Source organism: Hyla sarda, chromosome 4 (genome assembly GCF_029499605.1).
Source record: "Hyla sarda isolate aHylSar1 chromosome 4, aHylSar1.hap1, whole genome shotgun sequence".
NCBI lineage: Eukaryota > Metazoa > Chordata > Amphibia > Anura > Hylidae > Hyla > Hyla sarda.
The window spans coordinates 253,584,003-253,728,181 of record NC_079192.1 but is presented as its reverse complement, the minus strand read 5'-3'; the positions used below and the strand labels follow the sequence as shown (position 1 = coordinate 253,728,181).

The window sequence follows — 144,179 nt, the reverse complement described above, 5'->3', positions numbered from 1 at the left end:
GCTATCTTCTCCGGGGAGGCCTCTTCTAAGCGCTTCGGGCCCAGAATAGAGGCGTTGCCTTGACGATGACGCAGAAGGACGTTGGTAATGAACGTACCTCTGCGTCGTCGTCAAGGCAACGTGACTATTCTGGGGCCGGGCCCGAAGCGCTTAGAAGAGGCCTCCCCGGTGAAGATAGCAGCCCGGAACCTCTATCCCACCGGACGACCTCCTCACCGGACAGTCCTGCAGCACCGGACCAGCGCTGAGTACTGTACAGAACTAAAGGGGGTGAGAGGGGGCTGGATGATGTCGAAGGCCGCAGTGGTCTTCAACCTGCGGACCTCCAGAGGTATTAAAACTACAACTCCCAGCAAGCCCGGACAGCCGATGGCTGCTCGGGTTTGCTGGGAGTTGTAGTTTTGAAACCTCTGGAGGTCCACAGGTTGAAGACCACTGCGGGTGGAGAGTTCACTCGAGTATAAGCCGAGTGAACTCGTGCTGAAAAACTCGGCTTATATTCGAGTATATACAGTAATTTTTCTGGCCTCTGGTGCTGCACTTTTTATGCTACTGCAATTTTTCTGGCCGTGTTACAGTTGCGGCTGCAACAATACCAACTTTTTGAGCCATGTGTTCATGCCTAATTTTTCTGGTACTCTCTGCTGACATCTCTGTCCATTTTAGCAATCGTGCACATTAGATGTATGCTAAAGGTAGCATGGTGGCTCAGAGGTTAACACTGGGGCCTTGGGTTCAAATCCCACTATGTGCTGCCCAAAGGGGGGCTCTAACCGTGTGCTGCCCAATATGGGGAAATCTATGTGCTGCCTAAAGGGGGGATCTAACTATGTGATGCCTAAAGGGGGCTAAAACACGTTATTCCAAAGAATTTAGGAATGTTAGGTGATTTATGCCCTTTATGGATTAAAACCAGACTCTGCATCAACTATGTAATTTTCCATGGGAGTTTTGCCATGGATCCCCCCTCCAGCACGCCACAGTCCAGGTATTAGTCCCCTTGAAACAACTTTTAAATCACTATTGTGGCCAGAAAGAGTCCCTGTGGGTTTTAAAATTCGCCTGCCCATTGAAGTCAATGGGTTCGCGAACATTTGCGGAAGTTCGCGTTCGCCGTTCGTGAACCGAAAATGTTATGTTCGTGACATCACTATTGAGGGTTCCTATTATTCCATTGTGGTGAGTAGTAGGGACATACTGATTCAGTCACGGTATGTTTTAAGGTTATATTATACGCCTTCTAAGCTGACTCTTGGTGGAGTCATTGTGATGTGTGGTTGTGTGCATGTATGCTTGTTTGTTATTGTGGGGCCTCCCTGGATGGTGCTGAGGATGCTTCCTTCCGTGATAGAATGCTACTATGTCATACTCATTCTGTTGATGTGATGGCGTCGACTTATGGACCTACAGGGGTACTGGTTGTGGGTTGCACCTTTCTGTACTGTTTGTTTATCTTATGCTAAATTAATAAATAAATACTTTAAAAAAAAATCATCTTTCAAAATGTGATGTGCCACATTTAAATCCAGAAGAGATTGCAGCCATAAATAGCCTTATCACTATCCAGGAAGTTTATAAGGCCCTGGCTACTATGTCGAAGTAGGGGTATATGTAGAGTTCGGGTAGGTGCTCCTGCCATCTCTCTTAAAAGTGTTCAATGAATCCTGTATTAGTAGGTCTCTCCCATTGACTATGCGTGAAGCAAACATAATTCTGCTGTTTAAAAAAATGGAAAGGACCCTCTTTCAGCTGATTCATTTAGACCCATCTCTCTATTAAATTCAGATGCCAAAACTATTGCCAAGGTTTTGGCAATGAGATTGGCCAAGGTTTGTAACAAAATTATTGCTGCTGACCAAATCGGCTTTGTACCGAGCCAAAATATTCATGATAATTTGATTAAGCTGTTTGCTAATATTCATATGCCGGAGAAGAGGCTCCGATCCATCCTGTCGATAGATGCCATGAAGGCCTTCGACAGGGTATATTGTAGCTACCTCAGGCAGGAGATGGAGAGGTTTGGGTTGGGTGGCATATTTTTGGAATGGGTCAGGGTCCTGTATGATCCACCTTCAGCTCAGTTTATAGTCAATGGGAATCATACAGAAACATTTAATTTGGAGAGAGGGACTAGACAGGGCTGCCCCCTGTCACCCTTCTATTTCTTTTATACATTGAACCCCTTGCAATAGCTATTAGGCAAGCGGAGAAGATAGGGGGGTTTGGTATTTACGGTAAGGATAGTAAACTCGTGCTCTATGATTTGCTTCTTACGCTTCAAAATTCTCGAAAAATCCCGAAAGCTATGCAGACAATTTAATGTTTTGGGAATTTTCCTGGATTGAAGGTTAATTGGTCCAAGTCGAGCCTACTACTGTTTGACATAGTTAGTAGTTGAGTTGGGGTCGGGCTGAAAGTCTTGGAGCCTGACAATACTATTGAGTATCTTGAGATATCAGTTAGAATTAACCCAGGCCTTTTTCCTGAACAAAATGTATCCATCTTCTTAAATAAAATTAAAAATAAAATTGATGCATGGCTTAGACTTACTTTAGACTTGGGCAGAATATAGAATAGTTGACACAGTCCTGACCTCAGTATCTGAGGAAAGGGATTAAGGAGAAATTATTTCAGAAGACTTAAAGGTAGGAAGACAATGTAATAGAGCAGCAGGAAACGCTAGCAGAATGCTTGGATGTATAGGGAGAGGTATAAGCAGTAGAAAGAGAGAAGTGCTCATGCCGCTGTACAGAACACTGGTGAGACCTCATTTGGAGTATTGTGCGCTGTACTGGAGGCCGTATCTCCAAAAGGATATAGATACTCTAGGGGGAGTTCAGAGAAGAGCTACTAAACTACTACATGGATTGCAGGATAAAACTTACCAGGAAAGATTAAAGGACCTTAACATGTATAGCTTAGAAGAAAGAAGAGACAGAGGGGATATGATAGAGACTTTTAAATACATAAAGGGAATAAACACGGTAAAGGAGGAGAAGATATTTAAAAGAAGAAAAACTACCACAAGAGGACATAGTTTTAAATTAGAGGGGCAAAGGTTTAAAAGTAATATCAGGAAGTATTACTTTACTGAGAGAGTAGTGGATGCATGGAATAGTCTTCCTGCAGAATTGGTCACTGCAAATACAGTGAAGGAGTTTAAACATGCATGGGATTAGCATAAGGCTATCCTTCATATAAGATAGGGCCAGGGACTATTGATAGGATTCAAATTAATGGGCAGACTAGATGGGCCAAAGGGTTCTTATCTGCCGACACATTCTATGCTTCTATACTAAATGCATCTCCTGTATGGAAATCACAAAAATGGTTCCAAGCTCTTATTTCTTTATTAAATTCACTACTTTGGGGCAGGAAACACACAAGAATGAAATATGTTTTTTTAAGGTTAGCTGAGCACGTTGTTTTTTTTTTTTTTTTTTTGGTACTTTTTAGCACTAAAATTGCAGAACATTATGAGAAGAAGCGATAATGTAGTCCTATTTTTTCTCTCTAATGGGTCGTTATAAGGATATTTTTGAGATTTTGGAAGCTGGAATACTCACTACACCCATGCATATCTATATAATAAAGTATGGATGGAACTTAAAAAAAAATTTAAAATCACATGGGGGACATTTATCTCTTTTTTCTGTGACTTTTTGCATGTCCAGTGTTCAGTGATTTTTGACTTGCAATGGTCAGAGATTTATCAAGTGCGAAAGTCGCAAAAAAGTTGCATCGCATGAAAAAACCTACTAAATTTACTCCAGCTCAGACATGGAGCAGAAAAGGCCACTACCAAATAAAAAAAAAGAAAAATTGCTTACGTGAAAGAAATTTATAAACAGGCTGAAAGCAGTTGATAAATAAGTCGCACATAAGCAAAAAAAATAGTAAGAAAAAAATACCTAAAAAAAGGAATACATAAGCAAACATTGATAAATGTCCCCCATGGAGTTTTGACTTTACTCCATTATGGTGGAATAAAGCACTTAAAGAATTTTTTTAAATTAAAGATTCACACTGTTGGGTGAAAAGGGGGCTTATTTATGTAAATCAATTATATGCTCTAGGTCAAATAAAGTCGTTTGAAGAGATAGCCCATAAGTATGGGGTGGCAGACAATCAGAAACATTGTTTTTTACAAATAAGTTACGCAGATCATAAATCAATAAAAGGAGAGTTGAGGAGAGTACATTCACATCCCCTTGTTGAATTAATGAGTGGGCCCCCTGTCCCTAAACCCATGACAAAAATGTATAAAGTGTTGATGCTATCAAGGGTAGATGGGAAAGGGACTTGGAGGGGGGGGGGTTACATTCAGATTCATGGGGCAGAGCCATTGTAAACTTGAAATTTACATCATATAATAAGGCCCATGTAATGGTACAGTCTAAGATTTTGTATAGGATGTATTATACTCCATGGGGATTGAAGCGTATGGGCCTCAGACAGGATGCAAGCTGTCCAAAATGTCCGATGGAGGATGCTAACTTTTTGTATCTTATATGGAATTATTCCTATATTCATACATTTTGGAATCATCGACATTATTGAAAAAAGGTATTATATTAAGATCAAATGAGACCCTTAGAGGCTCATCCTTGGAGATGTCAACGATTCTATATATAAGAAAAGTTTAATTAGACTATTTGCTTATGCAAAGTTGCTGTCTGGGCATGCTGCGAGTTGTGGTTTTGCAGCGGTTGGGGGTTCACAGCTTGGAGACCACTGCTATAGAGGGTTCAAATGTATCTGAGCCCTGGAACTCAAATAATGTGAACTATGAGATGATCAAAATGGAGTCCCTGCACTAATTACTTGGGTTCTGGGGTCTGAAAGGTCCATAGTAGAAACATCAGGTTCTGTCCATAGCAGATACTAAATGATGGCAGCTCCAAGAAACAAGCAGTCATTGTGACATCTGACATGTGATGTCATAGACAGCTGGAGGCCTGACATCCCACTGACAGCCGCCCGAGCCTTCAGTCTGTAGATTGTTACAGTGAATTTAGCGTCTTCTTCTTCTTCTTGTCTGAGATGGAGCTAAAAGGTTTGGGGTTCGTCCCCCTCCTGTTGGCATTTTGGTGTGCAGCCTGGCTTGCCACCAGCTACATCATGACGGTCGTCCTCGGCCATGCCGCCTCGCCACTGATGAGCATCAGGTAAGATAAACAAGCACATGATTCTTATTTCATGGGTTGGGAGTGAGGAAATATCCATAATAACATTGGTTTCTTTTCCTTCACAGTGACGTGGGAAATTTCTTTCCCGAAAACATATTATTGAGAATTGGATTCATAGGGACATCCATTGGCACTTTGGGACTTACCCTTCTTATTTATAAGTATATGGTAATGCATACTGAAGAGTTCAGGGGTCATCAGGTCCTGATCCAGAGGATCCTGCTGGCCATTGTGTGGGCCTCCTGTTTCGGCACAGCTGTCATGCATGTATTTTCCCCCAAAGAATATCCCAGGATACACTTTGTCAGTATGATAATTTCAATTACATGTGAAGCCTTATACTACCTTGGGCAGTCCATCCAGATGTATAAATTACCAGGAGCAAAAAAAGTCATCCACCATAGTAGATGCACCTGCTGTGGCCTGACTTTTGTCTGCGTAATTTTCTATTTTGGATATAAAACATTAAAGGAATTATTCTATAATGATGAAGACTGGGACGAGATCCATGAAATCACCACCATAATCATCGAGTGGGTGATGCTTCTACTGATCCTGATAAACATCGTGACCTATTATTCCACCATGCAGAGGTTATTGTTGACCGTCTCGGGTTTGCTGGGAGTTGTAGTTTTGAAACCTCTGGAGGTCCACAGGTTGAAGACCACTGCGGGTGGAGAGTTCACTCGAGTATAAGCCGAGTGAACTCGTGCTGAAAAACTCGGCTTATATTCGAGTATATACAGTAATTTTTCTGGCCTCTGGTGCTGCACTTTTTATGCTACTGCAATTTTTCTGGCCGTGTTACAGTTGCGGCTGCAACAATACCAACTTTTTGAGCCATGTGTTCATGCCTAATTTTTCTGGTACTCTCTGCTGACATCTCTGTCCATTTTAGCAATCGTGCACATTAGATGTATGCTAAAGGTAGCATGGTGGCTCAGAGGTTAACACTGGGGCCTTGGGTTCAAATCCCACTATGTGCTGCCCAAAGGGGGGCTCTAACCGTGTGCTGCCCAATATGGGGAAATCTATGTGCTGCCTAAAGGGGGGATCTAACTATGTGATGCCTAAAGGGGGCTAAAACACGTTATTCCAAAGAATTTAGGAATGTTAGGTGATTTATGCCCTTTATGGATTAAAACCAGACTCTGCATCAACTATGTAATTTTCCATGGGAGTTTTGCCATGGATCCCCCCTCCAGCACGCCACAGTCCAGGTATTAGTCCCCTTGAAACAACTTTTAAATCACTATTGTGGCCAGAAAGAGTCCCTGTGGGTTTTAAAATTCGCCTGCCCATTGAAGTCAATGGGTTCGCGAACATTTGCGGAAGTTCGCGTTCGCCGTTCGTGAACCGAAAATGTTATGTTCGTGACATCACTATTGAGGGTTCCTATTATTCCATTGTGGTGAGTAGTAGGGACATACTGATTCAGTCACGGTATGTTTTAAGGTTATATTATACGCCTTCTAAGCTGACTCTTGGTGGAGTCATTGTGATGTGTGGTTGTGTGCATGTATGCTTGTTTGTTATTGTGGGGCCTCCCTGGATGGTGCTGAGGATGCTTCCTTCCGTGATAGAATGCTACTATGTCATACTCATTCTGTTGATGTGATGGCGTCGACTTATGGACCTACAGGGGTACTGGTTGTGGGTTGCACCTTTCTGTACTGTTTGTTTATCTTATGCTAAATTAATAAATAAATACTTTAAAAAAAAATCATCTTTCAAAATGTGATGTGCCACATTTAAATCCAGAAGAGATTGCAGCCATAAATAGCCTTATCACTATCCAGGAAGTTTATAAGGCCCTGGCTACTATGTCGAAGTAGGGGTATATGTAGAGTTCGGGTAGGTGCTCCTGCCATCTCTCTTAAAAGTGTTCAATGAATCCTGTATTAGTAGGTCTCTCCCATTGACTATGCGTGAAGCAAACATAATTCTGCTGTTTAAAAAAATGGAAAGGACCCTCTTTCAGCTGATTCATTTAGACCCATCTCTCTATTAAATTCAGATGCCAAAACTATTGCCAAGGTTTTGGCAATGAGATTGGCCAAGGTTTGTAACAAAATTATTGCTGCTGACCAAATCGGCTTTGTACCGAGCCAAAATATTCATGATAATTTGATTAAGCTGTTTGCTAATATTCATATGCCGGAGAAGAGGCTCCGATCCATCCTGTCGATAGATGCCATGAAGGCCTTCGACAGGGTATATTGTAGCTACCTCAGGCAGGAGATGGAGAGGTTTGGGTTGGGTGGCATATTTTTGGAATGGGTCAGGGTCCTGTATGATCCACCTTCAGCTCAGTTTATAGTCAATGGGAATCATACAGAAACATTTAATTTGGAGAGAGGGACTAGACAGGGCTGCCCCCTGTCACCCTTCTATTTCTTTTATACATTGAACCCCTTGCAATAGCTATTAGGCAAGCGGAGAAGATAGGGGGGTTTGGTATTTACGGTAAGGATAGTAAACTCGTGCTCTATGATTTGCTTCTTACGCTTCAAAATTCTCGAAAAATCCCGAAAGCTATGCAGACAATTTAATGTTTTGGGAATTTTCCTGGATTGAAGGTTAATTGGTCCAAGTCGAGCCTACTACTGTTTGACATAGTTAGTAGTTGAGTTGGGGTCGGGCTGAAAGTCTTGGAGCCTGACAATACTATTGAGTATCTTGAGATATCAGTTAGAATTAACCCAGGCCTTTTTCCTGAACAAAATGTATCCATCTTCTTAAATAAAATTAAAAATAAAATTGATGCATGGCTTAGACTTACTTTAGACTTGGGCAGAATATAGAATAGTTGACACAGTCCTGACCTCAGTATCTGAGGAAAGGGATTAAGGAGAAATTATTTCAGAAGACTTAAAGGTAGGAAGACAATGTAATAGAGCAGCAGGAAACGCTAGCAGAATGCTTGGATGTATAGGGAGAGGTATAAGCAGTAGAAAGAGAGAAGTGCTCATGCCGCTGTACAGAACACTGGTGAGACCTCATTTGGAGTATTGTGCGCTGTACTGGAGGCCGTATCTCCAAAAGGATATAGATACTCTAGGGGGAGTTCAGAGAAGAGCTACTAAACTACTACATGGATTGCAGGATAAAACTTACCAGGAAAGATTAAAGGACCTTAACATGTATAGCTTAGAAGAAAGAAGAGACAGAGGGGATATGATAGAGACTTTTAAATACATAAAGGGAATAAACACGGTAAAGGAGGAGAAGATATTTAAAAGAAGAAAAACTACCACAAGAGGACATAGTTTTAAATTAGAGGGGCAAAGGTTTAAAAGTAATATCAGGAAGTATTACTTTACTGAGAGAGTAGTGGATGCATGGAATAGTCTTCCTGCAGAATTGGTCACTGCAAATACAGTGAAGGAGTTTAAACATGCATGGGATTAGCATAAGGCTATCCTTCATATAAGATAGGGCCAGGGACTATTGATAGGATTCAAATTAATGGGCAGACTAGATGGGCCAAAGGGTTCTTATCTGCCGACACATTCTATGCTTCTATACTAAATGCATCTCCTGTATGGAAATCACAAAAATGGTTCCAAGCTCTTATTTCTTTATTAAATTCACTACTTTGGGGCAGGAAACACACAAGAATGAAATATGTTTTTTTAAGGTTAGCTGAGCACGTTGTTTTTTTTTTTTTTTTTTTGGTACTTTTTAGCACTAAAATTGCAGAACATTATGAGAAGAAGCGATAATGTAGTCCTATTTTTTCTCTCTAATGGGTCGTTATAAGGATATTTTTGAGATTTTGGAAGCTGGAATACTCACTACACCCATGCATATCTATATAATAAAGTATGGATGGAACTTAAAAAAAAATTTAAAATCACATGGGGGACATTTATCTCTTTTTTCTGTGACTTTTTGCATGTCCAGTGTTCAGTGATTTTTGACTTGCAATGGTCAGAGATTTATCAAGTGCGAAAGTCGCAAAAAAGTTGCATCGCATGAAAAAACCTACTAAATTTACTCCAGCTCAGACATGGAGCAGAAAAGGCCACTACCAAATAAAAAAAAAGAAAAATTGCTTACGTGAAAGAAATTTATAAACAGGCTGAAAGCAGTTGATAAATAAGTCGCACATAAGCAAAAAAAATAGTAAGAAAAAAATACCTAAAAAAAGGAATACATAAGCAAACATTGATAAATGTCCCCCATGGAGTTTTGACTTTACTCCATTATGGTGGAATAAAGCACTTAAAGAATTTTTTTAAATTAAAGATTCACACTGTTGGGTGAAAAGGGGGCTTATTTATGTAAATCAATTATATGCTCTAGGTCAAATAAAGTCGTTTGAAGAGATAGCCCATAAGTATGGGGTGGCAGACAATCAGAAACATTGTTTTTTACAAATAAGTTACGCAGATCATAAATCAATAAAAGGAGAGTTGAGGAGAGTACATTCACATCCCCTTGTTGAATTAATGAGTGGGCCCCCTGTCCCTAAACCCATGACAAAAATGTATAAAGTGTTGATGCTATCAAGGGTAGATGGGAAAGGGACTTGGAGGGGGGGGGTTACATTCAGATTCATGGGGCAGAGCCATTGTAAACTTGAAATTTACATCATATAATAAGGCCCATGTAATGGTACAGTCTAAGATTTTGTATAGGATGTATTATACTCCATGGGGATTGAAGCGTATGGGCCTCAGACAGGATGCAAGCTGTCCAAAATGTCCGATGGAGGATGCTAACTTTTTGTATCTTATATGGAATTATTCCTATATTCATACATTTTGGAATCATCGACATTATTGAAAAAAGGTATTATATTAAGATCAAATGAGACCCTTAGAGGCTCATCCTTGGAGATGTCAACGATTCTATATATAAGAAAAGTTTAATTAGACTATTTGCTTATGCAAAGTTGCTGTCTGGGCATGCTGCGAGTTGTGGTTTTGCAGCGGTTGGGGGTTCACAGCTTGGAGACCACTGCTATAGAGGGTTCAAATGTATCTGAGCCCTGGAACTCAAATAATGTGAACTATGAGATGATCAAAATGGAGTCCCTGCACTAATTACTTGGGTTCTGGGGTCTGAAAGGTCCATAGTAGAAACATCAGGTTCTGTCCATAGCAGATACTAAATGATGGCAGCTCCAAGAAACAAGCAGTCATTGTGACATCTGACATGTGATGTCATAGACAGCTGGAGGCCTGACATCCCACTGACAGCCGCCCGAGCCTTCAGTCTGTAGATTGTTACAGTGAATTTAGCGTCTTCTTCTTCTTCTTGTCTGAGATGGAGCTAAAAGGTTTGGGGTTCGTCCCCCTCCTGTTGGCATTTTGGTGTGCAGCCTGGCTTGCCACCAGCTACATCATGACGGTCGTCCTCGGCCATGCCGCCTCGCCACTGATGAGCATCAGGTAAGATAAACAAGCACATGATTCTTATTTCATGGGTTGGGAGTGAGGAAATATCCATAATAACATTGGTTTCTTTTCCTTCACAGTGACGTGGGAAATTTCTTTCCCGAAAACATATTATTGAGAATTGGATTCATAGGGACATCCATTGGCACTTTGGGACTTACCCTTCTTATTTATAAGTATATGGTAATGCATACTGAAGAGTTCAGGGGTCATCAGGTCCTGATCCAGAGGATCCTGCTGGCCATTGTGTGGGCCTCCTGTTTCGGCACAGCTGTCATGCATGTATTTTCCCCCAAAGAATATCCCAGGATACACTTTGTCAGTATGATAATTTCAATTACATGTGAAGCCTTATACTACCTTGGGCAGTCCATCCAGATGTATAAATTACCAGGAGCAAAAAAAGTCATCCACCATAGTAGATGCACCTGCTGTGGCCTGACTTTTGTCTGCGTAATTTTCTATTTTGGATATAAAACATTAAAGGAATTATTCTATAATGATGAAGACTGGGACGAGATCCATGAAATCACCACCATAATCATCGAGTGGGTGATGCTTCTACTGATCCTGATAAACATCGTGACCTATTATTCCACCATGCAGAGGTTATTGTTGACCGTCTCCAGAAACAGCTGCACACTCTCTCTTAGAGTAAAAATTGATGACTTCGGGGTGTAGACCACCACGTGGGCCATCAAGTGGACTTCTGGGAGAAATACTGCACAGGATACGGAAAAACATCTAAGGAAGAATAACTGGGGGACTATATATGGTGCCAGTAATCATGACACAATAATATGAGCTGGTGATATTACCTATACAAAATAATAATAATAAAAAAAAAAATATATATATATATATATATATATATTGGTGTGTGAAGTTTAATACCTAGTTAGAAAAACAGAATCAAATTCATCATTATAACCACCCTCTGCATTACCCTGTTTATGATTTTTCAAGCAAGCACTTTGTTTTAATTCATCCACTCTCTTGCGTGCTGCTTGTATAAGGGGTTTGGGATACCCTTTTTGTTTAAAACGATCCTCCAGGTTATCTAGTTGTTGTAGGCATTTTTGTGTGGAAGAACAATTCCTTCAGATTCTTTTCATTTGACCGAATGGAATGTTCTTCTTCCATTGTTTCAGATGGCAACTGTTAAAGTCGAGGTAGCTCTTTGTATCCACCTCCTTAAAAAAGGGCGCAGTATGCAAACAGCCATCCTGAATATAGATATTTAAATCCAGGAAGTCAAATTTTTTGGGGGACTGATGCAGCGCTGCCTTTGGCAATCTCTGGCTCTGTCATAGCGCTTTTTTTGATGGGGCGTTTCCAAAGGACCCCCGTGATCTCGGTTGCGGCACCCTGCTGTCATCACTGCACAGAGCAAACTTGCTCTGTGCGTAATGATGGGTGATACAGGGGCCAGAACATCGGCATAGCCATTGACTGTCCTGGCATGCTGGGAGTTTTGCAACAGCTGGAGACACCCTATTTGGGAAGCACTGCCGTAGGGTAGTTTGGTGGTGGATGCAAATCCCTAATTTAGGCCTCAATTGCGCATGGTGCTCTTTCACTTTGGAGCCCTCTCATATTTCAAGGCAACAGTTTTGGGTTACAAATTTTTTTTTCTTCTTTTACCCCTTAAGAAAAGGTAAATTTGGGGTCTACACCAGCATGTTAGTGTAAACAAATTAAATTTTTTACACTAACATGCTGGTGTTGCCCCATACTTTTAATTTTCACAAGAGGAACAAAGAAAAAAAATTATACATATACATTTGAGGCCTAAATTGGTGATTTGCACAGGGGTGGCTGGCAGTTACAGCAGTTCTGACATAAACATTAAAAAAAAAAACACCCACATGTGACCCCCATTTTGAAAACGACACCCCTCATGTAAAGTAACAAGTGGTATATATATATATATATATATATATATATATATATATATATATATTATTTTTCACTAAAATGCTGGTGTTACCCCAATTTTATCATTTTCAAAAGAGGTAATAGGAGAAAAAGCCCACTAAATTTGTAACACCATTTCTTCTGAGTCAGAAAATACCCCACATGTGGATGTAAAGTGGTCTGTGAGTGAACTACAGGGCTCAGAAGAGAAGGAGCGCCATTGGGCTTTTGGAGAGAGAATCTGGCTGAAATTGAAGGCCATGTGTGTTTAGGCCTCCATGGTGCCAGAACAGTGAACCCACCCCCCGCCCCACATGTGACCCCATTTTGGAAACTACACCCCTAATAAGAGGTGCAGTGAGCATTTACACCTCACAGGTGTCTGATTTTTTGAGCAGTGGTCTGTGAAAATGAAAAATGAATATTTTTTATTTGCACAGCCCACTGTTCCAAAGATCTGTCAAATGCTGGTTTAACCCCTTAAGGAACCAGCCCATTTTCACCTTAACCCCTTAAGGACTCAGGGTTTTTCCGTTTTTGCACTTTCGTTTTTTCCTCCTTACCTTTTAAAAATCATAACCCTTTCAATTTTCCACCTAAAAATCCATATTATGGCTTATTTTTTGCGTCGCCAATTCTACTTTGCAGTGACATTAGTCATTTTACCCAAAAATGCACGGCGAAACGGAAAAAAAAATCATTGTGCGACAAAATCGAAAAAAAAACGCCATTTTGTAACTTTTGGGGGCTTTCGTTTCTACGCAGTGCATATTTCGGTAACAATTACACCTTATCATTATTCTGTAGGTCCATAGGGTTAAAATGATACCCTACTTATATAGGTTTGATTTTGTCGCACTTCTGGAAAAAATCATAACTACATGCAGGAAAATTTATACGTTTAAAAATGTCATCTTCTGACCCCTATAACTTTTTTATTTTTCCACGTATGGGGTGGTATGAGGACTCATTTTTTGCGCCGTGATCTGAAGTTTTTATCGGTATGATTTTTGTTTTGATCGGACTTTTTGATCACTTTTTATTCATTTTTTAATGATATAAAAAGTGACCAAAATACGCTTTTTTGGACTTTGGAATTTTTTTGCGCGTACGCCATTGACCGTACGGCTTAATTAATGATATATTTTTATAGTTTGGACATTTACGCACGCGGCGATACCACATATGTTTATTTTTTATTTTTTTTACACTGTTTTATTTTTTTTATGGGAAAAGGGGGGTGATTCAAACTTTTATTAGGGAAGGGGTTAAATGACCTTTATTAACACTTTTTTTTTACATTTTTTTTGCAGTGTTATAGGTCCCATAGGGACCTATAACACTACACACACTGATCTCTAATGCTGATCACTGACGTGCATTAACACGCCTGTGATCAGCATTATCGGCGCTTGACTGCTCCTGCCTGGATCTCAGGCACGGAGCAGTCATTCGTCGATCGGACACCGAGGAGGCAGGTAAGAGCCCTCCCGGTGTCCGATCAGCTGTTCGGGACGCCGCGATTTCACCGCGGCGGTCCCGAACAGCCCGACTGAGCAGCCGGGTCACTTTCACTTTCACTTTAGAAGCGGCGGTCAGCTTTGACCGCCGCTTCTAAAGGGTTAATACCGCACATCGCCGCGATCGGCGATGTGTGATATTAGCCGCGGGTCCCGGCCGTTGATTAGCGCCGGGACTGACGCGATATGATGCGGGATCGCGGCGCGATCCCGCCTCATATCGCGGGAGCCGGCGCAGGACGTAAATATACGTCCTGCGTCGTTAAGGGGTTAAGGACTCAGCCATTTTTTGCACATCTGACCACTGTCACTTTAAGCATTAATTACTCTGGAATGCTTTTACCTTTCATTCTGATTCCGAGAAGGCTTTTTCGTGACATATTCTACTTCATGTTAGTGGTAAATTTTTGTCGATACTTGCATCATTTCTTGGTGAAAAATTCCAAAATTTGATGAAAAAATTTAAAATTTAGCATTTTTCTAACTTTGAAGATCTCTGCTTGTAACAAAAACAGACATTCCAAATAAATTAAATATATTGATTCACAAATACTATATGTCTACTTTATATTTTCATCATAAAGTTGACATGTTTTTACTTTTGGAAGACATCAGAGGGCTTCAAAGTTCAGTAGCAATTTTCCAATTTTTCCCAAAATTTTCAAAATCGGAATTTTTCAGGGACCAGTTCAGTTTTGAAGTGGATTTGAAGGGCCTTCATATTAGAAATACCCCACAAATGACTCCATTATAAAAACTGAACCCCTCAAAGTATCCAAAATGACATTCAGTAGGTGTGTTAACCCTTTAGGTGTTTCACAGGAATAACAGCAAAGTGAAGGAGGAAATTCAAAATCTCAATTTTTTACACTCGCATGTTCTTGTAGACCCAGTTTTAGAATTTTTACAAGGTAATAGGAGAAAAAGCCCCCCAAATTGTAACCCAATTTCTCTTAATTACCAATTGACCTACATTTGTCAATCACGAGTAAAGTTTAAAGGGGTACTACCGTGCTAACAACTTATCCCCTAACTAACGGATAAGTTGAATGATTGCACGGGGTCCCACCGTGATCTCGCACACAGCACCCCGCTCTCATCAGGCCCTGGAGCAAACATCGCTCTGGGTCTGATGACTGCCAATCATGGGGCTGGAGTATTGTGATGTCACAGCTTCACCCCCATGTGCCATCATGCTCTGCCTCTCATTGTAAGTCTGTCTCGCTCCCTGCCATAGACTTGCTTTGAGGGGCAGAGTGTGCCATCACATGGGGGTAGAGCAGTGACATCACAGTCACCAGACCCAATGTTCACACTAGGGCCTGATTAGAACGGGGTGCTGCGTATGTGATCGCAGGGGTCCCCAGCGGTCAGACCCCACACAATCAGACAACTTAATCCCTATCCTTTAGAAAGGGGAAAGTTGTCAGCACCCCTTTAACCACAACACTGTAACACTCCATCCCACACCAGGACTCGAACCACCACCAGGGTCTCCCATCCACTGCACTGCCGAGACCTTCCTGCTTATCTTACAATTTTACATACTGTGAGATCCCCATAGACCACAATGGGCCTATTGATTCCAAAGGGTAAAAAAATCACAGAGTTAATGTTGATTTTTTACGTTTACACGTTCACTGTATGGGATCATTAACATTATATTTTGATAGTTCGGACATTTAAGCATGCGTCGATACCAAATATGTTTATAAAAAAAAAATCTTAATGTTTTTTGTGGGTAAAATGTGAAAAATGGACAATTTACATTTTTATTGGGGGAGGGGATTTTTCCCTTTTTTATAACTTTTTATTTTTACATTTTTGAAACTTTTTGTGATCTGTACTGATCACGGCATCTGAGGGGTTAATGGCGGACATCTGCGTGATCGCGGATGTCGGCCATTACTGGCGGGTCCAGCCGTGTATGATGCGAGCACCGCTCCGATGCTCACGGTCATACACAGGAGTCCATGGACAGCATTCTAGCTCCTATGACAGTAGTCTTCAACCTGCGGACCTCCAGATGTTGCAAAACTACAACTCCCAGCAACCCCGGACAGCCTATCACATTATTCACCACAAGAAACTGCAGGGAGCTGCTGCTGGGAGGAATCTTATGTAGTGAAGGGGTGGGATACTTTCCTATAATGGTTGCTATGGATGTTGCTAACCTCTTACAGCTGTATCTGCAAGAGGTTAGCACAAGCTAACCTCTTAGCCCACAAGCTTTGCGAATATTTGCACGCCAGTCACACACAGTAGTATTAGAGCCTTCTTTGGACCAAACACAAGCTGGAAACAGAAAGGGATTATCAGTGATCACTGTGATGTTTCCTGTTTTAAAAAAAAAAAAAAAAAAAAAGAGTGAATATTCGTAATTGCGAATATATAATGCTATATTCGCAATATTCGCAAATTTGCGAATATGCGATATTCACGATTAAAATTTGCATTGCGAATATTCGCGAGCAACACTAGTTAGGATGTCTTGCAGATGGGGGAACATTTCAGGAATTGCTTGAAAACCATATTTAGGATGAGTAACACCTGCCTCCAACAGGTGGAAGGGAACAATGTATTGTCCATTGTAGCAGGTGAGGGTAAAAACTTCCTCTCTAAGGCCCTACTCTTGCCCTATTAATTCCCTTTTTGGTTAGTGTTACTTGCCCTAAAAAGGGCAGGCCCACACAGGAACCTCTCCCTATTTCCAACTAAAAACCCTGGGAAATGGCAGTGTTTTTAGGTGGAAATAGGGAGAGGTTCCTGTGTGGGGCTGCCCTCTTTAGGGCGAGTAACACTTTCCAAGAAGGGAATTAATAGTGCCAGAGTAGGGTCTTACAGGGGAAGTTTCCCCCCCCCCCCCACCATTACAATGATCCATTCGTTGTTCCCTTTCACCTTTTAGAGGTCTTTGCATTGCATCAATACTTGGTGGTGTAGGTGGCACATGGTATTTTTTGCACCCCTTTCCTTTTGTTAGATTTCAAAAAATGTTTGGGTCCATATATTTTATCCTAAGAAAAGTTAAGTTTTAGCTAATGCATATCCTCAATTCTTACTTGTGGTCTAATGCAGAGGAATTTCTGTAACTTGGGACCAGGACCTTAATTATGTTTTGCAGTATCCATGGCAGCACAATGAGAGAGCCTGGAGGTGGTAGCATCAGCATGAGGAGACTACATGGAGGCACAATGACAGAGCCTGGAGGTGGCACCTAGAGATGAGCGCATTGGATCTGACGAATCAGAATTCGTTAAGAATTTCTGGAAAAATTCAATTTGCAATGAATGCGAATATCACCACGATTCTATCATGTTAATCGCTTCATTAAACTCCATTTAGTGCGTTCCAAGCTCCAGGGCATCTAAAATGGTGTATCCACATGTCAGGACATGGGGCAAGGAATCCTGGGAAGGTGGGAACAAGGGTAGGCGGGATGACCCTGAATCATGCAGGATGCAGTCTATCAGCAGCCAGTCACCCCTGTGATGTCACAGACCTATATATTCGGCAGCCATATTGCGGCCAGTCACTTTAACCTTTCACTGCAGTGAGATAGATAAGGACAGACAGTGCTGTGTGTTGCACAGAAATGCTTTTTCCAGCAGCGATTCACCTTCTGGTCAAGTCAGCGTTCTGTTGCACAGAGGGAGGGACAGTGAGCAGTGTGTGTTTCACAGAAAAGCATTCTAACTACCGCGATTTACCTCCCAGTCACTGTCTACAGCATTCTATTACAGAGAGCAGAGTGCTGCACAGAAGAACAGTAGCGATTAAGCTCAAGCACAAATCCTGCCTAGAAGCTCTGAGAGGGAAGGGAGGGAGATTGAGAGGGAAAGTGGAGTTTTGGGTGTAGTACACAGCGACTGTGCTGCAGCACTGGTGTGTACTGCTGGTGTTGTGCACAAATACTTTTTTAACCCCTTAACGACCACGGACGGAAATGTACGTCCTGGTTTGGCGGTACTTCTCGCACCGGGACGTACATTTACGTCCTGTGTATAACCGCTAGCATCGGTGCTTGCATGATACACGGCAGGTTCCGGCTGCTAGCAGCAGCTGGGGACCCGCCGGTAATGGCCGAAATCCATGACTGCGTGCATTAACCCCTGAGATGCCGTGATCAGTACAGATCACGGCATCTGCGGAAATGCACATGTTAAAATAGATGATTGGATCGCCCGCAGCACTGCTGCAGGGATCTGATCATCTGTAATGGTGGACAGAGGTCCCCTCACCTGCCTCCGTCCGTCTCCCGGTGTCTCCTGCTCTGGTCTGAGATTGAGCAGACCAGTGCTGTGTCCTATGCATAGCACTGATTACTATAGATATTCCCCTATGGGGACATAAAAAGTGTAAAAAAAAAAGTTTAAAAATTTTAAAAAAAAGTACAAAAAAGTGAAAAACCTCTTCCCCAATAAAAATGAAAATTGTCAGTTTTTCCCATTTTACCCCCAAAAAGCGTAATTTAAAAAAAATAAACATATTTGGTATCGCCGCGTGCGTAAATGTCTGAACAATCAAAATATATTCTTAATGATCACGTATGGTGAATGGCGTAAAAATAAAAAATAAACAAAAGTCCAAAAATGCTGCTTTTTTGTCACATTTTATTCCAAATAAATTTATAAAAAAAAGATCTAAAAGTTTTATATATGCAAATGGGGAATCGATAAAAAGCACAGATGATGGTGCAAAAAATGAGCTATCATACCGCCCTATACACGGAAAAATGAAAAAGTTATGGTGGTCAAAATAGGGCGATTTTAGATTACTGATTTTGTACAAAAAGTTTAGATATATTTTTAAGCGGTACAAAAATATAAAAGTATCTAGCCATGGGTATTATTTTAATTGTATTGACCCACAGAATAAATAACACATGTCATTTTTACCATAAAGTAAAGTGTACAGTGTGAAAACGAAACCCTCCAAAATGTGCAAAATTGTGGTTTTCATTTAAATTCCCTCCCTAAAAAATAATTTTTGGGGTTCGCCGTACATTTTATGGTAAAATGAGAGATTTCATTACAAAGTATAATTGGTCACGCAAAAAACAAGCCCTTATATGGGTCTGTAAATGGAAATATAAAAGAATTATGGATTTTAGAAGGCGAGGAGGAAAAAACGAAAATGCAAAAATAAAATTGGCCTGGTCCTTAACCCCTTAAGGACTCAGTCCTTTTTCACCTTAAGGACTGAGCCCCTTTTTGCAATTCTGACCACTGCATTGTGCATTATGCATTAATAACTCTGGGATGCTTTGACAGATTATTCTGATTCCAAGATAGTTTTTTCGTGACATACTGCTTTAACATAGTGGTAAATTTTTGTTGTTACTTGCATCCTTTCTTGGTGAAAAATCCCCAAATTTCATGAAAAATTTGAAAATTTGGCATTTTTCTAACTGTAAGGAAAATGGATATTCCAAATAAATTATATTTTGATTCACAAATACAATACGTCTTCTTTATGTTTATATCATAAAGTTGACATGTTTTTACTTTTGGAAGACATCAGAGGACTTCAAAGTTCAGCAGCGATTTTCCAATTTTTCACATCATTTTCAAAATCAGAATTTTTCAGGCACCAGTTCAGTTTTGCAGTGAATTTGAGGGATCTTTATATTAGAAATACCCCATAAATGACCCCATTATAGAAACTGCACCCCCAATGTATTCAAAATGACATTCAGAAAGTGTGTTAACCCTTTTGGTGTTTCACAGGAATAGCAGCAAGGTGAAGGAGAAAATTCAAAATCTTCATTTTTTACACTCGCATGTTCTTGTAGACCCAGTTTTTGAAATTTTACAAGGGGTAAAAGGAGAAAAAGCCCCCCAAAATTTGTAACCTAATTTCTCTCGAATAAGGAAATACCTCATATGTGGATGTCAAGTGCTCTGTGGGTGCACTACAAGGCTCAGAAGGGAAGGAGCGACAATGGGATTTTGGAGAGTGAGTTTTTCTGAATTGTTTTTTTGGGGGCATGTAACATTTTGGAAGCCCCTATGGTGCCAGAACAGCAAAAAAAAAAAAAAAAAGGCATATTTTGGAAACTAAAACCCTCAGGGAATGTAACAAGTGGTCCGCTGAGCCTTAACACCCCACAGGTGTTTGACGACTTTTCCTTAAAGTCGAATGTGTAAATGATTTTTTTTTATTTCACTAAAATGTTGGTTTTCAAAAATTTTTACATTTTTACAAGGGGTTATAGGAGAAAATATTCCCCAAAATTTGTAACCCCATCTCTTCTGAATATGGAAATACCCCATGTGTGGACGTCAAGTGCACTGCGGGCGAACTACAATGCTCAGAAGAGGAGGAGTCACATTTGGCTTTTAGAAAGCAAATTTTGCTGAAATGGTTTTTAGGGGGCATGTCGCATTTAGGAAGCCCCTATGGTGCCAGAACAGCAAAAAAAAAAACACAAGGTATACTATTTTGGAGACTACACCCCTCAAGGAATGTAACAAGGGGTATAGTGAGCCTTAACACCCAACCAGGTGCTTGACAAATTTCCACTAAAGTTGGACATGAAAATGAAAAATTAGATTTTTTTCACTAAAATGCTAGTGTTACCCCATTTTTTCATCTTCTAATTGGAGAAAAAAGCCTCCCAAGATTTGTAACCCCACTTCTTCTGAGTATGGAAATACCCCATATGTGGATGTAAAGTACTCTGCGGGCAAACTACAATGCTCAGAAGAGAAGGAGCGCCATTGAGATTTTGGTGAGAGAATTTGGTTGAAATAGAAGTGGGAGGCCATGTGCGTTTATAAATCCCCCGTGGTGTCAGAGCAGTGGACCCCCCCACATGTGACCCCATTTTGGAAAATACACCCTTCACAGAATTTAATAAGGGGTGCAGTGAGTATTTACACCTCATTGGCGTTTGACAGATCTTTGGAACAATGGGCTGTTGAAATGAAAAAATGTTTTTTTTCATTTTCACAGACCACTGTTTCAAAAATCCTCACTGTAAATCCTCACTGTATCCATTATTACATTCCGTGAGGGGCGTAGTTTCCAAAATGGGGTCACATGTGGGGGGGGGGGGTCCACTGTTCTGGCACTATGGGGGCTTTGTAAACACACATGGCCTTCAATTTCGGACACATTCTCTTGCAAAAATCCCAATGGCGCTCCTTCTCTTCTGAGCATTGTAGTGCACCCGCAGAGCACTTTACACCAACATATGGGGTATGTTCTTACTCAGAAGAAATGGGGCTACACATTTTAAGGGGCTTTTTTCCTATGATCGCTTGTGAAGATGAAAAATGAAAAAATACCAGCATTTTAGTGAAAAAAAATTTTTTTTTTCATTTTCACATCCAACTTTAACGAAAATGTGTCCCTATACCCCTTGTTACATTCCTTGAGGGGTGAAGCTTCCAAAATGGGGTCACATCTGGGTATTTATTGTTTTGCGTTTATGTCAGAACCGCTGTAAAATCAGCCACCCCTGTGCAAATCACTAATTTAGACCTCAAATGTACGGCACGCTCTCATTCCTGAGCCATTTTGTGCACCCGCAGAGCACTTTACGCCCACATATGGGGTAGTTCTGTATTTAGGAAAAATTGCATTACAAATTTTGGGGGTCTTTTTTCCTTTTACCGCTTGTGAAAATGAAAAGTATGGGGCAACACCAGCATGTCAGTGTAAACATTTTTTTTTTCACACTAACATGCTGGTGCAGACCCCAACTTTACCTTTTTCATAATGGCTAAAAGGAGAAAAAGCCCCCCAAAATTTGAAACGCAATTTCTCCCAAGTACGGAGATACCCCATATGTGGCCCTAAACTGTTTCCTTGAAATACGACAGGGCTCTGAAGTGAGAGAGCACCATGCGCATTTGAGGCCTAAATTGGGGATTTGAATGCACCACAAAAATACCCTACGTCAGTTTTCCCAAACAGGGTGTCTCCAGCTGCTGCAAAATTTGCCGCATCTCAAACTTGCAGACGATAACTTGCTGTAAACCCACCCGTGTGAATATACATTCACATGGGGGGGGGGGCCAAACCTCCAGCTGTTGCAAAACTACAACTCCCAGCATGTACTGACAGACCATACATACTGGGAGTTGTAGTTATGCAACAGCTGGAGGCACATTGGTTGCGAAACACAGAGTTTGTTACTTAACTCAGTGTTTCGCAACCAGTGTGCCTCCAGCTGTTGCAAAACTAGAACTTCCAGCATGTACAGTCTCTCAGTGCATGCTGGGAGTTGTAGTTTTGCAACAGCGGGAGGCACACTGGTTGCAGATCACTGAGTTAGGTAACAAACTTGTTTTCACAACCATTGTGTCTCCAGCTGTTGCAAAACTGCAACAATCAGCATGCATTGACAGTCGAAGGGCATGCTGAGAGTTGTAGTTTTGCAACAGCTGGAGGCCCACTGCTACAACTTACAGCATGCCTTTTGGTAGTCTGTGCCTGTTGGGAGATGTAGTTATGAAACAGCTGGATGCACACTTTTTCATAGAAAAAATGTGCCTCCAGTTGTTGCATAACTACAACCGCTAACATGCACAGACTACCAAAGGGCATGCTGGGAGTTGTAGTTAGAACTCCTACTGTTGCAAAACTTCAACTGATAGCACGCCTTTCGGCTGTGAAGGCTGCGAGTTGTTGCTAAGCAACAGCAGGAGGTGAACAGGCCTCACCTCCTGCTGTTTCCTGATGTCTGCACCACCGGGACTATCGCCGCTGCTGCCACCGCTCCTGCCACCAGGACCGCCGCCACTGATCCTGAGGGGACCTCGCTGGACCAGGGGAAGATAGGAGACTCCCACCGGCGCCATCTTCACCATCACGATCGCCACCCAGCAGGTCCGTGAAAGGTCGGTCGTTCCGACCGATCAATCACGTGATCTTGAGGCGGCACCCGTGCCACATCACTCCTGCTTGGTATGGGTGAATGGGGCTGTCTCGGACAACCCCATTCACCCTTTTTTTCCGGGTCATCAGGTCACCAGAGACCCGACTGACCCGGAAGAGCCGCAAATTGCAGGTCTGAATTGACCTACAATTTGCGGCGAACAATAAGTAATAAGCAATGGTAGTTTGCTTATTACTTATTGTTTATTTTTTATTAATCGCTATATACGACCTTATAATAGCAGCTGTGTACCTATATCTGTATAATGTGATGCCGGTCCTCTCACTGATGTCCGAGGCTGATGACAGGTATAATACCCAATCACCGGTCCCGGTTTCGTTTATGACGTCCGAGATCATCGTAGTCCATGATAGGCTGAATACTCCATCATCGGCCTTAGTGAAACTAAAACTAAAACTACCGCCCACTCTAAACTCCGCTGCAGTATATATAGCGCTCCGTGTGAAGTGCTATCTCCTAAAGAGGAATAAAAAGTATCCGCCCCTTCTCAACCTCGCCGCGGTATGCATAGCGCTCCCTGCTAACAGTGGACACCTTTTAACCAGCAGAGATGCAACATAGTATTAATTGTTGCAAATGTTTTGCTTTTAGTAACTATTTATATTCTGCCTAGAATACATCTATATCTAGTAAAGAGTTGGCTAATTTTATGCACTTTTATTGTATTATGTCACTTCCTTTTCTTTTCCAATACGGCAACTCCAGTTACTGACGTTCCTGAATAGCCTAATTGATTTGACCTTTGATTGTTGCTTATCTTTGTCTATTTAAGTTGTTGTCATTTTAGTGTTTGTATATGCACATTTGCCTGAGAAAGTGCCCGATCTGGGCAAGAAACACGTTGCTATTGTGTGTCTAATAAACTCCCACATGAAATATTTATGACCATTGATGTCGTCTGCACTGCTGTTAACTGCGCCTATCAAGGTTCGTTTTTCTTTTCCTGTTCCTGATTCTACTTCATCACAAATTACATCTGATATCCCCAGTCAACAGTCAGTGGGTTCCTCAGACACAACCCTCAGTTTGCATGGCCCGGGAACAGTCTCTGTCCTCCCATTGCTTTTTTACTATGCTGTTCCCTCCCCTGCAGAAGTATCTTATGCTGTGGGTTCAGCTCCACTATTCAGTGAGGACGATCTAATAGAGGACAGTCAGCAGCTACTGCCCAGCCAAGAAGTTGAGGAGACATCCACCGCTTCCTTTGCTAGGCGGGCAAGTAGTGATGAGGGTAGTGATGAGGAGAGTAATGCGGGAGGTGGTGTTTCCAGCGTTCAGGGTCCTGAAGAAGACACTGTTGAGGAACCTGAGGAGGACATCAATGACGTTCACACTTGTTGATGATGATGAAGCCGATCGCAATTGGGAGCCTGGTGCAGAAGGGGTTCATCATCATCAGGAAAAGAGGGTTGCAGGCTGCCCGTGAAGCAGCAGCTGAGCCAACAAGGTGGTAGCATGGTTGGCAGTCAGCATGGTGGCAGAAGGGGAAATTCTGGAGCCAAACGTGCCTGGGTGAGACCACCTGCTTTGCGGCAGCCTTCCTTACTGGAAAGTAGTGGAACAGGGGTTCCTGGAGACGGTGGCAGTAGCAGTCAATTAGTGCGGACTGTTGGTGGTAAAATCAGCTACTCGGCGGTGTGGAAGTTTTTCATCAAGCATCCGGAGGAAGTTCACATAGCCACATGCAAAATATGTCGGCAGAAGGTGAAGCGTGGCCAGGGTCCCAATTTTGGCACCACGGTCCTGTTTCAACATATGCTGCGCCACCATAAAGCAGCCTGGGAGAACCATGACTCCGATGTGGTGGTCCAGCCTGCTGCATCACCCAGTGGCACGCAGCTCCATGTTTCAGCCAGCCAAGGCCCCACCACCTCAGCCAAAGGGAGCTCCTGCTCCTCCTATTTTGAGTCAGTTATTCTGCCAGCAATCCATCGGCGAAGCCATGTCCAAGAGACAACAGTATGCTCCCACTGATTCAACGGCACAGAAGCTAAATGTGCTCCTGTCCAAGCTGCTGGTGCGCCAGTCCCTCCCTTTTCAAGTGGTGGACTCTGCACCTTTCAGAGAACTGATGGCTGGTGCTGAGCCGAGGTGGAGAGTCCCAAGCCGTCATTTCTTTGCGAAGAAGGCAGTATCAGCACTGAACAATTTTTTGAAAGAGAAGGTGGTCCAGTCCTTGAGCCTGTCGATGTGTACCATAGTGCACGGCAGCACCGACATCTGCAGCTGTAACTATGGTCAGGGAAAATGCATGTCCTTTATGGCCCACTGGGTAAATGTGGTTCCTGCACAGCCACAACACCAACTTGGACAGGTCACGCTGCTTTCTCCCCCACACGCTCAGACTTTCTCCTCCAGAGCATACCATGTATGCAGGGCACGGCGGTGTTTCAATGTTCTTCACATGGTTTTCCTTGGTGAACGGAGTCACACAGAGGAGGAACTGCTAAAAGCCATTCATAAAGAAATTGGAGCATGGCTTACTCCACAAAAACTGGAAATGGGAGCCATGGTGACTGACAACGGGAAGAACATCTTGTCTGCGCTGCGACAAGGAAGGCTTAGCCATTCGCCCAGCATGGCACATGTGTTCAATCTGGTTTTCAAGTGGTTCCTGAAGTATTCTCCCCATTTGCAAGACATTCCAACAATGGGAAGGAAACTTCCCCACCGCAAAGCACACCCTCCTTGAGCTGCAGCGTCAGAATAGTATCCTTCAACATAGTCTGATTTGCAAAGTTGCCACACGTTGGAATTATACCCTCCATATGTTGGACCGACTATGCGAACAGAGAAAAGCCATCACCGATTCTTGATGATCCAAGGGGATAAAGGGACTCCCCTGTGTAACTTCAATGTCAACCAGTGGCAGCTTATACGTGACATCTGAGGTTTTCTAGGGCCCTTTGAGGGAGCCACATTATTTGTCAGTTGCCAGGATTACGGGATGAACAACGTCATTCTACTGCTTCATTTCCTACAACACGTGTTGGAAACGATGGCTGGTCAGGGCACTGGAGACGTGGCACCTACATCTCATGGCCACATGAGCCCTGTTGGGGCTGAACTAGAGGAGGATGGGTGGGGTACAGTGGAGAAAAGTTTAGGTTTTGCAAAATGGGTGGTTTTTATTAGTCATCTGACAGGAGAGGAGGAGCAGGAGCAGCCAGAGGAGCTAGAGTGTTATGAGGAAGGCGAGACAGAGGACCCAGACACACCGTGGCATTATGCAGTGGAGATGGAGGCAGTGAGTCCCTCCGAGTCACTTGCACAAATGGCTTGTGTAGTGACTGCCGAATTGTCGCCATTGGCAGCTGGATGACTTCTGGCTCTCCACCTTATTGGACCCTCGCTTCCGGCACAAAATGGGGGCCTGCTACAGAGACATCCTATGTAGTCAGTTGGCCGATACCTGCCATCATCCATCCTCTTGCAGGTCGGATTCGGGCGCACTCATTCAGCCACTATGTGTCTGTGTCATTCAGCCACTATGTGTTCTCCTCATGCTGCCGCCAACTACAGGCTGTGCCATTCAGCCACTTTATGGTCTACAAATGCTTTCGCCACCTCCAGGCTGTGTCATTCAGCCACTGTGTGGTCTCCTCATGCTGCTGCCAACTCCAGGCTGTGTCATTCAGCCACTATGTGGTCTCCTCATGCTGTAGCCAACTCCAGGCTGTATCATTCAGCCACTATATGGTCTCCTCATGCTGCTTCAAACTCCAGGCTGTGTCATTCAGCCACTATATGGTCTCTTAATGCTTCCGCCAGCTCCAGGCTGTGTCATTCAGCCACTATATGGTCTCCTCATCTGCCGCCAACTCCAGGCTGTACCATTCAGCCACTATATGGTCTACTCATGCGTCTGCCACCTCCAGGCTGTTTCATTCAGCCACTATATGGTCTCCTCATGTGGCCACCAACTCTAGGCTGTGTCACTCAGCCACTATATGGTCTCCTCATGCTGCCGCAAACTCCAGGCTGTGTCATTCATCAACTACATGGTCTCTTAATGATGCCGCCAGCTCCAGGTTGTGTCATTCAGCCACTTTGTGGTCTCTTCATGCTGCCACCAACTACAGGCTGTGTCATTCAGCCACTATACAGTATGGTCTCCTCATGCTTCTGGGACACTACCTAAACATTTTTATGGTAGCACTAGCTACTATAAATCTTCAATTTAAATTTGAAAATTCCTCTTTTTAGGTTAGGGATTGTGAGTCCCTATGGTCTCCTCATGCTGCTGGGACATGACCTATACATTTTTTTGGTAGCACTAGCTACCATACATCTTCAATTTAAATTTGAAAATTCATCTTTTAATCTTAGGGATTGTGAGACCCTATGGTCTCCTCATGCTGCTGGGACATTACCTAAACATTTTTATGGTAGCACTAGCTACCATGAATTTTCAATTTAAATTTGAAAATCCATCTTTTAATCTTAGGGATTGTGAAGCCCTATGGTCTTCTCATACTGCTGGGACATTACCTAAACATTTTTATGGTAACACTAGCTACCATAAATCTTCAATTTACATTTAAAAATTCATCTTTTTAGCTTAGGGATTGTTAAGCCCTATGGTCTCCTCATGTTGCTGGGGCATTACTTAAACATTTTTATGGTAGCATTAGCTACCATAAATCTTCAATTTAAATTTGAAAATGTATCTTTTAATCTTAGGGATTGCGAAGCCCTATGGTCTCCTCATGCTGCTGGGACATTACCTAAACATTTTTATGGTGTCACTAGCTACCATAAATCTTCAATTTAAATTTGAAATGTCATCTTTTTATCTTAGGGATTGTTAAGCCCTATGGTCTCCTTATGCTACCCCCAACTCCAGGCTGTGTCATTCAGACACTTTATGGTCTCCTCTTGCTGCTGCCAATTCCAGGCTGTGTCATTCTGCCAGATTATGGTCTCCTCATGCTGCTGCCACCTCTAGGCTCTGTCTTTGTGCCGCCATGTGACATGTGACACCTTGTTGGGTTTGGTCTTTTGTAACCACACTTAAATTTAAATTTCTATTTAAATTTTTAAAAAATCGATAGAGCGATAACAATGAACCATAACTGATTAAATGAAACATTCACACTTTCACAGTCAGGGGGGGTGCTGAGAGGCGACAAATCGGCCATATCAAATTTTTCAAAAACTCGCTCATCAGTGGCAGCATCACTTTTAGGAGACCATATAGCGGCACAATGAGAGAGCCTGGAGGTGTCAGCATCAGCATGAGGAGACCATATAGCGGCACAAGTACAGAGCCTGGAGGTGGCAGCATCATCATGAGAAGACCATGTAGCAGCACAATCATAGAGCCTAGAGGTTGCCCGGCTTAAAACTGTATAAGGCTGCAGAAACAAGGGTGTAGCTTTGGCTTGCCTTTCACAGTAACTAGGCCAAAATTAGTTTTTCAGGAAAAAAAAATCAGCAGATTCAATTCGCTCATCCTTGATTATAAAATTAGAAACATGTTTTAGTGACAGGGCCACACTGGTCCATGGGTTGTGTGTGATTTAGCAGCTCAGCCAGAAAAATAAAATGAGGTTGAGTTGCAATACTAAACAAAACCTTTGTACAAGTGTGGCTCTGCCTCCAGAAGAAAGCAACAATGTGTTTTTTAAACCTTGTATTGCCCCTTCCTAACTACCTTTTGCAAGACTTTGCGATATAATACATCTCCACTGGTAAAGTCAAACATTTAATAATGGCAAAAACATCTAGCATTTAAAACACAATACATATAGTACAATGCAACAACACATACAGTAATAGCAAACGCAATAAACAAACAACATTTAAAAAAATTTATGCATGTTTTTATTTATAAGAATTTATGTGATCAAAAATGACTTTTCACTTGGGTTAAAAAGGAAGTATCTGAACCATGGACAGATGAAAGCTTTTTTGCAGCGTGCCTATTGTAAGTTCTTTAGCATAGTTCGGTTAGATAATGCTCTGACATGGATTGATTATCATGCATAAAACATGGCAGAGATGCGCTCCCCTAGTGAGGAGCTTCACTTGGAGATGCCTAGCAGCAGGATGTTAGTTAGAGAACATCTGAGTAGGTCTTCAGCAAATACACAAATGCATATGAATTTCAAATTTGGATGAATAGGAATTGAGTCTTTTGGTGATATACAAAGTCTGAGCAAATGTTCACAGCTGGATTTTACTGAAGCTTATCCTGTGAGGTGGAAATTGGCACTTTAGCTTCTCGGCCAGAAGGAGGCAGATCAGTCATTAACAGGATACTCTAACCTAAGGTAAAAAAAAAATGCTGCAGGAACATAAAGCACATTGCTTACCTGTTTGCCCCAGTTTTAAAAGCACAAAAAATATATTTTGTGGACATGCAATTCTCCCCCCTACCATGCTCTTTTTCTACTTCCTGGTTGAGCAGTTGCTCAGTACAGCAATTCCCAGAATGCATTAGTTTCCTTCAGTTCATCACAGCCCTACCACCCTGCCTGCAACCCTCCCACAGTACTATTGCCAGTTTCCCACTGAGAACTACTGCATAACAATTCTCTACAGAGAAGAACAGTCTGTAGAACCTGATGCATTCATTACCTGTCTACTCCTCTGCCTGTGAAATTGTTTAGGTCAAGGCACCATGCTGTAAACACACCTCATTTTCCCTAAGGGTCCCAATAAAGATACATATGTGTATTTGTATATGACCGCGAGATGTCAATGTAGGCTGGATGAGCTGTCAGAGGTGGTGACATCCCATCACCATCATGTAAGGCGTTAAGCTTGAGCTGTTTCTGCCCAGTATGACCTAATACTATGTTTGGTATTGAAACTTGATAGACACTTTCGTGAGAATAATGGTAGTTAATAATCATACCTATAGTTTAAAAGGTAATTATTATTTTTATGATGGATTGCAAAATATACCGATTGAGCAAAAATTCAATTATTGTCAAGACTTTATATGCATCCACATGAACTAAGGCCATGTAAGATTCAGCTGTACTCTGCTCTACTAAAGACTTGCCTATAGCAGATGGTAGGAGTGCACGACCAAAGAGAGCTCTAGCAAAGTTCTAGGGCAGGTTCACACGTGCTGTATTTGGCTGCATATTTTGCTGCATATTTTGTATAGCTGATTTTACTTTTCATTGACTTCAATAGGTAGGAAAATACGCTGCAGCACATATACAGCAAAATATGCCATATGTGTCCCTAACCATAATGGGGATTTTTAAGTGCTTATTGTCCGATTGCCTATGCTGTGCTATGATAGAACAAGCTGCCACATCTTTTTAATCCAATGTAACCAATGAGTGTTTTATCATAAAAGTTAGGATAACATGTAAGAACATGCAGGCACCATTTCTGAAGGTGTGACCAACAAACACAAGATACAATTTTCTAAACAGAGAATATTTTTATGTTTGATCTGAGAGTTATCTCTTTCAACTTTCCCGTGCACATATGCCTGGCCTCCCCATACACATATACACGGCTGAATGTTCATGTATCTTCTATGGTGGAGGGGATGTGAGAGTTTTCATGTCCCCTCTGCTCCACAGCTGATACAAATGAGTAGCTTTCTGCTAATCAGCCAGCATTTTCCCTGCTGGGCCTGGGTATGTAACCTGTTAGAGTTTAGTCTGCTTCTGCCCTTGTGTGGTCTCTGATCTCCAAGAGTGTTCTAGAAAGCCTGTGAATCCTATAAAGGTTATGTGGAAACAGGGAGCTAATGGCTGATGGTATTTAAGCATGGTTGCAGTAAAAAAAAAAAAAGGAGAGTAAGTAGCCAGTTTTCACTGGGCAACCCCTGCTGTGCACAATGAATAACTCCCACCATCTAAGTGGGTTAGGGTCCGCTTCCCTTATTTGCCCCCTGCTGGATGTTCCCCTGAGTTGGAGCCATTTTGATATGTACACATTTGATGAGGGTCACAATGTAGGTTATATGTACAAAATAACTGTCCATATTTGCATTGCATTTATTAAATTACCGTATATACTCGAGTATAAGCCGAGTTTTTCAGCACGATTTTTCGTGCTGAAAACACCCCCCTCGGCTTATACTCGAGTGAACTCCCCCACCCGCAGTGGTCTTCAACCTGCGGACTTCCAGAGGTTTCAAAACTACAACTCCCAGCAAGCCAGGGCAGCCATCGGCTGTCCGGGCTTGCTGGGAGTTGTAGTTTTGAAACCTCCGGAGGTCCGCAGGTTGAAGACCACTGCGGCCTTCAACATCATCCAGCCCCCTCTCACCCCCCTTTAGTTCTGAGTACTCACCTCCGCTCGGCGCTGGTCCGGTCCTGCAGGGCTGTCCGGTGAGGAGGTGGTCCGGTGGGATAGTGGTTCCGGGCTGCTATCTTCACCGGGGAGGCCTCTTCTAAGCGCTTCGGGCCCGGCCTCAGAATAGTCACGTTGCCTTGACAACGACGCAGATGCGTCGTTGTCAAGGCAACGGCTCTATTCCGGGCCGGAAGCGCGGAGAAGAGGCACCCCCGGTGAAGATAGCAGCCCGGAACCACTATCCCACCGGACCACCTCCTCACCGGACAGCCCTGCAGGACCGGACCATCGCCGAGCGGAGGTGAGTACTCAGAACTAAAGGGGGTGAGAGGGGGCTGGATGATGTTGAAGGCCGCAGTGGTCTTCAACCTGCGGACCTCCGGAGGTTTCAAAACTACAACTCCCAGCAAGTCCGGACAGCCGATGGCTGCCCGGGCTTGCTGGGAGTTGTAGTTTTGAAACCTCTGGAGGTCCGCAGGTTGAAGACCACTGAGGGCGAATGATGAGAAGAGGATGATGAAGGGGGGGTGTGGGGATGATGAAGGGGGGTGGGGATGATGACAAGGGGATGATGAAGGGGGGGTGTGGGATGATTACAAGGGGATGATGAAGGGGGGATGTGGGATGATAAGGGGATGATGAAGGGGGGATGTGTGGGATGATGACAAGGGGATGATGAAGGGGGGATGTGTGGGATGATAAGGGGATGATGAAGGGGGGATGTGTGGGATGATGACAAGGGGATGATGAAGGGGGGGATGTGTGGGATGATAAGGGGATGATGAAGGGGGGATGTGTGGGATGATGACAAGGGGATGATGAAGGGGGGGATGTGTGGGATGATAAGGGGATGATGAAGGGGGGATGTGTGGGATGATGACAAGGGGATGATGATGAGGATGTTAATGACGGGTCTGGATGATGACAGGGGGGGATGAGGTATTTCCCACCCTAGGCTTATACTCGAGTCAATAACTTTTCCTGGGATTTTGGGTTGAAATTAGGGGTCTCGGCTTATACTCGGGTCGGCTTATACTCGAGTTTATACGGTACAAATAATTTATGCTTATTATTATTCATAATAATAATAATGCATACCTGAAAAGAGATTATCATTATTAAGTGTATTTATAATATTACTAGCTGAGTACCCGGCATTGCCCGGTTTTTCCTTCCTAATCCTTGTTGGGGAGGAAAATCAACAAAGGAGGAAGCTTTTGACTTCATATCTCGTCCTTATATATTGTTGTCATATCCCAACCCCATATTCCAACCTCCTATCCCGACCTCCTATCCCATCCTTCTATCTCGACCTCCTATCCTGACCTCCTATCCCGACCTCCTATCACGTCCTCATATCCCGTCCTCATATCCCATCCTCCTATCTCCACCTCCTATATCGACCTCCAATCCCGACCTCCTTTCCCGTCCTCCTACCCCGACCTCCTATCTCGACCTCCTATCCTGTCCTCCTATCCCGACCTACTATTCTGTATTCCTTTCCCGTTCTCCTATTTCGACCTCCTATCCTGTCCTCCTATCTTGACCTCCTATCTGGACCTCCTATCTCGACCTCCTATCCCGACCTCCTATCTTGATCTCCTATCTCGACCTCCTATCTCGACCTCCTATCCCAACCTCCTATCCCGTCCTCATATCCCATCCTCATATCTTGACCTCGTATCTCAACATCCTATCCTGACCTCCTTTCCAGTCCTCCTTTCCCGTTCTCCTATTTCGACCTCCTATCTCGACCTCCTATCCCAACCTCTTATCCCGACCACCTATCCCGACCTCCTATCCCGTCCTGATATCCCGTCCTCCTATCCCGTCCTCCTATCCCATCCTCCCATCTCAACCTCCTATCTCAATCTCCTATCTCGACCTCCTATCCCGACCTCTTATCCCAAGCTCCTATCCCGATCTCCTATCCCGACCTCCCATCTCGACCTCCTATCCCGACCTCCTATCCTGTCCTCCTTTGCCTGACTCCTATCTCGACCTCCTATCCCAACCTCATATCCTGCCCCATAATATGTTTACCAGGTATTGAAATATCTCCAGCCATACGGAAGTTATGTGGGAACATACATTTCCCATTGATTTGCATGGGACTTTAAACAAAAACCCCAATCCTGGCAAATGGGGGTGAGTAAGGGTTAAATTACCTATCCTATGTTTGTTGTTGACATGTAAGTAACATGTGTGCCAAGATTCATGTTAATATCTTTAGCCATTTGGACGTGATGCTGGAACATACACACATACACACATACAGCTACTTGCTTCAAAAATGATGACTTCCATACAAACTTTCAACCCCTTTTTCACCCCCTTAAGGGTTGAATTTAGGAAAATCCTTTCTCATTCCTCGTCTACATCTTAAAAACAACACCTGTGAAAAAATTCAGCTTTCTAGGTACAAGGGTTTAGGCTGGTCGTTGATGAGTCTTGAGATTATTATTATTTTTAGCAGGTAACTTTTTTTTTCTCAGAGCCCAAAGACAAAGTAGCAATAGCAGAGCTTCTGTAACAGTTGAAAATATCATTGACACCTTGGTCTAGGATACGTCTCCTTTATGACTATGATAAATCCTTAGAATCCTGCTGTCAGCTTGTTAATTGCCCTTGAGATTATCTTTTGCAAAATTCTATTGTTAAATGAATCAATACCAATTCTAATGTGCCACATATCCAAATGTATGCACAAATACATAATGTGAATCAATGTTATTAGCTATTAAGCCTGTGTGCAACAGTAGTATAGTGACTTCTCTTCAGTAACTGAAGAAATACATTTTGTTGCTAAACATGCAAGATCCACAGTGTGAAGCATACAGAAATCATATTAACCTCTTAAGGACGCAGGGCGTACCTGTTTGCCCCCTGGTCCCTTTGCCGGGGTTTGAAGCATGCTCACAAGCTGAGCGCGCTTCATATCTGGTGGGTCCCGACTGCTATCAGCAGCCAGGACCCAGAATTAATGCTGGGCACCACCGATCGGGCCAATGCCCGGCATTAACCCTTTAGACCCTGCGATCAAAGTTGATCATGTGGTCTAAATCAAAAGTAAAATGATCCCGGCAGCTCAGCAGAAATGATCGGGACCATCACGGTGAAACTGCGATGTCTTGATCAGCTGAGAGGATGGCAGGAGGGCCCTTACCTGCCTCCTCGCCATCCGATCGGTGCTCTGATGCTCCCAGCAAGCCATGCAGGTTGGAGCAGCAGAGCATAGATAACACTGATCAATGCTATGCTATGAAAAAATCGTATGCGGCACCGCCGCATACATAAATGTCCGAACTATTAAAATATAAGGTTAGCTAAACTGCATGGTCAATGGCGTACATATTTGGTCACTTCACCTACCATAAAATTTTTTATAAAAAGCGATCAAAAAGTCCCATCGAAACAAAAATGGTAACGATAAAAACTACAGATCACAGCGCAAAAAAATTAGCCTCATATGCTGAAAAATAAAAAAAGTTATAGGGGTCAGAAGATGACACTTTTAAACAAATTTAAAAATATAAATAAAACCTTCATAAATTGGGTATCCTTGTAAGCGTATGGACCTACAAATTAAAGATAAGTTGTTATTTTGACCAAAACATGCACTGCATAGAAATGAAAGCCCCCAAAAGTTACAAAATGGTGTTTTTTTTATTTCTTACCACAAACAAGTTTTTTTGTTTTGCTGCAGATTATGTTATAAAATAGGTGTTGTCCTTACAAAGTACAATTGGTGATGCGAAAAACAAGCCCTTATATGGGTCTGTAGGTGCAAAATTTAAAGCTTTATGATTTTTAGAAGGGGAGGAGGAAAAAACTAAAGTGTAAATATGAAAATTGGCTGGTTCCTTAAAGCCAAAATGGTCTGAGTCCTTAAAGGGGTACTCCGGTGAAAATCTTTTTTCTTTTAAATCAACTGTTGGCAGAAAGTTAAACACATTTGTAAATTACTTCTATTAAAAAATCTTAATCCTTCATGTACTTATTAGTTGCTGAATACTTCAGAGGAAATTCTTTTCTTTTTGGAATGCTCTCTGATGACATCACGACCACAGTTCTCTCTGCTGACGTTATTATAATAATAATAACGCTTTAATTATTGTTGTCCTTAGTGGGATTTGAACCCAAGTCCCCAGCACTGCCCTAAGCATACATCTGCTATGCATCTGCAATGCATGGTTGCTAAAATGGACAGAGATGTCAGCAGAGAGCACTGTGTTCGTGATGTCATCAGTGTTCCAAAAAGAAAGGAATTTCCTCTGTAGCCTTCAGCAGCTAATAAGTATTGGAAGGATTAAGATTTTTTTTATAGAAGTCATTTACAAATATGTTTAACTTTCTGCCACCAGTTGATTTAAAAGAAAAAAAGGTTTTCACCGGAGTACCCCTTTAAGGGGTTAAAGCGGTTGTCTGTTGAATTTTTATTTCACTATTGAGCCTATGCTGCTCAATAAAACAATAAAAGCTTTAGCTCCCTCGTAGTCTCCTGTATTGAGTCTCCACTGATATTCAGCTTATCGAAGCTGTAGACATAACGTCACAATTCGCTCAGCCAATCACTGGCCGTAGCGGTGTCCTGCCTTAATTGAGCTGTAGACGCTATACAATGAAGCTCAGGAAAACCAGTGTCACCAACGCAGACAGAGTGCCCTCATACCGGAGGCTACGAGGGAGCAAGGAAGATGAGTTAAAGCTTTTATTGTTTTATTGGGCAGCCTTGGCACAATAGTGAAATTCAAATGAAGCTAAAGGTTCATAAATTAAAATTTCACATTGCATTAAAATCTTTATTTATATTAAGTGCCTTTAAAGGTCTTAGGCAAGAACTTTGGATCTTAGGATGACAACCTTTAAGGGGTTGTAGATGTTTAGACGAACCTGACTGCTTTCTTCCAAAAAAATGCCATACACGTGGGATGTATTTGGTAATGATGCTCAGAGGGACTGAGTTGGGGTTGGACACACAGCCATTGGACATTTGGGGTGCGGTTTGTAAAAGAAAGCAGTCTTATTTTTATAGCCATGAGTAACCTCTTAAGGATTTTTTCTCTAAAGTTTCCCACATACATTTTAACATATGCACACTATATACCTGGAATGTTTTGCAAATTTGAAATACTATATTATGGGTCTATATATATTTCATCTTCCATACGCCTTCTTAGATACCATGACAATGTAATGGTCTCTATAGCCTCTCCCTTCACTCTTATATCTCTGTTTGAGATGGGCGAATCGAAGCTGGCGAAGTCAAATTCGTTCCAAATTTCATGAAAAATTAGATTCGGAACAAATCCGAATTTCCTCGTGCTTCATGGAAACGAAACGCTTTATTTACCATTTTGTGTGGGCCGGGGGCTAAAATGGCGGCTACATGTGTGAGGACATGGGGCAAGGAAGTCTGGGAAGGCGGGTTGGGGGGAAAATTAGCTACTCGGTGGTGTGCAGTTTTTTGCCAAGCATCCGGAGGAGGTTAACATGGCCACATATAAGATATGTCAGCAGAAGGTGAAGCGTGGCCAGGGTCACAAAGTTTGCACCACGGCCCTGCATCAACATACGCAGCGTCACCATAAAGCGGCCTGGGAGAACTGTGGCTCCGATGTGGTGTCCCAGCCTGCTGCAGCAACAGCTACATCTCTTTAATCTCTTCAATTGTGACGCCATATGGTCTCCGGACCCTGCTGCCACATCCAGACTCTGTCATTTTGCCGCTCTATGGCAGTGATTCTAATAGCAACGCCTGTAATCTGTATGTCATACTGAATAACAGTATTATTTCACTACTCCAACACACTCATTGGCCCTCATTTACTAAGAAAATCGGGTTGCAAGTCTATCTTGCTTTCTTACCCGACTGCATTTTTCCCATGGTATTTATTATTATGTCGCATCCTGTTTGTCGCACTGGGTTTTGTAGGTTTTGGTTTCCAACTCCTCTGAGTTGTCGGCAAAAAATCCACAACAATTCAACAAATTCGGGTTGGAAACCTTTATAAATACGTGGGAAAGCTCAGAAATGTCGGGTTACGCCCCTTTTTCGGGTTTGGGAGAATCCACATCGGGTCCGTCGGGAAAAAATGTTGCATCGTGTCGCAGACTGGCGCACAATGTCTGCGACATGGCGCGGACAAAGATGCGCCAAAAAAACCCGACAAAAGAGGTCGGGTTTAGAATAGAAAATGAGGGCCATTATGCGTGTTACGGCAATGCAAAGTGTTCTACCCCCTACACATTAGTGTTGCTCGCGAATATTCGCAATGCAAATTTTATTTGCGAATATCGAATATTCGCGAATTCGTTAATATTCGCGAATATAGCACTATATATTTGCAATTACGAATATTGTTTTTTTTTTCCACAGTACACATTACAGTGATTATCCCTCTCTGCTTCCAGCTTGTGTGGTGCAAAGAAGGCTCTAATACTACTGTGTGAGACTGGCGTACGAATTTTCACTTATGCAAATTCTGCATATGCTAATTTTCACATATGCAAATTTTTTGCATATGCTCATTTTCACATATGATGAATATTCGTCCATATATTCGCGAAATATCGCGAATTCGAATATGGCCTATGCCGCTCAACACTACTAGACATTAATCCATGGATTTATTCTGACTGCTGCATTTGGAGTCGGGAAGGAATTTTTACCTCTAGTATGAGGGTTTTTTGCCTTCCTCTGGATCAACTCAGTAGGGACTCATTAGGGATATAGGTTGAACTTGATGGTTATGTTACTATGTTGCATGCATTTGCACAAATACCAGTACAATATTAATATCTTTAAAAAAAATTGTTAATTCTTCCACAAAAAGTCTTGAAATAAGTACTAAAGAAGTTATAACCAGGGGCTGCTCTAATGAAGAAAAAGTATGCAGAATGTGAACTAATGATGTAAAAATAATAAATATTTAATAAGTATAATGTATTGAAGGGCTTTTAAAAGAATCATAGATACAGTCTTCATGAACTCAATGGGCTTAGCAACTACCTTAAGTTTTCTGTAGTGCTCTTCATCATAAATAGAAGAGAATTTCTCTGGTATAAACATTATAAAATACCATATTTATCAACGTATAACACAAATTTTTAAGCTATTTTTTTTTTGCCTAAAGTCTATCTGCGTGTTATATGCCAATAAATTCTTACTGGACCCACAAAAGCCACTGTAATTCAATGATTTAACCCCTTAAGAATGGACCCATTTTTAACCTTAATGACCAGGCTCTTTTTTATTTTTATTTGACTGGGTCTCTTTAAATGGTAATAACTTTAGAACACTTTTTAGTTTTTTTCGTGACATATTATACTTTATATAAGTGGTGCATTTTTGTTGACACATGCAGCATTTTTGTGAAAAACTGAAAAAAATTGTGAAATAACTAAAATGTCTGACTTTTTTTAAAAATCATATTTTATGGTGTACACTAGAGATGAGCGATCTTACAGTAAATTCGATTTGTCACGAACTTCTCGGCTCAGCAGTTGATGACTTATCCTGCGTAAATTAGTTCAGCCTTCAGGTGCTCCGGTGGGCTGGAAAAGGTGGATACATTCCTAGAAAGAGTCTCCTAGGACTGTATCCACCTTTTACAGCCCATCAGAGCACCTGAAAGCTGAACTCATTTATGCAGGAAAAGTCATCAACTGCCGAGCCGAGAAGTTCGTGACGAATCAAATTTACTGTAAGTTCGCTCATCTCTAGTGTACACTGTGCAGTAAAAGTGATTTTATATTTTTCTGTGGGTCAGTACGATTATTGTTATACCTATTTTATATAGCTTTCAATGTTCGTTTTCTTTTTCTGAGCAAAATTATTTTTCTGCCATTCATTTTCCAACAACCGTAACTTTTTTGTAGTTCGTCCGACGCCATTGAGGGCTTATTTTTTGCGGGACGAGCAGTACTTTTTATTGGGATCATTTTTGCAATACATACTACCTTTTGATCTTTTTTATTCTGCTATTTGTACAAAAATTGGCGAATTTTGCGCTTTGTTTTTTTTTACAGCGTTCACAGTACGGAATAATTTATATTCTAATTTTATAGTACACGTCATTATGGACATGGCAATATCTTTTATGTATATAATTTGTGTTTTTGATCTTTTTTTTTTTTTTTTTACACTTCATGCATGTATTTTACAGGTTATACTATGCTGCAATACATATTTCCTGCAGCATGGTATGACCTGATCAGCTGCAAACAGTACAGACTGTGTCATCCAGCCTGTGGCTGAATCTCACAGGATTTTATAGCAGGCAGACAGGAGGTCATCATTTGACCTCCTGCTGCCATAGCAACCAACGGCGACCTGCGATGCATCGCGGCGCCGTTGTTTGGGAACAGGGGGATTGATGGTGGAATCAATGGGGTCAATGCTGCCGGGACCGGTGCGATCGCAGCCCCGGCACCTGTGGCAAGTCCCTAGCTGTGATTGACAGCTGGGTCCCGCCACCGATCTCCTGCACTACCCACGGCAGTGCAGGAGATCGCTAGGACGTATGCATACGTCCCAGCGCGCAAACATGTTGGGTGCTGGAACATATGCATATGTCCTATAGCGGGAAGGGGTTAAAGCGACTGCTTTAAATCATGTAACCGCAGCGGCTTCTGCAGGGCCAGAGTCCCACCGCTGCCGTTTTCCCTCCCCATCCCCAGCTTTCATATTTACCTGTCCAGCGGCATCCTGCACTGACGAGTGGCGTCCTCAACCGCACAGCGACAGCGCAGGACACCGCTAGAGCCTGCAGGAGCGCACCTGGAAGCTTGTATTAGAGATCTAGAGGAGCAAAATGCAACATTGAGGGCGATTGACAATCTTGAAAGGAGCATGCTGCTTACAGAGCAAGCAGTTAGTGGGGTAGAAATGGAGGTTGGAGAAACTAGCCAGGAGGCCCAAGTAGGGAGCTGGGTTAATGTAGTTAGAGGGTCTGGAAAGGGGGCAAGGAAAAGGAAGGCCACTTCTGCTTCTGATCTCCCAAGTAAAATTGCCAAGTTGGGCGATGATGAGAGGGCCTCAGTATCAGAGATGGCAACCCTAGTGGATACTGGTCTCCCTAACAGCCGGGGGAACAGCTCAACTAGTAGTGTGGGGGATGGTAACGCAGGTAGGCCAAGACAGTTAGTTGTGGTAGGGGATTCTATAATCAGTAAGACGGATAGAATAATTTGTCGACAAGACCACCTCAACCGAATGGTTTGCTGTCTCCCTGGTGCCAGGGTTCGGCATGTGGTGGAAAGGGTGGACAAATTACTAGGGGGGGCTGGGGATGACCCAGCTGTCGTGGTCCATGTGGGAACCAACGACAAAATACATGGTAGGTGGAGGTCCTTGAAGAATAATTACAAGGAACTAGGTGCTAAGCTGAAGGGAAGGACCTCTAAGGTTGTGTTCTCTGGAATACTTCCTGTGCCATGCGCATCGCAGGAAAGACAGCGGGAGCTTAGGGAGTTAAATGCTTGGCTTAAGTCGTGGTGTAAGGGGGAAGGGTTTGGGTTTTTAGAGCACTGGGCTGACTTTTCATTTGGGTACAAACTCTATTCTACGGATAATTTGCACCTGAATGGAAGGGGGTCCGCTGTGCTGGGGGAGAGAATCCTGGAAGGGGTGGCAGAGTATTTAAACTAGGTGAATGGGGGGAGGATAATAAAGCAAAGAAAGCAGACAGTGGGATGGATAGGTTAGAGAGGGGTCAGGACATAATGGTGGGTGGAGAGGAGTCCTGTGGGGGGAGGTTAAGAGCAGTGGATAAGGAGATCGATGGGTTACAAACCAGCCATAAAAATAAATGTAGCCCGAACAATTGTAATCCCAATAATTGAAAAAATGTCATTAGCTCCAATAACTCAATAACTACAATAAGCCCCATTAACTCAAAAAATCCCATTAGCCCCAATAACTTAAATAATAATAACGTTAGACCCAATAACGCAAAAAATCCCATTAGCCCCAATAACTTAAATAATAACGTTAGACCCAATAGCTAAAAAAATCCCATTAGCCCCAATAACTTAAATAGTACATTTAGCCCTTATAACTCAAATAATAACATTAACCCCAATAACTCAGAAAATCCCATTAGTGAGACTATATGTGTAAAACTTAATGGAAATGTAAAGTGTATGTTCACAAATGCCAGAAGCCTAGCAAATAAAATGGGAAAGCTTGAGGCCTTGATACTGGAGGAACATATTGATAAAGTTGGGGTCACTGAGACATGGCTGGACTCCTCGCATGACTGGGCTGTCAATCTGCAGGGGTTTACATTGTTTTGCAAAGATAGAATGAACAGAAAAGGTGGTGGAGTCTGTCTGTATGTTAGAAGTGGTATGAAAGTCAGTGTGAACGATGCCATAGTGTGTGATGATTTTGAGGAAGTGGAATCCCTGTGGGTAGAATTAAAAAAGGAGGGAAATACTGAAAAAAATGTATTTGGTGTAATCTACAGACCCCCTAATATCACTGAAGAGATAGAAGGTCGGCTGTATAAACAAATAGAGAGGGCCGCCCAGACAGGTACAGTGGTAATAATGGGAGATTATAACTATCCAGATATAGATTGGGGTCGGGGGCTGGCTAAAACTACAAAGGGGAGAAAATTCCTAAATTTATTGCAGGATAATTTTATCGGCCAGTTTGTGGAGGACCCAACAAGAAGTGTTGCCTTGTTGGATCTGATCATTTCCAACAACGCAGAGCTGGTTGGTGATGTAACTGTGTGGGAAAACCTTGGTAATAGCGACCACAATATAGTTACTTTTGACTTAAAATGTAGAAAACAAAGACAGACGGGGAAGGCAAAAACATATAACTTTAAAAAGGCAAATTTCCCTGGGCTGAGGGCTGCACTACAGGACATAGACTGGGGGGAGGTGTTCTCAAATACTGATACAGAAGGTAAATGGGAAATGTTTAAATCAACTCTGAATAACTATACAGCTAAATATATACCAAAGGGGAACAAATATAAATGATTAATAGTGTTGCTCGCGAAAATTCGCAATGCGAATTTTATTCGCGAATTCGCGAATATTCGCGAATATAGCACTATATATTCGTAATTACGAATATTCGTTTTATTTTTTTTTTCACAGTACACATCACAGTGATCATCCCTCTCTGCTTCCAGCTTGTGTGGTGTAAAGAAGGCTCTAATACTACTGTGCGAGACTGGTGTGCGAAGTTTCGCATATGTGAAAATTTGCATATGCTAATTTTCGCATATGCGAATCTTTGGTTATGTTGATTTTTGTGTATGCAAATTTCCGCATATGTTAATTTTCGCATACGCAAATTTTTGCATATGCGAAAATAAACCGCGAATATTCGCGAATATATGACGAATATTCGTCCAAATATTCGCGAATTCGAATATGGCCTATGCCGCTCAACACTAATGATTAAAACTAAATCCTACATGGCTGACAAATGATGTTAAAAGACAACAAAAAAATAGCCTTCAAAAAATTCAAATCTGATGGGTCAGCTATAACACTTAAAATCTGTAAAAATGTTATAAAAACAGCAAAATTTCTAAATGAGAGACAGGTGGCCAAAGAAAGCAAAACTAATCCTAAATATTTTTTTAGACATATAAATACAAAAAAAAACAAGGACAGAGCATGTAGGACCCCTTAGTGATGATAATGGGGAGGTTGTCACAGGCGATCAAGAGAAGGTGGAGCTACTGAATGGGTTCTTTAGTTCTGTATATACTAGGGAAGAAGGAGGAGCTGACATTGGCCAGGTCAGTGCTGGTAACACATCATGTAATGTGCTGAACTGGCTTAATGTAGAGATGGTACAAGGAAAGTTAAGTAAAGTAAATGTAAGCAAATCTCCAGGACCGGATGGACTACACCCAAGAGTTCTTAGAGAGGTAAGTTCAGTAATATCTGTACCCCTGTTCATGATATTTAGAGATTCTCTGGTGTCTGGTATTGTGCCAAGGGACTGGCGCAAGGCGAATGTGGTACCAATCTTCAAGAAGGGTCCCCGGTTATTAGTTGTGTACCCCAAGGTTCTGCACTGGGCTCACTGTTGTTTAATTTATTTATCAATGATATAGAGGATGGTATTAACAGCTCTGTTTCTATGTTTGCAGATGACACCAAGCTTTGTAGCACAGTACAGTCTATATAGGATGTGCATAAATTACAAGATGACTTAGATAGACTAAGTGTCTGGGCATCCACTTGGCAAATGAGGTTCAATGTGGATAAATGTAAAGTTATGCATCTGGGTACTAATAACCTGCATGCGTCGTATGTCTTAGGGGGGATTAAACTGGCAGAGTCACTGGTAGAGAAGGATCTGGGTGTACTTGTAGATCACAGACTTCAGAATAGCATGCAATGTCAGGCTGTTGCTTCCAAAGCCGGCAGGATATTGTCATGTATTAAAAGAGGCATGGACTCAAGGGACAGGGACATAATACTCCCCCTTTATAAAGCATTGGTACGGCCTCACCTGGAATATGCTGTTCAGTTTTGGTCGCCTGTCCATAAAAGGGACACTGTGGAGCTGGAAAGGGTGCAGAGACGTGCGACTAAACTAATATGGGGCATGGAACTTTTTAGCTACGAGGAGCGATTACAATTGGAGTTACAATTGTTTAGTCTTGAGAAGAGACGTTTAAGGGGGGATATGATAAATGTATATAAGTATATAAATGGCCCATACAAAAAATATGGAGAAAAACTGTTCCAGGTTAAACCCCCCCAAAGGACAAGGGGGCACTCCCTCCATCTGGAGAAGAAAAGGTTTAGTCTAAAGGGTCGACATGCCTTCTTTACCATAAGAACTGTGAATTTATGGAACAGTCTACTTCAGGAACTGATCACAACAGGAACAATTAATAGCTTTAAAACAGGGTTAGATACATTCCTGGAACAAAATAACATTAATACTTATCCAGAATTATAAAACTACATCCCTTCCCCTTATCCCCTTATACCCTTCCCTTCAATGCCCTAGTGGACATGATAAACGTATGTCTTTTTTCAACTATACTAACTATGGGGGAGATTTATCAAAACCTGTGCAAAGGAAAAGTTGCCCAGTTGCCCATAGCAACCAATCAGATTGCTTCTTTCATTTTGCTGAGGCCTTGTTAAAAATGAAAGAAGCGAGCTGATTGGTTGCTATGGGCAACAGGGCAACTTTTCCTCTGAACAGGTTTTGATAAATCTCCCCCTATGTAACTATGTAACCCCTGGACAGGTAAATATGAAAGCCGGGGATGGGGAGGGAATCCGGCAGCGGGACTCAAGTTACATGAAGTCACTGCAGTTACATGAACCGCAGCAGCTTTTGCAGGGCCAGAGTTTATCAGGGTATACACACACTTACACGCACCCTCATTTTAACAAGGATATTTGGGTAAAAAAAACTTTTTCACCCAAATTTCCTTTAGAAAAATGAGGGTGCTTGTTATAGGCTGGTGCGTGGTATACCCCGATAAATACGGTAAAATTATCAAATTCTTTACCACAATAAAGCTAGAGGGATAAGTTCAGGTGGTCACTGAAGACCTTAAACCTGAAAAATGGTATGAACAAGGAAGTCCATGTCTAATCCAGAATACATCAATATTTCTATAGAACAATTTTGATGGGCACACATTGCCCTTGGAGCCTTTTATTGTGACAAAGATAAGATTGTCAAGTTTGTGAACCTACATCATAGTTGGTAGATGGTATCAAACAACATTTTACATACTATCAATTACTTTGTGAAATCCACCATTTATAAATGGGAAATGTGCACTCGGTTTATGAAGTACACTGAGCACTGTGAAGCTGAGCGTGCATCAATGATTTAACCCTTTAAATGTCAGCATCAATAGCAACTGTGGCATTTAAATAGCTAAATGACAAGTAGCACATTGGCCGGGTGTCTGATTGGCACCTCTGCAATGTGATCGCAGTGTGTCATCCAGTTACTATGGAAGCCTTTATTAGGCCTCAATGCCTACCAGGTTAAATCTGCAAATACAGCCTACCTGAGGCAAACTGCCCTAGCAGAGCACCAAAAAGTTCATTCAAAATGATAAAAACTGTGAAAAATATTAGCTTTCATACAGCTCGATAGACAGAAGGATTTTAACCCCTTAAGGACGCAGGACGTACTCAAACGGCCCCTTTTCCGAGTCCTTAAGGACTCAGGACTTTTGAGTACGTCCTGTCAAATCCCGTCCCCTCACCGCTAGCCGGAGGGGAGCCGGTGCCCGATGCCTGCTGAAATCGTTCAGCAGGAGTCGGGGCATATCGCCCAGGGGGGTCATTATGCCCCCCCATGTCGGCGATGGCCGCAGATCGCTGGACAATTCAGTCCAGCGATCTGCGGCAGATTCCGGGTCAATCGGGTCTCTGGTGACCCGGAATTACAGGCTGTTCGGGGCCGTCTCCGACGGCCCCGAAAAGCCAGAGCCTGCAGGGGTGAGGTGGCACTGGTTCCACCTCACGATCGCTCTGATTCGTTGGCCAATCAGGGCGCCTGCTGCGGGTGTCACTCCCGCAACCCGCTCCGCCCCTCTTCCGGAGGACGTGAGCGGGTGCGGGACGTGCACCCCGGGTGCTGGGGACCCCGATCCCCGGCGTCAATGTTGGGATCGGGGCCCCAGGAGCAGCGGCGGCGACGACGAGGGACTGATGTGATGCGGCTGGATCGTTGGAGGTGAGGGACAGCCTCCTGCTGTTGCTTAGCAACAGCTCCCAGCATGCAAAAAGGGCATGCTGGGAGCTGTAGTTATGCAACAGCAGGAGGCAGACCACCACAACTCCCAGCATGCCCTTATGGGCATCCTGGGACTTGTAGTTTTGCAACAGCTGGAGGCACATTTTTTCTATGGAAAAGTGTACCTTCAGATGTTGTGTAACTACAACTCCCAGCTTGCACAAACAGCTAAAGTGCATGCTGTGAGTTGTAGTAGTACATCTGCTGGTTGCATAACTACAACTCCCAGCATGCCCGTTGGCTGTCGGTGACTGCTGGGAGTTGTAGTTTTGCAACAGCTGAAGGCACACTGGGTTATGTAGCAAACCAGTCTGTCTCCAGCTGTTGCATAACTACAATCCCCAGCATCCCCAGCCAAAGTAGTATGCCTCCAGCTGTTGCATAACTACAAGACCCAGCATGCCCTTCCGCTGTCCGTACATGCTGGGGGTTGTAGCTTTTGCAACAGCTGAAGGCACACTGGTTGCAAAACACTGAGTTTGTTTCCAAACTCGGTGTTTTTACAAACAGTGTGCCTCCAGCTGTTGCAAAACTACAACTCCCAGCATCCACTGATAGACCGTACATGCTGGGAGTTGTAGTTTTGCAACAGCTGGATGTTCCCCCCACCCCAATGTGAACGTACAGGGTACACTCACATGGGCGGAGGATTACAGTAAGTATCCGGCTGCAAGTTTGAGCTGCGGCAAATTTTCTGCCGCAGCTCAAACTGCCAGCGAGAAACTACTGTGAACCCCCACCCGTGTGACTGTACCCTAAAAACACTACACTACACTAACACAAAATAAAATAAAAAGTAAAAAACACTACATATACACATACCCCTACACAGCCCCCCTTCCCAATAAAAATGAAAAACGTCTGGTACGCCACTGTTTCCAAAACGGAGCCACCAGCGGTTGCAAAACTACAACTCCCAGCATGCACTGATAGACCGTACATGCTGGGAGTTGTAGTTTTGCAACAGCTGGATGTTCCCCCCCAATGTGAACGTACAGGGTACACTCACATGGGCGGAGGATTACAGTAAGTTTCCGGCTGCAAATTTTAGCTGCGGCAAATTTTCTGCCGCAGCTCAAACTGCCAGCGAGAAACTACTGTGAACCCCCGCCCGTGTGACTGTACCCTAAAAACACTACACTACACTAACACAAAATAAAATAAGAAGTAAAAAACACTACATATACACATACCCCTACACAGCCCCCCTCCCCTCCCCAATAAAAATGAAAAACGTCTGGTACGCCACTGTTTCCAAAACGGAGCCTCCAGCTGTTGCAAAACAACTACTCCCAGTATTGCCAGATAGCCACTGACTGTCCAGGCATGCTGGGAGTTTTAGAACAGCTGGAGGCACCCTGTTTGGGAATCACTGGCGTAGAATACCCCTATGTCCACCCCTATGCAAGTCCCTAATTTAGGCCTCAAATGCGCATGGTGCTCTCACTTTGGAGCCCTGTCTTATTTCAAGGCAACAGTTTAGGGCCACATATGGGGTATCGCCGTACTCGGGAGAAATTGTGTTACAAATTTTGGGGGGTATTTTCTGCTTTTACCCTTTTTAAAAATGTAAAATTTTTGGGAAAAGAGGCATTTTAGGAAAATTTTTTATTTTTTTACATATGCAAAAGTCGTGAAACACCTGTGGGGTATTAAGGTTCACTTAACCCCTTGTTACGTTCCCCGAGGGGTCTAGTTTCCAAAATGGTATGCCATGTGTTTTTTTTTTTTGCTGTTCTGGCACCATAGGGGCTTCCTAAATGCGGCATGCCCCCAGAGCAAAATTTGCTTTCAAAAAATTCAAATGTGACTCCTTCTCTTCTGAGACCTGTAGTGCGTCAGCAGAGCACTTTTTACCCCCATATGGGATGTTTTCTGAATCGGTAAAAATTGGGCTTCAAATTTTAGGGGGTATTTTCTGCTTTAACCCTTTGTAAAAATGTAAATTTTTTGGGAAACCAAGCATTTTAGGTACATTTTTTTTTTTTACATATGCAAAAGTTGTGAAACCCCTGTGGGGTATTAAGGTTCACTTTACCCCTTGTTACGTTCCCCAAGGGGTCTAGTTTCCAAAATGGTATGCCATGTGGTTTTTTTTTTTTACTATCCTGGCACCATAGGGGCTTCCTATATGCGGAATGCCCCCAGAGCAAAATTTCCTTCAAAAAAGCCAAATGTGACTCCTTCTCTTCTGAGACCTGTAGTGCGCCAGCAGAGCACTTTTCACCCCCATATGGGGTGTTTTCTGAATTGGGAGAAATTGGGCTTCAAATTTTGGGGGGTATTTTCTGCTTTAACCCTTTATAAATATGCAAATTTTTTGGGAAACCAAGCATTTTAGGAATTTTTTTTTTTTTTACATATGCAAAAGTTGTGAAACCCCTGTGGGGTATTAAGGTTCACTTTACCCCTTGTTACGTTCTCCAAGGGGTCTAGTTTCCAAAATGGTATGCCATGTGGTTTTTTTTGCTGTCCTGGCACCACAGGGGCTTCCTAAATGCGGCATGCCCCCAGAGCAAAATTTGCTTTCAAAAAGCCAAATGTGACTCCTTCTCTTCTGAGACCTGTAGTGCGCCAGCAGAGCACTTTTCACCGCCATATGGGGTGTTTTCTGAATCGGAAAAGAAATTGGGCTTCAAATTTTGGTGGGTATTTTCTGCTATTACCCTTTTTAAAAATGTAAAACTTTTGGGAAACCAAGCATTTTAGGGAAAAATTTTTTTTTTTTTTTTTTACATATGCAAAAGTCGTGAATCACCTGTGGGGTATTAAGGTTCACTTTACCCCTTGTTATGTTCCCCGAGGGGTCTAGTTTCCAAAATGGTATGCCATGTTGGTTTTGTTGCTGTTCTGGCACCATAGGGGCTTCCTAAATGTGACCTGCCCCCCAAAAACCATTTGTCGCTCCTTCCCTTCTGAGCCCTCTACTGCGCCCGCAGAACACTTTACATAGACATATGAGGTATGTGCTTACTCGAGAGAGATTGGGCTACAAACACAAGTAAAAATTTTCTCCTTTTTACCCCTTGTAAAAATTCAAAAATTGGGTCTACAAAAACATGCGAGTGTAAAAAATTAAGATTGTGAATTTTCTCCTTCACTTTGCTGCTATTCCTGTGAAACACCTAAAGGGTTAAAAAGCTGACTGAATGTCATTTTGAATACTTTGGGGGTGCAGTTTTTATAATGGGGTTTTTTATGGGGTATTTCTAATATGAAGACCCTTCAAATCCACTTCAAACCTGAACTGGTCCCTGAAAAAAAGCGAGTTTAAAAATTTTGTGAAAAATTGGAAAATTGCTGCTGAACTTTGAAGCCCTCTGGTGTCTTCCAAAAGTAAAAACTTGTCAATTTTATGATGCAAACATAAATTAGACATATTGTATTTGTGAATAAAAAAAAATATTTGGAATATCCATTTTCCTTACAAGCAGAGAGCTTCAAAGTTAGAAAAATGCAAAATTTTCAAAGTTTTCATCAAATTTTGGGATTTTTCACCAAGAAAGGATGCAAGTTACCACAAAATTTGACCACTAAGTTAAAGTAGAATATGTCACGAAAAAACAATCTCGGAATCAGAATGATAACTAAAAGCATCCCAGAGTTATTAATGTTTAAAGTGACAGTGGTCAGAATTGCAAAAAATGGCTGAGTCCTTAAGGGGTTAAACATATTTACTTTTAAAGAAAAAAAAATCAAAATTTTTGAACTTCACCAGGACCAAGGGCTTACCTGTACGCCCTTGGCATTTCCGGTCAGACGGTGATCCTGAGACCCCCCCCTTGTCAGTGATCGCCGTGATTCATGGATCACGGATTTTCCGGGCTTATTGGTTCTCTGGTGACCCGATCATCCGTAATATAGGGATGATCAGTGCTGTCACCCTGAAGGATAGGAGTGAGGTGGCAGGGGTGCCATCTCCTCCTATCCACTGTGATTGGCCAGTTAGGACTGACCGGCCAATCACAGGGCAGGGGGGGTTGAAGTTGAGATTGCCCACTCTGCCCGCCCCTGAAAGTCATAGCGGGGGAAAGATTGTGGCAACAGCTGTGGGGGCCGTTGTGGTGTGGGGGGGATCGGTGGCAGGCTGCGGGAAGGACCGGCGGCAGGCTGCAGGAGATCGGTGGCAGCTCCCAGCATGCCCAAACAGCCTATGTAGTTTTGCAACATCTGGGGGGCTACAGTTTGATGTTGTTTAGATATTGCAGAACTACAATTCCCATCATGCCTGGACAGTCTTGGCATGCTGGGGGTTGTAGTTTTGCTACATCTGGAAGGGCACCGTTTGGAGACCACTATATAGTGGTGTCCAAACTGTAGCCCTCCATATGTTGCAAAACTACAATTCAAAGCATGCCTAGAAAGTCAGGCACGCTGAGCACTGTAGTTCAGCAACATCTGGCCCTTCAGATGTTGCCGAACTACAACTCCCAGCATCCCTGGGCAGTCTTGGTATGCTTGCAGTTGAAGTTTTGCAACATCTGGAAGGCCACAGTTTGGAGACCACTACATAGTGGTCTCCAAACTGTTCTCCTCCAGTTGTTGCATAACTACAACTCCCAGCATGTCCTTCGACTGTCCGGGCATGCTGGGAGTTGTAGTTTTGCAACAACTGGCGGCAGACTGGTTGGGACACACTGTATGTTTCCTAACTCAGTGGTTCCCAACCTGTGTGCCTCCAGCTGTTGCAAAACTTTAACTCCCAGCTTGCACTGACAGACCATGCATGCTGGGAGTTGTAGTTTTGCAACAGCTGGAGGTACACTGGTGCAGAAACACTGTGGTAGTCTGTTTCCCAATCAGTGTGCCTCCAGCTGTTGCATAACTAGAAATCCCAGCATGCATGGTCTGTCAGTACATGCTGGGAGTTGTAGTTTTGCAACAGCTGAATGTTTGCCCCCCCCCCCCCCCCACACGTGGGAATGTACAAGGTACATTCACATGTCCGGGGTTTACAGTGAGTTGCCCGCTTTAAGTTTGAGCTGCGGCAAATTTTCCCCTGCAGCTGAAATTCCCAGCGGGAAACTAGCTGTGAACCCCCGCCCATGTGAATGTTCCCTAGAAATACTACACTAACACAAAATTAAATGTAAAACACTACATCTTCACCCCCTTACACTGTTGCCCCCCCCCCAAATAAAAATTAAAAACGTCTCGTATGGCACTGTTTCAAAAATGGAGCAACCAGCTGTTGCAAAATAACAACTGCCAGTATTGCCATTGACTGTTCAGGCATGTTGGGAGGTTTGCAACAGCTGGAGGCACCCTGTTTGGGGAACACTGCCGTTGGGTAATTTTGGTGGAGGAGGCAAGCACCATGCTTGCATCCTGGTCCACCCTATGAAACTCCCTAATTTAGGCCTCAAATGCGGATGGCGCTCTCTCACTCCGCAGCCCTGTCGTAGTTCAAGGCAACAGTTTAGGGCCACATATGGGGTATTTCCGTACTCGAGAGAAATTGCGCTACACATTTTGGGGGGCTTTTTCTCCTTGTACCCCTTGTGAAAAGGTAAAGTTGGGGTCTACACCAGCATGTTAGTGAAAACATTTTTTAATTTTTACACTAACATGCTGATGCTGCCCCATACTTTTCATTTTCATAAGAGGTAAAAGGAAAAAAGACCCCCAAAATTTTTAACGCTATTTCTCCTAAGTACGGAAATACAGCATATGTGGATGTAAAGTAATCTGCGGACACACAACAGGGCTCAGGAGTGAGAGCGCACCATGTACACTTGAGGCCTAAATTGGTGATTTGCACAGGGGTGGCTGATATAAACGCAAAAAAAAAATTTAAAAAAACATACGTGACCTTATTTTGAAAACTACACCCACATGGGACGTTTTCACTAAAATGCTGGTGTTACCCCAAAGTTTAAATTTTCACAAGGAGTAATAGGTGAAAAAAGCCCCCCAAAATTTGTAACCCCATTTCTTAAGTAAGAAATACCCCAAATGTGGATGTAAAGTGCTCTGAGGGCGCACTACAGGGCTCAGAAGACAAGGAGCGCCATTGGGCTTTAGGATAAAGAATTTGGCTGGAATTGAAAGCCATATGTGTTTACAAAGCCCCTATGGTGCCAGAACAGTGGACCCCCCACATGTGACCCCATTTTGGAAACTGCACCCCTCATGGAATGTAATAAGGAGTGCAGTGGTAACAATTTTAATTTTCATTTGCACAGCCCACTTTTCCAAAGATCTGTCATACCCCAGTGGGGTGTAAATGCTCACTGCATCCCTTATTACATTCCATAAAGGGGTGTAGTTTCCAAAATAGGGTCACATGTGGGGGGTCTACTGTTCTGGCACCATGCAGGCTTTGTAAATGCACATGGCCCCAGAATTTTATTTCAACCAAATTCTTTATCCAAAAGCCCAATGGTGCTCCTTCTCTTCTGATCTGAACCCTGAAGTGTGCCCGCAGAGCACTTAACATCCACATTTGGGGTATGTCCATACTCAGAAGAAATAGTGTTACACATTTTGGGGGGCTTTTTCTCCTATTACCCCTGGTAAAAATGAAAAAAAAAATTGTGGTAACACGAGCATTTTAGTGAAAAAAAATCAAATATTTCATTTTTATGTCCAACTTTAATGAAAATATGTCAAACACCTGTGGGGTGTTAAAGCTCACTGTACCCCTTGTTACGTTCCTTGAGGGGTGTAGTTTCCCAAATAGTGTGCCTTGTGTTCCTTTTTTAAAAATTTTTTTTGCTGTTCTGGCACCATGGGGGCTTCCTAAATGAGACATGCCACCCAAAACAATTTCAGCAAAATTCACTTTCCAAAAGCCCTATGTCGCACCTTCCCTACTGAGCCCTCTAGTGCACCTGCAGAGCACTTTACATCCACATATATTTCCTTACTCTAGAGAAATGGGGTTACAAATTTTGGGGGACATTTTCACCTACTACCCCTTGTGAAAATTAAAAAAAAATTGTGGTAACATCAGCATTTTAGTGAAAAAAAAATCACATTTTTCATTTTCACGTTCCAATTTAATGAAAGTTCGTCAATCACTTGTGGGGTGTTAAGGCTCACTGTACCCCTTGTTATGTTCTTTGAGGAATGTTCCTTTCTTAATAGTATGCCATGTGTGTGTTTATTGCTGTTCTGGCACCATGGGGGCTTCCTAAAAGCGACATACCTCCCAAAAACTATTGCAGCAAAATTCGCTCTCCAAAATCCCATAGTCGCTCCTTCTCCTCTAGTGTGCTTGCAGAGCACTTTACATCTACATATGAGGTATTTCTCTCAAGAGAAATTAGGCTACAAATTTTATTGTCTTTTTCTCCTTTTACCCCTTGTAAAAACAAAAAAATATGAGTCTACAAGAACATGTTAGTGTAAAAAAATGTTGCCTCCATTTTGCTGCTATTCCTGTAAACACCTAAAGGGATAACAAACTTTCTGAATGTCATTTTGAATACATTGAGGGGTGCAGTTTTCATAATGGGGTCCATTATGGGATATTTCTAACATAAAAACCCTCAAATTCACTTCAAAACTGGTCCCTGAAAAATTCCGATTTTGAAATTTTCATGAAAAATTTGAAAATTGATGCTAAACTTTGAAGCCCTCTATTGTCTTCAAAAAGTAAAAACATGTCAATTGTATGATGTCAACATAAAGTAGTTATATTGTATATGTGAATCAATATATCAATTATTTGGCATGTTCATTTCCCTTTATATGCAGAGAGCTTCAAAGTTAGAAAAATGCAAAATTTTCTAATTTTTCATGAATTTTTTTTTATATTTTTAACCAAGAAATGATGTAAGTATCTACGCAAATTTACCACTAACATAAAGTAGAATATGTCACGAAAAAACAATCTCGGAATCAAATTCATAAGTAAAAGCATACCAGAGTTATTAATGCTTAAATTGAAAGTGGTCAGATTAGCAAAAATGCTCTGGTCCTTAAGGTCATAATGGGCTGTGTCCTTAAGGAGTTAAAAGTAGAAAAATAAAATGAAAGCTATATGAATTGGGCATTATTGCAATCGTACTAGCCCACAGAATATGTGTATTTCAGTTTTATCGTAACTTGCATGGTTTAAAAACAAACCCATCCCCCAAAATGTGCAAAACTGCATTTTTTTTCCAGTTTTACCTGACAGATAATGTACATTTTGGTTAAATGAAAGGTATTATTAGAAAGAAAAAAAAATCAACCAAGTCCTGTTATGACTGTTATGATTTAAGAATAAAAAAAAGGATTTGACACAATTCTATGTATGTCTCTTTAACTAGAAAGTTACTTAAACCATTATAATGTTGGAATTGTATTTTAGGTACAGTCAGTTGTCACTAAGGAATTGTGGAGGAGACATAATAGACAAGAGAAAATAGGAAAGTGTGTGTTCAAGGTATGCTTGAGTCAATTTGTAATATCGTGTTATGATCCAGTTTTTATTTTTACTTTTCATGTTTATTCTTGTAGTTTGAAGAATAGCAAGGACAAGTATCTACTGGAATTAAATGCATCCTGCCTATTGTACAACTCAAATTTTATTTTATATAAAACATGTAATCACTTCTTATCAAGGTAAAAAGATAAAGAGTATTTTTTTAGTCCTACTAAAATTGGAATTCAAATTAAAAATTACATTCTAGAAAGGGGAGGTTGTTTGACACCAGGAGGGCACATAATTACCTAACTACTAGTTCTGCCTTAGGCTGATAAAGAATCCAGATAAGTCATTAACACCAAAATGATATTGACAAATGATATGTTTTGTAACTTTACATAGACACCATGCTGTGTTTAAATTCCACTTTCCCCATTCTTTAGCAAACCGGCTAATTGTTTTTGCCACGAGCCACATGCAAATTGAAATATCTTCATTTGCTTGTGTAATCTTGTATGAAGGATCACATGCCAACATTAATATTTTGGTCAACTTTAGGGAATGTCCTAAGGTCACAGGGAATATGTTTGTCAACTGTTGTGAAAAAACATTTCTAAATTAGAGTGAACAATAAAATTCAATAAAAATATTGTGCATTTCTTTAAAAAATATCTCAAAGGACGAACAAAGAATAGGGAAACATAATCACCTACCTTTCCTTTGTATTTTATGATGAGCCAATATTTAGTAAAGAAACTATTGATTACAATAAAAGTTCCCAAAAATACATTAACCCCTTAAGGACGCAGGACGTAAATGTACGTCCTGGTGAGGTGGTACTTAACGCACCAGGACGTACATTTACGTCCTAAGCATAACCGCGGGCATCGGAGCGATGCCCGTGTCATGCGCGGCTGATCCCGGCTGCTGATCGCAGCCAGGGACCCGCCGGCAATGGCCGACGCCCGAGATCTCGCGGGCGTCCGCCATTAACCCCTCAGGTGCCGGGATCAATACAGATCCCGGCATCTGCGGGAGTTCGCGATTAAAATGAACGATCGGATCGCCCGCAGCGCTGCTGCGGGGATCCGATCATACAGAACGCCGCACGGAGGTCCCCTCACCTTCCTCCGTGCGGCTCCCGGCGTCTCCTGCTCTGGTCTGTGATCGAGCAGACCAGAGCAGGAGATGACCGATAATACTGATCTGTTCTATGTCCTATACATAGAACAGATCAGTATTAGCAATCATGGTATTGCTATGAATAGTCCCCTATGGGGACTATTCAAGTGTAAAAAAAAATGTAAAAAAATGTAAAAGTAAAAGTAAAAAAAAAGTGAAAAATCCCCTCCCCCAATAAAAAAGTAAAACGTCCGTTTTTTCCTATTTTACCCCCAAAAAGCGTAAAAAACATTTTTTATAGACATATTTGGTATCGCCGCGTGCGTAAATGTCCGAACTATTAAAATAAAATGTTAATGATCCCGTACGGTGAACGGCGTGAACGAAAAAAATTTTAAAAAGTCCAAAATTCCTACTTTTTTAATACATTTTATTAAAAAAAAAATTATAAAAAATGTATTAAAAGTTTTTTATATACAAATGTGGTATCAAAAAAAAGTACAGATCATGGCGCAAAAAATGAGCCCCCATACCGCCACTTATACTGAAAAATAAAAAAGTTATAGGTCATCAAAATAAAGGGATTATAAACGTACTAATTTGGTTAAAAAGTTTGTGATTTTTTATAAGCGCAACAATAATATAAAAGTATATAATAATGGGTATCATTTTAATCGTATTGACCCTCACAATAAAGAACACATGTCATTTTTACCAGAAATTGTACGGCGTGAAAACAAAACCTTCCAAAATTAGCAAAATTGCGTTTTTCGTTTTAATTTCCCCACAAAAATAGTGTTTTTTGGTTGCGCCATACATTTTATGATATAATGAGAGATGTCATTACAAAGGACAACTGGTCGCGCAAAAAACAAGCCCTCATTCTAGTCTGTGGATGAAAATATAAAAGAGTTATGATTTTTAGAAGGCGAGGAGGAAAAAATGAAAACGTAAAAATTAAATTGTCTGAGTCCTTAAGGCCAAAATGGGCTGAGTCCTTAAGGGGTTAATATGTAAACATTTTAAATATGTGGCTATTGATTATTTAGCAACAAAGTCTTCTGTTAAATTAAACATACAGAAGCAGTTAAATCTATATCCAAAATGTTTCATGCCTGGGCTTGACAAAGCGTTAACCAGGCAGGAAACAATTGTTGCCCTTCCTTTCCTACTCACCGTATCTTGTTTGTCAGCTGCTCCTCTGTACCTGTCCTGGTTATCCTTGCATATTGTGCACTGTTGGAATAAAGACTACTTTTGAAGATGTATCGGGTGGGTGCTCAGTTGTTTCTATTTGTTTGTTTGATACATCTTATAATATATGTACATATAATTCATAATCACCAAAACTCATACCAAAACTAACAGCAGCCATCATTTTTGTCTGAAGAGTGGAGTGATTAATTAAATAAGGTTTTCTATCAATTTTCTGTTTACAAAAGTAAAGCTGAACAATTAAATGCTGTCATTGAGACTTGTTCTTTCTTTATATTGTACAGTGCATTTATTCACCTTTAACAAGTGCATGACAGCAAGTCTTAGTAACACTTTACAGTAAATTTCCACCCTTGAACACAAAAATGCATTCAACAGTAAGCATGATAATTTTTACTATATATTTATATTGATTTTTTTTTATTTTTATACAGAACGCAATATCCTTTGTATAGTCATATAATTAATAAAAATTTGACAGTCTGGAGTCACCAATAGGGGGGACTTAGCAGCTTGTGCAATTTATAAATAAAAAACTCCATAGTAAAACTGCATGCAGTATGTTAGTAGTAGATGCAAAAAGGTCCAGATCAAGGGCTAGGAAGCATTAACCCCTTAAGGATGCAAATTTTTTTTTTTCATGTATGTTTTTCCTCCTCACTCACCTTTTAAGGCAATGTGCATAGATCGTGTTTTGTTTTTTTTTTGTCTCATTTTGAACTGTAAATGGCTAAAACATTCCAAAAGCATTCAAAAAAACAGCCCAAAAAAGCAAAAAAAAAATTAAATAAAATAAAATAAAACTATTGGTGAAAATGGTCTTTTAGTGATAACTCTTTTCTGGCAACAGAGCCATATGGGATTTTATCTTTTACAGGAAAAGTTACACATTTTAATGTTCCCTTTAATTTTACAACATACATAGTTAAACAGTATGGTTGAAAAAAGACATACGTTCATCAAGTTCAACCAACGAATTGAAGGGAAGGGGTATGGTAGAATGAAGTGGAAGGGATGTAATTATATTTCTGCATAAGCATTAATGTTATTTTGTTCTAGGAATTTATTTAACCCTGTTTTAAAGCTTTCAACTGTTTCTGCTTTGACCAGTTCCTGAGTTAGATTGTTCCATAAATTCACAGTTCTTAAGGTAAAAAAGGAGTGTCACCCCTTGAGACCAAACCTTTTCTTCTCCAGACGGAGGGAGTGCCCCCTTGTCCTTTGAGGGGGTTTAACCTGGAACAGTTTCCCCCATGTTTTTTGTATGTGCCATTTATATACTTATATACATTGATCATATCCCCCCTTAAACGTCTCTTCTCAAGAGTAAACAAATGTAATTATTTTAGTCTTTCCTCATAGCTAAGATGTTCCATGCCCCATATTAGTTTAGTTTCGCGCCTCTGCACCTTCTCCAGCTCCACAACTTCCCTTTTATGAACTGGTGACCAAAACTGAACAGCATATTCAAGGTGAGGCTGTACCAATGCTTTATAAAGGGGGAGTATTATGTCCCTATCCCTTGAGTCCATGCCTCTTCTGATACATGACAATATCCTCCTGGCCTTAGAAGCAGCTGCCTGACACTGCATGCTATTCTGTAGTCTATGATCTACAAATACACCCAGATCCTTCTCTACTAGTGACTCTCCCATTTTAACGCCCTCTCCCCCAAGACATAGGATGCACACATGTTTTTAGCACCCAGATTTATAACTCTACATTTATCCACATTGAACCTAATTTCCCAAGTGGATGCCCAGATACTTAGTCTATGCAAGTCATCTTGTGACTTATGCACATCCTCTTTAGACTGTACCGTACTACAAAGCTTGGTGTCATCTGCAAAAATAGAAACAGAGCTGTTAATCCCATCCTCTATATCATTAATAAATAAATTAAACAAGAGCGTGCCCAGACAGTACTGAACCTTGGGATACACCACTAATAACCGGAACTATTTAGAGTACGAATCCTTGACCCCCACTCTCTGGGTACGATCCTCAAATCAGTTTTAAATCGAGTTACAAACTAAAGTTTCCAAAACCAAATACCTTACCTATCAGACATCTATGAGGGACATAATCAAATGCTTTTGCAAAATCCAAAAACACTATATCCACAGCCATTCCTCTGTCAAGGTTTTTGCTCTCATAAAAGCAAATTAGGTTGGTTTGACAACTTCTATCCTTAGTAAACCTGTATGTAGTCCCTTATGAGTCCTTCAAACTATTTTCCCATAATACACGTTAAGCTTACTGGTCTATAATTACCTGGGGAAGACCTAGAGCCCTTTTTGAAGATTGGCACCAGATTCGCCTTGCACCAGTCCCTCGGCACAATACCAGACACCATAGAATCTCTAAATATCATGAACAAAGTTACAGATATTACTGAACTTAGTTCTCTAAGAACTCTTGGGTGTAATCCATCTGGTCCTGGAGATTTGCTTTAATTTACTTTGCTTAATTTACCTTGGACCATATCTACATTAAGCCAGTTCAATACATTACTTGATGTGTTACAAGCACTGTTCCTTCCTGCGTCAGCTCCTCCCTCTTCCTTCATATATACAGAACTAAAGAACCCATTCAGTAGCTCTGCCTTCTCTTGATCGCCAGTGACTACCTCCACATTATCATTATTAAGGGATTCTACATGCTCTGTCATAGTTTTTTCCCACCATTTATATATGCATTTAAATATTTAAAAAAATGTTTCCTTTTTTTGGCCACCTGTCTCTCTTTTTTGAAGTTTTGCTACTTTTATTAAATTTTTACAGATTTTGTTAAGCTCTTTGTAATGTTTAAATGCTATAGCTGACCGCTCAGATTTGTATTTTTTTAAAGCAAGTTTTTTTGTTATTTATTGCTCTTTTAACATCAGTTGTCAGCCATGTAGGACAAAGCTTTAGTCTTTTATACTTGTTCCCCTGAGGAATACATTTAGCTGTATATTTATTCAGTGTTGATTTGAAAATTTCCCATTTACTGTTTGTATCAGCACCTCCTCCCAGTCAATGTCCTGAAGAGCAGCTCTTAGCCCAGATAAATTTGCCTTTTTAAGATTATATGTTTTTGCCCTCGCAACCTGTCTTTGTTTTCTACACTTCAAGTCAAAATTAGCTAAATTGTGGTCGCTATTACCAAGGTTTTCACGCAGTTACATTCCCAACCAGCTCTGCATTGTTAGAAATGAGCAAATCCAGCAAAGCATCACTTCTTGTTGGGTCCTCCACAAACTGGCCCATAAAATTATCCTGCAATAAATTTAGGAATTTTCTCCCCTTTGTAGTTTTAGCCAAACCCTGACCCGAATCTATATCTGGATAGTTAAAATCTCCTATTATTACCACTGTACCCGCCCGGACAGCGCTCTCTATTTGTGTATGCAGCTGACCTTCTATCTCCTCAGTGGTGTTGGGGGGTCTATAGATTACACCAAATATTATCTTTTCAGTCTTTGCCTCCTTTTGTAATTCTACCCACAGGGATTCCACATCATCAGAATCATCACATGCTATGGCATCGTTCTCACTGACTTTCACTTACTGACTTCTAACATTCAGACATACTCCTCCCCCTTTCCTGTTTACCCTATCCTTGCGAAACAGGGTAAACCCCTGCAGACTGACAGCCCAGTCAGCCCCTCTCAGTGACCTCAACTATATCAATGTGTTCCTCCAGTAACCAGGCCTCAAGCTCCCCATTTTATTTGCTAGACTTCTGGCATTTGTGAACATTCACTTTACATTTCCATTAAAGGGGTTCTCCCCTGGAAAAATTTTTTTGAATGAACTGAACTGGTACCAGAAAGTCAAACAGATTTGTAAATTACTTAAAAATGTTAACCCTTCCAGTACTATCATCTGCTGTATGTTCCAGAGGAAGTTCTTTTCTTTTTGAATTTAATTTCTGTCTGACCACAGTGCTCTCTGTTGACACCTCTGTCCATTTTAGGAACTGTCCAGAGTAGGAGCAAATCCCCATAGCAAACATACACTGCTCTGGACAGTTTCTGACATGGACAGAGGTGTCAGCGGAGAGCACTGTGGACAGACAGAAAGGAAATTCAAAAAGAAAGGATCTACCTCTGTAGTATACAGCAGCTGATAAGTACTGGAAGGGTTAAGATTTTTAAATAGAAATCATTTACAAATCTGTTTAACTTTCTGGCACTAGTTAATGTAATTTTCCAGGGGAGTACCCTTTTAAGTTTGGGGCTAATTGGATTTTTTGAGTTATTGGGGCTAATTGGATTTTTTTAGTTATTGGGGCTACATTTATTTTCACCGCTGGTTTGTAACACATGGATCTCCCTATCCACTGCTATTAACATCCCCCTACACATCTCCTCTCCACCCACCATTATGAATTGAAAAAAAGTTGTGCAACTTTATGGGGTAAAATTACATCTTACCTTTATTCTGTATTCAGTATTATTACCGCAATACCAAATTCATATTGTTTTTGTTACATTCTACAAAAAAAATTACTGCTTACTCTATTAGTATTTTATTTTTCTGTCTACAGAGCTTTTTTTTTGGGGGGGGGGTCATCTCTTTTTACCATTTTGGGTTAGATGGGACTTTTTGAATTTGATTATTTTTCATATTTTTAATAATATTGGGACTTAAACATGTGATCCCTTGATTGCTTATACAGTACACTACAAACTACAGATGCTGCAGTTGCTGTTGACAACTACATTTTGGGAATTTAAACATCCAGAATCTCTAATCATCTAATCCTAACCACTAAAGGCCAGTATCAGCTACTGATAGCAACCAGCACCCACCATTTATTGAGTCTGCTTCTTACTTCCTCAATATATTTCTGTCATACATAGATGTCATTATGAGGTTCACATAGTTATCCAACGATATACTACTCCCTGTGCACCCTTTCTAAACTTCAACCTACAAATTTCATTTCACTGCCTTCAGTCTGTAGTGTGCTCCTTTCCTTAATGGGTTTTGGATCAAATAATAATTAAGACATTCACTATTGCATTTACTGTTCATATAAAACAATATACTGGGAATAAATGGAATTATCATGTTATAGAAATGATGGGATGCACTGGAAATAAAGTGTTACCTTTTCATTTGCTCCAAATTGGTTGATTCCCATTCTTTTGTGCTACAAAAAAACACCATATATAAAAAAATATTTTAGGAATCGAAAAAAAATATATTTTAGGAAAACAGCTAATTTAACAAAAAATAATATATATATATATATATATATATATATATATATATATATATATTACACATGAGACACAGAAGGAAATAAAGGTTGTCTTATTTTAACTGTACACCATTTTCCTTGTTCAGTCAGCTCATAGTATCCATCAATAATTTTCATTTTCAACTCATAAAAGAAATGATTAACTCTAAATCTAGATTTCTCCTGGGTAAATGTATCTACCAGAACCTTGGCCTTTGATTCTGTCAATCGTCACCACCTATTGCCATTAAAGCATTATACATATTCCTCCCAACTTCAAAACAAGTCTGCGCATAACAAATTTGGGAAAGAAGGTGAATTCTGCCTCACATTATTAATAAACCATCAGTCACATCAATACATCTATATCCATTCATATCAATTCTATGTTAGTAGGAACAATTAAAGCTTAACTTCAAGAAAAGATTCTACATGTCCTAGAATCCCTATAGAAACAATTACCTAGCTGAACCTCATTTTCAGCAAAGACACTAACCACTGTTCCTAACATTAAATGATTTCATAGTCCTCCATTTATGAATTAAAATGAGTAGAAGAGGTCATTATACAGTATGTTAATATACAATACTTTGTGGGCCTGTCACTTCTGACAGTCAACCTCCCTATCCTCTTGGTAAGCTCCTTGTTATAAACATTATTAGCATTAAAAATGATCAACACATCTTTTCACTGTAAAAAAAATAAATAATATTGAACAAAGTACAAAATAGTAAACAATAAAAACGTTGTAAAAACTTATGGCTATATACAGTGGGTGAAAGTATTGTAAACACCACAATTTTTTTCACTGAATATGGTTTTCATGGAGAAAACAGTATCTTTCAATTCCAGGTCTTTTTAAAGCTTTCCACAAGTGGTCCTTGGGCTCTTGGACAACTCAATTTATGGTGAAATGATTGTCTTTCCACCTCCATATTATGATCCCAACAGTGTTCACTGGAACATACTGTAATATTTCACATTATTATACATAACTTTATTTCTGAGTTTATTTGTTTTGGTTTCTTTGTATGTATGTATTACCAGATTGATGCTGTGGAGGTAGGAAGTCAAGAAATAATGATCAGAAACCGTGCATAGGAGAATGTAGGATGGCGACCTATAGTCGCATGAGAAGGGACTGCTCAGGTGACTCTAGGTCACCATCCCACATTCTCCTATGTATGGTTTCTTACCATTTTCCTTAACTTACTACCTCCTCCGGAGCAATCTGGTCTAATGACGGTCTATTTTGACCATAATGCACACCTGGCTTGTAAATATTGGATTACTCATCAAATTTTACACATATTCTTTGCAATTGGAGTGCCATGTTATCCTCTTAATGATATCTAGTGATAAGAGGCATATTCCATATTCGAATTCGCAATATTTCACGAATATATGGATGAATATTCATCCTATATTCTCAAAATTCACATATTCGATATATTAGCGGTTATTTTCGCTTTGCGTAACTGAGCATGTGCAAATGCGCGTATGAGCATGCGGATAACTATCTACCTATCTATCTATATTATCCATCTATCCAACTATCTATCTATCCATCTATCTCATATCTATCTATCTATCTATCTGTTTATCACTAGGGCTAGCACAACATCATATCAACAGACTCATCTTCCTCATCCTGGGAAGACCTCAAATAATTCAATCAGTTAACAAGGGCTGTACTCTCCTCCAAATCCTTTACACAACCCCAGGAACACAGTGACAACTTTTGCTTTCTGGTGGTGCTGCTGATACTACTACCTCAAGGCACCTGGTTGCTGCTGCTACCTGTACTGGTGCTGGCACTGCCATCAGCATTCTTATTGGAACAGGTGCTCTGTCCTCTAACCCATCCAACAATTCCTTTACCAGACATGTTTTTTTATTGAAAAACATTTTTTTTTATTTATTTTTATGTTTTTTGTGGTGATTTGTCACTCACCTAATGGCTTACTTTCATTTTAAACACTTTCAATGTGTATTTATGTTAAACATAGGTAGAAATGCTGTATGTTTAATTAAACCCAGAAATTACAGGCAACTTGGCATTAGATGGCTATTCTGTGTTCACTCTCAACTCTTTGAATGTGTCTTTTTGTTAAAGGGGTATTCAGGGATTTATTAACTTTAAACTATCTTGCCTATTATGCATAGCTATGTTAGTAATCCATTTACTTGATGTATGGCTCTGCAGCGGATCTTATACTTTTTGAAGTTTATATGGTCCCCAGGTTCAGCATTCTGTATAGTTGTCTCCAGCCTATTCTGCAATCGGCTTGAGACGTGTGTAGTCCATCTTTATGTCCTGACGTGCCGGACTCACATGATCTAAGCAATCTGTGGATTGCGGGGACCCAGCTGTTATGTCGGGACCTACAGATGGATGTAATCAGGGGGCTGGCTTGTCTCAGAAGACAAGAAGAACTCAAGCCCCATGTCATGAGCTGTTGTCCTGAGCCGCAAAGAATCGCGGAATAGGCTGGAGACAACTTTCATCTATACCACAACTGAATGCTCAATTTGGGGGACCATAGGAACATCAAAACGTGGACGATCTGCGGCATAGCCATACAGCAAGGAAATTGATAACTAACATAACTATGCATAACAGGCAGGATAGTTTAAAGTTAATAAATACTGGAATACCCCTTTAAACTATGGTAGACATGCTAAGATACACATACCTTGGCCTTAGATGGCTATTCTGCAATTCCAATGCTTTTGATGCATATTTATGTTAAACCCAGGTAGAAATGTTATATGTTTAATTAAACCCATAAAATATACATAACTTGGCCTTAGATATCTATTCCACATTCAATGCTTTTAAATGTGTATATATGTTCAACCCAGGTATAAATACTATGTCCTAGATTTATCAAACTGTGTGAGAGAAAACACAGAGTTATTTTCGCCAGAGCAACCAATCACAGTGAAAGCTGAGCTGTGATCGGTTGCTGAGGGAAAATCACTCTGGGGGACATTTATGAAAGCATTAAGTAGGTTTTTTTTTGCTTAAAATTTCGCAAAAAAGTTGCACTTGCAACTACTCTCTTTTTTCTGGGACTTTTTGATTGTGCAGTGTCCTAAGCAAAAAGTCAAAATCTTGCTTACCAAAGCAAAAAGGGATTTTTGACTTGCAGTGGTCAGAGATTTATCAAGTGCGAAAGTCGCAAAAAAGTCGCATCGCATGAAAAAACTTACTAAATTTACTCCAGCTCAGACATGGAGCAGAAAAAGCCACTACCAAAGCAAAAAAAGAAAAATTGCTTACATGAAAGAAATTTAGAAATTCATCAACAGGCTGAAAGCAGTTGATAAATAAGTTGCACATAAGCAAAACAATTGTAAGAAAAAAATAACTAAAAAAAAGCAAACATTGATAAATGTCCCCCTCTATTTTTCTCTCACACAGTTTGATAAATCTTGGCCTATATGTTTGATCAAACCCAGAAGATATATGTAACTTGGCCTTAGATGGCTATTCCAAATTCACTCTCAACTCTTATAAATGCATATTTGTTAAACACAGCTAGAAATACTAGATGTTTGATTAAGCCCAGATAATACATGTAACCTGACCTAAAATGCATATTCTATGTTCACAACACTTTTTATTTCATATTTATATTAAAACACAGGTCAGCCAAGCTTGCTTGGTATGGTAATGTGATTTTATGGGCTTGTTCTGCAGTAACACTGAGCTGGCTGGGATTTATAGTGCAACAACTTGAGGTCAATTCAGTGCTTAATGCTTTGCTCAGCTTGCTTTAAATTCTATTGGATTTGTAAATGCTTTCTGGGATCAGTAGTTCTTGTATACCGCTTTCTATCTCTGAAAAGGTGGTCACAATGCAGAACATAGAGCTTTATTAGCTTCTTAAACCCATCCCTATGCTGTTTCCTAATTGACCTGGGAACTGTATGTCATAAAAATGAAAACAATAATTGGAAAACCTGGGTCATGTGATTTTGCTGCTAGCTGTAAGGTATGCTGGGCTACACTAACGTTTCTCAGTGTTCCGAGTACTTCCGAGCACAAGCAGCAGTGCATGACCACACATGGGATATTGTTGCATATATTTTTGGAGGATCAATACATGTTAAAGTACTGAAGCGTTTAAGAAGTATTATTCGGTGTGCTGCAGAGAATTTCTTTTACCAAGTTGAATTTTTAGTAACAGGTTCCTGATAGGCCTAGAATAATTATGTTTACAGATGGCGCGCTACAGTATTAATGTTTTTTCATCCCAGCACATTTGGCTATTAGCACCTCTTGCTATTCGAATACACTTACTAATGAAACAGCAGGCTATGTTATTAGGATAGCGCTCTCTGAAAAGAGGACAATTGCTACATCTGTACAGTCTTGTCTACAACATTCGAAATGTACTTGCTCAAGTAACTTAACATGCTCATAAATCTCTGAAGATTCTTTTAAGTTCTGACACTGGCCATTCTAGTAGCAAGAACCTTAACCAGATCTGGCTTCACCACACTAACAGAAATGATGTCTCCAAGACACAACGTTTCTGTTTTTTTTTCTTATTCTTGCAGGCCATTTTCTTTTGCATTCTCTAAGACATTTCAATTGTTTGTCTTTCTCTCAACCTTTGATACCCCAAATGAAAATGACATCAACTGTATCTCACATAAGTGAGTACACCATTCACATTTTTGTTAATGTTTTATTATACCTTTTCATATGCTAAGAAAACAATGGAGTCATTTGTAAAGATTATTAAAATGCTAATTTTTATTAAATAAAAAAAAATTATGGTGAGGGGAAACAAACACAGCAGGGGAACAAGGACAACAAGAGGCGTCACTACTGCCACAGTTATAATCATATCAACATATAAGTTGCAAGGTAAGTGTACATGATTGGTAACAAAAGACTAACGTCTTGACATAAGTACAGGGGTACAGGTTCAATATATAAGTGTAAACAATGTACAATACCGACCTCAATGCAAAATAAAGGAGTGACGCCACCCCAACGTACATTTCGGAGATATCCTTCGTCCAGGGGCGCTGTCATCTGTAGTTTTTATCTGTACCATTTTAGTTTTGATGGGACTTTTTGATCACTCTTTATTAATATTTTTATGGTATTTGAAGTGACCAAAAATACACAATTTTGGACTTTGGTATTTTTTTACGTGTACGCCATCGACCGTGTGGTTTAGCTAACCTTATATCATAATAGTTTGGACATTTACACATGCGGCAGTACCATATATGATTATTTTTATTCTTTATTACATTATTTTATTTAAAAAATGGGAAAAAGGGGGTGTTTTAAACTTTTAATAGGGAAGGGGTTAATGAACCTTAATTACGGTTTTATTTTACAATTTTTTTTTTTTAGCCTCCATGGGGGGCTACAACATTCAATCTTCTGATTGCATACACTGTTCAGTGCTCTGTCATTGCAAAGCACTGATCAGTAAAACCGGTGGTCTGCTGCTCTAGCCTGCTGTGCAGGCATGGAGCAGTAGATCGCTAATCGGACAACGGAGAGGCAGGTGAGGTTCCTCCCATCGTCCGGTAAGCTGATCGGGACATCGCAATTTACTTTTGTTTTAGACGCCGCAATCAACTTTGGTTTCAACCCGATAAACGGGACCAGGGCGTCCTTAAGGATCAGGGATGCATGGTGTATGCATAAGCCCTGTGTCCCCAAGAGGTTAAGGACCAGGCCCATTTTGGCCTTAAGGACCAGAGCGTTTTTTGCACATCGGACCACTGTCACTTTAAGTATTATTAACCCTGGGATGCTTTTACTTTTCATTCTAAATCCGAGATAGTTTATTCTACTTTATGTTAGTAGTAAAATTTTGTCGATACTTGCATCATTTCTTGGTGAAAAATCCAAAAATTTGATGAAAAAATTGAAAATTTAGCATTTTTCTAACTTTGAAGCTCTCTGCTTGTAAGGGAAATAGACATTCCAAGTAAATTATATTTTGATTCACAAATAAAATATGTCTACTTTATGTTTGCATCATAAAGTTGACATGTTTTTACTTTTGGAAGACATCAGAGGGCTTAAAAGTTCAGCAGCAATTTTCCAATTTTTCACAAAATTTTCTAAATCAGAATTTTTCATGGACCATTTCAGGTTGAAGTGGATTTAAAGGGCTTTCTTATTAGAAATACCCCATAAAGAAAATGTCGGGGACACGCCCATGCCCACTTTCCCCAGCGACCATGCCCCTTTTTGGGGTTTCCTCAGTAAAATGGACAGTTAGTCGGATTTTTTTCAAATCTGGCGCAAATTCTGGTGCACATTCTGGCGCAGACAGAATTTCTGGCGCACAACCCGACAAGACATGTTGGGTTTACAATAGTAAATCAAAGCCAATGTATGTATGTGCAGGGGCAGACTGACAACACTCGGGGCCCCTGGACCAAAAAAAGGTAAGGGTCCCTGCTAGGCTCTGCAGCTTGCCAATCTTCTGCCACGCCCCTATTCCACCCAAATCCCACACACAATAAACTAAAATTTATATATGTAAGAAACACTTTAACGTAAGTAAATTTCCATGAGCAATAATACTGGTATACAAGGAGTAAATATACTGTATACCACCACACAATAACTGGATAATACCGCCATACTGTACTGAATAAAACCACTATACACAGACCAGTATACTAGACAGGATCTGTATACAATATAAGTGATTATATACAGGACCATATTGCGGTAGATATCAGCTGCACTCAGGATCTGTACACCATAGAAGGGATTACAGTTACATTTTGGGACTCACAATTACGTCTTTTCTGATCAGCGTTGTCCTCTTTCCTTTTCTTCTCCGTCCGGATCAGAACGCCATGTTGATCTCTTAACATCTGCAGGACAAACATGTCAGACTCTTTTTTTTTTCCAGTGCCCTCCCCTCCTCTACATAATCTTTCCATGTATAGGCCCGCAAACTGCAATAATGCCCTCCTTGGTGTCCTGCACACTAAAAGGGCAGGTAGGTAGGTAGCCAGGTAAACAGGTAACAAGGTAGGTAGATCAGGAAGCCAGATATGTAGGTAGGTGTCAAGCCAGGTAGGTAGGGGGCTAAATAGACAGCCATGTACGAAGGCCAGGTATGTACATAGTTAGGTAGCTGGGTATGTAGGTAGTTAGATAGCCAGGTATGTAGGTAAGTAGTTAGGCATCCAGGTATAAAGTTAGGTAGCCCCCCTTCCCCGTAGGTATAGGCAGCAGAGTTAACCCCCCCTTCCCTGTAGGTATAGGCAACAGAGTTAACTCCCCCTCCACTGTAGGTATAGACAGCAAAGTTTACCCCTCCTCTTCCCCAAAGTTATAGGGAGCAGAGTTAGCCCCCCACCCTTCCCCATAGGTATAGGCAGCAGACTTAACCCCCCTTCCCCATAGGTATAGGAACAGAGTTAACCCCCCTTTCTCCTTAGATATCGGCAAGAGGTTCCCCCCTCCTTTTCCCGTAGGTATAGGCAGAGTTAAACCCCCCATTCCCCCCCATAGGTATAGGCAGAGTTAAATCCCCTTTTCCCCACATGTATAGGTAGAGTTACTCCCCCCCCCCCTTTCCCAATAGTATAGGCAGAGCTACCCGTTCCCCCTAGGTATAAGCAGAGTTAACCCCCTCCCCTTTTCCCCATAAGTATAGGCAGAATTACCCCCCCCCCCTTCATCATAGGCATATGCAGAGTCCCTCCCCTTTCCCCATAGGTATAGGCAGAGCCCGCCCCTTTCCCCATAGGTAAAGGCAGAGTTACCCCTCCTTTCCCCATAGGTAGAGGCAGAGCTACCCGTTCCCCACAGGTATAAGCAGAGTTAACCCCCTCCCCTTTTCCCCATAAGTATAGGCAGAATTACCCCCCCCTTCATCATAGGTATAGGCAGAGTCCCTCCCCTTTCCCCATAGGTATAGGCAGAGCCCCCCCCCTTTCCCCATAGGTAAAGCAAGAGTTACCCCCCCCCCCTTTCCCCATAGGTATAGGCAGAGTTACCCCCCTCTTTCCTCAGAGGTATGGGCAGAGTTACCCCCTTCCCTCTTTCCGCATAAATAAAGGCAGAGTAACCCCCCCCCCATTTTCCCATAGGTATAGGCACAGGGGTGTGGAATTTTGTTTTTAAAACTATTTGTCCAAGGGACTAAAACGAAGCAGAATTTATTTGTCCCTCATGAAAATCCACTTGTCCTGGTACAAAATAATTTTAACCCAAATAGTATGTAAATAAGGTATTTTATCAATAAAAACTTGATAGGCAGACCAGTATGTCACCCCATTAGGTGGATAGGGTCCCTGATAAGTCTGCCCCATTAATGGAATACTGCAGTGCAAAATAACTTATCCTGACCGCTGGGAAACCCCTCCCCCCGATCTCTTGTAAGGGGCCCCGGCAGGAACGGGGGCTTGTCCGCATGACGCAGCGACCATCACGCCCCCCCCCCCATGTATCCCATAGATACATGGAGGGGGCATTTCAGCAGCCGTGCCATGCAGGAACGGAACATTCCCTTCATGCCGTCTGCTGGGGCCTCATACAAGAGATGGGGGTGTTGTCCCAGTGGTCAGACCCCCGCGATCTATCACTTATGGGGATAAGTTATTTTGTACTACAGTATTCCTTTAAGTAGGTAGTCCCCCTTCAGGTAGGTATGTCCCTTTCTCAGGTAGGGATCAAGTAGGCCCCCCCCCCGATGCACCCTGTATCATTATATTCCCCCTCCCCCCTCTGATACACCCTGCACCATTATATCCCCCCTTCTGATGCCCTCTGCGCCGTTATATTCGGGGGGGCCCTCTGATGCCCCCTGTGCCATTATATTCCCCCCCTGATACCCCATGCACCATTATATTCCCCCCTCTGAGGCCCCCTGCACCATTATACCCCCCCCCTTTGATGCCCCCTGTACCATTATAATCCCCCTCTCCAATGCCCCTGAGCCTTTATATTCCCCACCTGCGCCATTATAACCCCCCCTCTGATGCCCCCTGCGTAATTATATTCCCCCCTCTGATGCCCCTTGCGCCATTATATCCCCCCCTGATGCCCCCTGCGTCATTATATTTCCCCCCTCCCCACTGATGCCCCCTGCGTCATTATATTCCCCCTCCCTTCTGATGCCCCCTGCGTCATTATATTCCCCCCTCCCCTCTGATGCCCCCTGCGTCATTATATTCCCCCCAAAACCCCTCCCCTCCCCCTTGATGCCCCTCGTGTCATTATATTTCAGCCCAAGCCCCCTCTCCTGTAAAACATTATTTACTAAACCTCCCCTACTCTCTGATCCCTGCTACCTGTCCAGCCCCATGTGTGCTCCGGCAGGCTCAGGGGCTCGGCGGTCACTGTTGTTACTGGACCGCATCCTCGGTCCGGACGGAGGGGCATGCAATGAGTGACGTCATCGCACAAGCCTTTGCCGGGACGTTGTTGTCCTGCGTGGCTCGCTATAGGCTGCAGCGCACAGCTGCAGTCTTTAGGAGTTTAAAACTGATTGCCCCGTTATATGTGAATTTTATAGGCATTTAGCCCTGCTTGCACGAAGCAGGGCTAAATGCCTGAAGAATTCACTCGCCCGGTGCCTGAAACTGCATGTCCCGGGCATCGGGCGATACAATTTCCACATCCCTGAGGCAGAGTTTTCCCCCCTCTCCCTTTCCCCATAAGTATAGGCAGAGTTACCCACCCCCCTCTTCCCCATAGGTGTAGGCGGAGCCCCTTCCCTTTCCCCATAAGAATAGGCAGAGTTACCCCCCTTCCCCATAGGTATAGGCAGAGTCCCCCCCTTTCCCCATAGGTATAGGAAGAGTTACCCCCTCCTCCCCCTTTCCCCATAAGTATAGGCAGAGTTACCCACCCACCCTCTTCTCCATAGATATAAGCAAAGTTCCCCCCTTTTCCCCATAGGTATAGGCAGAGTACCCCCTTTCTCCATAAGTATAGGAAGAGTTCCCCTCCTATCTCTATAGGTATAGGCAGAGTCCCCCTTTCCCCATAAGCATAGGCAGAGTTACCCCCCCCTTTCCCCATAAGTGTAGGCAGAATCCCCCCCTTTTCCCATAGGTATAGGCAGAGTTACCCCCCTTTCCCCATAAGTATAGGCAGAGTTAACCCCCCTTTCCCCATAAGTATAGGCAGAGTTCCCCCCCTTTCACCATAAGTATAGGCAGAGTCCCTCCCCCTTCCCCATAAGTATAGGCAGAGTCCCCCCCTTTCTCCATAAGTATAGGCAGAGTCCCCCCTTTCCCCATAGGTATAGGCAGAGTTCCCCCCTTCCCCCATAAGTGTAGGCAGAGTTTCCTCCTTTCCCCATAAGTATAGGCAGAGTCCCCCCTTTCCCCATAAGTACAGGCAGAATCTACCCCCTTTCACCATAAGTATAGGCAGAGTTCCCCCTCATTTCCACATAATTATAGGCAGAGTCCCCCCTTTCCCCATAAGTATAGGCAGAGTCCCCCCCTTTCCCCATAAATATAGGCAGAGTCCCCCCCTTTCCCCATAGGTATAGGCAGAGTTACCCGCCCTTAACCCATAAGTATAGGCAGAATTAACCCCCCTTTCCCCATAAGTATAGGCAGAGCTCCCCTTTCCCCATAAGTATAGGTAGAGTCCCCCCCTTACCCCATAAGTATAGACGGAGTCCCCCTTTCCCCATAAGTATAGGCAGAGTCCCACTTTCCCCATAAGTATAGGCAGAGTTCCCACCCCTTTCCTCATAAATATAGGCAGAGTCCCCCCTTTCCCCATAGGTATAGGCAGAGTTCTCCCCTTTCCCCATAAGTATAGGCAGAGTCCCCCCCTTCCCCATAAGTATAGGCAGAGCCCCCCACTTTCCCCATAAGTATAGGCAGAATTCCCCCCCTCTCCCCATAAGTATAGGCAGAGTCCCCCTTTCCCCATAGGTATAGGCAGAGTTACCCCCCCTTTCTCCATTAGTATAGGCAGAGTTCCCCCCCTTTCCCCATAAGTAGAGGCAGAGTCCCCCCTTTCCCCATAAGTATAGGCAGAGTCCCCCCTTTCCCCATAAATATAGGCAGAGTCCCCCCCCTTTCCCCATAGGTATAGGCAGAGTTACCCCTCTTAACCCATAAGTATAGGCAGAATTAACCCCCCCTTTCCCCATAAGTATATGCAGAGCTCCCCTTTCTCCATAAGTATAGGCAGAGTCCCCCCCTTACCCCATAAGTATAGGCGGAGTCCCCCTTTCCCCATAAGTATAGGCAGAGCTCCCCTTTCCCCATAACTATAGGCAGAGTCCCCCCCCTTTCCCCATAAGTATAGGCAGCGTCCCCACCCCTTTCCCCACAAATATAGGCAGAGTCCCCCCCTTTCCCCATAGGTATAGACAGAGTTCTCCCCTTACCCCATAAGTATAGGCAGAGTCCCCCCCCTTCCCCATAAGTATAGGCAGAGCCCCCCACTTTCCCCATAAGCATAGCAAGAGTTCCCTCCCTTTCCCCATAAGTATAGACAGAGTCCCCCTTTCCCCATAGGTATAGGCAGAGTTACACCCCCCTTTCTCCATAAGTATAGGCAGAGTTCCCCCCTTTCCCCATAAGTATAGATAGAATCCCCCCTTTCACCATAGGTATAGGCAGAGTTCCCCCCTTACCCCATAGGTATAGGCAGAGTCCCCCCTTTCCCCATAAGTATAGGCAGAGTCTGCCCCCTTTCCCCATAGGTATAGGATGAGTTCCCCCCCTTTCCCCATAAGTAAAGGCAGAGTCTCCCCTTCCCCATAAGTATAGGCAGAGCCCCCCACTTTCCCCATAAGTATAGGCAGAGTTCCCCTCCTTTCCCCATAGGTATAGGCAGAGTCCCCCCTTTCAACATAGGTATAGGCAGAGTTACCCCCCCCCCCTTTTCCCCATAAGTATAGACAGAGTTTCCCCTCTTTTCCCATAAGTATAGGCAGCATCCCCCCCTTTCCCCATAAGTATAGGCAGAGTCCCCCTCCATTTCCTCATAGGTATAAGCAGTGTTACCCTCCCCATTTCCCCATAAGTATAGGCAGAGTTCCACCCCCCTCTTTCCCCATAAGTATAGACATAATCCCCCCTTTCACCATAAGTATAGGCAGAGTTTCCCCCTTACTCCATAAGTAATAACAGAACCCCCCACTTTCCCCATAAGTATAGGCAGAGTTCCCCCCCCTTCCCCCATAAGTATAGGCAGAGTCCCCCCTTTCCCCATAGGTATAGGCAGAGTTACCCCCCCTTTCTCCATAAGTATAGGCAGAGTTCCCCCCTTTCCCCATAAATATAGGCAGAGTCCCCCCTTTCCCCATAAGTATAGACAGAATCCCGCCCTTTCACCATAAGTATAGGCAGAGTTCCCCCCTTACCCCATAAGTATAGGCAGAGTCCCCCCTTTCCCCATAAGTATAGGCAGAGTTCCTACCACTTTCCCCATAAATATAGGCAGAGTCTGCCCCCTTTCCCCATAGGTATAGACAGAGCCCCCCACTTTCCCCATAAGTATAGGCAGAGTTCCCCCCTTTCCCCATAAGTATAGGCAGTGTCCCCCCTTTCCCCATAATTATAGGCAGAGTTCCCCCCTTTCCCCAAAAGTATAGGCAGAGTCCCCCCTTTCAACATAGGTATAGGCAGAGTTACCCCCCTTTTCCCCATAAGTAGAGACAGAGTTCCCCCTCTTTCCCCTTAAGTATAGGCAGCATCCCCCCCTTTCCCCATAAGTATAGGCAGAGTCCCCCTACCTTTCCTCATAGGTATAAGCAGTGTTACCCTCCCCATTTCCCCATAAATATAGGCAGAGTCTGCCCCCTTTCCCCATAGGTATAGGCAGAGTTCCCCCCTTTCCCCATAAGTATAGGCAGAGTTTCCCCCTTCCCCATAAGTATAGACAGAGCCCCCCACTTTCCCCATAAGTATATGCAACGTTCCCCCCTTTCCCCATAAGTATAGGCAGTGTCCCCCCTTTCCCCATAATTATAGGTAGAGTTCCCCCCTTTCCCCAAAAGTATAGGCAGAGTCCCCATTCCTTTCCTCATAGGTATAAGCAGTGTTACCCTCCCCATTTCCCCATAAGTATAGGCAGAGTTCCACCCCCCCCCTTTCCCCATAAGTATAGACATAATCCCCCCCTTTCACCATAAGTATAGGCAGAGTTCCCCCTTACCCCATAAGTATAGGCAGAGCCCCCCACTTTCCTCATAAGTATAGGCAGAGTTCCCCCCATAAGTATAGGCAGAGTCCCCCCTTTCCCCATAAGTATAGGCAGAGTTCCCACCCCTTTCCCCATAAATATAGGCAGAGGCTGCCCCCTTTCCCCATAGGTATAGGCAGAGTTCCCCCCCCCTTTCCCCATAAGTATAGGCAGAGTCTCCCCCTTCCCCATAAGTATAGACAAAGCCCCCCCACTTTCCCCATAAGTATAGGCAGAGTTCCCCCCCCTTTCCCCATAAGTATAGGCAGTGTCCCCCCCCCCCTTTCCCCATAATTATAGGCAGAGTTCCCTTTCCCCGAAAGTATAGGCAGAGTCCCTCCCTTTCAACATAGGTATAGGCAGAGTTACCCCCCTTTTCCCCATAAGTATAGACAGAGTTACCCCTCTTTCCCCATAAGTATAGGCAGCATCCCCCCCTTTCCCCTTAAGTATAGGCAGAGTCCCCCCCTTTCCTCATAGGTATAAGCAGAGTTACCTTCCCCATTTCCCCATAAGTATAGGCAGAGTTCCACCCCCCCCTTTCCCAATAAGTATAGGGAGAGTCCCTCCCTCTTCCCCATAAGTATAGGCAGAGTCCCCCCCCTTTCCCCATAAGTATAGGCAGAGTTACCCCCCCTTTCCCCATAAGTATAGGCAGAGTCTCCCCCCCCCCCCTTCCCCATAAGTATAGGCAGGTCAGGATATGAGGTAGGGACATGAGGATTTGATATGAGGACAGGATATTGGGACAGGATATGAGGAGGGGATATGAGGAGGTGAGGTGATATGAGGATGGGATATGAGGATGAGATATGAGGTTGGGATATGAGGACGGGATATGAGGATTAGATATGGGGAAGAGATATGAGGACAGGATATGAGGATGGGATTTCATGTCGAGATATGAGGACAAATTATGAGAGCAGGATATGAGGTAGGAATATGAGGAGGGGATTTGGGGTCGGGATATAAGGAGGGGATATGGGGTCAGGATTTAAGGACGTGATATGAGGACAAAAGCTTCCTCCTTTGTTGCTTTTCCTTCCCCACAAACATAAGGTACGAAAAACCGGGCAGCACCGAGTACTCAGCTAGTAGATAATATATTAACTTTTACATCTTGTTGCGATTATGTGAATACAAAATGTATATAGTTTTTGTTGTACCATGTTCTTTTTTTGCACAATAATTCTATTGCTACCATTATAAGTAATTTGGAGTTCTAATTGTGATGATATAGGTCATCAGTTATGGCCTGTATCTATCTATATATATATATATATATATATATATATATATATATATATGTATATATATATATATATATATATATATATATATAGACAATGAATAAGTCAGCCAGCACTTTAGTTGATACCAAACTATTATATGGACCTGGCCTACAGGTGCACGCTACTAGGCTAGATATACAGCAACAGAAGAATGCAGCAGCACACTGCCAGCACAAAGATATAGGTGCAACATGAAAATGCGGTTAAAACATGGAGAGCTATACAGCTATGGTGTAATAGATGCAAATATGGGGGAGTGGCTACCTCCATGTTGGCCTTGCACCCCACCCACCTCTATCAGGTGTGTATATAAGGTGTCTTGGATGTTCCAGACCCTGCCATGCTTACTGAACTGTTCACACAGAGGCATATTCACAGTGTAGGGTCCGTCCCAAGGAGGCCACCTTATCGCGGTGGGACGGTACAAGCTATTTGACCGCCGGCGGAGACATATTTGCGAGCTAAGTGCCTCACTATTTCATAGTTTCACATTTGCATCTATTACACCATAGCTGTATAGCTCTCCATGTTTTAACTGCATATTCATGTTGCACCTATATCTTTGTGCTGGCAGTGTGCTGCTGCATTCTTCTGTTGCTATATATATATATATATATATATATATATATATATATATATATATATATAAAACTCAACGTGTGTGTGTTTGTGTGTATGTATGTGTGTATGTTCCACAAAAACTTTCAAACGGCTAAAGATATTAACATGTTACTTATATGTCAACAACAAACATAGGATAGGTGATTTAACCCTTACTCACCCCCATTTGCCAGGGGCGGGGCTTATGTTTAAAGTCCCATGCAAGTCAATGGGAAATATACGTTACCGCATAACTTCCAAACGGCTGGAGATATTTCGATAATACTCGGTCACATGTTACTTATATGTCCACTTAAAATATAGGATAGTTAATTTAACCCTTAATTACCCCCATTTGTGAGGGTCACGGTTTTTGTTTAAAGTCCCATGCAAATCAATGGGAAATGTATGTTCCCACATAACTTCCGTACGGCTGGAGATATTTCAATACCTGGTACACATATTACAGGTCGGGATATGAGGACGGGATGGGAGGTCTGGATAAGAGGTTGAGATATGAGGACGGGAAAGGAGGATGGGAAAGGAGGACGGAATAGGAGGTCAGGTAGGAGCTCAGGATAGGAGGACAGGATAGGAGGTCTGGATAGGAGGTCGAGATATGAGGACGGAAAAGGAGGATGGGAAAGGAGGATGGGATAGGAGGACGGGATAGGAGGACAGGATAGGAGGTCGGGATAGGAGGTTGAGATAGGAGGTCGAGAAAGGAGGACGGGATAGGAGCTCGAGATTGGAGGAAAGGATAGGAGGTGGGGATAGGAGGACGGGATAGGAGGACGGGATAGGAGGTTGAGATAGGAGGGTGGGATAGGAGGACGGAATAGGAGATCGGGATATGGGATCGGAATAGGAGGTCAGAATAGGAGGACGGGATAGGAGGACGGGATAGGAGGTCAGGATAGGAGCTCGAGATTGGAGGTTGAGATAGGAGGTCGAGAAAGGAGGACGGGATAGGAGGTCGGGATAGGAGGTCAGGATAGGAGCTCGAGATTGGAGGACAGGATAGGAGGTGGGGATAGGAGGACGGCATAGGAGGCCGGGATAGGAGGTCGGGATAGGAGGTCGAGATAGGAGGTCAAGATACGAGGTCGAGATAGGAGGTTGAGATATGAGGACGGAATATGAGGCCAGGATAGGAGGCCAGGATATGAGGATGGGATAGGCGGCTGGGATAGGAGGACGGGATAGGAGGTCGGGATAGGAGGTCGGGATAGGAGGTCAAAATAGGAGGACAGGATAGGAGGTCGAAATAGGAGGTTGAGAGGTTGAGATAGGAGGTCGGGATAGATGGACGGGATAGGAGGACAGGATAGGAGATCGGGATATGAGGACGGGATAGGAGGTCAGGATAGATGGACAGGATAGGAGAACGGGATAGGATGTCGGGATAGGATGTCGGGATAAGAGGTTGGGATAGGAGGACGGGATAGGAGGTCGGGATAGGAGGTCGAGATAGGAGTTCGAGATAGGAGGTCAAGATATGAGGATGGGATATGAGGTCGGGAGAGGAGGCCAGGATATGAGGACGGGATAGGAGGACGGGATAGGAGGACAGGATAGGAGGTCGGGATAGGAGGTTGAGATAGGAGGTCGAGAAAGGAGGACGGGATAGGAGCTCGAGATTGGAGGAAAGGATAGGAGGTGGGGATAGGAGGACGGGATAGGAGGACGGGATAGGAGGACGGGATAGGAGGTTGAGATAGGAGGGTGGGATAGGAGGACGGAATAGGAGATCGGGATATGGGATCGGAATAGGAGGTCAGAATAGGAGGACGGGATAGGAGGACGAGATAGGAGGTCAGGATAGGAGGTCGAGATAGGAGGTTGAGATAGGAGGTCGAGAAAGGAGGACGGGATAGGAGGTCGGGATAGGAGGTCAGGATAGGAGATCGAGATTGGAGGACAGGATAGTAGGTGGGGATAGGAGGACGGCATAGGAGGCCGGGATAGGAGGTCGGGATAGGAGGTCGAGATAGGAGGTCAAGATACGAGGTCGAGATAGGAGGTTGAGATATGAGGACGGAATATGAGGCCAGGATAGGAGGCCAGGATATGAGGATGGGATAGGAGGCTGGGATAGGAGGACGGGATAGGAGGTCGGGATAGGAGGTCGGGATAGGAGGTCGAAATAGGAGGACAGGATAGGAGGTCGAAATAGGAGGTTGAGATAGGAGGTCGGGATAGATGGACGGGATAGGAGGACAGGATAGGAGATCGGGATAGGAGGTCGAGATAGGAGGAGGGGATATGAGGACAGGATAGGAGGTCAGGATATATGGACAGGATAGGAGGACGGGATAGGATGTCGGGATAGGATGTCGGGATAAGAGGTTGGGATAGGAGGACGGGATAGGAGGACAGGATAGGAGGTCGGGATAGGAGGTCGAGATAGGAGTTCGAGATAGGAGGTCAAGATATGAGGATGGGATATGAGGTCGGGAGAGGAGGCCAGGATATGAGGACGGGATAGGAGGATGGGATAGGAGGTCGGGATAGGAGGTCGAGATAGGAGGACGGGAAGGGAGGACGGGATAGGAGGTCGGGATAGGAGGTCGAGATAGGAGATCGAGATAGGAGGACGGGATAGGAGGATGGGATAGGAAGACGGGAAAGGAGGACGGGATAGGAGGTTGGGATAGGAGGTCGGGATAGGAAGTCGAAATAGGAGGACGTGATAGAAGAATGGAATAGGAGGATTGGATAGGAGGTCGGGATAGGAGGTCGGGATAGGAGGTCGAGATAGGAGGACGGGATAGGAGGTCAAAAGCTTCCTCCTTTGTTTATTTTCCTCCCCAGCAAGGATTAGGAAGGAAAAACCGGGCAACGCCTGGTACTCAGCTAGTATATATATATATATATATATATATATATATCATATATATATATATATATATATATATATATATATATATATATCAAAACTCAATGTGTGTGTATGTGTGTGTGTATGTGTGTGTGTGTGTGCGTGTGTGTGTGTATGTGTGTATGTTCCAGGATCATTCCCAAACGGCTGAAGATATTTTGATAAAACTTGGTACACATGTCACTTATATGTCAACTACAAACATAGGATAGATAAATTAACCCTTACTCACCCCCATTTGTGAGGGTCGGGGTTTTTGTTTAAAGTCCCAAACATGTCTATGGAAAATGTATGTTTCTTTACAACTTCCAAATGTCTGGAGATATTTTGGTGAAACTTAGAACACATGTTACTTTAATGTCAAATAAAAATATATGATAGCTAAATTAACCCTAACCTACCCCCTTACGTGAAGGATGGGGTTAATGGGCATTTTTTTTTAAACTTGACTTTTAAGAGGAATCATTAAATTCCTAGTGCAGGTGAATGTAGTTTCATAGAACTACATTGATCTGTGTGCTCTGCGCTCGAGTGAAAAAGCCTGGTCCAGCCAGGCTCTATCAATCACAGAGCTACGGACCGCATTGCAGGAGAGGTAAGCTCTCCGGCTACCTCAGCAGTGGCTTGCATCCCCCCCCCCCCCCCGTGATTGCGCTGCTGGGGGAGATCCACTCCACTGGACCACCAGGGACTGTTTAAAGGTCCCTTTGGATGGCTTTGACAGCGGCAATCTAAAGGGTTAAAGGGGTTATCCAGGAAAAAACTTTTTTTATATATATCAACTGGCTCCAGAAAGTTAAACAGATTTGTAAATTAATTTTAAAGAAAAGGAATAAGTGCAGCTCACAATAAATACACTAATCCGAGGTTAAATTGGGTAGGCACCTATACCCTAGGTGCAAAAAAGAGGATTCTATAGCAAAAAATATTTACCCAGAACCTCTGGGTAAATATTTTTTGCCATAGATTTTTAAATTACTTTTATTAGATAATCTTAATCCTTTCAGTACTTATGAGCTTCTGAAGTTAAGGTTGTTTTTTTCTGTCTAAGTGCTCTCTGATGACACGTGTCTCGGGAAACGCCCAGTTTAGAAGCAAACCGCCATAGCAAACATCTTCTAAACCGGGCATTTCCCGAGACACGTGTCATCAGAGAGCACTTAGACAGAAAAGAACAACCTTAACTTCAGAAGCTCATAAGTACTGAAAGGATTAAGATTTTTTAAAAGAAGTAATTTACAAATCTGTTTAACTTTCTGGAGCCAGTTGATATATATATATATATATATATATATATATATATATATATATATATATAAAAAAAAGCTTTTTCCTGGAATACCCCTTTAATATTGGCCACGGCGCGGGCTCGAGTCGGGAGTCTGTGCCATACACAGTTAATGGCACAGGGACGTGTATACACAACCAGTAAAATAATGGGAAAGGGGGGGTATGAGGGCCAAGGATAATTTTTCGCATCGGGGCCCTGTGGTTTCTAGCTACACCCCTGCCTCCTGCATGCCACACCACATTTCACAAAGCCACACCACCATTTAACCTCCCTGGCGGTATGATTCTTTCTGGAAATTTGTACCAAAAGCGGTACAATTTTTTGCACTGAATCTCACATCTCCCCCCCGCCCATTTCACATCTCCCCCATCACATTCCCCCTCCCTTGTCACATTCCCCCTCTCCCTTGTCACATCCCCCCGTCACATTCTCCCCCCTCCTTGTCACATTCTCCCCCCTCCTTGTCACATTCTTCCCCCTTGTCACATTCTTCCCCCCTTGTCACATTCTTCCCCCCTTGTCACATTCCCCCCTTGTCACATTCCCCCCCTTGTCACATTCCCCCCCTTGTCACATCCCCCCCCTGTCACATTCCCCCCTTGTCACATTCCCCCCCTTGTCACATTCTCCCCCTTCATGTTACATTCCCCTCCCCCTGTCAAATCCCCCCTTTGTCACATCCCCCCCCTTCATGTCACATTCCCCCTCCCCTGTCACATTCCCCCCTCTTGTTACATTCCCCCCCCCCCTTGTCACATTCCCCCCTGTCACATTCCCCCCCCCCCTTCATGTCACATTCCTCCCCCCCTTGTCACATCCCCCCCCCCCTCTGTCACATTCCCCCCTCCTCACCTTGTTCTGCAGCAGAATACACTGGGTTTGCCGGGCAGATTTCAAACCTAGTGTATTTGCTGCAGAACAAGTCCTTTCCCCTTCAGCCAATCACAGGCTTTACACCACTGCGGCCTGTGATTGGCTGAAAAGTGAAAGGTCCTGTAAGATGAATAGAGCAGGGACCAGAGCGCACGGAGGGGAACGACATCTTCAGGGACCGGGACTAGGTGAGCAAAAGTTTTTTTTTATTTTACTACTTTTTCCTTTTACATTTAGCTCAGTGTTTTACCTCCAGCTGTTCCAGCTGTTGTGAAACTACTACTCCCAGCATGCCCGGACAGCCTTTGGCTGTTCGGGCATGCTGAGAGTTGTAGTTTTGCAACAGCTGGAGGCCCCCTGGTAGGGAAACACTGACTTTTAGTATTTTTATTTACCTTCTCTGGCCGGCCCCCGCAACGGGAGCCGACCAGAGCAGATAATCGCAAGTTTTCCCGGGGGCCGCATCGCTATATCGCATTGCTTTTGCGATATATCGTGCAGCCCGGCCGGGAACTCTGTAATTCTACCCCGAGCGTGACTCGGGGTTACCGATCCTGGCAGGGAAAATTAACCCCGAGTCACGCTCGGGAATACCGCTCAGGAGGTTAAGCCACATTCACTTTTATTTTCTACCCTTTTTGTGCATTGGTCCAGCTTGCAAGTCACGCCCACTTCCACAAAACCACACCTCCATTTATTTTTGGCCTACAATCTCTTCATCACAATTCAGCCCCACCTGAGGCGGGATATGAGGATGAGATATGAAGTTGGGATATGAGGACAGGATATGAGGACGAGATATGAGCACAGAATATGAAGTCGGGAAATGAGGTCTGAATATAAGGACGGATATGAGGACTGGATATGAGGACGGGAAATGAGCACAAAATATGAAGTCGGGAAATGAGGTCTTAATATGAGGACGGATATGGGGACTGGATATGAGGATGGGATATTTGGTCGGGATATGAGGACAGGATATGAGGATGTGATATGAGGTCGGATATGAGGTCGGATATGAGGATGGGATATGAGGACAAGTACTTTGTTCTATGTTGCTTTTCCTCCCCCACAGGGATTAAGTAGGAAAAACTGGGCAACACCGGATACTCAGCTAGTGATTAATATGACACACAGTATAAGTGTACACTGGCATAGCCTGGGGTGGGGAAGGAGGAGCATTGCCCTGGGCACAAAGTTCTTAGGGGGTAAAATTGTGCCTCTATGAATGTATTTAGTGGTAATACATACAATGCAGGCATTACCACTCGGGGTTTTTGTTTAAAGTCCCAAACATGTCTATGGAAAATGTATGTTTCTTTACAACTTCCAAATGGCTGGAGATATTTTGGTGAAACTTAGAACACATGTTACTTTAATGTCAAATAAAAATATATGATAGCTAAATTAACCCTAACCTACCCCCTTACGTGAAGGATGGGGTTAATGGGTATTTTTTTTTTTAAACTTGACTTTTAAGAGGAATCATTAAATTCCTAGTGCAGGTGAATGTAGTTTCATAGAACTACATTGATCTGTGTGCTCTGCGCTCGAGTGAAAAAGCCTGGTCCAGCCAGGCTCTATCAATCACAGAGCTACGGACCGCATTGCAGGAGAATATGAAGTCGGGAAATGAGGTCTGAATATAAGGACGGATATGAGGACTGGATATGAGGACGGGAAATTAGCACAAAATATGAAGTCGGGAAATGAGGTCTTAATATGAGGACGGATATGGGGACTGGATATGAGGATGGGATATATGGTCGGGATATGAGGACAGGATATGAGGATGTGATATGAGGTCGGATATGAGGTCAGATATGAGGATGGGATATGAGGACAAGTACTTTGTTCTATGTTGCTTTTCCTCCCCCACAGGGATTAAGTAGGAAAAACTGGGCAACACCGGATACTCAGCTAGTGATTAATATGACACACAGTATAAGTGTACACTGGCATAGCCTGGGGTGGGGAAGGAGGAGCATTGCCCTGGGCACAAAGTTCTTAGGGGGTAAAATTGTGCCTCTATGAATGTATTTAGTGGTAATACATACAATGCAGGCATTACCACTCAGCACTGAACAAAAGCAGAGAGTAAAGTAGTAAACAGGAGTGCCTACTCCTGTATGAACATTCTGTGGCACACCACTACACCAATAGCATAGCACATTATGGAATCTATGTAAAAGAGCAAAGACTCCTGTTTTATCTGAGCTTACTGCTCCTACACTGTACACTGGTGCAGTGCTTCTGCAGCGAGCTGTATGCAATAAAGTAATTTCATCATGTGCAGCAAGCAGAGCAGATAAGTAAGAGAGCCCAGCAATGGTGCAGGAATCAAGAGAAGGTTAGCAGGATTTTCAACATTTTTTATTTTGTTAGGGACCTATTGGAAGAATCTACATACCTATACCTACTAGAGGCATATATTTAATGGGGGGGGGGATTAACTCCCTATTAGGGGCTTCTACCTGAAGGGACGGATTACCTCTCTATTGAGGGCTTCTATCTAATGCAGGAATTATCAATCTACTGGAAGTATCTACCTAATCAGTGGAAATGATGTTCCTACTGGGGGCTTCTACCTAATGGAGGGAATTATCTACCTACTGGGGGCATCTACCTAATTGAGGGAATTATCTACCTACTGGGGTGGGGTTCCACCTAATGATGATGAATTACCTACAACTGGGGACCTAACTACCCTCCCCACCTAATCCCTCTTCCCCTCTACCCACTTACCTACTTACTCATACTATGCAGGGCAACAAGAGAGGCATTATTTTGGGACTAAGGGTAGGAAAAAGGTGGATAATGTGTTGGAAAAGTGTGGAGTCTAAGATGTTTGTGTGACAGATTCTGTGAAGCTGAAGCATGGTTGAAATTATTTTATGGTGATCTAAGAGAGAGAAGAAAAGACATCACCTCTGAATCTCTGGATGTTAATGCACTGTAATCACTTATTATGGTCTGCAGAGCCTGTGTAGCGCTTTTTTTTTTTTTTATTATTATTTAATATCAATATGGTAGCATTATCCAGTCAATGTGTGGTGGGAATGTGTGGTCATGGTGTGGTACAATTATTAATACCTTGTAGAGTGGCATTATTGGTCTGTGTATAGTGTTTATGTTAATATTTAGCCACCTTTGTCCTTGTGTGGAGGCATTATTTATTTATTTTTTAACCTAAACTTTTTTTAAAAAAAATCCTGCGTGTGTTCTAGTTGAGTGGTGATACAAACACTGTGCATTCCTAGGGTTTGACCAACCCACGCTACACCACTGCATGTGTATCTGTTTGCATGAAATGGTTAAAAAAGAAGCCCTTCATGCAAGGGCTGTATAGGTTATATACAATCACCTGTCTGCTACCTTTAAGTGGGCTTGCACAGTGAAATGATCATTTGTTATTGTAACAAATTGTAACAGCTTTAAGAATGGGGAATTCGTTTCTACTTTGCAAGGAAAACAAAACATTTGTCTGGTTTAACAGATGTGAAAAGATCTTTGTTGAATAACATGCACAAATCAGGAATGTGCCAATTTGATATGCGCATACTTGATGTGCTATTCTAAATTTAACTGTTTTCCCCCATTATTTAGCTTATAGAAAAATAGTTGTCATAAAGAAATTCATACATATAAATGAATCAGAGTACACATGGCATTTGATGTTCTTGTCTTCATCTGGGACCCGCCGTACAATTACAATATTTTAAATCCATCTTGATTAATACCACATCTGCATGACTCCGTATTACCATAAATTCTACATCTAGATTTTCCTGACATGTTTATATGCATTATTGCCCTCTTTTACTTAAAATATGTAGCCGCTTCTACTTTTACAATTTCACTCTGAAAAGTTATTGCCGAGTTTGGCCAGAAATCACATTAACTAAATATTATGGAACCTGGTATCAATAAACAATTGTTAAAAATGATTCATAACAATACGAAATATCATAAAATACTAGTTTTCATATTGACATTTAGGTGAAAGAAAAAAAGAAATACAATGACAAAATGCTGTAATTTGTAAGAAAGGCTATAGAACAGGAAAAGACTGCTTACAATTCAACTTGAGAATGCACATTATTAAATTACATTAGATACATCCGACCGAATACAAGATTAGACATTTAGAAATTCTGATTCTATTAAATGAAGTCTGCCAATTTGACGGAAGCAACGATACAGTATGTGGCCCATTATAAAAACAACCGGGAAATCTTTGCAACTCATTCGTCACCACAGGTACCATGGTACTAATACTTTTTCCTTGACTTTAATAAGTTGGTTTTGTTCCTTCCTTTCATTGGTTTTAACCAGTCTTTTACTTAAAGAATATCTCTCATTAACTTGATAAATTTTATAATCCTCCCAGTTCACTGCCCCATCATGATAAACCACCCCTGCCTTTATTTTTATTATTTTTTAGTTTTCTACCTTGATATTGCTCTGTATTTTCTTTTCAAGCTTCAGGTTCACAGACTGGGCAGGGGCGTTACCCAGCTGAAGTGATATAATCTGAAGCCAAACAGGGGAGATCTTCCTCCCTTACTCTGCAACCAACAGCAAGCAGCAGTTAAGTGTGAGAGGAGCTATGATTGGATATGACTGGAAACACCCCCCTCAGCACTCCAGACTGCATTTCCTGTGTTTGGACTTCTGCCAAGCCAGCAGGAGTCCAAAGTCTGGGCAAAAGATAAGGGGAAATGTGCTCTGGACAAGTGGGGAGACACCTAGGGGCAGCTTTTTTAAACACAAATAAAACATAGAAAACTTTTTTTTTTTTTTAAACAAAGTATATTAGAATTTTTTTTATTTACCATAAGGAGTGCAATAGCAAAAATTTGTTTTAATGAGAGTGCCCATTTAAAGGGAATGTGTAATCAGTAAATCTAATTTTTATGTTATACATTTTGTTTCTTTAAGTATTTTTGGACGTGTTTTCAAATTTTTCATTTTACTCTCTAGAGCATAAAATAAACAAGAAATCTTGCAGTTTTTACTGGCCAATAAGCCTAAAATTAAGGGGTCAGGAGTACAGATGTGGGAGATGAAAATCCTGGCAGGGGCTTGTTTTCCTTCCAGTGAAGATCCGACTGCGGCACTGTATCGCTACACCGACGTGATGACACAGGAGTCGGGTGTAAAGTAGTAGTACTTTTTATTAGTAATCATGAAAAGTGACAGACAGGGGTGGACTACGCATTTAGGAGGGACTCAGGTCCAGGTTATACAGTATATAGGTGAAGCATCTTATATATACACACATAAATGAATATATACACCTATACATGTCTTCATGTATGTGTGTATACATAAGATGCTTTAAATATACACTGTAACCTGGACCTGAGGAAGGAGGGAGCCCCTCCGAAATGCGTATTCCACCCCTGTATGTCACTTTTTATGATTAATAATAAAATGTACTACTACTTTACACCCGACTTCTGTGTTATCACACCGGTGTAGCGCTACAGTGCCTGCAGTCGGATCTTCACTGGAAGGAAAGGAAACCTCTACCAGGATTTCCACTGCCCACATCTGTACTCCTGCATTCTTCACCATCCTCAACGGGACCGACGGCCAGCTGCTCCCGACACGCCAGCGACCTGCCCAAAGCAATTATCAGTATTGTGCTTGTAATATAGCACAACCTGTAAAGGTGAGCAGGTCCTTTACCTTTCTTTTTAACTCTCCGCTAATACCATGGATAACCGGCACTATAAAGTGCCATCTCTATCTTTTTAATTTCTCCTATATCTCCTATTAAAATTAAGAGGGGACTTTCTGTACTAAGATCCATTTTTAGCTTTATTTATCATCTTAACAGATTTTTACAGTGATAACTGACACCCTCCCTGCATAATAACCTCTGCACAGGTTACATAGCATGCCTAGAAACTTCTAAAATACAAATTAATAGGGTCTTCTGTGGATATATAGCAAAATCTGTAGGTAGAGGTATTAACCTTACAGACCCCCTGGTGCAGTAGTGAGTATTCCTATTTCATCACAGAAAAATCACAGATATGACACAAAACAATATTTTATTAGTTGCTGAATATTCTGAATTTGCAACCCTGGCAGAAATTATAACATTTTGGCATCGATTTAGAAAATATGACAGATCATGCCAAAAAGCTGTCTTCTATTTAAGAATAGTTAATACATGAAGAAATGTACTATCACATCGTTGTTTGGCTCCTACATAAATCACCCAAATTTCCCTTATCAAATGTTTACATACCCTATAATGTTTGGTCTTGTTACAGATACACAAAATGATTCACACGGATTAAAATGGCATTTTAAAGTTAATTTCCCATACCTGTGGCTTTTTAAATAGCACATAGTGTCTGTGTATAAATAGTTAATGAGTTTTTTTAGCTCTCAGGTGGATGCACTGAGCAGGCTAGATATTGAGCCATGGGGAGCTGAAGATTACTGTCAAAAGACCTGCATAACTAGGTAATGGAACTTTATAGCAATAGAAAGCATATAAAAGGTTATCCAAAGCTTTGAAAATGTCAGTCAGAACTGTTCAATCACTTATTAGGGTACGTTCACACGCGCAGATTTACAGTTTACATTTTACGCTGCAAATCCCCTGATGAAGGCCCGCTCTATGCTGGCTTTACATGTGCCTGCTCGTAGTGGCAATACGCCACTACCAGCCAACACCCTGTGATGTGCGAGTTGCAGTATACTCGCACATAGCGGGAGCTCTCTGTCTAGCTCAGAACAGGGAGAGCGGCCGTGATGTGCGAGTAATCCATGCACATCGCTGCACTGTGTATTGTCGCTACCAGCAGGCACATGGAAAGCCAGCATAGAGCGGGGCCTTCACCAGCGGATCCGCAGCTAAATACGCTGCGAAAATCCGTACGTGTGAACATACCCTTAAAGGGGTACTCCACTGGAAAAAAATTTCTTTTAAATCAACTGGTGCCAAAAAGTTAAACAGATTTGTTAATTACTTCTATTAAAAAAATATCAATGCTCCCAGTACTTATCAGCTAATGTATACTTTACTTCTATTAAAAAATCTCAATCCTTCCAGTACTTATCAGCTAATGTATACTACAGAGGAAGTTCTTTTATTTTTGAATTTTCTTTCTGCCTAACCACAAGTGCTCTCTGCTGACACCTCTGTCCATGTCAGGAACTGTCCAGAGCAAGAAAGGTTGGCTATGGGGATTTACTCCTACTCGGGAAAGTTCCTCAAATGGACAGAGGTGTCAGCCGTGAGCACTGTGGTCAGGCAGAAAGGAAATTCAAAAAGAATAGAACTTCCTGTGGAACACACAGCAGCTGATAAGTACTGGAAGGATTAGGATTTTTGAATAGAAGTAATTTACAAATCTACGAAGAAAGCAGTTAAATGCCAGCGATTATGAAACTTCACCTTTATTGGAACCACGTAAAATCATCGACATGGAGAGACAAACATTTAAAATTCCAGGAATCAGCGCCAAGCATGATGCGTTTCAGGTCATGTGACCTTTCATCAGATGCATGGTGGGAAGCAGAGGGGTGGGGGAATATATCCCAGCCTTCTAATGGAACAGGTGAGTAAAACATCTATCCTAGGACAGGGATTAACCCTGTCCATTCCAAAAGTTGAGGCGCCCCTCTGCTAAACATAACAGGTATAAAATCATAAAATATTAAGCACCTATAACATAGTTATAAATTGAGTGCAAACTATATATATGAAACCTGTATATTATTAGGGAGACACAAAATTTATATTAGGAGGAAAAAAAGTTGCAAAAAAACACCAATAAATAATGAAGCAATAATGTGTGTGCAATATCTAATAGCAACCTAAAGCTAATAATAAAGGATGACGTCTGATTTTAAATTCAACCCATGTGGTTGAAATGTACGTAAGGAGTAAATCCAAAAGATTTCCCTATTACGTAATGATTTGATGCGGTCTCCATCTCTGTCATGTGAACGGATTATTTCGATACCCGAGAACAAAATACTATCTTGGACATTTGTCAGAACTTTTACTTTGAAAAAACATTTTGATATTGTGGACTCTGTTGAATCTAATCCAATTCCATTGTCTAGTGAGGTTTCTACGGCAACTTATGTGTCTCCTAACAATAATTTTTCTTCCTTCCATGATCAAAATGTGTTTTGTGACCTATTGTCATTGGATTGTGAGACACGGCGACATGTGATCACTGTGTCCACCTCACCGTCTTTCAAAATAAAAAATCCTGAATTTTATCCGGTTGGCTCTAGGAGTCCTTATATGGACACCTTTCAAGATATGGTCATGAAAGAGTAAGTTGAACTCAAACGTTCAAGCACAAGACCAAGAGCCAATAATCTATCAAAATCCGAAAGAATTGCTCTTAAAGATTTGAGAGATAATAACAATTGGGTTATTCGATCAGCTGACAAGGGGGGGGGGCTGTTATATGTATGGATGTTGATCTTTATTGTATGCTTAGTAAGCGCATTTTAAATGAAGAGGTCACATATACACCTATCACATATAATCCCACCACTTCATTTTCTTCTAAACTGGAATCGCTACTTAGATATGGTTTATCTTTAGTACCCTATCACAAAAAGAGTTTGATTACATATGGGTTTCTAATCCCATTACTCCAATATTTCACTCTTTACCGAAAATTCATAAGGGCCAATTCCCGCCTCCTATGAGACCCATAGTGGCGGGTATTGGTTCCCTTAATGAACCCCTTTGCGAATGGGTAAATTCACTTCTCCAACCCCTTGTCTCTATGTTTCCAAGCCACATTAAAGATTCCCAACATTTACTTTCGATAATGAATCAAATTGAATGGCACACTTCTTATTTGTGGCTTACTATGGACATTGAATCTTTGTATTCTTCCCTCCCTCATTCACTTTCTCTTCGAGCAGTGTCGGATATTATCTACAACTTTTCTACTTATAGTGAGGATCTGTGCCAGTTTGTTCTTGAGGCGTTGAATTATGTATGGACTGGTGCCTCAATGGGGGCTAAATCCTCCCCTTCAGTGGCAAATATTTTTGTCCACTGGTGGGAGATTCAATATATATTTTCTGACATCAACCCCTTCTTTTCCAACATTGTTTGGTACGGAAGATACGTTGACGATGTCATCAGAATTTGGTCATCCTCAGAACATAATGCTTCCTGCTTTGTTGAATATGTTAACAATAACCTTCATAATTTATTTTTTACATCAACTTGGCACAGATCCGTCACTCCATTTTTGGAGACAGGGACGTGTTCACACTTCTACATACAGAAAATCGACTGCAGGCAACACCATTCTGCGCTCAGAGTCATGCCACCCAAAACACACGGTTTTAGCCATTCCCGTGGGTGAGCTGACTCGTGCTCGCAGAAATAGTTCCACAGACAAATCTTTTCAAATTGAATCGGATAATATTTTTCATCGTTTGGGTCAGAGAGGTTACCAGCCCTGGTGTCTGAACAGAGCCAAACGTAAAGTTTTAGAAAAATCTAGAGATAGTCTTCTCACACCAAAATCTTATCTAACATTTTCGAATATGGTATCGAAGCCTACCTTTACTACCACTTACAGTCTAGAATTTAATAGTATCAAATCTATTATTAATACATTTCTACCTATTTTATGTCAGGATACAATCCTTAACAAATATTTAAAAAATGGCATTAATTTTTCAAGCAGACGGGCCCCTAATTTAGGCAATCTTTTATCTCCGAGTGCTCTGCCACTTGTCTCTGCTGTTGGTTCTCGTTCGTGGATTAAAACAAGCGGGTTTTTCAAATGCGGTTTACCTAGATGCGTTGTGTGTGTACATGCTGCTAAAATCTCTACGATTTCAATTCCTGATTCGAATTCTGTACCGATTAAACAATTTATTAATTGTGAATCTACTCACGTCATTTACAAAATAGATTGTAATAGCTGCAATGTATCTTATATCGGCAGTACCAAAAGAACCTTGAAAAAATGCATCCAAGAACATCTTAGAGCTATTGGCAGCGGTTCTTACAAACATTTCAAAAATGTCCATGATGGCAATGTAGCTTATTTTTGTTCTCGGGTATCGAAATAATCCGTTCACATGACAGAGGTGGAGACCACATCAAATCATTACGTAATAGGGAAATCTTTTGGATTTACTCCTTACATACATTTCAACCACATGGGTTGAATTTAAAATCAGACGTCATCCTTCATTATTAGCTTTAGGTTGCTATTAGATATTGCACACACATTATTGCTTCATTATTTATTGCTGTTTTTTTGCACCTTTTACTCCTAATATATATTAATTTACTAATAATTTTCAGGTTTTATATATATAGTTTGCACTCAGTTTATAACTATGTTATAGGTGCTTAATATTTTATGATTTTATACCTGTTATGTTTAGCAGAGGGGCGCCTCAACTTTTGGAACGGACAGGGTTAATCCCTGTCCTAGGATAGATGTTTTATTCACCTGTTCCATTAGAAGGCTGGGATATATTCCCCCACCCCTCTGCTTCCCACCATGCATCTGATGAAAGGTCACATGACCTTGGCGCTGGCGCTGATTCCTGGAATTTTAAATGTTTGTCTCTCCATGTCGATGATTTTACGTGGTTCCAATAAAGGTGAAGTTTCATAATCGCTGGCATTTACCTGCTTTCTTCTTATCCTTGGAGGACTTCATTGCCGTGCGGTGGCCGGGTGAGCTGACTACTCTTCTACTTTGCTCTAATTTACAAATCTGTTCAACTTTCTGGCCCCACTTGATAAAAAAAAATGTTTTACAGTGGAGTACACCTTTAAAAAGTGGAAAATTCAGGAATCTCTTGATGCCAAGCCAAGTTCAGATAGAAAGGTTCTTTGATAACTGCCAGAATAATTGTTTGGTATACAAACATGGTTGTTTAAACAATATCATGATACTAGAACAAAAATGAACTACATGATCAAGCTGCCAGAAAGAAGCCTTTACTGTGCCAATTCCACATCAAAGCCTAGTTACATTATGCCTGACAAAATTTTGACATGCCAGCTTCTGGCACACTGAATTTTGTAGTCATAAGACCAAAATAGAGCTTTATGGTCACAATCATAAGCGCTATGCTTGGAGAGGCATAAACACTCTGTAATCCCCACTGTGAAGTATGTTGATAGCTTGTTTTTCGGGTATGTGAGTTCTAAAAGCACATGGAATCTTGTGAAAATTGATAAGATGAATATAGAATATTATCAGGAAAATAGTGGGAATTTGCATTCTTCTGCATGAAAGCTGCACATGGGACACTCTAGGACTTTCTAGCAGGACAATTGTTAGGATTCGGCAGGCTGGATGTGGATCCTCTGTGTCAGCGAGAAATTGGCATGGACCGTACCGGTGGACCGGTTCTAGGTTGCTACTGGTATTCACCAGAGCCCGCCGCAAAGCGGGATGGTCTTGCTGCGGCGGTAGCAACAAGGTCGTATCCACCAGCAACGGCTAAACCTTGCTGACTGCTGAGAAGGCGTGGGACAGAAGGACTAGACAGTGGCGAGGTCAGACGTAGCAGAAGGTCAAGGCAGGCGGCAAGGTTCGTAGTCAATGGAGATAGCAAAAGGTCTGGAAACACTAGTATGGCAAACACAGGAAACGCTTTCTCTAGGCACAAGGGCAACAAGATCCGGCAAAGCAGGGAAGGGGAAGTGAGGTTATATGGACGTGGAGCAGGTCGAAGCTAATTAGACTGATTGGGCCAGGCACCAATCATTGGTGCACTGGCGCTTTAAATCTTAGAGAGCTGGCGCGCGCGCTGGCGCGTACCCCCCCTTAGGTCTCCCCCTCTTTTTGTCTGCTTGTCGCTTCACATGAGACAAGGCTATTGGAAGCGACTCTTGAGTTTCTTTCTGGAAGACAGAGAAGTCCTGGGTAAATTCATCAATGGCAGACAGTCCAGAAGAAGTGGGAATGGGGAGGGGGGGCAGAGGGTGAAGCTTGCCACAGGGCAGAGTGTTACCAGGAAGGGGGCTATGAGGAGGCAAAAACTCTGCTTGTTTTTTGCAAAAAACATCGGCATAGTCCTGATAGGCCTTGAGGAGACCTGGTATAGGAGGAGTCACTGAGGTTTGACTGACGGGACTGGGAGCAGATGTGAGGCATTTTTTGTGGCAAGAAGCACCCCAGCTCTTGATCTCCCCGGTGGTCCAGTCAAGGGTAGGAGAATGGCGTTGGAGCCATGGCAGACCGAGGAGGACTTCAGAGGTGCAGTTGGGCAGAACAAAAAATTCTATTTTTTCGTGATGCAGACCAATGCTCATAAGCAGGGGTTCTGTGCGGTAACGCACAGTGCAGTCCAATTTTACTCCGTTGACCGAGGAAATGTAGAGCGGCTTGACGAGACGGGTCACAGGGATGTTGAACCTATTAACAAAAGAGGCCAAAATAAAATTTTCCGCAGAACCAGAGTCCAAGAAGGCCACAGCTGAGAAGGAGGAGTTGGCAGAAGGAGAAATCCGCACGGGCACAGTGAGACGTGGAGAAGCAGACTTCATACCAAGAGACTCCACTCCCACGTGAGCTGGATGCATGCGTTTCGCAGACGTGGAGGACGAATAGGGCAATCCACTAGGAAATGTTCGGTACTGGCGCAGTACAGACATAAATTTTTATCTCTGTGGCGAGTCCTCTCTTCATGGGTCAGGCGAGACCGATCCACTTGCATAGCCTCCTCGGCGGGAGGCACAGGGGTAGATTGCAAAGGATACTGGGAGAGAGGTGCCCAGAGATCAAGGCCCTTTTCCTGGCGGAGCTCCTGGTGTCTTTCAGAAAAACGCATGTCAATGCGGGTGGCCAAATGCATAAGTTCATGCAGGTTTGCAGGAATTTCTCGTACGGCCAGCACATCCTTGATGTTACTGGATAGGCCTTTTTAAAGGTCGCGCAGAGGGCCTCGTTGTTCCAAGATAATTCAGAGGCGAGAGTACGAAATTGGATGGCGTATTCGCCTACAGAAGAATTTCCTTGGACCAGGTTCAGCAAGGCTGTTTCGGCGGAAGAGGCTCGGGCTGGTTCCTCGAAGACACTACGAACCTCAGCGAAGAAGGACTGAACAGTGGCAGTGACAGGATCGTTGCGGTTCCAGAGCAGTGTGGCCCATGACAAGGCCTTCCCAGACAGGAGACTAACCACGAAAGCCACCTTTGACCGTTCTGTGGGAAATTGGTCCAACAACATCTCCAAATGTAGGGAACATTGAGACAGGAAACCACGCCAGAGTTTAGAGTCCCCATCATATTTGTCCGGCAGGGACAAGCGGAGGTTAGGAGCGGCCACTTGCTGTGGAGGAGGTGCAGGAGCTGGCGGAGGAGATGGTTGCTGCTGTAGCTGTGGCAGAAGTTGCTGTAGCATGGCTGTCAACTGCGACAGCTGCTGACCTTGTTAGGCGATCTGTTGGGATTGCTGGGCGACCACCGTGGATAGGTCAGCGAGACTTGGCAGCGGCACCTCAGCGGGATCCATGGCCGGATCTACTGTTAGGATTCGGCAGGCGGGATGTGGATCCTCTGTGTCAGCTAGGGATTGGCGTGGACCGTACCGGTGGACCGGTTCTAGGTTGCTATTGGTATTCACCAGAGCCTGCCGCAAAGCGGGATGGTCTTGCTGCGGTGGTAGCAACCAGGTCGTATCCACCGGCAACGGCTCAACCTCGCTGACTGCTGAGAAGGCATGGGACAGAAGGACTAGACAATGGCGAGGTCAGACGTAGCAGAAGGTCAGGGCAGGTGGCAAGGTTCGTAGTCAATGGAGATAGCAAAAGGTCCGGAAACAGTGGTATGGCAAACACAGGAAATGCTTTCTCTAGGCACAAGGGCAATAAGATCCGGCAAAGCAGGGAAGGGGAAGTGAGGTTATATGGACGTGGAGCAGGTGGAAGCTAATTAGACTGATTGGGCCAGGCACCAATCATTGGTGCACTGGCCCTTTAAATCTTAGATAGCTGGCGCGCGCGCGCCCTAAGAAGTGGAGCCGCGCGCGCCAGGACGTGACAGCCGGGGATCGGGACAAGTAAGTGTATTGGGATGCGATCCGCGAGCGGCTGCGTCCCGCTATGCGAATCGTATCCCTGTCGGCAGTGTCAGTGCAGCGCTCCTGGTCAGCGGGTCTGACGGGGGCGCTGCAGAGAGGGGAACGCCGCGAGCACTCTGGGGAGGAGCAGGGACCCGGCGTAACAACAATGACCCTAAGCACAGTCAATTTGACCCTCCAGTGGTTACAGCAGAAAAGGGTGAAGGTTTTGGGTTGGAGGGCATCACAGTTTTTTTTTTTTTTACCTTAATATCATCGGGTCACTCTCGGGAGATCTCAAATGTGTGGTTCATGCAGGACATCTAAAAACTTTGCATTACCTGGTGGAATTTTGCCTGGACGAATGGGCAACTCAACCACCTACAAGAATTATGAGCCTTATAGACAAGATTCCGTCAAGTTCAGCCTATAACCCTACTGTGTTAATCTAGAGGAAGACAAACCCCTTATGATGCTGATACCAGAGGGGAAAAAATCCTTCCCAACTCCAAATTTAGCAATCAAAGTAAATCTCTGGATCAGCGTTCTATCTACCTAAATCTAGACTAATTTACTTGGCTAATTGAAAGAAAACATGGCTGCAGTGATATAGCTGTCATTAAAAAACAATGGAAACAATTATAAAACTCTTTCAGGCTATGTTCATACAGTGAAAATTTTAGAGGCATATTTAATTTTATGCACACATTTACAGCCATATTCGGTAAAAACGCTACCACAATTTTTTTGGCCACAATTTTTTTGCCCACATTTTACTTCCATGAAATTGTCTAATCATAGCCACAGTACAGTGAAATAAGACACATGTCAAATAAACATGTAAATATAAAATATATTTTCTTAAGGACCAGACTGTTTGGAAGTACACAATGTACTGCTTCTTTTTTTATTTTGTAGTTATAGAGCATTAATATTGTCTTGTGGCAATTTTCCATTCACACTCTTTAATTGAGTCACCAATCATTCTATTCTTCACATATTATATATCTAGGCATAATATAATTTTATTTTTGACAACATAACTTGTGACAGAATAAATAGTTACATTTATTCCATGCTCTACATCAATAAAATAGCTTTCTGTTTCCAAGTAGAGATGAGCGAATCGAAGCTGACGAACCCGAATTTGTTATGAATTTCATAAAATATTTGATTCGCAATGAATGCGAATATCGCCGTGATTCTATCACGCAAATCACTTCATTAAACTCCATTTACTGTGGTCCAGGCTCCAGGGCATCTAAAATGGCGGATCCACATTTCAGTACATTGGGCAAGGAACACTGGGAAGGCGGGAAGGCAAGGCAGGAAGGGAAGTAAGCGGGATGACCCTGAATCACATGCAGGATGCAGCCTATCAGCAGCCAGTCACCCCTGTGATGTTACAGACCTATATATTTGGCAGCCATTTTGCGGCTCGTCATATCATTCATTACACTGCATAGAGATAGGATGGACATCGCTGTGTGTTACACAGAAAAGCTTGTTGCAGCAGCGTTTTACATCCTAGTCACATCAGCGTTCTTGTGGACCGAGAGCAGTATTGTTTTTTTTTACTGAAAAGGATTTTTTCTGCAGCCATTAACCTCTCAGTCACTTTCGTCAGCATTGTATTACAGAGAGGGGCAGATAGCTGTGTGTTTCCTCATACATTTCAACAAGATACCTTAACTTCATAAACCTTAGACGCGGAGGCAGGAATAGTTTCTGTGTTTTTGTTTCACAACAAATCATCTGATGCTTATACTAGTCTGTAGACTGTATAATACCCAGCATTCCATTCCTAATAGTCTTTAACAGAGTGCAATTTTGTGTTTAGTACACAGCTTTTTTGTGCTGCAGCACTGTTGTGTACTGCTGGTGTTGTGCAAAAATATGTTTTTTTAAGCGTACTGTAGCACATTTTTCTGCCCTCACAAGTGCATACCACATACCTACATCTAAGTAGTGTACTATTTTGTACCTGTTAATCTGTCAAGGGTCTATATACTGTGAAAGGACAGCCAATAATACACACCTGCTCCTGTTCTAGACAAATGCTGTTTTATGCGTAGTGAGGCGTATTGTACTCCCCTGATATACGCAATAAGTATGTCAGGCAGAGTAGTGCCAGGATGTGCACAGTGAAGTGGCAGAGTCCTAAATTCTTCAGGCACAGGCAGAGGTTGCAGCAGAGTAGGGGTGTGTGGCATCCGGAGTCTCAACGAGAAGTCTGAGCTCCCGGTGTCAGCTAGCAGTCGTGTCTCGACCAGCAACCAAGCAGCCGTGATTGATTAGTTTTTTCGGTCATCCACTTCATCCCCAGTGACATCCGACACCCCCAGTCAACAGTCGGTGGGTTCCTCAGGCTCAACCCTCAGTTGGCATGGCCATTATGCTGCTGCTGCCACCTCAAGGTTCTCTCATTGTGCTGCCATGTGACATGTGACTCCTTGTTAAATTTGGTCCTATGTGCCCACACGCCCGGGCCCAGGACACTAAAACTTGGGAGTTAACATTTCAATTTCAAAATCCTCAATTTCAATTTCAAAATCTTAAATTTCTCCTCATGCTTCTGCCAACTCCAGGCTGTGCCATTCAGACACTATATGGTCTCCTCATGCTTCAGCCAACTTCAGGCTGTGTCATTCAGACACTATATAGTCTCCTAATGCTTCAGCCAACTCCAGGCTGTCATTCAGCCACTATATGGTCTCCTCATGCTTCAGCCACCTCCAGGCTGTGGCATTCAGCTAATATATGGTTTATTGATGCTGCTGGGCCTGGGCCTAAACATTTTTATGGTTGCACTAGCTACCATAAATCTTCAATTTAAATTTCAAAATTCATCTTTTAATCTTAGGGGTTGTGAAGCCCTAGTGTCTACTCATGCTACTGCCAGCTCCAGGCTGTGTCATTCAGCAACTTCTTGGTCTCCTCATACTGATGCCACCTCCAGGCTCTGTCATTGGGCTGTCATGTGACATGTGACTCCTTGTTAGATTTGCTCCTTTGTACCCAGACGGCAGGGCCCGAGACACTAAAACATGGGAGTTAAAATTTCAATTTCAAAATCCTCAATTTCAATTTCAAAATCTTAAATTTCTATTTAAAAATCTTAATTTTAATGGTCTCCTCATGCTTCTGCCAACTCCAGGCTGTGTCATTCAGACACTATATGGTCTCCTCATGCTTCAGCCAACTCCAGGCTGTGGCATTTTGCTGCCATGTGACATGTGACTCCTTGTTAGATTTGGTCCTTTGTATCCACACAGCGGGGCCCGGGACACTAAAACTTGGGAGTTAAAATTTCAATTTCAAAATCCTCAATTTCAATTTCAAAATCCTCAATTTCAATTTCAAAATCTTAAATTTCTATTTTAAAATCTAAAATTTCAATGGTCTCCTCATGCTTCTTCCAACTCCAGGCTGTGCCATTCAGACACTATATGGTCTCCTCATGCTTCAGCCAACTTCAGGCTGTGTCATTCAGCCACTATATGGTCTCCTCATGCTCCAGCCAACTCCAGGCTGTGTCATTCAGCCACTATATGGTCTCTTCATGCTTCAGCCACCTCAAGGCTGCGCCATTCAGCCAATATATGGTTTACTAATGCTGCTGGGCCTGGGCCTGACAATTTTTATGGTTGCACTAGCTACTGTAAATCTTCAATTTGAATTTCAATTGTGAAGCCCTAGTGTCTATTCATGCTGCTGCCAGCTCCAGGCTGTGTCATTCAGCTACTATACTATCATTCAGCTACTAATTTGCATGTCATACTGAATAACAGTATTATTTCACTACCCTAGCACACTCCATATGCGTGTTAGAACAAAGCAAAGTGTTCTACGCCCCCTATTGAGGCTCTCTGTAGTCCAGAAATAGCCGCAAATTCACCACAAATAAATTCAGATGGAACCGAATATTTTTTCAAAAAATTCGTCGAATCGGACGAATCAAATTTTTCAAAAGTTCGCTCATCTCTATTTCCAAGCTATATGATTTAGATTGAATTTTTCTTACATATCCATTTTACCAGAAAAAAAATTATTTATACCAATAATACTTCATTCAAGGTACTGATCGAAAAAGAGTACATTTTTAGGAGCACAATAAGTCCATACAAAACATTTGTGTTATACAGAATGTCTGAAATTGGTGCATGTAGGGTTGTGCACTTCTTTGGGTAAGGGAAACTTTTTTATTTTTTGCACATACATTTTTTTTCTCAGTTTTTTTCTTTAAATTTATCTTTGTACATTACATTTTTCATTACTATGGGGGCACAGGCTTGATGGGAACATATTTTTGTATGCGTTCCTTGCAGTCTCCATATACAAATCACTGATAACAATGATCTAATGATAACAGATGGCATTAGGTGAGCAGGACCCAGCAAACCCAGATCAGTACAAACTGCAAAAAGTTCAGTTGGGCATGAATTGAACTTGAACCTGCTTACTTACTCAGTACATCCCTAGCTTACTGTAAAAGATTTCTTGGGCTAGGTGTACTAGTTGTAGTTTGTGTGTGTGTGTGTGTGTGTGTCTTTTTCTCTACTTATTTTTGGATTGGTAGTGGAAGCCATTTGACAGACAGCATCCATTACAAAGCTAGGGCTTAGTGTTAGAAAAGCGGCTAGCACTAACCCCACATTATTACCCCGGTAGTGTACTTGGAAGAGTCGGGTACCGTCAGGGATGTAGCATAAAAAAATGACAGTTTGGGTCTGGCGGGTATAAAGCTGGCAACAGCCAAAATAAATGGTACCCTGGTGCTAGTATGTTCTGGAGAATATTAAGGGGGATAATGTTAGCCATTTTACAGGCTTACGCTAAGCCCTGGCTTAAAAATGGAAACCATCAGAGGGCTTCTACTTTTAAACCAAAAAGTAATTAGAAAAAATGTCATAGTATATAATTCTTTTTTCTGCAGTTGTAATACCATCATTAGTTGCATGATACTACATAATCTGTTTTTTATAGCTGCACTAGCTTAATACCCGGCGTTGCCCGTTTTTTCCTTCCTAATCCTTGTTGGGGAGGAAAATAAACATAGGAGGAAGCGTTTGACTTCATATCTCATCCTCATATATTGTTGTCATATTCCAACCCCATATCCCATCCTCATATCCCGACCTCCTATCCCAACCTCCTATCCCGTCATCATATCTCAACCTCATATTCCGTCCTCATATCCCGACCTCCTATCCCAACCTCCTATTCCGACCTCCTATCCCGTCCTCCTATCCCGGTCCTCCTATCCTGTCCTCCTATCCCGACCTCCTATCCCATCCTCCTATCCTGTCCTCCTATTCCGACCCTTAATATGTGTACCAGGTATTCACATATCTCCAGCCGTATGGAAGTTATGTGGGAACATACATTTCCCATTGATTTGCATGGGACTTTAAACAAAAACCCTGACACTCACAAATGGGGGTAGTTAAGGGTTAAATGAACTATCCTATATTTTAAGTGGACATATACCGTATTTATCGGCGTATAACACACACTTTTTAGGCAAAAATTTTTAGCCTAAAGTCTACCTGCGTGTTATACGCTGATAAGCCGCTGCAGTTCAATGATTTAAAGCGGGCGCTTTAAATCAATGAACTGCAGCGGCTTTGCAGGTGCAGAGACCGCCAGCGCTGCTGGCTTCTCTGCCCCTGCCTGTCCTGGGGTCTAGAGCCTTCTCTCCCCAGGGCTATCAGTGCCGCTGCCCGTTCTCACCCCCTGACTATCGGTGCCGGCGCTCTGTTGCCGGCGCCGATAGCCAGGGGGAGAGAAGCAGCGCCGGCAATGGGGCAGCGGCGCCGACAGACAGGGGGAGAGAAGGGGCAGCGGCACCCATTGCCGGCACCGCTGCCCCGTTGCCTCCCCCATCCCCGGTTGTATAATTACCTGTTGCCGGGGTCGGGTCCGCGCTGCTTCCGGCCTCCGGTATGCGTCCCCTGCTTCATTGCTAAGCACTGCACGGCACGACGCAATGAAGAGTGACGTCACTCGTCATTGCGCCGCGCCGTGCAGTGCAAAGCAAGGACGCATGGGACGCACATCGGAGGCTTGAAGCAGTAAGTAACATGTGACCAAGTATTATCGAAATATCTCCAGCCGTTTGAGAACCTGCAGGGTTCTCAAATAGAAGAGCTGCGGTGGGGAAAGATATATAGAATCGCTGGGGGGAATGTATGTGCCACGCAATCATATGCTCCCCACACAGCACATGTTATATATGCCCAGCACAGCGCATGTATAGATGTCCCCCACACAGCGCAATCATATGCCCTGCACAGCGCATGTATATATGTCCCCCACACAGCACAATCATATACCCTGCACAGCGCATGTATATATGTCCCCCGCACAACGCAATCATATGCCCCACACAGCGCAATCATATGCCCCACACAGCGCAATCATAAGCTCCCGGTAGCGCTATCATTGACAAGCATTTTATTAGCAGAGCATCTCTCCAGGAAGCCGCTGACCGATGCTCTGATAATGCTCCGCTTGTGAGTGATAGCGCTTCAGAGGCATATGTGTATAGAAGCGAAGTGGGGACCAGACATATAGCGTTATCTGGTCCCCACTTTGCTTCTATACACAGTCCTCCACAGCTGGCCCATCGCCAGTACAACACCACAGCTGGCCCATCGCCTCCCCCATGCCCAGTGTTATAAATACCTGTTCCCAGGGTCCGCGATCCCTCTGGCTCCAGCGCTGTGGATTTTCACTATTCAATTCTGCCTGGCTCTCAGACGAGTGGTTATGTAGGGTACTGTAATACCACTTAATGAGGATATCTATAGGATTCTCAACAATGAGAATATTTTGCTATATACTGTATATATGGGATAATAGGATTTATATACATTTGATTATTATAGATATTTGATAGCAAAGTTGATCGCCGCGTCTAAAGTGAAAGTAAACAAATGCCGGTTAGTTCAGGGGGCTGTTCGGGATCGCTGCGGCAAAATCGCTGCATCCCGAACAGCTGTAGGATAGCAGGAGGGTCCCCTACCTTCTTCCTTGATGTCCGATCGCCGAATGACTGCTCAGTGCCTGAGATCCAGGCATGATCCAGCAGTCAAGCGGCAGAATAATTGATCAATGGTTTCCTATGAGAAACCATTGATCACTGTAAAAGATCAGTGTGCGCAGTGTTATAGCCCCCTATAGGGGCTATAACATTGCAAAAATATATATGAAAAAAGTTAATAAAGATCATTTAACCCCTTCCCTAATAAAAGTTTGAATCACCCCCCTTTTCCCATAAAAAAAACTGTGTAAATAAAAATAAACATATGTGATATCGCCTCTTGCATAACTGTCTGAATGATAAAAATATATTGTTAATTAATAATAATTAAACCGCACGGTCAATGGCGTACACACAAAAAAATTCCAAAGTCCAAAATAGCATATTTTCGGTGACTTTTTGTATAATGAAAAAGTGAATAAAAAGCGATCAAAAAGTCAGATCAATAAAAAAATTAGCCCTTATACCGCCCCGTACGCGGAAAAATAAAAAAGTTATAGGGGTCAGAAGATGACAATTTTAAACACATACATTTTCCTGCATGTAGTTATGATTTTTTCCAGAAGTATGACAAAGTAGGGTATCATTTTAACCATATGGACCTACAGAAAGGTGTCATTTTTAGCGAAAAATGTACTGCACAGAAATGGAAGCCCCCAAATTTTACAAAATGTCGTTTTTTCCAGGGCTGTGGAGTCGGAGTCGAGGAGTCGTAGTCGGATAAAATTTTGGGTACCTGGAGTCGGAGTCGGTAAACAATGCACCTACTCCGACTCCTACAAAAGTTAGATTGGAATAAAAAAAAAAAAGCAAGTTTAAATGTTCCAATTCACAAAAAGTTATAATTAAGGACTTCTCCACTGTAAGAAGAAAGACCAATGCATGCAGTGCCTCACGTAACCGCAAAACAAACATGTTAAGTGACCGTGAAAAAGCATGCTTTTCATGTACTCTATTATATGGCACACAACGCACAATTAGGAGCGGCAATACTTTCCATAGTGTTGTGTTCTGCTGTTACAGGGAACCCATGGGTAACCTAGCCTCTCACTGATAAGGGATTAAGTAAATATGTTTTTTTGCAGTACTAGAGACACTTGTATAAGTGAAGGGAATGGAGGGTCAATAGTTCAAGACTGAAGCTGTAAACCATTGGAAAAACTGCTGCCATTCAGCTAAGGCTATAAAAACTTGTAAACTCAATTGTAAGCTTAAAGGGGTATTCTTCTCCTAGACATCTTATCCCCTATCCAAAGGATAGGGGATAAGATGTCAGATCACCGGGGTCCCGCTGCTGGGGACCCCCGGGATCGCCGCTGCGGCACGCGCTATAATTACTGCACAGAGCGAGTTCGCTCTGTGCGTAATGATGGGCAATACAGGGGCCGGAGCATCATTACGACACGGCCCCGCCCCTCGTGATGTCACTGCCCGCCCCTAAATACAAGTCTGGGAGGGGGCGTGGCAGTCATCACGCCCCCTGCCATAGACTTGCATTAAAGGGGCGGACTGTGATGTCACGAGGGGCGGAGCCATGATGTCACGCTGCTCCGTCCCCTGTATCGCCCGTCATTACACACAGAGCGAACTCACTCTGTTGTAATGAAAGCGCGGTGCCGCAGCGGCAATCCCGGGGGTCCCAACAGCGGGACCCCGGCGATCTGACATCTACCAACTCCACAACCCAACTTTTTTCTTCAATTTTGTCGCACAATGATTTATTTTTCCGTTTCGCCGTAGACTTTTGGGTAAAATGACTGATGTCATTACAAAGTAGAATTGGTGGCACAAACAATAAGCCATCATATGGATTTTTAGGTGCAAAATTGAAAGGGTTATGATTTTTAAAAGGTAAGGAGGAAAAAACGAAAGTGCAAAAACAGAAAATCTCTCCGTCCCAAACGGGTTAAATTTCTTTTGTTTTGTACTTCATTGGCTTATAATAAAGTACTGTATTATCATGTTTTCCACCATGTATTATTGTTGTGATAATTGGGTGTGCATTTGTACATACAGTGTGTAGTGTTCTGTGCTATTTTGAATTCTGTGTAGTCGCACTGTTTTGCACCCCAGCTACTACATGTAGTGGAGCCCCCACTTTTTTACCTTCATTCCTATTTTTTAAAGTCAAGATTTAATAAAAAGCACTATATTTCAAAAGTAACAACACTGTTGTATGAAAAAAAATCATAAAGCATGAAAATACCCTAAATGCATTCTTAAAATTGTATTTCCCCTCACTGCATTTAGGATATTTCAGAGTTTAAATTATTCACCAGTTCAGTAGTAAAGTGCTGGGTGACTTAAACAGCTAAATTCAATTAAAGCTTCTTCAAGGTGAAAGGAAATATTTCTTTGCTATGAATAAAAAAGGTGTTCATGAAATAAAATACAGAAAATTGATAAGTTTCATCTGTCACTGTAGTAAAATGTCTTTCCCGTTTCCTTACAAATCCTCAAGGGACAATTTAAATTCATAGACTAATAGGGTAAAAGTGTGAACCTGCTCGTGAAACCCGAGGAAACTGTTAATTTAATTGCAGATTGTGAAAATAACAAGTCATACGCAGTTAATATGATCATCAGCATTCCGGTCCACATAGATTTGGAATGTTTTCCCATTAAGAACTGCTTGTCTGTAAATTATTACCAAGACACTCATTTTCAAGTTTGTGTTGGAGACATTATAAAATACTGTACAAAGGGCATTTTCATTAATTCCTTGAGTCTGACTACCTCTCTCTAAATTACTGTCTATTTCAGTTTATTATATTGATCCTATCAGTAGTGGGATATATCAGAGGCTTGTACAGTAAAGTTGCATATTCAAAATGTCCTTTATGAAAGTCAGTGAAGCAAACCTCCTCATGAAACCACAACTGATCAATGAAAGGTACCTTGACTAGTTTTACGAAGAGCCCGGAAAGGCAAATGTCATTATTTGAAATTTAGAATTTACTAGTAGGCTGCTGTAGAAGCTTTTTAAAGGACATGGCAACATGACAATCTGCAGCTCTCATGACGCACTAAGAATTATCCCGTTATGAAGCAGTTGTCGTTAGCAACCAGTCAAATAACATATTTTATTTTTTAAAGGGTTTCTGAAAATAAGAACTGAAATCTGGTTGCCATGTACAGCTTCTCCATTTCTCCAACCAATATTAATACATCCCAACTGTAAAAGAAAGGAAAATCACTGCCCTCACCTGTGCATGGGCTGTTGGGCTACATCCACACCCACTTCCAAACGTCCATAAGGGTACGTTCACACGTACGCAGATTTGATGCATAGGATTTCCTGCTGCAGATTTTAATGTAAACTAAATGACTGAGCACAGCTTCTAATCTGCAGATACAAATCCTGCGCATCAAATCTGCGCAGGATCCTGTACGTGTAAACATAATAAGAGAAGAAAAAACCCGGAATCCATGGTTGCAGTGAAAACAGGAACTTCTTAATTTTTTTAGTGTGTAGACAGAACATAAATTCCAATGCGTTTCAGGTAATCAACTCTTCATCATGACAAGCATACATCCCAACTATAAGTACTATATTCATAGACAGACCAGTTGTTTGACGCATGTTCTGAGACTTTCTGGGGATGCCAATAATGACTGGATAATAATGGTCAAAATCTGTAATTACTTCAAGATTAACCCTTATTTCCCATCACATTTTTTTTTCAGTATAGTCAAATTTGAACAATTAAGGCTAAGTTCATACACTACAATTTAAAGGGGTATTCCAGGCAAAAACTTTTCTTTATATATCAACTGGCTCCGGAAAGTTAAACAGATTTGTAAATTACAAAGTAGAGATGGTCAGCTCTCAGGACACCCAACACGGCTGAAGACTCCAGCATAGGCAATAGAACAGAAATAGGTAGCCAGTGGTGTGATGAAAAATTCTGTTTATTCAGATCCCATAAAACCGCATGCAAGCGGGACTCAGCCAGGTAACAACCAACCAATGATCAGCGTGGACGCGTTTCGGGTATACACCCTTTGTCTCAGCCTTTGTCTCAGTGCTGAGACAAAGGGTGTATACCCGAAACGCGTCCACGCTGATCATTGGTTGTTTGTTACCTGGCTGAGTCCCGCTTGCATGCGGTTTTATGGGATCTGAATAAACAGAATTTTTCATCACACCACTGGCTACCTATTTCTGTTCTATTAGATTTGTAAATTACTTCTATTAAAAAATCTCAATCCTTCCAATTGTTATTAGCTTCTGAAGTTTTCTGTCTAACTGCTCAATGATGATGTCACGTCACGGGAGCTGTGCATGATGGGAGAATATCCCTTGCATGATGGGGGAATATCCCCATAGGAGCTGGACAGCTCCTGGGATGTGAGTCATCAGAAAGCAGTTAGACAGAAAACAGCAACTCAACTTCAGAAGCTAATAACTATTGGAAGGATTAAGATTATTTAATAGAAGTCATTTACAAACCTGTTTAACTTTTCGGAGCCAGTTGATATATAAAAAAAAGTTTTTGCCTGGAATACCCCTTTAAGGCTAAAAAGCTAGTTTTACAAACAAAAAGAGTCTCCTCAGTATAGGCCATCATTATCTGATATTTGAGACCCGCTTTAAATGGATTGTGTCATCAGAAAATGACCTTTTAATAACATTTTGGTGATGCTTAGTCTAATTTTCCATATTACTATTGATATTATAAAAAGACTAAAATCTTGCAGTTGTCAATTTAGCCAGTAGGTATAATATTAAGTATATATTCTGTATTGATCATTTTCAAGCAGTGTCCCACTTGTAATTACAGAAAAGAGTGCAGTGAAAGGCACTAATGTATAGATAAAATGGGATCTTCACAATAGCTAAAGCTCAGTCCTCAGCCTCCCTCTTTCTGAGGTATACCCAGCAGACAGGTCACAGGGCATGCCTAAAAACATTCTCATTCTAGTGAATAGAGTCTGGGAGTTTCTATTGTGTATATGGTTCATGGATCCTTCTGTAAAGCATAACTCTAAATGCAGTTAAAACAGTTCAGACAACATGGCAGCCCCCATAATAATGTACTAACAATTAAATTAAATTGACAATCAGAAAATACAAACAGATTAAAAAAGAACACTTTTTAGTATTTTAGTAAAATCTAGCGATGACCATAATGCTCCTGACTGCAATTATATTTCTTATAAGGTGTGGGAATAATTAGTGTAACCCCCAGTTTTAAAGTGGCAGAGGCTTTCTTGTCTACCAGGCCATTATACAGTTGAACAAGCTTTCCATGCTTTATATCCTATACATCAGATATCACAAATATGATAAAACGCATTATTGTTATTATTATAGTTTTTTTTTTTAAGAATCTATGTTTGTGTTGCCAATAAATGAAGATAATGATGGTTGTCCTAATATGAAATGTAATGCTGGACGTATATTTTTGGATGTAGATTTTTTTTTATAGTTTACACACTCATTTCCCTACTCCATATTTATAATGTAGAATGATTCAATCACTTCTTTAAATAGTTTATGTTAATCCAATACAGGATTACAGGACTGGTGGTCCTGAGTTGTGCTGTCAATGTATTCAGCTAGATGACGTTGACTAGAAGGACACACCGACAACTTAATTACTTCAATTTGGCTCTGAATAATGAACTATGATTAAAAACCTTTTACACATTAATCTCTGATGAGCCGGTGTCGAAATGTATGTACTCTGATATAATACTAAGCTGAACCATAGAGAAAAGTGAGACAGGCTGTCAGATCTAGCTGGCCTACTGTAAAAAAAAAAGGTATTTTTAGCTCAGTCTCATTCACATATAGATGCATGTCCTGCAAATACAAGCCAGGGTGAAAATGATTGGTTGTACAAAGCTGTGGAAGGACCTGTGGTCAAACGGTTGAACATGTAGTAGCTCCAGAGGACACTTGTGCATGTGACAGCCAGTTGCAAAAGCAGATTTTCTAGGAGATAACCTGTTTGTCATAAAACTGTATCAGATAGAGAAAGATGGGCTTACACTGGAGGGCAGAGGAAGTAATCAAAGAAAACATAGGCATAACCTCCAGTTAGCCTTCTGCGTTTAGACCTAGAAGAAAGGGCACCTGGTGTATAGAGCCACTAACATAGAGGGAAATATAGACATAACATTAAAGACGGCCAAGAAACCTCTGCCATACAGTTGGACTGTTCCAGGTATTGTCATTGTTGCAAGTTTCATAGAGACGGAACAGATGACCCCATTCTATAAACTCAAAATTCCCTTAATATTTGAAGCCAGGTTTATAGACTAGAAAACCCTTTGAAGTCACCCAGCTATTTTAGGTTTGAAAGACAAATGTCTGTAGCTATGCAATCTTCCCAAGTAGGTCAGTTTGCCTCTCAGGACTTGAGAATAGCTGAGTAGCAGCCCCCATAAGAACTGTCATGGCAGTCAAGCTAATTGTCTCTTTGCTATTCAAAAAGCCACTATAACAAATAAATAACTAGACTACTACTTAAAAGGGGCTCTGTCCACATTGGTGTTTTTATCTTTACTTCAGAAGTGCTGGTATTTTTATACTATATCTATATTGTACTCATCAAGACTATGTCTAAAATAAAAACCTCATGGAATCGATGAGATTCATTAGGATTTATTTAGATTAAATTGAAAATGTATGTGTTGTAATTGATATTAATTAATGAAATTCTTAATAATTCTATGTATATTAGTTTTTTTTAGAAAATTATTTTCACCAGCTTAGCAACTCACTACTTACATTTCAGCTGTTATTGACACTTAACTGTTAACCCTTCATCTACCCTTCTTCAGGGAAAATAGTATGGGAGGAAAGAGGAAGCAAAGGATGGAAGGTTCTGGCACAACACCCACTGCACAGATTTACTGTGCTGTGTGTATAATATCTAAGTTATTTACTCACTGACCAGTTTGACAGTAGAGTGTTTATAACATGTTACTGTTTAGCGAGCAGGTAACATAGAAATCCTGTACACACTGCACAGTATATGTTTACACATATCGGCCCAGATTTATCAAACTGTGTGAGAGAAAAAATTGAGGGATTTTCACACATTAACCAATCACAGCTCAGCTAACAAGCTCTAGTAAAGTGAAAGCTGAACTGTGGTTGCTGTGAGAAAATCACTCTGTTTTTTCTTTCACACAGTTTTGATAAAACTGGACCAGAGAGCTCACATTCTCCAGACGTACCTGGCAGACAGTAATGGACATGCTTAGGAAGGATCTGCGCTTGTCTTGGGATTAAATGGCTATGTTGTGAGATTACCATAACACTGTTGCTAGCTTTTTGTGAACTGAGATTTCCTGTTTGACTTTTCTTTTTTTTTACTACAAATTCCAAAATTCCATTTTCCTCGCTCTCACACATCAGCCACCCCACCCACTGAAACATAGATAAGCTGCATCCATTCAAAAGACCTGTGGTTTTCAATCAGGGTGCCTACAGCTGTTGCATTAGTTGCAGATTGATCCCTCTCCCACAAAGCGATCCCTCCACCCATTAAAGCAGACAGGCTCCCTGTCATCAGCTGACTAGTGAGTCAGATCTAGGCCGCATTGCAACCTGGGAAATATCTGAGACAACAGTCATTTTGTATGCTGTTAAAAATAAATATTGGAGTTAAAATCCCAGAAGAATTGTGAGAAAACTGTCACACACAGGTACAGACACTATATTATGAACTACACTAATTTTACAGCCCTGTAGCATAGTCAAAAAAAAATATTCTGGAATACCCTGTAACTCCAGAGTCAGGCTGGGTTCACCTATGTCTGGCATCCGGCATAGGTGAACTCAGCCTAGATCTTGACGCAACTGATGCCACAACTTATGACAAGTTGTCATCAGTTTTATTGCATCCGGCATCCATTGTTTCTGCACAGTGGGCAGGGGAACGCAGCAAGCTGCGTTCTTCTGTCTGGTGCCCTCCGGCGTGTTCAACCATCCGGCATCAAAATTGAAATGCAGAATGATTGTGAACTGTCCCATTCAAATGAATGGGATCAGTTCTAGCAATAGTTTCCCTAAGGTGCTTGCCAGAGGGAAACTATGCCAGATGCCTGATATATGTGAACCCAGCCTTACACAGACTCTGGCCTTCAACTCCCTGGGGAACTCATTCAATTTTTTATTGGTTCTATAAAAGGAAATTTTCCAACTTTTGGATGATAAATCAACCTATCACGCAAAATGTAGCTGTCTAGATGTGGGGATCATTATTGATCATGGCATCTAAATAGTTACATGGTCTACATCAGACTGATCTCTGATGATGTTCCTTAATGACAGGTATCTGCCACCAATAGCAGCTAGCTCCCACCATAAATGGAGTGGGCTTCCTTAGCCTGTGCCATACTTCCCCACTGTGCCATGGGTCAGGAAGAGGTTAACTTTACATTCTGAATTGTTATTAAAAAAATATTCTGTTGGTGGCAAATACTTTAAAGCAAATGTGAATAGCATTTAAAGGGGTTGTCCAGGAAAAAAACTTTTTTATATATCAACTGGCTCCAGAAAGTTAACCAGATTTGTAAATTACTTCTATTAAAAAATCTTAATCCTTTCAGTACTTATGAGCTTCTGAAGTTAAGGTTGTTCTTTTCTGTCTAAGTGCTCTCTGATGACACGTGTCTAGGGAAACGCCCAGTTTAGAAGCAAATCCCCATAGCAAACCTCTTCTAAACTGGGCATTTCCTGAGACACATTTCATCAAAGAGCACTTAGACAGAAAAGAACAACCTTAACTTCAGAAGCTCATAAGTACTGAAAGGATTAAGATTTTTTTATAGAAGTAATTTACAAATCTGTTTAACTTTCTGGAGCCAGTTGATATATATGAAAAAAAGTTTTTTCCTGGAATACCCCTTTAATGCTTATAACAGCTGAAGTTTTGCTATCATATGCCAATCTTCAGACATTTTCTACACCAAGAAAACATGAAATTATGCAGCTAAGTAGCAATTTAAAGCACAATACTGTGTGACTATTAACAATTAAAATGCTGTTATCTGCTGAGATGAAAAGCTGCTCCAACTTCAGTGAGATTTCAGTCACATCAAGGCCTCACCTCTTTGCCACCCTGTCACAACATGTAAACTTAACCATACTGTTATGGCTGATGAGTGTATTATGGTATTACATTACTGGTTTTGGGTTCTATTTGTGGCCAACTCACATGTAACGTAAATGCAAACATTACATAAATACATACATAACATTTGACTTTTTCAATTAAACTGTCAGGAAATGTCATTATTGTAAGGTTTTCTATTAGTACACAGTTTTTAGTCAAAGTGAATGAGCCAGATAGATTGCACTTCGGCCAGATGCATAGAAGATAGGATTTAAATGAGGTTCCTAAAGCAGGTGGATAAAGGCACGAGATCTTATAAAAATCTAAATCAGCTTATTTTGTGGGAGTGGGTACATTGTAAATTACACTATTAAACCACACTATTGGTAGAATTATAATTTGAATAAAACATGGAGCAGATGATACATGGCAGATGATACATTTTTCAGAATGCATTAGTTGCAAAAAGTGAAGTTAAAGTAAGAATTTAAATCCTACTTCAATGCCCAGCATTAGACAACATTTATAGCTATACAAAATAATCCATCCCATATACTGTTTAAAAATATAGGCACAATTCCATCCTTGGAGTAACGCCAGTATGTTTAAACATGCGCAATGACAGCCACTAGACTTTTATTATACACACTATTAGATTAAAAACACAGGTGTATTTTATTTCTATTTCAAGGCTATATTTTTGCTTTCATTTTACACTGTGTGAACATAGCCTTAGGAAATTGTTCTCAATGATCTCATTATTACCATTAGCAGATTTGACACATTAATTTAAAATTTGTATTTACCTAGTCATGTTATCTAAAAGTATATAACATGGTTGATTTCAGGTAAATTCTTCAATCAAGTAAGATTTTTTTTGTTTTTACCATTGTATCTTGTTATAGCCAAGTTACAATAGTAAAAATCAGTTCTATAGTTATTAGCAACTGTATTTGCAAATGTTGTGTTTTTAAATTATATAAATCACAAATAATAACAATACAAGACAACATTACAGTATTTATGCCTTATACAATGCTTAGTGATTTTTCCCATTCCTAATTAAAAAAAAAGAAAATCAAGCAGCAGAGCTTCTGCTATTGGCGGAATTATAATTTCCAAAGTCATTTCACTCTGGCTCTGATTTAGCATGATAACAGGTGAGAAGAAGCCATTAGTATGGCACTTAAAGATGGTTGGGTGTTGTAAAAAGAAATGCCATGGTCTTTTATGATTCATTAATGTTCCTGGAAGGCCACATGGTGAAACATTAAATTTCCGAATGTTTGATTTAACCTGAATTAAAACAATGAGCACCACACATCGCTACAGTTCATTAACCAAAGTTCATTGAGACGCAAGGAAGAGGGAAAATCTATCTGTTCTACCAGAGGCAATACATATTAACAAGAGTTTAATAACTATTTTAGACTGTCTGTTGATTGTTCTTACACCTATAAATATTTAGGTCTAGTTTAAGGTTCATGTTCTTTTATATATTTTCCATGCTAATATTAATTTTAAAATCTCTTTGTGTCAGTGAAACAAAATAGTTTTACAGTTTTATTTGCATTCCGAGACTGTAAACCCATCCTGACCTAGGGTTTCTGAAAGTCCAAACCTTATTTATAAATATGCTCTCTGGTGCCACCTTTTGAAGGTGCAATTCTACAATGCTACCTCCAAAAGGTAGTACCAGAGAGAGGAACTTTGCATACCCTTTTTTTTTTTTTTACCAGAGGAGGATGAATGGCGTTTCATATTGCATGTCAGTGTTGGTAGGAGCTGTTGCTGCAGTGCTGTATGTCAGTGTTTTGCAACTATTGTTCAACTCTGAGGTTACAATAATAAAATCAACGTAGTGAGATTCCCTCAACTACTCATACAACTATGATTTTCTGCTTATTGGATTGGAATACAACATGGTGATGATTAGAGCTAGCAAAACAAAACAAAAAGTACACCCAATTATAAATATCTACAGTAGAGTATTTAAGATAGGTGGAAGTATTTATTAATGCATTCAAAGATTAGTAACTAATAGTGGAGATGAGTGAGTCAAGCCCAGTGAACCCAATCTCCCTCAGAACTTTAGGGTAAATTTGGCATGCAGAACTTTTGAACTTTTCCAGGCTCAGCTCACATGTGCCTGGTATCGGTGCTAATATTAGCAGAAAAGATGAGGAACACATGGCGTTTTTATGCCTGGATGCATGGAGGACGTACTAGCAACACTGAGATAACATTAGGGTAGCCCAGCATACCTTGCAGCTAGCAGCAAGATCACAGGACCCTAGGTTATACAATCATTGCTTGCATTTATGTGACATACAGCTCCCAAGCCAATCAGAAGACAGTATAGGGGTGGGTAAAAGAGGCTGATGACACCCTATGTACCGCATTGCTGCCACAATTTTAGAGAGAGAAAACTGAAAAAGAGCAGGAACTACTGATCGCAGAAAGCCTTCCCAAATCCAAAAGAATTTGAAAGCAACCTGAGTAAAGCATTAACCCCTTAAGGACCAAGCCCATTTTAACCTTAAGGACCAGGACAATTTTATTTTTGCGTTTTCGTTTTTTCCTCCTCTCCTTCTAAAATCCATAACTCTTTTATATTTTCATCTACAGACCCATATAAGGGCTTGTTTTTGGCATGACCAATTGTACTTTGTAATGAAATCTCTCATTTTACCATAAAATGTACAATGAACCCAAAAAATAATTTTTTTAGGGAGGAAATTTAAATGAAAACCACAATTTTGAACATTTTGGAGGGTTTTGTTTTCACACTGTACACTTTAAGGTAAAAATGACACGTGTTCTTTATTTTGTGGGTCAATACGATTAAAATGATACCCATGGCTAGATACTTTTACATTTTTGTACCGCTTTAAAAATATCTATAACTTTTTGTACAAAATCAGCAATCTAAAATCGCCCTATTTTGACCACCTATAACGTTTTCATTTTTCTGTATAAAGGGTGGTATGAGGGCTAATTTTTTTCGCTGTCATCTGTACTTTTCATCGATACTACATTTGCATATATAAAACTTTTAGATCATTTTAAATAAATTTTTTTGGAATAAAATGTGACAAAAAAATCAGCATTTTTGGAAATTTTAAAATTTTTTACATTTACACCGTTCACCGTACAAGATCATTAACATAATATTTTGATAGTTCAGATATTCACGCTTTTTTACGCTTTTTGGGGGTAAAATGGGAAAAACTGACAATCTTCATTTTTATTGGGGGAGCGGATTTTTCACTTTTTTTGTACTTTTTATTTTTACATTTTTCAACCTTTTTTTTTTTTTTTTACACTTTTTATGTCCCCCATAGAAGACTATCTATGGCAATTATTTGATTGCCAATACTGTTCAGTGTTATGTATAAATCATAGCACTGATCATTATTATCGGTGATCTTCTTCTCTGGTCTGCTCCATCTTATCTGATCATATATTTTAACCTGTTAAGGACCCGTGACGTACCTGTACATCATGAGTCCGCTCCCGATCTATAACACGGGGCCACGGCCAATAGCGCGCGGCATTGATCGCGGTGCCGCACGCTATTAACCCTTCAGACGCAGCGTTCAAAGTTGAACGCCGCGTCTAAAGTGAAAGTGAAAGCATGCCGGTTAGCTCAGAGAGCTGTTCGGGATAGCCGCGGCAAAGTCGCGGCATCCCGAACAGCGTACAAGACAGCCGGAGAATCCCTACCTGCCTCCTTGCTGTCTGATCGCCGAATCAGCAGAATCGGCAGAATCATTCTTATGAGAAACCACTGATTAATGTAAAAGATCAGTGTGTGCAGTGTTATAGGTCCCTATTAAAGGAGTACTCTAGTGCAAGTTATAGATCGCGGGGGGTCCGAGTCCTGGGGCTCCCGGGATCTCCTGGACGGGGCCGCGGTAGTCTGCAGGAAGTGAAGTTTCGTCCCCAGCAGAAAGCAGGGGCAGACATGCCCCCTCCATGTATCTCTATGGGGTACATGGAGGGGGCGTATCGGCCGCCGCATCATGTAGGCATGGAATGCCCCCTTTCCTGTACATTGCCGCAGCCCCGTCCAGGAGATCCCGGGGCCCCAGCGCTCAGACCCCCCGCGATCCATAACTTATCCCCTATCCTTCAGATAGGGGATAAGTTATATTGCACTATAGATGTCCTTTAACCCTTTAGACGCTGCGTTCAAAGTTGAACGCCGCGTCTAAAGTGAAAGTAAAACAATGCCGTGGGCTGTTCGGGATGGTCGGGGAGAAATAGCGGCATCCCAAACAGCTGTGACACAGCAGGAGGGTCCCTTACCTTGCCTCCTGGTGTCCGATCAGGCATGAGCAGTCAAGCTGCAGAATCATTGATGAATGGTTTCCTATGAGAAACACAGCGTGGAGTAGGTGGCAGCATATAGTGGCTGAATGACACAGCCTGGAGTTGGTGGCAGCATGAGGAGACCACATAGTGGCTTAATGACACAGTGTTGAGGTGGTGGCCACATGAGGAGACCATATATATACAGCATAGAGGTGGCGGCAGTATGAGGAGACCATAGAGTGGCTGAATGACACAGCGTGGAGGTGGCGGCAGTATGAGGAGACCATATAGTGGCTGTATGAGACAGCGTGGAGGTGGCGGCAGCGTGAGGAGAATATATAGTGGCTGAATGACACAGCCTGGAGGTGTTGGCAGCATGAGGAGACCATATAGTGGCTGAATGGCACAGCCTGGAGTTGGCGGCAGCATGAGGAGACCACATAGTGGCTGAATGACGCAGCGTGGAGGTGGCGGCAGCATGAGGGGAACATATAGTGGCTGAATGACATAGCCTGGAGTTGGTCGCAGCATGAGGAGACAACATAGAGGTTGAATGACACAGCGGGGAGGTGGTGGCAGCATGAGGAGACCAGATAGTGCCTGAATGACACAGGGTGGAGGTGGTGGCAGTATGAGCAAACCATATAGTGGCTGAATGACACAGCATGGAGGTGGCTCTAAAAGGTGAAAGGGAACAACGTATGGTCCATTGTAACCGGTGGGGGTAAACACTTCCCCTGCAAGGCTCTACTCTCGCATTATTAATTCCCTAATTATTAAAAACACTTGGCAAGTGTTACTCGCCCTAAAAAGGGTGGCTCCATACAGGAACCACTCCATATTTCCACCTACAAACACTGCCATTTCCAAGGATTTTTAGGTGGAAATAGGGATTGGTTCCTATGTGGGGCTGCCCTTTTTAAGACGAGTAACATGTATTGTCGATTGTACCAGGTGGGGATAAAAACTTCCCCTTTAAGACCTTACTCTTGCCCTATTAATTCCCTTCTTGGCAATTGTTACTCACCCTTAAAAGCGCAGCCCCACACAGGAAAAACCCTCTATTGCCACCTAAAAACCCCGGGAAATGGCAGTGTTTGAAGGGCGAGTAACACTTGCAAAGAAGGGAATTAATAATGCGAGAGTAGGGCCTTACAGGGAAAGTTTTCATCCCCACCGGTTACAATGGACCATACATTGTTCCCTTCCACCTTTTAGAGGTCTTTGCATCACATCAGTACTTGGTGGTGTAGGTGGCAAATGGTGTTTTTTGCACACCTTTCTTTAGTTTGATTTCAAAAAAATTTTGAGTACGTATATTTTATCCTAAGAAAAGTTAAGTTTTAGCTAATGCATATCCTCAATACTTACCTGTGGTCTGATGGCGAGGAATGTCTGTAACTGGGGAGCAGCAACTTAAACATGTTTTGCACAATCCATATTTGTGAAGTGTTGGTGTGTCACCATGGTCAATCTACTCTGATGCATCAGGCATTGGTCGGTGGAAATCCTCGCTGATCCATGCCTGATTCATCTTCACAAAGTTCAGTCTCTCTACATTTTTCGAGGACAGACGAGTTCTCCTTGGGGTTACTACGGCCCCCACCACACTAAACACCCGCTCTGATGGCACACTACTGGCAGGGCAAGACAGCTTTTCCAGGGCAAACTCTGCTAGTTGCGGCCACAAATCCAGTTTGGCTGCCCAGAAGTCGAGTAGATCTTCAAGGTGTGTTGGCAGGGTCATGTCAAGGTATGCCATCCCCTGCTGGTTCAGGTCCTGCTCCATGTTTACCTGCTGCTGATGAGTTGCTTCACTATGCGGGTGAAGAAAGCTACTCATCAGCAACTGTAGACTCAGGCTGCTCCTGCCACCCCAACCCTTCCCAGCAGCCAGAGGACCCCTCGAGTCAGACCTGCGAGAGGATGGACGATGGCGCAGATAGGCATCGGCCAACTTACTATGTAAGATGTCTCCGTAGTAGGTAAGTTTTTCCTCCTTCTCAGAGGGTGTGAAAAAGGCCCCCATTTTGTGCCGATAGTGAGGGTCCAATAAGGAGGAGAGCCAGAAGTCATCAAGTTACTCAGAGGGACTCCCTGCCTGTATCTCCACTGCATACTGCCATGGTATAACTGGGTCCTGTGTTTTGCCTTCCTCACAACCCTCTAGCTCCACTAGCTGCTATTGCTCCTCCTCTCCTGTCAGATGACTAGAAAAACCTCCCATCTTGCAAAACCTAAACTGTGCTCCCCTGTGCCCCTCCCCCTCCTCCTCCTCCACTTCAGCCCCCACAGGGCTCATATGGCCGTGAGATGTAGGAGTCACATCTCCAGTGCCCTGACCAGCGATTGTTTACAACACGTGTCATACTAGATGAAACAGTGGAATGACATTGTTCATCCCGCAATCCTGGCGACTGATTTATAATTAGTGTTGCTCGCGAATATTCGCAATGCGAATTTTATTCGCGAATATCGCATATTCGCAAATTCACGAATATTCGCGAATATAGGGCTATATATTCGTAATTACGAATATTCGGGGTTTTTTTTCACAGTACACATCACAGTGATCATCCCTCTCTGCTTCCAGCTTGTGTGGTGTAAAGAAGGCTCTAATACTACTGTGTGAGACTGGTGTGCGTATTTTCGCATATGCGAAAATTAGCATATGCTAATTTTCGCATATGCGAATTTTCGTTTGTGTTAACTTTTGTATATGCTAATTTTCGTATGTGTTAATTTTCGCATACGCGAAAATAAAACGTGAATATTAGGAGCATGCGAATATTCGCGAATATATGACGAATATTCGTCCATATATTCGCGAATATTCACAAATTCGAATATGGCCTATGCCGCTCAACACTATTTATAATGTGGCTTCCACAAAGGGCCAGAGCAAACGGCAGGTGTCACATATGAGCTGCCATTGGTTGACATTGAAGTTACACAGGGGAGTCCTCTATCTGCTTGGATCATCAAGAAATTGGTGATGGCTTTTCTCTGTTCGTATAGCCAGTCAAACATATGGGGGGTGCAATTCCAATTTGTGGAAACTGGGGATGCCGTTCTGACGCTGCAACTCAAGGAGGGTGTGCTTTGCGGTGTACAGGTGGCTAAAGTGCATGCACAGTTTCCTTCTCATTGTTAGGATGCCTTGAAGATGGGGGGAACACTTTAGGAACCGGTTGACAACCAGATTGAACAAGTGTGACATGCAGTGCTCATGTCTCAGGCTTCCTTGTCGCAGCGCAGACAAGATGTTCTTCCCGCTGTGGGTCACCAAGGTTCCCATTTGCAGTTTTTGTGGAATAAGCCATGATTTGATTTCTTGATGAATAACTTTTAGCAGTTCCTTCCCTGTGTGACTCCGTTCGCCAAGGCAAACCATGTGAAAAACAGCGTGACACCGCCATGCCCTGCACGCATGGTATGCTGGAGGGGCACTGAGACTTGTCTGTGCAGTGGAGACTGAGGTCATGGTGGAGGATGAGGAGGAGGAGCCGCACACTGTCACAAGACCAACGGCCTGAGAGCGTGGAGGCAGAAGTGGCGTGACCTGTCCAAGTTGCTGTTGTTGTGGCTGTGTAGGAACCACATTCATCCAGTGTGCTGTAAAGGGCATGTATTGTTTCTGACCGTAGTTACAGCTCTACGCGCTGGCACTGCCGTGCACTTTGGTACCCACCGACAGGCTCAAGGACTGGCCCACCTTCTGTTCCACAAAATTGTGCAGGGCTAGTACTGCCTTTTTCGCAAAGAAATGATGGCTTGGCACTCTCCACCTTGGCTCGGCACAAACCATCAGTTCTCTGAAAGGTGCAGAGTCCACCACTTGAACAGGGAGGGACTGAAGCATCAGCAACTTGGACAGGAGCACATTCAGCTTCTGCACCGTTGGAGTGAACGTATACTGTTGTGTCTTGGACATGGCTTCACCGATGGATTGCTGGCGGAATGACTGACTCGAAGTAGGAGGAGCAGGAGCATCTGGAGTGACATAAGATGGGTATGACATACAGCTCCCTTCGGTCGAGGTGGTGGAGCCATGGCTTGCTGAAACAGGGAGTGATGTGCCACTGGGTGATGCAGCAGACTGGACCACCACATCGGAGCCACGGTTCTTCCAGGCTGCTTTATGGTGACACTGCATATGTTGACGCAGGGCCGTGGTGCTTCACCTTCTGCTGACTCACCTTGCATGTGGCCAGGTTAACCTCCTCTGGATGCTTGACGAAAAACTGCCACACCGCCGAGTAGCTGATTTTCCCACCAACAATCCGCACTGATTGACTGCTGCTGCCGCCAACTCCAGGAACCCCTGTTCCACTACCTCGCGGTAAGGTGGGCGGCCGCGAAGCAGGTGGTCTACCCCGGGCACGTTTTCCACCATGCTGACTGCCAACCATGCTACCACCTTGCTGGCTCAGCTGCTGCCTCACGGGCAACCTGCAACCCTCTTCTCTTGATGATGATGAAGCCCCTTCTGCACTCAGTTCCCAAGTGCGATCGGCTTCATCATCATCATCATCATTATCAAGTTGTGTCTGCACGTCACTGATGTCCTCCTTAGGTTCCTCCACAGTGTCTGCTTCAGGATCCTAAATGCTAGCAACACCATCTCCCACGCCACTCTCCTCATCCCTGCTTGTCCGTGTAGCATAGGAAGCGGCGGATGTCTCCTCCACTTCTTGGCTGGGCAGTAGGTAGCTGCTGACTTTCCTCTAGATCGTCCTCACTAAATAGTGGAGCTGAACCCACAGCACAAGATACTTCTGTGGGGCAGGGAACACGAAAGGACAGAGCCAATGGGAGGACAGGGACTTCTCGCGGGCCATGCCAACTGAGGTTTGTGTCTTAGGAACCCACCGACTGTTGACTGGGAGTGTCAGATGTCACTTCTGATGAAGTTGATGATCATGTTAACCAATCGATGACGGCAAATGGTGTTAACCAATCGATGACTAGCTGATACTGAGAGCTCAGACCTCTCGCTGCGACTCCTGCTGACATTCTCCCTTAGCCTGCTGCAACCTCTGCCTGATGAATTTAGGCCTCTGTCACTCCTCTGTGCACGCCCTGGCACTTCTCTTCATGACATACTTATTACGTATTTGAGAGGAGTACAATACGCAACAGAATGCTTAAAAAAGTTTTTCTGTACAACACCAGCCATGAGTACTTTTGCCTGGCCTTTCACAGTATCTAGGCCCTTGAGAGTTTAACAGGTACAAAATAGTACACCACTTAGATGTACGGATGTGATATGCACTTATGAGGGGAGAGAAATTTGCTACAGTATGCTTAAAAAGGTATTTGTGTGCAACACCAGCCACTGACTACTTTTCCCTGGTCTTTCACAGTATCTAGGCCTTAGAGAGTTTAACAAGTACAAAACAGTACACATATGTGGTATGCACTTATGAGGGGAGAAAAATGTGCTACAGTACACTTAAAAAAGAATTTGTGCACAGCACGAGCAGTACACACCAGTGCTGCAGCACACAGTCGCTGTGTTCTACACCCAAAATGTCACTTTCTTTCTCAATCTCACTCCCTTCCAGTGCTTCTAGGCAGGATTTGTCCTTGAGCTGAATTGCTGCTGTTCTGTAAAAGACACTGTGCAACATACTGCTTTCTGTCCCTCTCTGTGCAACAGAATGCTAACTTGACCAGGAGGGGAATCAGGTTTTCTGTGCAACACACAGTGCTGTCTGACCCTATCTATCTCTTTGTGATATCTAAGGAGTGACTGGCTGGTGATAGGCTTGATGCTTCATGTGATTCAGGGTCATCCCGCCTACCCTTGTTCCCGCCTTCCAAGGATTCCTTGCCCCATGTCCTCACATATGGATCCACCATTTTATATGCCCTGGAACCTGGACCGCACTAAATGGAGTTTAATGAAGCGATTTGCGCTATAGAATCTCAAAGATATTCACATTCTTTGCAAATCAAATTTTTCCTGAAATTCGTAACAAATTTGGATTCATCAGTTTCGATTCACTCACCCCTAATTGGAATCGGAGATTGGGAAGTGTGGTAACCGATACCAGATCAAACGTTGTGGCTGCCCTGTGTCTAGGTGGCATGACACACTCTCCCTGTATGGCGCATGTGCTAATTCTTGTCATCACACATTTAAAAAAAACTTTGGTAGTCTCAGTGACATGCTGGCTAGCTGCATGTGCATTTGGTTTAGCCATTCTTATGCTGTTAAACATGCCCTCCTTGACCTACAGCACCGGAAATAGAAGAAGAACCTACACAAGGTGAGAGTGATGATAATAATGAGGACCATGATGGCCAACCTTGGAAGCTTGGGACAGAGGTCGAGCAAACTGAGCCCTCAGAAAAGCTGGCAAGGATGATGAGCTGTATGTTTTCGTGCTTTCACACTGAAATATGTTCACTGGAAGGAAAGAAATGAGTACTGGATAGCCACACTCTTAGACCACCAGTATAAAGTCAAAATGGGAGATTTTTTTTACCTTCTGAGGTGGATACATTAGATTTTTACAGCGAGAAGCTAAGCAGCAATCTTTCCACAGCTTTCCAGCAACAAACATCTGCTGACCATGGGTCCACTGTCTGCTCCACTTTCTCTGTCAGCTCTACCCTGCAAGAGGTAGAAGCAGCAGCAACAACTTCATGTTGGAGTACATGATGACAATGTTTTTACATCCAGTATTCCACCCTGACATGAATCAGAGGGATGTACACCACCCCCTGAACAACCAGATTAATGCATACCTAAGCTGTGCCCTTCCCCTGACAGACACCATGAACCAGACCCCATGTTATACCATTGGTCAGAACTTGCCTAGTTTGCCATAGGTATTCTGTTTTGTACACCCTCCAGTGTAGCATCAAAGAGAGTGTGCAGTGGGGCAGGCTTTGCAGTCACACCTATGCAAACAAGATTTTCTGCCAGCAACATGAAAAAAAACTCACATTTGTTAAAATAAATCATGCAGGCAATAATGATACGTTTGGTGATTTACATATTGAGAGAACATGATATATGTATACAATGGAATTAGGATTAGGGAACTTTTTTTTAGAGAACAGTCATATTATTGTTCTGTCCAGAGTACACACTGATTCACTGTGGGTTTATCTAAAAACAACCCCCCTATGGGCATATAGAAAAGTTGGTGATATGGATAGAGATGTTCCTTGGGCAGGCACACAATTATGATCGTAACATTTGTAATGTAAGGGATTTTTGACACATGCATGTGGTGACTAGGTGTAACATGTATTGTGATTGCGGCGCACGACAGCGCTAGTGATGTTACTCTTGCTAGATTTGAAATTAATCATAATGGTGTTCGTGGCATGTACAGTATGTCATAGGAGGCTTTGGATGGTATTCTCTTGAAATTTGACAGACTCGAAAGTCATTATGGTGATAATTGTGGCACTTATACTGTAGGAGGCTTTTGGCTCATGTGCATGACGACTATTCCATATTATGTATTGGGATTGCGGCTTAAGTAACTGTTGGTCTTAGGCAGCTCTGGTATTTAAAAGAAACCTTAGCAACCTATGTATCTCGCGATCACTGAATAATGACACGCACACACGTATCCGCCATAAAAAAAGTTCAGGGCGGAAATAGAGTCAGCGGCCGCCATGTGGGCACTGGGGGACCTCCATCTGCAAGGTATTTCTGTTAAATATATACAGATAAGACCAGATAGGGACAACACCCCTCAGAAAGTCGCTTAGCGATGGAACACGTGGGGTTCCTGTGTGGCCCCCGTCTACTAGAGCTAGATCATTTTTGTACCAGTCCGGTTTGCTATTTGTGCCTCTGTTTTGCTGTTATTGATGTTGTGAAAATATGTGAATAGGTGCTTTTTCCTATCTCATTACTATTTTTGATATATATTTGGGTTGTGTTCCTTAGACCGTAGCACATGCACATTACATGGAGGCTCATTATTACTATCTTTACAAATAACATATTGCTTTTCCAGACTGGTTGGTTTTACTGTGGAAGTACTTAGCTAGCAGGGCCATAATCCAGGGGAGGTGGTTCATGACCTCTCTCCAGGGTTGTGCTGATGCTCCTAGTGAGCAATTTTATTTGGTTTTAATTAGTCTCATAGTGTGATTTTTTGTAATTTGTGTGGCTAACCATTAACTGTTTAATAAAATAGGATGATTTTATAATATTTAGTATTGGTGGATTGCGCTTATGAACAGTGTCTGCTTTTTCTCAAATTAAATGGCTTGCGTTTTTTCGCTGTAAGCAGCACCCAAACTTTCACGTAATTGGTTGAGCCCACCTTCATTTATATTAGAATTTAAAATGCCATCACCACCCCTGCTGTCCGTTGCCTACAACAACTCCCTGCAGTCTACCACTGCCTTCTGTCTCCTGGCTACTTCAACTCCCACCAGTCCACTACCTGCTGTACCGTCCACTTGTTACTACAAGCTGTTTCTTCTTTACAATTTTGGATCACCATTCTGGTTGCAACTCTCAAAAGAAAGATTTTTTGAAACACATGGAAAAATCCATGGCGTCTTCACTTTCCAGACTCAAAACAGGTTACTACTCCTAAGCAGGGAGAATTTTTGGATATTTAGAAAAAAGACGTTGTGTCTACCGATACCTCTGTGTGTATTTTACCACTGGCAGGCATCTGTCATCAAGCAGGAAAATGTTATGCACCTTTATTTTAGTGTTAATAAGTATTTAAAATCTGTGAGTACAGCGTGCTTTAAATCAAGCTGTTAGTTACCATGGATTACCGCATGTCGTCATAACTTTGACATTAAGTTAGCCTTAAAACCACTTGAATATATCCATAGGTGGCCCTAGCAGTGTTATATAGAGCAGTGTTATTTCATTGCATGGTTTGTAGAGAACCTGTTCACTTCAAACCAAAGTTTTTCCAAAGGTTCGGTGAGACCACCGAGGAGAACATTTGAAAAGCTTACTCAACTCTTATTTTGTACAATTTAACACATATAATTTTTGTTGCAGTTAAAAATAAAACTAGTTCTAGCTTATAACCACATTAAATTGTTTGTGAATGCTTATAAAAAAGAACAAATTAATATAACAGTTCCATCTTCAAGAAATGCATTTGTAAACGTTATCATGGATAATGCTTGCAATAAATATGAAGAATTATCCAAAGTCATTGGCAGTGGACTGAGACTTCATCCATTTAAAACAATAATGAAAAACCTCTACACTTTATAGCATCATGTTGATATATGTTGATATAGCAGCATCATCAAAAGTTCATTATGGTAGAACCATTATAAGGAATGATATGAGTGTTTTCATAGTAGCTGCAGTCATCAAATATGCCCTTTTATAATGACTTGATTAGACTCTCTTGGCTCCAAAAGAGTCATCTGAAGCAGCATAGTCGGTATTAGAGATCTGTACACAATCCCCACTAAGCAAGAGAATTCAGCAAAGTAAAGAGCTTTATGTTCATGTTAACTATTCATTAATGAGTATTTCTCATCTAAATGACCATTTTCGTAAGTATTTTTACATGACAGTGAAATAAAATGTAACATGGCTTAGAATAGATTTTAATTATTTATTGATGTTGTCTTTTTATACTAATGTTTCCTTTCTTATACATACTTAACTCTAATCATATCCACCAGAATATTAACATAGCTAGATACAAGAAAGTTATAAGAAGCTGAGTTAAGGAGGTAAATAATATTTGACTACATTCACGCATGATTTTTAAAAAATTTTTTGTAGTACTTTCACAGTTTTGGTGCACAAAATTTCTGAAATCATGACTGATAAATCTGTGTCTTTGTGAATTATGAACACAGCCTTAACCCCTTAAAGACACGTTTTGTAAATGTACGGCATTGCAGCTAGTAACTTTGCTTTGAAGCGGACATCAGCGTCATAACCTTATGGATGCCATGATTAATGATGATCATGGCACCTATAGTAAAACCAGAGGTTCCAGTTGTCTTATTGGACCCCCTTTGTGCAATCGTGGGGGTTTGATAAGCCCAAATGACTGCTGGAGGCCTCTTACCCCATCTCCGGCGTGTAGGGTGGCAAAGCTTCTTGTGCAGCTTGAAGAGCAAGGCTATGCCAGAAGATCGCCGACAGTACTGATCAGTACTATGCTACAAAAAAGAACTGGTCAGTCCCCTAGAGGGGCTTAAAAAGTGTAAAATAAAAATTAAACTAAATAAAAAAAATATATAACCCCCAATTATTCTTTTAACCCCTTCAGGACCAAGCCCATTTTGGCCTTAAGGACCAGAGCGTTTTTTGCACATCTGACCACTGTCACTTTAAACATTAATAACTCTGGAATGCTTTTAGTTATCATTCTGATTCCGAGATTGTTTTTTCGTGACATATTCTACTTTAACATAGTGGTAAATTTTTGTGGTAACTTGCATCCTTTCCTTGTGAAAAATCCTAAAATTTGATGAAAAATGTGAAAATTTTGCATTTTTCTAACTTTGAAGCTCTCTGCTTGTAAGGAAAATGTATATTATAAATTAAAAAAAAATTTTATTCACATATACAATATGTCTACTTTATGTCTGCATCATAAAAGTGACGAGTTTTTACTTTTGGAAGACACCAGAGGGCTTCAAAGTTCAGCAGCAATTTTCCAATTTTTCACAAAATTTTCAAACTCACTATTTTTCAGGGACCAGTTCAGGTTTGAAGTGGATTTGAAGGGTCTTCTTATTAGAAATACCCCACAAAAGACCCCATTATAAAAACTGCACCCCCCAAAGTATTCAAAATGACATTCAGTCATCATTTTAACCCTTTAGGTGTTTCACAGGAATAGAAGCAAAGTGAAGGAGGAAATTCACAATCTTCATTTTTTACACTCACATGTTCTTGTAGACCCAATTTTTAAATTTTTACAAGGGGTAAAAGGAGAAAATGTATATTTATTTTTGTAGCCTGATTTCTCTCGAGTAAGCACATACCTCATATGTCTATGTAAAGTGTTCGGCGGGCGCAGTAGAGGGCTCAGAAGGGAAAGAGCGACAAGGGGATTTTGGAGAGTACGTTTTTCTGAAATGGTTTTTGGGGGGCATGTTGCATTTAGGAAGCCCTTATGGTGCCAGAACAGCAAAAAACCCTCACATGGCATACCATTTTGGAAACTAGACCCCTTGAGGTACGTAACAAGGAATAAAGTGAGCCTTAATACCCCACAGGTGTTTCACGACTTTTGCATATGTAAAAAAAAATATTTTTTTTCACTAAAATGTGTGTTTCCCCCCAAATTTCACATTTTTCCAAGGGTTAATAGCAGGAAATTCCCCCCAATATTTGTAACCCCTTCTCTTCTGAGTATGGAGGTACCCCATAAGTTGACCTGAAGTGCACTATGAGCGAACTACAATGGTCAGAAGAGAAGGAGTCATATTTGGCTTTTTGAGAGCAAATTTTGCTCGGGGGGCATGTCGCATTTAGGAAGCCCCTATGGTGCCAGAACAGCAAAAAATATCCACATGGCATACCATTTTGGAAACTAGACCCCTTGAGGAATGTAATAAGGAATAAAGTGAGCATTATTACCCCACAGGTGTTTCACGACTTTTGCATATGTAAAAAAAAAAATTTCCACTAAAATGTGTGTTTCCCCCCTAATTTCACCTTTTTGCAAGGGTTAATAGCAGAAAATACCCCCCAAAATTTGTAACCCCATCTCTTCTGAGTATGGAGGTACCCCATAAGTTGACCTGAAGTGCACTATGGGCGAACTACAATGCTCAGAAGAGAAGGAGTCATATTTGGCTTTTTGAGAGCAAATTTTGCTCGGGGAGCATGTCGCATTTAGGAAGCCCCTATGGTGCCAGAACAGCAAAAAAAAACACACATGGCATACCATTTTGGAAACTAGACCCCTTGAGGAACGTAACAAGGGGTACAGTGAGCATTTGCCCCCCACTGGTGTCTGACAGATCTTTGGAACAGTGGGCTGTACAAGTTTTCATTTTCATGGACCACTGTTCCAAAGATCCGTCAGACACCTGTGGGGGGTAAATTCTCACTGCACCCCTCATTACATTCCGTGAGGGGTGTCGTTTCCGAAATGGGGTCACATGTGGGGTTTTGTTTTTTTTGCGTTTGTCAAAACCGCTGTAACGATCAGCCACCCCTGTGCAAATCACCTCAAATGTACATGGTGCGCTCTCCCTTCTGGGCCTTGTTGTGCGCCCCCAGAGCACTTTGCGCTCACATATGGGGTATCTCTGTAGTCGGGAGAAATTGCGTTACAAATTTTGGGGGGCTTTTTTCCCTTTTACCTCTTGTGAAAATGTAAAGTATAGGGCAACATCAGCATGTTAGTGTAAAAAATAAAAAAAATTTACACTAACATTCTGGTGTAGACCCCAACATTTCCTTTTCACGAAGGGTTAAAGAAGAAAAAGCCCCCCAAACCTTGTAACGCAATTTCTCCCGAGTACAGCGATACCCCATATGTCGCCCTAAACTGTTGCCCTGAAATACGACAGGGCTCCAAAGTGAGAGCGCCATGTGCATTTGAGGCCTAAATTAGGGATTTGCATAGGGGTGGACATAGGGGTATTCTACGCCAGTGATTCCCAAACAGGGTGCCTCCAGCTGTTGCAAAACTCCCAGCATGCCTGGACAGTCAACGGCTGTCCGACAATACTGGGAGTTGTTGTTTTTCAACAGCTGGAGGCTCTGCTTTGGAAACAGTGGCGTACCGGACGTTCTTATTGGGGGAGGGGGCTGTTGTGTAAGGGTATGTGTATATGTAGTGTTTTTAACTTTTTATTTTATTTTGTGTTAGTGTAGTGTAGTGTTTTTAGGGTACAGTCACATGGGCGGGGGATTACAGCGAGTTTCCCAGCGCAAAATTTGCTGCATCTCAAGATGCGAGAAACCCACTGTAAAAGCCTCGCCCATGTGAATGTACCCTGTACATTCACGGGGGTGGCGGGGCGGGGAGGGGGGGGGGGGGCTTGCATCAGCTGTTGCAAAACCACAACTCCCAGCATGCATGGTCTGTTAGTGCATGCTGGGAGTCATAGTTTTGCAACAGCTGGAGGCACACAGGTTGGGAAACACTGAGTTAGAAACAGACAATGTTTCCCAACCAGTGTGTCTCCAGTTGTTGCAAAACTACAACTCCCAGCATGCCCAGACAGCTGAAGGGCATGCTGGGAGTTGTAGTTCGGCAACATCTGAAGGGCCAGATGTTGCTGAACTAAAACTCCCAGCATGCCTGGACAGTCAGTGCATACTGGGAGTTGTAGTTTTGCAACAGCTGGAAGAGCACAGATTGGAGACCATTATACAACGGTCTCCAAACTGGGGCCCTCCAGATGTTGCAAAACTACAACTCCCAGCATGCATGGTCTTTTAGTGCATGCTGGGAGTTATAGTTTTGCAACAGCTGGAGGCACACAGGTTAGGAAACACTGAGTTAGAAACAATGTTTCCCAACCAGTGTGTCTCCAGCTGTTGCAAAACTACAACTCCCAGCATGCCCAGACAGCTGAAGGGCATGCTGGGAGTTGTAGTTCGGCAACATCTGAAGGGCCAGATGTTGCTTAACTAAAACTCCCAGCATGCCTGGACAGTCAGTGCATGCTGGGAGTTGTAGTTTTGCAACAGCTGGAAGAGCACAGATTGGAGACCATTATACAATGGTCTCCAAACTGGGGCCCTCCAGATGTTGCAAAACTACAACTCCCAGCATGCCCAGACAGCCAAAGGCTGTCTAGGCATGCTGGGAGTTGTAGTTTTCAGACTCCTAGAAGCAGCAGTGAAGATCTTCACTGCTGCCTCTGAGGACTACATACTTACCTGCTGGTCCCGTCGCTGCTCGTCCACGTGGCCGGTCCTGCCGCTGCTCCTCGGTCCTGCCGCTGCTCCAGGTAAATCCGCCGGTCCCCACGTATTCCCCCCGTGTGCCGCAGGTCCCCGCGAGCCCCTGCAGCCTTCGTCCCCCGTTCTGCCCGACTTCCAGGGGCGGGCAGTGCGGGGGATCTGAACTTTCACCCCAGATCACTGTGATTGGTCCACAGGGACCAATCACAGTGATCGCTGACCAGGACCATCAATTGATGGTCCTGGGGGTGAAGCAGAAGTTGTCCCCTGCTGGAAACAGCGGGACTTCTGCCAGTTAACCCATGCGATGCTGCGCATCGCCGGGTTAACTGCATGTCATTTATAAACGCCGGGATGCGCGAACGCACTGCACAACCCGGCGTTTATATATGACATTCTGCGGGAAGGGGTTAAATAATGTAATAAAAAAAACCTGCGTGTGTAAATATCCAATCTGTTAAAATATAATATTTATTTTTCCGCATGGTTAACAGCGTAAATATTATTTAAAAAAATACCAAACACCAGAATTGATGATTTTTGGTCACATCACGTCAGACAAAAAAAATTAGAGATGAGCGAATTGAAGTTGACGAACCCGAATTCGTTACGAATTTCATGAAAAATTCGATTCGCAACAAATACGAATATCGCCGCGATTCTATCGCGCGAATCACTTCATTAAACTCCAATTTACAGCGTTCCAGGCTATTGGAGACCTAAGATGGTGGATCCACATGTGAGTACATGGGGCAGGGGATTATGGGAGGGCAGGAAACAGCGGCGGGAATGAAGGTAGGCGGGCTGACCCTGAATCACATGTGAGATGCAGCCTATCAGTGTTCACTGACCCCTATGATGTCACAGGCCCTATATAATCGGCGGCCATCTTGCCTCTCTTCATTTCATCTATGCACTCAGATGGAGAGGACGGGACTGCGAGTGTGTGAATAGCTCATACCACAGCGTTACACTGCAACTGCTAGTCACATCAGCATTAGGGAAAGGCAGGAGTGCAGAGTGCTGTGCTGTTACACTGAGAAGGATCATTGATAGCTAAACCTCCTATTCACGTTATTGAGCATTGAGGCAGAGAGGGGCAGATAGCTGTCAGCTGCCTCATACAGATCTCCAAGCTGCCTGAACTTTCTGAAGCATCTTATCTCCTCATTTTTCAGCCCAATTGAGTTTACTTTTATTTGTTCCACAAATTTTCTGCTGCTCAGAATTGTGTGACAGTGTGCAATTTAGGGTTTAATCCCTGGATTATTTTTTTTTTTGTGGTGCTGCACTGTTGGGTCCTGCTGCTGTTCAGAAATATGTGATTGTTCAGTGGACTGTAGTGCATTTGTACCATTTTGTACCTGTTAATCTGTCAAGGGGCTGGCTACATACTGTGCAAGTCCAAACAATGCTATTCACCGGCTGTTTTTTTTTAAATAGTTTTTTTCTGCGTATAGTTACGCATATATAACTGCCCTCATCAGTGCATACCGCATACGTACATTCAAGTATTGTACCATTTAGTACCTGTTAATCTGTCAAGGGCCTACATACTGTTCAAGGACAGCCGTAGGTAATCACCTGCTGCTGTTCTAGACAAATACTGTTTAAAGAGTAGTGTAGCGTATTGTAATACCCTCATAGACGCACTAAGTATGTCAGGCAGAGAAGTGCCAGGACGTGCACAGAGGAGTGGCAGAGGCCTAAATACTTCAGGCACAGTTGGCAGCAGACTTGGGGCGAGCCACCAGCCAGCGGTCGTGTCTCCACCAGCAACCCATCTACAGTCGTGGATTGGTTAACATGCTCATCCACATCATCACAAGTGACATCTGACACCCCCAGTCAACAGTCGGTGGATTCCTCAGACACAACCCTCAGTTGGCATGGCCCGGGAGCAGTCCGTGTCCTCCCATTGCCTTTGTCCTATGCTGTTCCCTCTCCTAAAGAAGTATCTTATGCTGTGGGTTCAGCTCCACTATTTACTGAGGATGATCTAATAGAGGACAGTCAGCAGCTACTGGACAGCCAAGAAGGGGAAGAGACATGCGCCGCTTGCTCCGCTAGGCGGCAAAGTAGTGATGCAGAGAGTGACGTGGGAGGCGGTGTTGCAAGTGTTCAGGGTCCTGAAGCAGACACTGTTGGGGAACCTGAGGAGGACATAAGTGACGTGCACACAACTGTTGATGATGATGAAGCCGATCGCAATTGGGAGCCGGGTGCAGAAGGGGCTTCATCATCATCAGGAGAAGAGAGTTGCAGGTTGCACTTGAGGCAGCAAGGCAGTAGCACGGTTGGCAGTCAGCGTGGTGGCAGTAGTGGAAATTCAGGAGCCAAACGTGCCCGGGGGAGACCACCTGCTTCGTGGCAGCCTGCCTTTCCGGGAGGTAGTGGAACATGGGATCCTGGAGACAACGCCAGTAGCAGTCAATTAGTGCGGACTGCGGGTGGGAAAATCAGCTACTCTGTGGTGTGGAAGTTTTTCATAAGGCATCCTGAGGAGGTTCACATAGCCACATGCAAGATCTGTCGGCAGAAGGTGAAGCGTGGCCAGGGTCCCAATGTCGGCACCACGGCCCTGCGTCAACACATGCTTCGCCACCATAAGGCGGCCTGGGAGAACCATGGCTCCGATGCAGTGGTCCAGCCTGCTGCATCACCCAGTGGCCATCCACTCCCTCCTTCAGCCAAGGCTCCACCACCTCAGCCGAAGGGATCTGTGTGTCAAACCCTCCTTCTGTCGCTCCTGCTTCTCCCGCTTTTAGGCAGTCCCTCCCTTTTCAAGTGGTGGACTCTGCACCTTTCAGAGAATTGATGGCTTGTGCCAAGCCGAGGTGGAGAGTCCCAAGCCGTCATTTCTTTGCGAAGAAGGCAGTACCAGCCCTGCATACGTTTGTACAAGAGAAGCTGGGCCAGTCCTTGAGCCTGTCGGTGTGTTCAAAAGTGCATGGCAGCGCCGACGTGTGGAGCTGTAACTACGGGCAGGGACAATACTTGTCTTTTACGGCCCACTGGCTAAATGTGGTTCCTGCACAGCCACAACAGCAACATAGACAGGTCACACCGCTTCCTCCTCCCCGCTCTCGCTCCCAGGCAGTTGGTCCTGTTACAGTGTGCGACGCTGCCTTTTCATCCTCCACTGTGTCCTTGGCCTCCACTGCACGTCCAAATCTCGGTGGCACTTCATCGTACCATGTGTGTAGGGCACGGCGGAGTCAAGTTGTTCTTCACATGGTTTGCCTTGGCAAACTGAGTCACACAGGGGAGGAACTGCTAAAGTTCATTCGTAAAGAAATTCGAGTATGGCTTACTCCACGAAATCTGGAAATGGGAACCATGGTGACCGACAACGGGAAGAACATTGTGTCCGCGCTGCGACAAGGAAGTGTGAAACATACGCCCTGCATGGCACACGTGTTGAATCTGGTTGTCAAGCACTTCCTCAAGTCTTCACCCCATTTGCAAAACATCCTGAAAATGGCAAGGAAACTGTGCATGCACTTCAGCCACTCTTACACCGCCAAGCACACCTTCCTTGAGCTGCAGCGTCAGAAGGGTATCCCACAACATAGTCTTATTTGTGACGTTGCCACACGTTGGAATTCCACCCTTCATATGTTGGACAGACTATACGAACAAAGAAAAGCCATCACCAATTTCTTGATGATCCAAGCAGATAGGAGTACTCCCCTGTGTAACTTCAATGTGAACGAGTGGCAGCTCATACGTGACACCTGCCGTTTGCTGAGGCCTTTGAGGAAGCCACATTATTTGTGAGTCGCCTGGATTACGCCATGAACGACGTAATTCCACTCCTACATTTCCTACAACAAATGATTGAAACCATGGCTGGTCATGGCAATGGAGATGTTGCGCCTACATCTCAAGGCTACATGAGCCCTGTGGGGGCTGAACTGGAGGAGAAGGATGATGAGGGGCAGAGCAGAGCACAGTTTAGGTTGGATAAGATGGCCGGTGTTTCTAGTCTTCGAACAGGAGAGGAGGAGCAGGAGCAGCCAGAGGAGCTGGAGGGTTATGAGGAAGTTGAGACAGAGGACCCAGATACATTGTGGCAGTATGCAGTGGAGATGGAGGAAGGTAGTCCCTCCGAGTCACTGGCGCAAATGGCACGATGCATGCTCAGTTGCTTGCGTAGTGACCCCCGAATTGTCAAAATTCGTCAGCTGGATGACATCTGCATCTTCACCTTATTAGACCCTCGCTACCATCCCAAAATGGGGGCCTTTTTTTTACACCCACTGAGAGGGAGGACAAACTGACCTACTACAGAGAGATTCTACGTAGTCAGTTGACTGATGCCTATCGGCCACATGGTCCATCCCCTCGCAGGTCTGACTTGGGGGGCCCTCTGCGCTCACCTTCCACTGCCATGGCTGCTGGGGAGGGGAGGGGTGGGAGGAGCAGTACCAGCTCAATTAGCAGCAGCCTGAGTCTAGAATCGCTGATGAGTAGCTATCTTCACCCACGCAGGACCTGAACCAGCAGGTGGTGGCATACCTTGACATGGCCATGCCAACAACCATTGAAGATCCACTTGACTTCTGGGCAGCCAAACTTGATTTATGGCCACAACTAGCAGAGTTTGCCCTGGAAAAGCTGTCCTGCCTGGCCAGTAGTGTGCCATCAGAGCGGGTGTTTAGTGCGGCCGGGGCCATAGTCACCCCAAAGCGAACTCGTCTGTCCACCAAATATGTGGAGAGACTGACGTTTGTCAAGATGAAACAGGAATGGATCAGCCAGGATTTCCAGCCACCAATGCCAGATGCCTCAGAGTAGATTGACCATGCTGCTACACCAACATTTCCCAATTATGGTTCGTTATGAAACCCTCTTGAGTTATCAATTAGGGTTATGAAACCATCTTTGGTACTGCGATTGCCTGCTCCTAGCTCATCCTGTGTCTTTCAGTAACTACTTGCCTCACTGATGCTTCTGGCCTTGGGCCTTTAATTTTTGGATGTTTAGCAGTAGCTAAATATATGCTTAATGCAAATGTCAACATTGATCTTTAAATGTAAGGGGTTATGAAACCCTCTTGGGAACTGCGAATGCCTGCTCAATACTCATTCTGTGTCTTTCAGGAACTACTTGCCTCCCTGTCCTCATGACTTGGGCCTTTAATTTTTGGATGTTTAGCAGTAGTTAAATACATGCTTAATGCAAATTTCAACATTCATCTTTAAATGTAAGGGGATGATTATGAAACCCTCTTGGGTACTGCAAATGACTGCTCCTGACTCATTCTGTGTCTTTCGGGAACTACTTGCCTCCCTGATGCCTCAGGCCTTGGGCCTTCAATTTTTGGATGTTTTGCAGTAGCTAAATACATGCTTAATGCAAATTTCAACATTGATCTTTAAATGTAAGGGGTTGGTTATGAAACCCTCTTGGGTACTGTGAATGACTGCTCCTGACTCATTCTGTGTCTTTCAGGAAATAATTGCCTCCCTGATGCCTCAGGCCTTGGGCCTTAAATTTTTGGAAGTTTAGCAGTAGCTAATACATGCTTAATGCTAATTTCAACAATGATCTTTAAATTCTCGGCGCTCTGCTAGGGCCTTCTCCTACCCCTCCGGGGCCGATCCGAGGACCTCACTAAACCATTCAATCGGTAGTAGAGACATGCGGTGAGTACAAAGGGCAGGGACTTAATGAACCCGAGCTTATGACCGGCGCTTATTGTGATTCTTCTTTCCTGGCAAATAATTGCAATCCCTGATCCCTATCGCGAAAGGGGTTCAGCGGGTTACCCGCACCTTTCTGTGAAAGATAGACACCCGCTGGTCCGTTCAGTGTAGAGCGCATGAAGCCCCGGAAATCTGAGGGCATAACACACCTGTTATTGCTCGATCTCGCGAGTGATCGTGCAATGTAAGGGGTTATTAAAGCCTCTTGGGTACTGATGATGCCTGACTGCTCCTGTGTCTTTCAGGAACTACTTGACTTCATGATGCTTCTGTGCTTGGGCCTTTAATTTTAGGATTTTTGAAATACATACATACATGCTTAATTTAAATTTCAACATTTATGGTGCAATGTATGGGGTTATTAAACATTCTTGGGTAGTTTTTTTTTTTTTTTTTTTTCTGATAATTATCACAGTAATAAACTTGAATTTTCCACAATAATAACCATTACACCATTGAACGATTGTTGCGTGAGATTTTTTAAGTAAAATTTTTTTTTTTTTAATACGCAGAGGGATGAACTCTGCTTCTTTATTTCATAAAAAATTATTTTATAGAAGAATGTCTTTTGGTGGTCCACCATCCTGCATTGTAGGGTTTTCTGGACTCTTGGATATGCGCTTGTTCTTAAACAAAGGTACAAAAGCCAAAAATGGCCAATCAGGGCTATGGAGACGTTGCGCCTACATCTTACGGCCACATGAGCCCTGTGGGTGCTTGTGAGATTAGGTCCTTTGTACCCACACGGCGGGGTCCGGGACACAAATTTTGATTTAAATTTCAAATAACGGTCTCCTTTTAGCCAACTCCTCCAGGCTGCGTCATTCTGGTAATATATAGAGAGCACTCGCTGTCCTAAATTTTCGTTAAAATTTTTCGTCAAAAATGTTTGACTTTTTTATTAGGGATTGTGAAGCTTTGGTGCATACTCATGCATCAGCCAACTCCAGCCTGTGTCATTCAGGCAATATATGGTTTACTGATCGCGCTGCTGGGCCTGGGTCTGGGAATTTCAAATTTTCTCATGGGTAGCACCCGCTATCCAAAATCTTTTTCAAAAATTTCTAAAATTATGGTGTTTTTTGGGGGGGATTGTGAAGCCCTGGTGTGAACTCGTGCATCAGCCAACTCCAGGCTGTGTCATTCAGGCAATATATGGGTTACTGATGCCGCTGTGGGGCCTGGGTCTGGTAATTTCAAATTTTCTCATAGGTAGCACACGCTATCCAAATTTTTTTTTTTTTATTTCTAAAATTGTGGTGTTTTTTTCTTAGGGATTGTGAAGCCCTGGTGTGAACTCGTGCATCAGCCAACTCCAGGCTGTGTCGTTCAGGCAATATATGGGTTACTGATGCCGCTGTGGGGCCTTGGTCTGGTAATTTCAAATTTTCTCATAGGTAGCACCCGCTATCCGAAATCTTTTCCAAAAATTTCTAAAATTGTGGTGTTTTTTGGGGGGGATTGTGAAGCCCTGGTGTGTACTCATACATCAGCCAACTACAGGTTGTGTCATTCAGGCAATATATGGTTTACTGATGCCGCTGTTGGGCCTGGGTCTGGTAATTTCAAATGTTCTCATAGGTAGCACCCGCTATCCAAAATCGTCAGGTTTAAATTTCTTAAGTCATCTTTTAATCTTAGGAATTGTGAAGGCCTTGTGCCTTCTCATGCTGCTGGCAACTCAGGGCTGTGCCATTCATCCACTATATGGTCTCCTCATGCTGCCAACACCTCCATGCTTTGTCATTCAGCCACCATATGGTCTCCTCATGCTGACAACATGCCCATGCTGTGTCATTCAGCCACTATATGGTGTCCTCATGCTGCCAACACCTCCATTCTGTGTCATTCAGCCACTATATGGTGTCCTTATGCTTCAGCCTCATCCAAGCTGTGTCATTCTGCCACTATCTGGTGTCCTCATACTTCAGCCTCATCCAAGCTGTGTCATTCAGCCGCTATATGGTGTCCTCATGCTGCTAACCCCTCCACGCTGTGCCATTCAGCCACTATATGGTCTCCTCATGCTGCCAACACCTCCATGCTGTGTCATTCAGCCACTATATGGTCTCCTCATGCTGACAACATGTCCATACTGTGTCATTCAGCCACTATATTGTGTCCTCATGCTGCCAACACCTCCACACTGTGCAATTCAGCCACTATATGGTGTCCTCATGCTGCCAACACTTACATTTTGTGTCATTCAGCCACTATATGGTGTCCTCATGCTTCAGCCTCATCCAAGCTGTGTCATTCAGCCACTATATGGTGTCCTCATGCTGCCAACACCTCCATGCTGTGCCATTCAGCCACTATATGGTCTCCTCATGCTGACAACATGTCCATACTGTGTCATTCAGCCACTATATTGTGTCCTCATGCTGCCAACACCTCCACACTGTGCAATTCAGCCACTGTATGGTGTCCTCATGCTGCCAAAACTTAAATTTTGTGTCATTCAGCCACTATATGGTGTCCTGATGCTTCAGCCTCATCCAAGCTGTGTCATTCACCCACTATATGGTGTCCTCATGCTTCAGCTTCATCCAAGCTGTGTCATTCAGCCACTATATGGTGTCCTCATGCTGCCAACACCTCCACACTGTGCCATTCAGCCACTATATGGTCTCCTCATGCTGCCAACACCTCCATGCTGTGTCATTCAGCCACTATATGGTCTCCTCATGCTGACAACATGTCCATGCTGTGTCATTCAGCCACTATATGGTGTCCTTATGCTGCCAACACCTCCACACTGTGCCATTCAGCCACTATATGGTGTCCTCATGCTGCCAACACCTCCACACTGTGTCATTCAGCCACTATATGATGTCCTCATGCTGCCAACACCTCCATTCTGTGTCATTCAGCCACTATATGGTGTCCTCATGCTGCCAACACCTCCATGCTGTGCCATTCAGCCACTAAATGGTCTCCTCATGCTGCCAACACCTCCACGCTATGTTATTCAGTCTCTATATGGTCTCCTGACACTGATGCCACCACCAGGCTCTGTCATTGTGCTGCTGTGCGGCAGTGATTCTAAAAGCGATGCTGGTAATCTGCATGTTAGTCTGAATAACAGTATTATTTCACTACCCCAGCACACTCCTTATGCGTTTTAGAACACAGCAAAGTGTTATATACCCCCTATAGAGGCTGTATGTAGGCTAGAAATAGCCTTTTTTAATATAGATTTGCCACAAAAAAAATTGGATCAAAACAAACTTTTTCGGAAAATTTGGCGAATCAGCCAAATCGAATTTTTGAAAAATTCGTTCATCTCTAAAAAAAAATAATAAAAAGCAATGAAAAAGTTCTATCAAAATAAAAATATCTATACTCATACCCATAAAAACTACAGATAACAACAGAAAGAATGAGCCCTCATACAGCCCCATATATGGAAAAATTTTAGGGGTTCAGATAAGAGCAATATCTATTTTGTTAAAAAAAAGTTGTAGTTTTTTCAAAAGCAGTACTGTAATAGTAAAGCATGTAAAGCATGGGTATCATTTTAATCTTATTGACCCACAGAATAAACAAAACAGTTTTACCATACATTGTACAGCCTAAAAATGACCACCCCAAAAAAAAGAAAAAGTTGTAAAATTATTTTTTTTTTTTTAATTCCCCACACAAATAATATTTTTTGATTGTGCCATAGATTTTATGGTAAAATGAAAAGTGTCATTACAAATAGTGTTGCTCGCGAATATTCGTAATGCGATTTTTATTCGCAAATATTGCATATTTGCGAATATAGCATTACATATTCGCAATTACGAATATTCCTTTTTTTTTCACAGTACACATCACAGTGATCATCCCTCTCTGCTTCCAGCTTGTGTGGTGTAAAGAAGGCTCTAATACCACTGTGTGAGACTGGCGTACGAATTTTCGCATATGCGAAAATTAGCATATGCTAATTTTTGCATATGCTAATTTTCGCAAATGCTAATTTTCGTATATGCTAATTTTCTCATATGCAAATTTTCGCATATGCGAAAATAAATGCAAATATTACGAATATGCAAATTTAGCGAATATATGACGAATATTTGTCCATATATTCGCGAAATATCGCGAATTTGAATATAGCCTATGCCGCTCAACACTAATTACAAAGTACAATTTCAAAAAACAAGCCCTCATATGGGTCTGTAGATGGAAAAAAGTTATGCCTTTAGAACACAAGGAGGAAAAACAAAGATGCAAAAATTAACTTGTCTATGTCCTCAAGACCAAAATAGGCTGTGTCCTTAAGGCTAAAAAAATACAAACACACAGAACATAAAGTGTGTGGCACATTATAAACAACCACAAGCTCTTAAATTTAGACAAAAAAGAAAAAATTATTCCTGTGTGGACCTATGGGAAGCGGTGAAGTCAGAGTAACCTTCACTATGTTGCTGGTGAGGAGGTGGTATAGGATGGTTGGGTTGAAAGTTTTGTTGTGGTGCTTGATGTATAGGAGGATACGAACCATATAGCTGATCTTCCTTACGACTACCATAATTGGTAGCATCTGAAGAATAAAAACTAGGTGATAGCATACACAGTATGGTACACATGATGCCACTCGGTTTGAGTTGCTGAGTCCCTGCGTGTGTGTTCTTCTGCTCTCCTGTTATGGTCTGATGGAGTGCACTGGGACATCATCTGAAGCAGGAAGGTTGGTATAGTGGGGGAAAATACTCTGTGCAGCCTAGTATGAAGGTCATGCAGCTTGTTCTATTTAGTGGCTCCATTTCCCGTAATCTCTGGGCTAGCGCCCTACATAATGCGTCACTATCATCCTCTGACTGCTGACGGTGGACCAGAGCTGTTATTTCATTATTCAACTCCTGGTCAGGATGGAGTCTGTGATGCATACTTGGGCCTTGGTATGGCCTTCTGGTTGCAGGTAAACTAACACGCCCAATAGGGGTTGTTTACCTGTGGCTTTGTATTCCACTGGGCCCTGCAACCTCACCATCTTTCCCAACATCTATGGATTCCCCCACATCTGGTTCTGGCCTGGGTTCAGTTTGGTCAAAATTGTGGGATTGTTGGTCATCCTCAGCACTTAACTGTCCCTTATCGGTTGTTGTTTGTGTGCCAAGTTCATCCTTGATTTCTTGTGTGGCAGCCAAACCTTCTTCCTCAGATACAAAATCTGTGTTGCTCTTAGTTCTACAATATAAAATAAAAATGTTTGTCAAATTAGTTTGACATTTTTAGACACTTAATAATAGAAAAAATTACCTTTCATCAGGCGCTCGGAGATCCAAGGAAATCTCACAACCAGGTCATGGAGGTGGATACGAATTCAAGCTTTATTAATATACAACAACGCGTTTTGGGGTTAGCATACCCCTTCTTCAGATTTACAGATTTGTACAGTACAATGCAACAGAGAGCTTTTTATACACACATTGATTGAAAAGCAAAATAGTGGCAGGGTCATAGGTTCAGGATGGGAGGTACAGCAAAAACAATAGAAATGTAGAAAAACTGGAAGCTGGATTTTTAGATTAGGTCCTATACTTTTTACCTATACATAGGGATGGTAGTAACTTCAAATTAAGAGAAAGAAGTATGTTTCATTAAATAATATGAAGGAGAGATATATTACTATATCTGGTTCATATATTAAGTGGAGGCTTGATGCGCACTCGCTATGAACATAGCCGTGCGTTCCACTGCATGTAAACAACAGCCGCATGTCACCGCTCCGTTTACAAACAGAGCGGAGATGCGGCGTGTAAGTTGTCAGGGACGCGTCGCTAAGGAGCGGGTCCACTGTATGTAAACAACGGCCGCATGTCACCGCTCCGTTTATAAACAGAGCGGAGATGCGGAGTGTACGCTACCAGGGACGCGTCGCTAAGGAGCGGGTCCCTGCAGATCTTATGTTACAGAGCAAGCGCATGATTTAGCGCTGCTCTGTATAAGTTGGATGAAAGGAATCTGTATGTCTGATGTGAAAAAAGATTTTAAAGGGACAGTTTGCATGGTATCTAGGAGTAACTTAAAAACTCTGCAAAACAAACCTTCTAACTTTTTGCAAAAGAATGGTTGTTTTAAGTGCAATCACGCGCGTTGTAAATGTTGTTTAAATTTAACACATATGATAAAAGAATTTCACTCTATGGTCACTAAAGAGATTTTCTCTATTAAATCACATATATCCTGTGACTCCCAATACGTTATATATCTCTTACAATGCACGTGCGGCCTGCAATACGTAGGCCGCACCACACAGTGTTTAAGAAACCGAATTAATAAACACCGTAGCAATGTTACCCTCAAATACCAGCTTCATAGTGTGTCACGTCATGCTTCTTTACATCATGAGGGCGATTTTTCGGCCTTCAAGGTATCCGCCATAGAACAGATTAATAAGGATGTCCCCCAGCGATTCAACATGCTTAGGCAGCGTGAAAATTTTTGGATATTTAAATTACGCACACTTCAGCCCCTGGGACTAAATGAATTTATTGAGAGTAACTTGTGATTATGGCTGTGCGGATATTTATATTTATATTCATATTTAACCTTTTTCCTTATTATGAGTTACCCATATTTGTGGACCAATGTGTGTTTTTGATCTAAAGATTTTTATATTTGTATATGTATTTTTTATATATATATATATATATATATATATATATATATATATATATATATAGATTTTTTTACACATCCTCACATGAACTCCTTCATAGATATTTATTCTCTATATATTAATATATTTCAATACCGATTTATTTACATATACTCTCTTATTATCCAGTTTTTGTTATTTTATTAGCTTATATACTTGTGCAATCTCTATCTATTTATCTATATATGCGCCTCTTATCTAGGTATTCTATATCTTTTCATAGTTTTTAAATTATTTATATTTCTGCCAATATTAACCCAATTTTGTTTTAAAACATTCATGCACTATATTGATTCCTAGATACCATGCAAACTGTCCCTTTAAAATCTCTGTTCACATCAGACATACAGATTCCTTTCATCCAACTTATACAGAGCAGCGCTAAACCATGCGCTTGCTCTGTAACATAAGATCTGCAGGGACCCGCTCCTTAGCGACGCATCCCTGGTAGCGTACACGCCGCATCTCCGCTCTGTTTATAAACGGAGCGGTGACATGCGGCCGTTGTTTACATACAGTGGACCCGCTCCTTAGCGACGCGTCCCTGACAACTTACACGCCGCATCTCCGCTCTGTTTGTAAACGGAGCGGTGACATGCGGCTGTTGTTTACATGCAGTGGAACGCACGGCTATGTTCATAGCGAGTGCGCATCAAGCCTCCACTTAATATATGAACCGGATCTAGTAATATATCTCTCCTTCATATTATTTAATAAAACATACTTCTTTCTCTTAATTTTAAGTTACTACCATCCCTATGTATAGGTAAAAAGTATAGGCCTTTTCTCTTTTCTTTTGCTAACAGATTTTTAGACACTGACACATTTATTTTATATTATTAATGTCAATTTTTCTCTTTTTTTCTTTCAGGGATTATGAACCAAGGATTGACTGTTACTTACTCTCTGTTCTCTACCCGGGGCAAGAAACAACAGCTGATGGAAATATTTGTATTGTTTCTGCATTGTTGCCCCACTCCCACTAGTTACATGCTTGTTAAATTCTGGAAACGATCACGCAGGGAATGCCATCTCATAGACACAGCTTCCTCTACAAAGAGAACCAAAATATATTATTTGGACATGTTTTGGGAATATTGAAGAAATTCCAATTTTGAAATCAAGTGATGAAAATATACTACAAGTCTCATCAATGAAAAAGGACTAATAAGGCATTATTGACATTTCCTATGCTCTTTTCTGTACTGGATTTTTCTAGAAAAAAATCTTTTCATCATCATTGGCCCCATGCCTGGACCAGAAGAATGTACATTATCCTCGGACAGTATTGGTTAATGAGGCCACAACAAACTGTACTCACGTTCATAACACTCTAGACACCACATATGTTACTCCAACATAACATTTGGTGAATTTGAAACAATGTCATGTGCCATGGGTCAATTGTTTAAGTAAATTATTTTGAAAATGTAAAAAAATGTATTTAAAAAATTGTAATTAAGTTTGGTTGCATCTTTTA

General features: G+C 42.4%; 1 protein-coding gene and 1 long non-coding RNA gene across 3 annotated transcripts; both read left to right on the top strand.

Moving 5' to 3' along the window:
• Positions 1-10,446: 10,446 nt before the first annotated feature.
• LOC130366986 (uncharacterized) lies at positions 10,447-11,397 on the top strand. Its single transcript, XM_056569371.1, has 2 exons — positions 10,447-10,588; positions 10,675-11,397. The coding sequence occupies exons 1-2, from the start codon at positions 10,464-10,466 to the stop codon at positions 11,273-11,275; spliced, it is 726 nt and encodes a 241-aa protein (XP_056425346.1). The 5' UTR covers positions 10,447-10,463; the 3' UTR covers positions 11,276-11,397.
• A 32,966-nt stretch (positions 11,398-44,363) lies between these two features.
• LOC130366985 (uncharacterized) lies at positions 44,364-143,670 on the top strand. Of its 2 annotated transcripts, XR_008892029.1 has the most exons (4): positions 44,364-44,456; positions 54,271-54,345; positions 88,406-88,486; positions 143,571-143,670. It is a non-coding gene; the product is annotated as an uncharacterized LOC130366985 (long non-coding RNA). The 2 variants fall into 2 exon arrangements; XR_008892030.1 differs by lacking the exons at positions 88,406-88,486; positions 143,571-143,670 and adding an exon at positions 54,420-54,787.
• The last annotated feature ends 509 nt before the right edge of the window (positions 143,671-144,179 follow it).

What these genes read in the sequence shown, in the direction of transcription:
- LOC130366986 (XM_056569371.1), top strand. Translation starts at nt 10,464, where the DNA reads ATGGAGCTAAAAGGTTTGGGGTTCGTCCCCCTCCTGTTGGCATTTTGG. An exon ending in TCGCCACTGATGAGCATCAG is followed by an intron (nt 10,589 to 10,674) that starts GTAAGATAAACA and finishes TTTCCTTCACAG; the next exon opens with TGACGTGGGAAATTTCTTTC.